The sequence below is a fragment of the Botrytis sinoallii genome (assembly GCF_014898435.1).
Source record: "Botrytis sinoallii strain Bc 23 chromosome Unknown BSIN_007, whole genome shotgun sequence".
In the NCBI taxonomy this organism is placed as follows: domain Eukaryota; kingdom Fungi; phylum Ascomycota; class Leotiomycetes; order Helotiales; family Sclerotiniaceae; genus Botrytis; species Botrytis sinoallii.
In genome coordinates this window covers 1239142-1356700 of record NW_024066034.1, presented here as the reverse complement: position 1 = coordinate 1356700, position 117559 = coordinate 1239142, and the positions used below count along the sequence as shown (strand labels likewise).

The window sequence follows — 117559 nt, the reverse complement described above, 5'->3', positions numbered from 1 at the left end:
TTTGCAAAATCAGTTTTCGCAACAATCCCTTTTGAATACTAATAGCAGATTCTTTTCAAATCCAATCGCCCTATCGAGCAATCTACAAATTTATTGAATATTCTATTCTCGTTTATCTATCATTGTAGTAGAGTGTTTGTATATTCCGAAGCCTATCAATCTTTTATCCAAACTCAAAGATGGTATAAAGCCGAAAGCAAGTTTCTAACAGTTATTAGTCATCGAGCAACTCGAACTTTACAAAAATTCATTTATCTTAGAAGTACAATAGTAATCTTATATAGTAGATTAAATGGAAAAAGAGGTATAAGAATATATGTTCTCACTATACACTCAAGTCCTTTATTTAATAGGATAGTAATTGATTAATCAGCTTACAGCTATTTATAAGAATGCAGTCGAAGCCGATCACACATAAACTGAATATAAATATTGGGTTATGTCTAATAATATTCAACAAGGAAACTTTCTAATATGATATTACAGGTTTAAACTATTAGCTACACAGGCGGAAATCACTAATCCAACAACTCTTCTCCACAATCTGAAAAGAAAAATATCCGATTTCCTTCGATAAGCTATTAGCCTTTATATCAACGAATACTATACTATTGAGAACCTAGCTATTAAGCTTATTGAAATTGATAAACTCGAAATTATACTTCGAGAATATAATCATTATAGAACAATTAAAGAAATACCTCTTAGAAAGTTATTTAATAATACTGATTCATCAACTACCCCTAAAGCACTTTTTGTTTATTGAATAATTTGAATCTATCTATTTAGTTTTATACCCAATATCCTTTTCGCACTCCTACTAATTATATAGAAACCTTCAAGCTAAACAATACTTTATTTTCAGGAACAATTTTAATTATAATACTACCATCTCTACATTAAAAGTGAATTGTAGTTTTATATTATATATAGGTAATATAAGCATTATAATTAAGATCTAAGAGATTAAAGAAAACAAAGAGTTCTATAATATGAAAAAGAATGCCAAAAAGGATATAAATCAAGAAGTATAAGTAAAAGCTATCAAATCTGTTCATACTACCAAAGACTAATATTTAAATTAATATATTTAGATAGAAGTTCCCTTTTAAGCATAATCTGGAATATAAGATTCCTCGATTGACAAAACTAATAAAAAATGATTTTATAAATTTATTATACATACTTTTGAAAAACGGATATTTATATAATATTCAATTTCTTATAGATTCCAAAACAAATGGCTTTGTTTTTATTAACAAAACATTCCTTTTATTATTATTTTCTATATTCAAACCTTATTTTATATTATTCAAATTATTAATTAAAATTAAAAGCTATAATAATATATAAAGTAAAGCTATTATTTATTTTATATTTCTTAATTTCATAATTAATGCTCGATAATAATCTTATTTACTATTTCTTATTATCGATTTGGGTTTATATAATATAATCCTAGATTGCAAATGGTTGATAGAGATCCAAGTTAAAATCGATTGTTTTAATTAATATCTCGAATAGCCTCCCAAGCATTCTCCTATTATTTCTTATTAAAAAATATATTTTTAATTAGAGATAGTCTTTAATAATCCAGAATCAATTATTTGAAATAAAAAGATACTAATAATCGGAATACTCAATTGGAAGAGATATATTACCGACTTAATAATGAATAACCGATTATAGTATTGATTGTATCTGAAATACTTATTACCTCTCCCTAAGAGATTAATACAATAATCTCAGATACAATCGAAGCTCAGGTTTTAATCAATCTGAAGAAGAAACCTATTCTTAGTTAAATCTTTATTCAATCTGTTTACAAATCTTTTCTGTTTTGTATTTTTGATATATTCGATATCTATATAAGAGAAATAAGGATTATGAGATCTTTATAGTTATATGTATAGAGATTAATGATATTATTTTGATTTACAAATCTAGTTAAGATAATAATTATCGAATCTCAATTATAGTTATTACTTTAAATAATTCTAAACCAGAAATTATTACTACTCTCAATCATATTATTGTAGATATCAAAATGAAACCTCTAATCCCTGAAGTTTATTAGCAATATCACCGAGTATTCTTCAAACACAAGTCCGATATTCTATTTTTTTTCTGGTTATATAATTATAAGATTATACTTGAAGGAAAAGATGAAAAAGCTTTTAAATATAGTTTTTTGTATAAGATATTGCTTAAATAGCTTAAGGTTGTTAAAGAATATATTATAGAGAATCTTGCTAAAGGATTTATAGAATTTAGTTAAGTATTATTTGTAATGCCGATTCTCTTTATAAAAAAGCTGAATAAAAGTTTAAGATTCTGTATAGACTTCTGATTATTTAATTCTTTAATATACAAAGATAGATATTCTCTATCTCTTATTAATAAAATACTCGTATAACTCGCTGATGCAAAGATATATATTAAATTAGATATTTAATAAGCATTCCATCGTATCTATATGGATTCAGCTTTCAAAGAATATACTATTTTCTATACTCGATATGGTTCCTATAAATACAAAGTTTTACCTTTTGGATTAATAAACGGCCTTGCGATTTACTAATGATATATGAATGATGTTCTATTTGACTATTTAGATAACTTCTATACTACTTATCTCAATAATATTTTTATATATTCTGAAAACGAAGATGAATACAAGGAATATGTCAAGCGTGTCCTTAAACAACTTGAATTCGCTAGTCTCCAGGTAGATCTCAAGAAGTATAAATTCAATATCAAATATACAAAGTATTTAGGTTTTATTATCTTTATAAACAATATATAAATCGATCTAGAAAAGATTAAAGTAATCACTACTTGGACTTACTTTACTATTGTAAAGAATATCCAATTATTTTTAGATTTTTGTAACTTTTACTATCGATTCATTAAGGATTACAGTATAATAACAAAACCTCTTTATAAACTTACAAAAATAAATATCAAATTTCATTTTGATGAAATCTATCAAATTGTATTTGATATACTCAAAGATAAACTTATCTCCACTTTTTTTCTGTAATATTACAATTATACACTATCCTATATACTGGAAACCAATATATTCAATGGTATAATCACTAATATACTATTTCAAAAGCATAGTAACGAATGGTTATTAATTGCTTACTTTTCGAAAACGATAATTGCCGTCGAACTGAACTATAAAATTTATAATAAAGAAATACTTGCGATCATCAAATCCCTAGGCTATTGAAAAGCCGAACTTACTGGATTCTTGTATTAGATCAAAGTATATACTAATTATAAAGCGCTCGAGTACTTTATATCAATTAAACAGTTGAATATTCAATAAATATACTAGATAGAATTACTTACCAATTATAACTTTATTATTATATATTATACTGAAAAGAATAATCCACTCGCAAATATGCTTACATACTATACTAACAAATTGGATTAATAGAATAGTATTAAGAAGAAAAATTGTTTTCAGTAATTTATAAAAAATGATTAAATGGATATAAAGATTATATACAAATCTCTATAACAAGATCCGGATATAATTGTATATATCGATATATACACAATCATATTGCTTTTCAATATTATAAATCGCATCATTAAAATAAATAGATCCCATTCAAATTTAAAAGCTCTACGCATTCAGACTATTAAATTGTATAAGTATTTTACACTCAAGAAAGGACTTTTGCTTTATAATAATCAACTTTATATACCGGATATTGAAAATCTGCAAATCTATTTGATTCATAAAGTTCACGATTCAGTCTTCACTATATATTCTAATGTCAAAAAGATCTATACTCTTTTAGCTAATCAATATTATTAAAAGAATATAAATGATATAATTAACCAATATATATAGAATTATTATAAATACAAATACAGCTCCATACCAAGAAATCGCACTCCCAATCTCCTCCATTCGCTTCCGATCTTTATACGAGCATGACAATATATCACCATGGATTACTACAGTTTCAATAAGGATAAATATGATTATGACAATGTATTCATTATTATCGATTAATTAATCAAACAAGCTATTTCAATATTTTATCATAAATCAATCGATTTGAGAGATCAGACTTGCTTGTATCTATATTATGTATATAGATATTATAGTATCCTGGAAACTATAATCTTTAATTGTGGTTCTCAATTTATATCCAAATTCTAGCAAGAATTCAATAATATCTTAGAAATGCAAATCAAATTATTTATTGCTTATTACTCACAAACTGATGGTTAAATTGAGATTTATAATCAATATTTCTAATAATACTTACAACTCTTTATAAACTATTATCAAGATGATTAATCTGAATTCCTATCAATAATGGATTATGCTCAACTCATACTTCCTTATGAATTATTAGATAATCAAATCCCATATGAGATTTTGTATAACTACTTACCCTATAATCCTTGGGATTGGAAACTTGATTCTACTATGCCTATCAACGATTTGAATATAACTAATACTAAAAAATATATTAAATGTAATAAACTAATATTCGATTGAGCAAAAGAAAATATCTTGTGTGTGTAAGAAAAGATATCTCGATTGGCTAATTCGTATTGCTGCTTAATTGACTTCGATATGGAAAACTATATATAGCTTAATATAAGGGATTTTCTAATATAACAATTATTCAAAAAACTGGATTACCTTATTCAAGGTAGATTCAAGATTATTGGTTGGGCCAGAGATTCCTTCCGATTGGACTTATTGTTTACTATAAAAGTCCACCCCGTATTTTTACCTAGCAAGCTTCGCAAAGCAATAGACGATCTATTTCCCGGACAAATCCTCGAATCATTACTCCCAATAAATATTATTGGTAATATCGAATAGGAAATGAAGTATATTTTAGCTATAAAGAAAGTACGCCGATAGCTTAAATATAAAGTATCATGGCTGAACACCAATGATGATCTCACTTAATACCCCGCCTCTGATTTAAAAACTGCTCTGCATTATCTCTATGACTTTTATCTACAAAATCCCATTCTACCAGAACCCTCTATGTATCTATCGGAGTGAATTCGTTTCTATAAGAGTGGAAAGGATGATTATGATTTTATAGATAATAATCAATATATAAATGAAAAAGACAGAAAGAACTTCTTTAATTCATTATTGTAACAAAGAAAATCCTAATTACATAAAAAACTAAAAGCAACTGGACAAAGATGAAATATCAACAAAGAAAGTCTTTTCCCCTACCCGGTAGGCTTAAACCAAGCCAGAAAGAAAGCCCTTACGACCATTAACAGTTACAGTCGGGCGAGATACGACAGCAAAGACTGAATGGTTTAAACCGAAATACCAGCCGAGTCCCCAGCCAACAGCAACGACAAGCACACACAGGACAACCACAAGCCGGAGACACCAAAAGAAAGTCTCACTTACGTGCATCTTCGTCGTCCAACCCATCTTCCTCATCATCCTCCTCCTCGCCGACAGGATCACTGCCATTCCCACTGCGGCTCGACTCCTCCTCTTCCTCAATAGGACACTTGCCTTGCACAATAAAAGAGGCAAACACTCTCTTCACCATAAACTGTAAAAAAGTATATCAGCAAAGCAAATGTAAAAGAAAAATAAACAACTCACTATTATATACACATCCTCCCATTGCTTTAGCTACACTAACAACAACTTACTCTTACTGCTACGTTTTCTTGATGGTATGGAAGGTATATTGATTATTGATCGAGAAATACAAAGAAAATGAATAACCGGAAAAGATTTGGAAGAGAAAGGGAAATTCGGGCAATCTATATACTTCAAAGGCTTCGCACTATTATTAGACTACAAAACAATTTCCTTCATTTCTCATACACCTTCCCGTCACAAAAAAAGCAAAATTTGCATACATATCTATTTACCATGCCATACTACAACATAAACAACAACACCTTATTAGAATCGCCAATATATCTACAGATTAGATAATTATAAAGCTTAAGAACAAGCTTTTTCAAAAGAAGAAATAATATTACAGATCACAACCCAATCGCAACTGCAATTGCTCATATACACACTTGCATATATGTACGATCATGTATACATAGCTAATATATAGGAGTACTCTATAAGCACTTTGCTCTCAATTCTGTAGTTATAGATTCTAAGAATAAATTGTACCCTGCTCTCGCAGTTCTTCTAAGGCAAAGTATCACAATTATTATCATGCACGAAATCCTTTGGAACTCAGCCGCTTGTTATTGGCTATTATTTATTCGAAAAAACCTCCAAATCGCCCTTTAAGATTATAGATTAATTAATAATAAAATCTTTTATTGCAATTGCCTTTTTATTTCTCTCTCTACTAACTCTATATTTAGATTATATACTAAATACATTTTATTGGATCTATCGGGCACCCTGGTTGAATTAAGACTATTAACCTTATCTCCTGTACATACTAGTAGTTCAATATATCGAGAGAAATTGAAACTTATATATAAGTCTATCAATTCTATTTCCGAATCAAAGCCTTTTATCTTATTACATTTGGATTCCTAGAATTTCTGTTTGTACCATTTCGCCCTAGTTCGATATCTCTATTAATTATATTATATTACTATTAATCAGCGAATGCTATAGTAAGAAGTATCAATATATTGTTATAATCATTTATTATCTAATGAAAATATATTATTTCATTCCAATTATAGGATTTTCTGTAGAAGAGTTTGCTGATTGATTTGTTGAAAAAGTCTATTGTTTACATAGCTTATCTGATAATATTATATCTAATAGAGATTTGCAATTTATATTAGAATTTTGGAAATATTTATTCGAATATTTATTAATTACTTTGAAATGATTTTCTTTATTTTATTTTGAGTCTAATAAATAAATAAAGAGAATAAATATTATAATAAAATAATACCTTCAAGCTTTTATAAACTTTCATCAAAATAATTAATACCAATTAGTTTTTGCTCATAGAGTTTGTATTCAATAATACAACCTTGAAGACTACTAATATATCCCTATTCTTTATTAACTATAATTTTTATTCATACCTTGATATTAAGCCCTTCTTATCTATTCCCCGAATTTGTTATATTAATATAAATATAAGTTTCTAAAGATTAATAAGATTATAGATCGATTTGATATTATTCTAACAAAATTGAAAGCTCTAATTACTTAATCTATTCAGAAATATAAAGATTATACTAATAGACTTGTACTGATATTCCTCTATATAAAAAGAATAATAGAATATAGATTAGTACTAAAAATATAAAGACTAATCGATCAATAAAGAAAGGCAATAACAAATAGAATGATTTCTATAAAATTATCAAAATTTACAAATAAGTTTGTCTATTCAGCTTCCTATTAGTTTCAAGATCTTTCTAGTATTCCATAATTCATTACTCCGATCACTTTATTGTTTATCTGGATTAGCTGATTAAGAAATAATTAATAATATTGAATCTCATCGGAATTAAGAATATATTCTAAAAAGAAACAATAAAACGAATAAAGAAATCGAATAATAGGAATTTGATAAACTATTCGACTATTATAATAAGGATGATTTCACTACCAGATCAAATAAAAACATCATCTAGCATTCTAATAACTTACTAAAGATTTTTTGTAATTATTTATTTATTTATTTATAGTAATTAACGTCTAATATCTGACCTCCCAAGGGGTATTCTAGATGTACTAAGAAACGGGCCTACAGGCCGCTAGCATTCCAGCCGCTCATAGTAGTATAATATTAGCTAATCAGGGGCTTGTTGCCTCTAGTATTTCCCTACTCAATACTGCTTATAGCGATCCTGCGGCTGTTCTGTCTAAGGGTTTGTGGTTCTGTTTCAGAGGGCCTTGTTTCGTATGCTATCCGGGTATCGGTGGATGATCAGGTCGATCGCTGTCGATCGGGAGAGCGCTCGGAGCGCTTATAACTGATCGGTGCGGGTCTTAGGTTGATTGGGGTGGAGAGCTCATCCTCGGGGTATTAGAGCAGGTTGGAATTCGCGTGGTTTTTGTAATTAGAAAGATACAATTATCACTTTCTATTTAGCAAATCCAAATAAACTAGAACTATCTGTTTGAATAGGTTTCAAAAGACCTATTATTCCTAATCCCTTACTAATATTTATACTAAGCATACCCCCAAATTGAAGCTGAAGCAAACCTAAAAAGCTCCATCAATTGATTATTATTCCTAAGAAAGTTCATTTTAATTCAATAATAGAAATTAGAGTATTTTAATATTATTTTTGTATTCTAAAAGATTAATTGGTATTGTAATTATAGACTAATCGCCTTGAGTGGGGAGTACTATCACAACGCCAACTATATAATCTATAGTTGTCTTTATGCCTTAAACACAAAATACTAACACGCCTATTTTCTATAAATAGGGCTTCACTCTTCCATAACTCTTTTACCCTTATGGTACAATATAAGTCTTTACCCGTACCATGACATGGTCGAGCCACTGTTAAACCACGTTATATCATATTATATTATATAATATAACCTATTATCTAGGTAGGTACTTAGATAGATAGATCGATTATGAAATCGAAAATATATACCTATACATACCTGTACATAAACCCCGTCCTAATATCTCTAAGCCCCTCCTCAATCTAGATCCAAAAGCTGTTCTTCATTGATAATTCAATTCTCAAGAGCTCTCATTGGTTTCTTCATATCTACTACTCTATATACATATATACCTATATTCTCCTAACCCTCCATTCTCGTATCGAATTATCGAGTCATCTGTCTAGCACCTTCTTCCATAGAATAGAATAGAATGGAAATATAGATACTTGTTTAAAGCCATCTACTACCCATCTATTTCTAAACTTCTCACCTCTCACATGAATCCTATATATCATTTAACTTTAAGATCTACTTAACTCTAAGGCTCTGGAATAACTCAATTCAGATCAAAGATGAGACGAATAAGTATCTATCGTACATACTATCATATTATATAATTCATTCATACATACATCATACCTATTACTCTCTCCCCACTCCTCGAGGTGGAAAGAAAAAATATCCTATTCTTTATTCACCCCTTTTCGCTTTCATTCCCTTATCACATCCACCTCCTGGTCCTCTTCTGCTTTCTTATCCTCCGTGCTCGAGAATTATCATACCGTCACTAGATATTTCATTCATATCGTTCTTATAAAGAAATCATATCTACCAAAGAAAAATATACATGACGGGATGGAAGAACTTTCTTTTGATTATCAAGTATATCGGAAATCCGAGTCGAAGTCTCGATTCAATCTTGAATATCGACGATCTCTAAATCATGAAATTGTGTTGATGTTAGACGGGGTAGGTATGTGAAAACACACATATATATCCAAAGATAAAGAAACCGAATAAAAATCCCAAGTCAGAAGGCGTGGTGAGATATAATATGTACCTTGAAACTTATATTCCACATTGATATACTTACTCATGGCCAGTCCTTAGCCACGACCATACAATCGTACCTTCCACTTTGACTCCCACTCCTCACTCCCCGTGCCTTCCTCTTTCTCATTCTTCTCGAATCGTCCACTTACCCACCCATACAATACATCCACTTTAATCTACCCATCAATCAAACTCTCATCAAAAGAAGAAAAGAAATCCAAAAATGCCACCCCATATCCCCGCTCACCCAAAATCTCCAAAAAGGTTCCACCGCGTCCGATGTACATCCTTTATCCCCAAACCCCACAAACTCAAGTCCTCAAGCCCACAACACCCCTCGAGTAACTACCCATCCAAACATATCAATGTGCAAGTATGACGAATTGCCCATCTATATACTAGGTATACACACAAACCCCAAACCCCACGCAACACAAGATACTCCACAGATACCTACCAGCGGGCCCCTCTAGTAGGTATCTGCGTCTCACGACGGTCTACTCCCCTTGGTTGCATAAATGTAAAAGTATGACGAATTAAACATTTATTGTACCACTGCGCCATGGACACAGGGCGAGGGGAATGGGTTATGAGGATTTATATTGGGGTGTGTGGGAGAGGTGGGAATGGAAGGTGTGGTGGTAGAGGAAGGGGAAGGGTGGGTGGTGCCTTCCAGAGTTGCGGGAATGAGGGATTTGGATTTGTGGGGTTGTGGCTTGCTGATTTGTGATGGAGATGATGGAATGAAGGAATAAAATGGGTGATATGGTGTTTTGGAGAAAAAGAACCCGAGAGTGGTTGTGTAGAGGAATTGTACAGGATTGAATTGATTTCCCATTCATTTGAACTTGTTATCTATGCCTAGGTAGGTAGGTAGCAGCTTTTTTGGAAGATGTTACTTCGGATAATCCAAAACGAAATAGTTGTGAGCCGAGCACTTTGAGCTCAGTACTTCTTATTACCTAGGTGTTATCTTTAATCTATTTCCACTCATGAACAGATCTTTAAAGGAAATTTAGACATTTGATAACATTTCTTATGTGTGAGAAATATGTTGGCTCAGGCTTGCCTTTACTACTTCATAAACGTCCGTGTTTGAATCCAACGGCATTCTATGATTTCTCTCTGGTTACCACCTCTACATGAATGCAAAGATTTAAACACGCGAGAAGAAAATCACATATGAATGAGCTCCCATTGGTACACTAAACGATTCAGCAGTATCTGGTTCTTCATCATAGCCGACGGAAGATATGAAGGTGAAAAGAAATTTGTGAGGATATGTGAATGAAACTAATTTGTATGTGAAAAATGTTATGAAATTAATGTAGTCCCTTTCGTTCTTCCAATTTCCATCTTTGCTGTTCGGGCACCGAATTGTATCTGGTGATGTAAGTATTAGTTCAGAAATATGAAATCGGTAGGTAACACTTACAGCACGTTTTTTCTCAGTAGCAACTGATGTCATACCCAAACCATAAGCCAAGAGTCTTAATACTTTCTTACCCGGCTCTATATCTGGTGTCTCAGGACCTCGCGATTCAGATGTAAACCCACATTTATCCCATATAGGAGACTCGACAGCCCACTTGACTAAGTCTTCATCCAAGTATGGGAACCGAGCTTCTCTTCCCCAATGTGAGATTACACGATCATCTCGACCGAGATTGCGTTTACCAAGTCTATTCACATCTAATTCTAGTTCGTCTAAGAGAGCAGAGAAGCCATTCCGATTGAATGCGGTTGCATGTCGTGTATAACCACCGAACAATTCATCTGCGCCGAGTCCAGAAAGAAGAACACGCGCAGGTGTCGTGTACAGGATTTCTTCTGTATCAGTGGCTTGCGATGCTAAACCAACACCGCGAGATGCAAAGTATAATGCAAAAGCTATTGATAGATCCATTTCGGTATTATGTGGATGTATCAAGTCTACAATTTTTGCTCTGTGCTCCATTGTTTCTGTATAAGGGACATTTATCTGCTTCATGTCAACTCTTGAGTACCAATGTCGAGTTAGTTTATCGACTCACTGCAACAAATCTCCATGTTCGATCAGGACAAACACTTTGAAGCTCTTGATGAGCTTTCCTCCCCGTTTCTCTATCAGGACAGAGCTCATATGGAGAAACTTTCTTATCCAATATTTGAGTTGTATTCGGAGGCGGAGCTTGTGCCCCTTTCTTCAGCCGAGGTCCGTTTTGTGCAGCTTTAATGACACGAGGATTTTCAAATGCAACATTGAGAAGATCAATCTCTTGATCTGATGGTAGTAAATCGTGTGCCAATCTTGCCAAAACTGTGCAATCTAGTCCACCGGAGAATAAAATCGCAAGCCTGACATTGTGAGAGTGACCTATACTTGGAGGAGTAGGGATAGTCAAAACCCTAGGTTTCAGAGACTCACATAAATAATGTCGTAATGACATCACTGATGGGGAATCAAGGCCGAGTATATGACTTTCATTTTCAACGTTTTTGTTAAACTTGCCAAGCGAGGGAGCCTGCAAATTTTAAGTTAGTACTGACTTGATCGGAACAGAATCGTAGCTAAACGACAAAGTATTTGAGCATTGTAAGGAACACCCACCGACGAATCAGTCTCTGGATCCTCCCAATCGAACTTTTGATATGGCAATAGTGATCCCGAAAGAGAATTATCCTGTGAATGAGACATTGACGAAGGAAATGTATTCTTATTAACACAGGAGAATTTGTAAATGCCATCTGCTTCAATTTCTTTCCAATCGCCTTTGGCGGGATCCGCCGTACTTGCAAACTCTATAGATCCAGCTGGTCCCAGAACTCCGGGTTCATCATCAACATTGTAAAGGAGAGATCTGCGACCAAGGCGATCTCGGCCACAATATATAGAACCGTGAAAGCTATCCCAGAAGACAAATGCAAAAGGTCCAGAAATGCTTCGTAAACTCTTGACCACAGCAAGTGACGCATTTGATGCCGAGGTAGCTGTTGAAACAGCTTTTACAAGCATCTCATATATAACTTGGCCATCATTACCATTAACGAGCTCACCACCAACCTTCCATGCCTCACCATTCCAGCAAAGGATTGAGCCAGAGTTGGTAGCAGACGCGTCAACACCCCTTGAACCATCAAATGGTTGTGGAGTGATATGATCCCCCCTCAGAGCTAAGACAGTTGATAAAAAAGATAAGAAGTATTGTGTTCCATCACTTGAAGTATAATTTGATTGTGACAAACCTGTGTGATCGGGACCTCTGCCGCAAAGAGAGTGTTTCAAAGCATGACTCGGGGTTTGCAATCCTCGCGTGGATATCGACGCGTAAATACCACACATTTGCGAACTTGTTAGACTCGTAAATTCCTAATCGACCAAATCCATTTACTTCGTGGATAGAACAGATTACCAAGGTATTTTCAAGGTTGTGCTGTCGTTTGATGTTTGACTTTACGTTGGATATTGATATTGATAAGGATCAAATTGACTTTGAAATTTATTTTAAGTTCAACCTTGGGCTGCACTACGGATCGTCATTTTAGCGAATCGACCAGATTACTTCACTGTCGAGGGTCGAGGAAACTTAGCAACCAAGATAATTAATTATCTTGTCCAATAAGAAGAGAAATAATAATTTCGATGCCTGGCTCTCAACATCCTTCTTAAAATACTCGAATACATTCTGCGAATCTACGAATCCTCTTCTCGAAGCTCCAAGATACCCTGGACCTTGAAGCTCGAATACCCCGCCTATCCTACAATTACACAAACGCCGATCAGAGGCGCTCGCGGATGTATGTCGTCTCCCAGACAGTCGGCAGAAGTTGTTCAGATCCCAGATGGACTATCACAGGGGCTCGCATCGACGGTGAGCTCGAATGAAAAGCTTGACAATCACAACTCTGAGCCAGCCTCGCCAACCAGTAAGGACATGGAGGACCAGGATGTTGGCAAAGAGACACCGTTGGCAGACGGAAGCGAGCCAGCAGAAGTCAATTCTCATACGACACTAGATAATGCATTGGATTCACTGAAAGATAAGGGAAAGGGCAAAAGTACGGAAGGAAACACTGTGGACGAGCTACGGACCGCGACCAACGAAGAGCCTGTACCGCAAGACATGGAATCATCTACTGCGACTTTAAAACCCGTTCAAACCCGACCCCCGAACATTTCTACGCAGAACATGTCACTAGTTGATCAAACGTATCTGGATCCTACCCCAAAGACACCTGGCACCTCTCGGCCTCCTTCACGATCTGCGTCGACTGCAAGAACACATCATCTACACGCGGAAGGGTTGGATAGATCACCTACGAGATCTGACGCAGGTTTCGACGAAAAAACCAGCGCAAGCGAGGACGAGCGAGAAGGAGGGTCTAGGTCAGAAATACAAAGCATAATGGATCAATTTGGCGAGGACGGACAAGGCCCAGGGCATGAAGAAGTTATGTCTCCTCGTCTTGAGTTTGCTGGCCCGCTTCTTGGCAGTCCAGTACAACACCCACCTCGCAAATCGAGCCTGGAACCCTTGAATGCAAATATTCTAAGCCAGAGTATAGGCGATTTACAAATATCATCAGCTCCTTCATCAGGTCAACGAACGAGGAACGACTCTGACGTCGGCCCAGCTGTCCCACCGAAAGCAGAATCTATACGTAGCTTTGGTAAAATGCAGGACGATCGTTATTCCTCCACAGATACTCCATTATCACCCCCTCCTTTGCATCGGCCCCCACCTCCCGAGCCAGAACCTGAACCGGACCTACCGTTCGATTTTCATCGATTCTTGGAACAGCTGAGGCACAGAACGGCGGATCCTGTGGCAAAGTTCTTACGGTCGTTTTTACAGGAATTCGCAAAGAAACAATGGATGGTACATGAACAGGTTAAAATAATAGGCGAGTTCTTGGCTTTTATCACCAATAAAATGGCCCAATGCGAGGTATGGCGTGAAGTTTCGGATGCAGAGTTTGATAATGCGCGTGAAGGCATGGAAAAATTAGTTATGAATAGGCTATATACCCAGACGTTCTCTCCGGCAATTCCTCACCCCCAGCCTATCCCAGGTGCAAAGCCAAGAAGAAGGGGTGCTGATCGACCCATGGGTCCCGGGCGAAGAGGACAACATCAAGAAGATGTCGAGAGAGATGACATTCTTGCTCAGAAAGTCAGCATTTATGGTTGGGTGAAAGAAGAGCATTTAGATATACCACCAGTTGGCGACAGTGGAAAACGGTTCTTAATTTTGGCACAACAAGGTAAGATTGGAATTCATGAAGGTTGATATTACTGCTGATCATGTCACTAGAAATTTTGAAGATCAAAACCTACAGAGCTCCACGGGACAAGATAATATGTGTTCTGAACTGTTGCAAAGTGATTTTTGGTAACTCCCAAAGCTGGTTAATTTGTTGAACAATCTTACTAAATTCAATCAGGGCTACTCAAACATTCAAAAACAGACTCATCGGCAGATTCATTTATGCCTCTCCTAATCTACGTTGTCCTTCAAGCAAACCCCGAGCATCTTGTATCCAACGTTCAATATATTCTTAGGTTTAGGAAATCAAGAAAGCTAGGAGGAGAGGCAGGATATTATCTTTCATCTTTGGTTAGTCACTTCAAGAATATTTGCGCATTGCAACATTAACTCCTTCGAAGATGGGCGCTGTCCAATTTATCGAAAACTTGGACCGAACAACTCTTACAATAAGCGATGAGGACTTTGAACGAAATGTTGAAGCCGCTGTATCCGCCATTGCCGAAAAGCATCAAGCTGAAGTCGCTTTAAGTCCTGTCCAAAACAGTCCGCCAACACAGCTTTCTGAGAAATCTGCTCCTAGCCGCCCCGAAGTAACCCCTCGACATTCCATGGAAGGCGAGTCGTCAGCCCCCAGAAGATCAACATCATCAAGCGAGTATGAAGCTGGGGATAGCGTAGACGAGAAAGCTGCCATGAGCGGTCTGCTTCGTACTATTCAGAAACCACTTTCTTCCATCGGAAGAATGTTCTCGGACGACCCTTCCCCTTACAGTGGGCCCGCGAGGACCCCTAATCCGGGGAATACGCCGCGAATGACTCCCTCGCCACGAGTAAGCATGGACGGGCTTCAGCCCCCACACCGGAGGCCTAGTGAACGTGAATCAAACGCTAGAAATAGGATGACAGCTGAGGATGCAGCTGCAAGACAAGCAAGTGCCGAGGCTGCAGAAGCACATCGTCTTCAGCGCGCAGAGCACGAGAATGTTGTAGAGACTCTTGCAGGAATGTTTCCAGATTTAGACAGGGAAATTATTAGTGATGTGGTTACTCAAAAAGAGGGAAGGTGAGGATTAGCCCCTTCAAGAAGACTCCTCTAGAAGTTGTCATACTAATTGTTAATTTAGGGTTGGGTCTGGCAGTCGATGCATGTCTTGCCCTCAGTTCTTGAACAACAGGACACGAAAACAGTTTATTATCATATTATCGCGTTTAATATCCACAGGTTTTATGCATTCAGCGGGTGGAATCATAGCGTTGCGTGGTCGCATTGGCGTTTTCCTCGTGTTGAATCTTCTGGTATATCCCTAGCGCAATTCGGCCTCAGAAGATCAGTAGCGAGAACGAAAGTAGATGTTTTATATAGTCGTAATTACTTTGTCCGAAATAATGAAAGATGATTATGAAAGCCTGGCCGTACTTTCATATTGAATATACTTCAGATGGAGATCAAAGAACCGTATATACGTCTGAAAGATGGACATATATTTCATAGCGTGCAAAAATCTCGGTTGAAATTGCTTGTGCTATCAACCAAATTTTGTCTCGGGAGGTATTCTGGTATTACCATGATTTATTCATTTCCTATATAACTGAGGATATATATTAATCATGGCCAAGAAGAAGAATAAGAGCCAAAATAATGGCGATTTCCCAGAAATCCAGGTTCCCGCGGCTTCTGTGCCATTACCAGCATCAACTACATCAACAAAGACGAAAAACAAAAGATACCAGCCCACGCAACAACCCTCAACATCTGCTCTTATTATTTGTCGCAACAAGTATGTCAATTGTTTACAATATCGTTTCCCTATTGCACAATTATGCGCAGATGTCATGGCTGTTTTGCAGATGCCATGCCTGAACTCATGAGGCGAAATTGTGCATCATCTTTTTTTTTCCAATTTGCCTCAATGCGCGTCCCGCATTCGTATTTAAACCATCCGACTAACTTTTTTTTTCGCAGACATTGGCGTTATATCTCTTCTTTCCATGGACCATGGCTACAATTGCCCCCTGAAGTTCTCGAAGCTCTCGCGAATAATAATTATGCCCTTCCTCGACCCCGACCGATCGACCCCGCGGTCTTCTTCGACATCCTTAAAATCCGACAGCTTGTTGACGATGCCACGAATCTCGCAGTGCGCGCCGCCAGTGGTGTAACATCTTCTTCTCTCTCGAACTCCTTGAATGCTGGGAATGGCTTATTAGGGAATGGGGGGACGGCGCTGGGCCTGGGGATTGGGGGAGGAGGGGGGAATGCCAAATTGAGTAAGGAACGAAACATCGAATGCGGGAACAGGCTACACAAAAGTTATCCAAGGCATATCATTTGGATGAGATCGCATGTAGCGTCGCGACGATGCAATCTGCTTCTACACTGGAGGATGTGGCCCAGCTTGTCCTTCAGAGAAATCCCAATGATTCAGATGCCAAATACGTTCACTTTTTTCACGAGAAGATTCCTTCGCGGCAGCTGGCAGAATGTACAAGTTTAACACCATTGGATGAAGTAATAGCAGATAGGCCGAGTGAAGGCGAAATACTAAGGACTCGAGCCGTTACAAAGATATTCAAGGAGGATTTTGTGGGAGCGGCGCAAGATCTTACTTCTGCTTTATCAGTCTGTAGATATTATCAGAACCAGCATAAGGCAGGCCGACAGCAAATACAGCTAGCAAGTGAAGCCGCCGCCGAAGCTCAGCGAAACAATGGTGGTAGATGGAGAGACGAGTTTAAGTTAGATGAAGAGGACCACCCGAGTAGTCTTGAGACCCAACTTCTGTTTCACCGTGCCGGTGTTTACTTAACTATTGCATGCCAACACGTTAATGCTGCTCTACCGCCTTCACCCCACCATCACGGTGACTTATTTACATTCGAGGCTGTAGACAAAGCCATGAATAGTCCCTGGCCCACCAACGGAGCGACAAGTAATGAAGACACAAGTAATGGAGAGAAAACTAATGGAAAGACAAATGGTGTGAATGGCACGTCAAATGAAGAGCCCGAGCTATCCGCAGCTGATAAAGAAGCACATCGAAAACGTCTGGAGGCACGGAAAGTTGTGAAGACAAATGCAAAGAGGGCTTTAAGAGATTATGTAGCATATCTGTCGCATCTGGACTACACCCCTGGTCTTCCAGCTGAGATCACGGAAGAATTCGTTCGCAAGGTAAATTTAGCTGCGAATGGTTACAAAATTCCTCGACCACCTCAAAGCAAGCATAGTAAGCGGGGCCTTGATTTAGAAAGCAACGCGTCACTGAGTAACGGTCAATTGTCCGATGCACTCGTACCTCATGTTGGCCATAACGGAAGAAGTCGTCCTCAATCTAGCACTTCTCGACCACCCGATTTGCCTTCTTTACCTCCGCCCAAGGTCTATCAAATCTCATCTCTATTCTCTTCTACTCCACCAGCCGATCTTCCTCCTTACCCAGAAACGGCCACAGCTCTAACAACTAAGCAACAACTTCGCGCATCCCAATCCGAGGCAGCCCAGCACATACTCGCCCAAGCCGATTGTCATGAAGCCCTCACATATCACCCCCTTCTAACTGATGCACTTCATTCCCTCTTACTTTGTCACTGTCTCGTGCAGACTTCCGCCCGTGAACTCCAGCGCCACGCCCATATGGTTGCGCGACTTGCTCGTGTTTGCGACGGCTACCCCATTTTCCAAGCCTCAAGATCGCCGTCTCGGGCCGACTGGATTGAAGTGATTCGCCGTAATGATAATTGGATTTCTCTCGCCGCATCATGGGAAACTCTTTGCGCACCCGCGCCGTTACCAGGTCAAAGTCCGAGCAATCAACAAAAAGAGACAGCTGCGGAAAAGAAAGAGAGATTAAAGCAGCAAGCTATTATGGAAGCACTTGAAGATGATCGTGTCCATGATGAAGCTAGTTTTCATGCAGCAGTAGCGGCTAGACAGAGAAGACAGGAAGAGGAAGCTAGGAAGGCCGAGGGAAGAGAAATGCCTAAGAGATGGGCGCAGGAAGATGGAAAGAGTAATCCTATAAGTACTGATAGGGCTCAGGCGATTGTCCGATGGATCCGGGAAGCCCCTCCTGGAGGTGATGGTACTGGGCTAAAGAAGAAGAAAAGAGGTGTCAGGGGTAAGGGGAAGAGTAGCGTGAGTGGCCTTAATGGGTCAGAAGCCGCTACTCAAAACACAAAGCTCGATAGGGAGGGAGAAGGCAACGAAGAGTTCGAGAGGATTGAGGAGGAAGTCGACTGATTGTCTGTCTCAGTTCGCACTGGATACCAATTTGATACACAATTTTGGACATGCGGCAAATCACTATGAAATGAGGCAGTCAAAAATCTACAATTATGTGTATATATATTTGCGATTAGCGTGTCATCCAAGAGAAGTGACAACTCTTACCTTAGCGTACCTATTATGAGTTGAGAATGCATCAATCACAGCATCAAGCGATAGATGTAATACTCCAGCTATAAATTCCACAAATATCATCCTACGTTGAAAATAACAACAGGGGGGAAGAAGCGATCTACATTGCAGATCACGGGCGCCCTTCACTCGACATCAACCTTATCCAATTTATCCGTAGAAGTCGTCTTTACCTGTTGTAGAACCATGGTATCGTACGTTTGGATTGACGTCGTATTTATGACGAAAGTAACGGTAAGCCTGTAGATCACGTCGGTGCCTGGCTAAGTGCGGGGTTTCTTGTCGTCTTTATATTTTTGCATCGGTATTTATACCCAGGTGATATTGTAAGCAAGAGATGGAGAGGAGTTCTATAAAAGGTGGTTTTCCCTTGTTTTACTTTGGGATAATATGTTGGTTTGTTGGTTTGTTTTTGGTTGTATAGTTATACTGAGATCCCGAATCACTGAGAGTACTGAATCTTTGAAGTATTGAAACAGAATTACCATCAAGTACGAGCAAAATGGCGGGAAAAGTCGACCCCAATGATCCGAGGAAACTGACAGATTTTAAATTATTATCTTTTGATGTATATTCCACATTAATCGACGAGAAAGGTGCGTTTCTTGCTTCTCTCATTATCTGTTTTTACCATCATAGCAATGAACCATATCCTCATGAACACCAACTCCTCCCCCTCCGTAAACCCACCGAACGACTAACCCCCTCCTCTCCAGGTGGGCTCTTCACTGGTCTCTACCCCCTCCTCTCTCGACTCCCCGAACCCCTCAAATCGAGCTATCTCAATTCCCGCGCCTCCACCCTCCAAGCCTTCCAACACCACGAACACCAACTCCAAAAAACTCACCCCACACTCCCCTACCCCTCCATCCTACATCTCGCCTACCTTTCCTTCGCCACATCTCTCCCCTTCTCCCCTCCCCCCTCCCCCTCCACTCTCGAATCCGAAGCCCAGGAGTTCTCACAAAACATCCCAAACTGGCCCGCATTCCCCGATACTGTTTCCGCGCTGCAGAAATTGCATAAGTATTACAAACTCGTCATTCTGTCGAATATTAATGAAGAGTCTATAGAAGGGACGATCAGAAATAATATTGATGTAGGATGGGATGCAGTGTATACGGCTCAAAGAATCGGGAGTTATAAGCCTGATTTGAGGAATTTTGAGTTCTTGATTGAGCATGTTGAAGAGGATTTGGGGGTAAAGAAAGAGGAGATTTTGCACACCGCGCAGAGTGAGTTTTCCCTTCTTATTAAGTTGGAGGGCGAACTGGATGAGAAGGATTTGGATAATATGTAAATGGGATGAACGCTAATGATGTTAATCTAGGCTTGCGAGCCGATCATGTGCCTGTGAAGAAAATGAAAATGACTGGAGTTTGGATTGATAGGGGAAACGAAGGTCAGGATTATGAAAAATTGAAGGATGAAGTCGCTTATACATGGAAGTTCAGCACTTTAGGAGAGATGGCTGATGCAGCGGAAGAGGCGTTCGAAGCCCAGGGAAAGAAGGTATAAATACCGACATACAGAAGCAACATGCAAAGTATAATACTTGGGTCTCTGAATGCATTCCATGAGTAACTACGTAGTACAGTTTGTGACTTTAAGATTTGAATGATATATATATATATATATATGTAAAGAACCCATGACACTGTACTGTGAAGTCGATCCCTTCTGTAAAACCCAACACTCAACACCTAACACCGAGTAATGATTTCGTAGCTCGTTTGCTCATCTCGATGTGGATATCAAATAAAATGGAAAATTGCAATAAAACGTTCAAGCCCCGCGGGGGAGCGTGGCTATGATACAGACATTGTTTTCTACACTACTACTTATGATCGAAACCTAACCACAAAGGTCATTCATCAATTAGATTACTGTTCATATTTGATGGGGTGCTCATACTGTGGGACGTGATTCATAAAGTTGTTAATCTCCGTTAACCCTTCAGTCTCCAAGCTGTGCATCAATTCTGTTTGTTGTTCTTGACTCAAACTACCTGATCTCAGTCCTGCTTCGAAGTTGTCCTGTGAGAACAAATGAGGTGGAAAGTTGTAATATTCAGGTTGCGAAAAATAAGGCATATTAGTTGCTAACGATTGCTGCATTGGCGGCAGTGGCGCTTGAGGTGGCAGTTGATGCTGCTGTGTGTGTGAAACAGGACCCCAAGGCATAGGATAAGATTGCGGTTGCTGTGGTTGTGTAAATTCTGGTGGAAAGTAGCTAAATCGTCGATCGGATTGCCCACTAGAGGGACTTACAAAGATTGAGTTGGACCGAAAGGACGGTTGCAGTGGAGGTAAGGGATGGCTGTAGTCATATGGAGGTATTTGCTCTGGCATTTGGTTGAAGACATATCCAAATTGTGGGGGGGATTGATACGCATTGTTATGCTGTGCATTGTGTTGCGAGTGAGGAAGTGAGGTTGATGTTGCGCTGGAGTGTTCGGATGCAGACGGCGAGTTTGCGTCGGTCAGCGATGGGGAAGTGGCAGAAAAAGATGAAAGCGAATTATCGCCAAGTTCATAACTTTTGAGAGATGCCTTGGTGAGAGTCATGTAAAGTTCTGATGTTGCTTGAGTTCCTGGCCACCGTTCGCGAGAACGTGCAACGATGTCTAAAGCTAAAGAAATATGCTCTTCAAGCTCTTCCTTTGTGTGAAGAGCGCGAACTTCAGAATACGAAATAGACCATAATACTGTGTTTATGGCCATGAATAGCGATAGGAGAAATGGCCATGTCAAGTCTATCATGGCGGTTTTTATTTGATCGCTTTGCGTCCTGATATTACTTGAAGCTGCATCATAACACATTATCGCGGAACGGTAGGACGGCTGGGGAACTTGAGGTGAAGGACGAAACAAGAAAATTATCATTGTATTGTACCTCCCGGTAAACCTAAAAAGTATATCAGCACAACCGTGTTTTGGGGAGATTGATGTTCGAATGGGCTAAGTTGAGTCGCATTCAACTATTATTGAGTAGGAAAATATTAACTACCAGGTTTTACTCCATGCTGGCTTTTCAGGAGACGCCTTGAGCCAATCTCCCAGTTTCTGAAGCATCTGGGCATACCAAGGATGCTCTTCATTCTTCGGCTCGTTTCTTTTTCGCAAATAAAGCGTTCTCCGGATCTCTGCTTGCAACAGTCTCATTCGAAAGAAGTGGATGGCTAACCGCTTTTTATCTGACATGGGACCAGGAAGGATACCATCAGCAGTTATGTACTCATCATCTACAGTTTGGAAAAACTGTATGTCCAAGTGGTCTCTCCCAATTGCGAAAGCATTCGGCCTGCCCATTGACTGCGCTAAACCAAGCTCCATAGATAAAACAATCCAAGCGAGCCTTCGCCGCATATCGAGCTGTAAAGGATCAATTAGACCAATAGATACGCCTTGAGTAATGGTCTTTTCTTCCGCTAGACCTAATTGTTGACACAGTCTCGTAGCAAGTCCAACAATATAGTATATAGCAGTGCGAGTGGGAGTAAGCATAGAATATTGAGCGATCAGAACAAGGCACTGTAGCGTCTTGATGTCTTTTGCTCTTATAACATCTTCAATGTATCCCATAGCAGCCAAATAATAGCTATCAGCAAGGCCTGCATACTGCATGTCCAGCTTTTGCATGCTTATAGCTAGAACCATGCGAAGGACAAAATTCTTATATGGATCGTTATCTCCATCATAAACTTCTTGAAGATTCTTGGCGAACGTAGGCTCGTGTAAAGTAGGGAGCATATACTGGGCTGTGTTGTAGTTAGCGAAAATTAGAGGAGTCCAACGTAACAATGCGGATGAGGGTATAAGCCAAAATTGAGCTCACAATCAGCAATATGTGACAAGGCTTCTTCGTCAAAGCATGGTTAGCAGCTTGAAAAGACTCGCATGTTCTTGAGACTTCACTCAGTTCACCTTTATCCTTCAAATTTACCATTGTTATCACGAAAAAACACAAATGCTATGAAGCAATTCACTACTCGGCAAAACAAAAAGATCGAAAGAAATTCATTGACTGACCTTTCTGACTAAACACCTCCACCAATTTGTCGGTCACTAGGCGACTTGGTAAAGTTGGCGCCGGCACAGCAGATATCATAGGATAAGACTTCTTTCGTTCCGAGGCTATATCTGGCGACTGTGCAGGAGTTCGACGTTGCCGCACTTCAGGCACGAGCTCGCGGATACTCCTGGTGTCTGTGTATTTCTTTGCCTCCTCCATCACTATCCGAGTCATCGCAATGCCACTTGAAGGCCCCAAGTATCGTGGCGTCTCATCATCGTCGTTAAGTCGGATCAAGCCTCCCGGGCGTACAATATCTTCCGAGTCTGGGGGATTCCCCTCTTCTTCCACCAATTGACTAAGCTCCATCTCAAGTGCCCGAACTTTTTCTTGCAACTTTATCACGTATGTCCTCGAGATTTTCTTGCCTTTCGTTGTATCGAAGTACTCGCATACTGCCCCCGCACGCTCGCAAGGCAAGCATCGTGGTAAATTGGGATCACACCTTGTTTTCCTCTGAAAAATAACAGAAACATCGTTAGTATATCTATACTATAAATTGGTAGAATGGCTAGTGTATTACACACCTGGCGGCATCTGCAGCAGGCAGTCAAGGTATGTGCGATCCTCGGTGAACTATCCTCGCTTTCATGCGAGCTCTCTCTTGCGTGAAGGGACTTCGCATCGCGAGCTCTATTGACAGAGCCTAAGGCTTGTCTGAATAAATCTACTGTGTCCATCGACAAAGTGATAATATTAGATAAGAAGGTCGGTTTTGTCGTTGTAGCGCCAAACTCTTGTAAGGCTTATCATCGTTGGGGTGGGTTATCGTTGAGAGATCGCCACCAGAATTAAAGTTGTACTGATCTAGGTGCACTATCCACAAATGAACAATCAAAACTCCAAAAACACCTGACGTTGTTTTAGTCAAAGAACGTTTTATTCGGAGCCATGAGAAGAAGTTGTGGCGAAGAACAATGGTCGCTATAGAGGCATCTTAAGAAGTGGAAATCTTGACCGTTAGGAATTTCGGATGGATCGCAATATTGTATGGGTAAAATTTGGGAGGGGGCAATTAGGATTAGGGATTAGGAATGAAGGAAGCCATCCGAGTAAAACGACTTTTGAGAAATATCCCCGCGATCAAAATGTGGCCCTGTGGAGCAGGGGAATTAAACCTAGTACGAAGTACGCCCTCGAGGCCCTCTACTTCATAGGTCAGATTTGTCGATACCACGGGATTGCAAGAATATTGATCTATCATACCAGGTGGGCATACAAAGTGTCTCTCGAGAAACAAAGAATCCCCTGCTTAATGTAGGACACATCTGATAAGTGATGTTGTTCGAGTTCTAGTTGTAATTATATACGCAGATATACTTCATCGGGGGTACGAAAGTTCAGTTCGAGAATTGGTCTTGCAGCTCGTATTGATAAGAGCTTGGTCACCTCATACGGAGAGGAGGTGAAGATTGTAGTCAACACACCTGTCGAATCAGACGCTTCCCTATATGTGAAAAGCGAGGGCCTGCGTGATATTAAGATAGTCTGATCGAGGTTCTAGTTTGTTCAATGATCAATCCAACGAATTGATGTCAAGGGATAGTCGGTAATGAAATCTAACGACATCGCAATGTTTTATGGTATGCGAACACTCACTCTCAGATATTGAAGTAATCAAGTATTCCATCCAAATTCTAGCCTTTTGAATGATTACATATCTTACCGAGGGACGTTGAGGGGTGGATGTTATGATGTGCCACAATCGGACAATTGGATTATCGAAGGATTATTGCTTGCTATTGTAGTATTATACCAAAGCTCGAGACCCCCAAGACTTTCTCTCCGTAGTGTTCCTTCGTTCATAATCTTTCCTTCTGCCGCCCTTCCTATCCTCTTTTCCTTCCTTTCTCTGTCTTATTGTATTGCCGTTCGACACAACAGAAGAAAGCAATCATCATGCTCCATTGAAACACATGCTCACAACCATGAGGCGCCGGATGGTAAGCTGTATGTATTTAGCAGGTTATGCACCTTGGGAGGAACTGACAAGCCATTGGTATCACGATGACCAGTATTCTGGACTGACAGAGTGAATACACGCTCTCAGCGATTGAAAGTAGCACAGTCCCTACGATACCTACCTAGGTATTCAAAGTAAATCCGGGATTTCATAATCATTGAACGTCCTAATCATTGATTCGAGATTGAAAGCTTCTGATTGTCGGATTACAATCCGAACTATTGGAAAGTAGGTGTGATTGGTATCGGCTAAAGAAGTAATAGACGTTGGCTTCTTCTGGAACGGTTTGACTGCAGATATACCTACTTACTGCATTACAGTTAGGTTACTCGTAATGTTTCTCGATCCATTTTATTGGATCACGGGATCAGGACTTACACATCATTCTACACTATGCCGATGCACGATACACGCTCGAGACACGATAAGAGCTGGTCGTGCAGGAATAAGCGGCCGTTTCTTTCTTTACCTCCAAGGTTGTCCTTGTGTCTTTGCGTCTTTGTTTTCTTTCAATTATTTTTCAACTATCCTGCCAATTTTTGCCCTGCAACTTCACCTACTCCGTACACTCTAGTGGGGCGTAGAAATCAAAAGATCAACAATCACCAATTTTGCCTGCTCGTAAGATTTACCGAGTACCGAAGGAACGACTGTACTCAAGGATTCTGCAGCAATCCATTATCGAAGTGCACATTTCAGCGGAAAGTTTGATGCAAGTCTTTCGGACCCTCCGAGCATCATCAAGTCACATTAGACTCGAATCCGCTACCTCTGGGTTCTTGGCTACACATATAAGTTGGATCGTGAAAGAGTAATTTTCGAACGCGCGACGTGCTAATTTGGTGGAGGCAAAAGTCGACTTTTTTTCGACGTTCAAAATAATCATTTCTCGGTGTATGATAAACGGGAAGTCGAGTAATTAAGGCGGCCAGCAAGTACTATTCATCTATCGATAAACAAGGGCATGAATCCTTCCTGATTGCAACTCCCTTATACCCTTGGACCCCGCTGCGAGACGATCCAGACGGATTACTACTTTTACTTCCGCTGCAATTTTAGACAGCAAATTTGTTGGCCAGAGTTCCGCTTGTTCAGAAGGTGGGTTGAGTAATTCCACTTTCGTCTGTCTTTGTGGATCTCTACACCCATCTCAGTACGGAATGGTTGCTGTTATTCATTCGTGCATGAAACTGTCTTACCCTATGCTATTTCCTCGTGAATATCTAGATCCGGCTCCATGGCCACTGCGATAGATTTCTATCCGAGTCACGCAATTACATGAGAGAGAAGGTAGTACCTTGCATAATATGCAACATGCATGCTCTTGCGAAAGGTGCTTGGGAGTATAGGCTCTCTTTCTTTGAACCTGCAGCTTTCGTTTCCAGTCAGGATTATGAGTTGAATCACGAGGCCTTATATTCAACTGACGTTCTGTAGCTATCTCTTGATGGTAAGAGGGGTATGACATATCAATAACAAAACTCTTCACCTAAAACTTCCGAATATTGAAAGACCTAGTGCTAGAGTAAGGATGCGTCGAGCCGGGCAAAGCGCCGCTGATACCCCGCTCCTACGAGTATCTAGGCCAGTCTCAGCATGTTCAAGATGTCAGTCCATCTACCAATAAGTATAACTCCATTGGCTAATACATACTAGGTCGAGCCGCAAAAATCAAGGTCTGAATCTTCCGACCTCAAGCGTAGATTCACTAACACCTTTTGAAGTGCGATGGGAAATTACCTGCGTGTACTGCGTGTGAAAAATCTGGACGACTGAACGAATGTTCAAGTGCAAATGATCAGTTTGCGAAGGGAAGGAAAGGAGGTAAGACATCATCGCAATATTATTCTTGCATAGCTAACCGTCAAAGTTATGTTGCTTCTCTTGAATCACGAGTCGAGAAACTCGAGAAGCGCCTGGCATACGCTCGGTTGAGGAAAGCATCTGTTGCGATGCATGATGTTGATACACCAACGGAATTGCCAGACCGGAAGGACTCTCTGGCTACGATTAGAGCCGCGATTCATGGAAAAGCAGCTAGAAGGAGGGAGGCTGCTGATGTGAATGAATTGGTCTCCGACTTTGGTTTCCTGTGAGACACCAACGCTCCTCATACTTGGGAGATTTATACTAACAATTGTAGATCTGTACATGCTACCACGCGCGATTTTGAATCATCAACAACAAATATGACATTTGCTAGACTCATTCTTTCAGCGGCCAACCATGACGAATTGCCTGAATCAGATTCTCTACAATTGCCACTAAGATCTGTGGCGACAGCATCGATTCAATATTATCTCGATAACATTTTTGCTCTATATCCAATTGTCTCCGAGACAGCTCTATTCAATGCATTAGATAAAATTTATCAGGGTGGCAGTCAGCCGGTGACTGATTTTGAGCATTGGCTATTCTACATGGTCTTAGCCATATCATCCACCGCTCAATCCCGAAATTATTTAGACTCCAAATATGAGGAGGGAGTTTCTTGGGCTGGCCGTGCTCTTGCCTACGCTGATCATGTTCTCATGCCTGGCCATGTCTCCCAAATCCAGGCCTTGGTACTGTTTGTTCAGTATGCAATGCTGGATCCAGCCCACTTTGATAGCTGGCAGTTGATGGGGTTTGCTTGTCGGGCAGTTGTGGATTTGGGATTTCATCAGGATCCGCCTAAAGAGCAACAACCAGACAAAAAAGCATTAGATATGAGGAGGAGGATATTTTATTGCGTCTACTCGCTCGATCGGTAAGCAGAAACTCTTCATTTGAAAAAATACCAGTGGATGTTAATGAAACCAGATCTATCAGTATGGTTCATGCAAGAGCCTTTTCCTTCACGGACGATTCATCTAGCGTTGAATATCCATCTGTATCACCCACGCTCCCTCCGATGGGTCAGGCGGATTCAATAGTTGGCCCCCATTCCATGGATTCCGCACATCTGTTGTGGCAATTACGACGTGCTCAGTCAAGTTGGTATCAAGAGCTGTTTCAGTCCAGTCGAGAACCATTGCCACAAGGCTCAACATATCTCTGGAAGATGTGTCAAGAAATGCGAGATTGGTCTAACTCCTTTCCTGATTCGCTCCCGCTTGCCTTCAAGGATTTCTTCGACTTGGAATTACTCTATAGTTACGTTTATTGTCTTGCCCCATCATGCCGAGTTCACGTAGTATCAGATTATGCAAAGAATTTGATCTTCGACCACGCCATAACATACATGCAAAAGATTTTTCCTATCAGTCAAGATCCTATCAATAAGGCATTCTATACCTATCATGATGCTCTACGAGTTTATTTCATTGGAAGTCAGTTAATGGCGGTGCTTTCAGACTGTCAAGATCAGATATTCAATGGCTCATATAACACTGGTGGAACGAGCTCTCCACCACCGTCTCTTCCGATAGTCACTGGATCTGATCACATCGATCGGAGCCTCAACTGTATAAACCACATCAAGGAAACTTTGAGGACATTTGGTCAAAGATGGGAGGATTCAAAGGCACTTCTGTCGAGTTTCGACACTCGAGCCGAGCCAATCATCGCAAGCCTGCACGGGAGAAAACAGCAGCAGCAACAATATATCAAAGAAGAGTCTCCCATTGATCACAGCCCGAATTATATACCACAACCTGGTTACGATCATAGAACTTATCAAATGAAGCATGAGTGGCCAAATATGAACCCAATATATCCGGACGCTTCAGGATTTGGCGGAGCCGGTCATGGAGCTGGAGCACCCGGCTTGTAGAACAAATAAAGTACTTGACCAATTGTCAACTACGGATTCTTTCTTTTTACTTGGTTTGTAAAGTATCAATCTATCGATAAACCATGACATCACCATCGCTTGAACTTCGCAGCTTCCTATAATGGAAAAATCTGATTACTATGGAAAGAGTGACCCCTGTTTCTCAGCTGTTCACTCGAACATGCTGCTCGTGCCTTCTTCGTGTTCCAGGTTTCAATATTTATTTCTTAGGGTCTCAATCTACTTGCCTACATCTTTCTGTTTCTTTCATCTAACTTCTATTCATCCGCAATTTTCCAGACACGGTTGTGTCGTATTGTTAACAACTTTGGAGACAAATATCGTTCAAAGCATTATAAAAGTATTTTACTTATCATATCACTTTTACTCTACTAGTATAAGCTAGCCAGTTGGTTCATCCGTCAGGATGCCGCCGTTCTTTCGTGAGTAAATGTGTTCTTTTTAAAAGTATACATTCTGACATTTCCAGACCAAGAAAACCGAAGGCACCTAGTCGTATCGATACAGAGCAGCGGGCTACCAACTCGCACTACTACACAGCTTTCAAGTCGTCCTAAAAAATCACCGTTATTACTCTCGTTATTTGCATTGCTTTCTTACCAACAGTAGCACTTCGTAACAAACACGGACATCATTCTGACGAGGTTCTTGTTAAAAATCCGGAACATCCTGCCAAGTTTGATGTCTCGACTGAACTTGAACGCCAAGTTACTCATGTTCCACTTCGCTTTGTGAAGTCTGCGAAGTTACTTGTTCAACAATTACGAATTCGTGACTCGACTTTAGGAAAGTTGACAGATGTTTCTGCTAGCGAACAGGTCGAACGATCTGAGGACGTCACTGATGCTACTACTGATAGCATTCAATATGGAGATTATTCACTTGGTGGCTCAAAGCACCAAGCCAAGTCCGAAATTGAACAATTACAGCATTGTTCTCCAGAGATTAAAAGCAAGAATGGAGGGAAATGTATCAGACAATTGCCTCTTCTCATCAGAGACGACGACCGTGTAATTTCAAGGCGTTGTTCTTGGCAGGAGCGACGCAAGTACGGCGGAAGGTTTGTCTCTCATGAGTGGCAACCCACACCTCGCTCCTGGGTCGTGAATGAGAATACTGCTCTTTCCTCAGTCTACACGCTCATGCCCACTTCTACTCATCTGCCTGAGGTCATCAACACTTGTTCCTACGATAGTGGGGCCAAGAACGATGGAAGATGCCCCAAAGGATTAGTAAATGGTCTCAAGCCAGCAGAGAACAAACCAATTTCTATTTTGGTTAGGCCACCACCTGTCGATCCCAATAGGAAACAGCAATCACGGGAAGCAGCAGTAGACGAGGAGACCAGTGTCAAATATAGACCCTATAAGGCAGATTGGTGTAGACACGGTTGGGTCCGTACCACTGATGGTTGGTGTATCTATCGGGGTAGCTTTGGGCGCCGGACGATCAGACCGGAAATTTTCAATGATCCAGCCGCTTCTAAAAGATTGGTATCTTCAGAAAAACAGCGTCGTGAAGCGAAAACAAATGGACCACCTAAACTCGAACCCAGACCCTTTCAGGCTGCATCATGTCCAGAGTTTTGGGTCCATACCAATGACGGTTGGTGTTACTATCGGGGCTCATCGAGTAAGCCGTTGGGATTTTGGGGACCCGATACAAAGAAGTCATTATCTTCAGGGCAAAAAACGTCGCAATGATGGTGTGAGCAACGAGGCCAAAGAAACTAACACTGTCCAGGACGACTCATTTCATTGGATCATAAACGATAACGGTGTCTGTGTTCCCGAAAGCACAATGTGGGCTGATGATGAAGATCCGGGATTCTATTCGGGAATTCATTCACCATTTGACTCAGGGCTTGATACAGTCGAGTCCATAAATTCAGGTATTGCAGAAGATTGCATGGGTGCAGCCTTTCCGGCTTCTTCGTGCCCATCTCCTTGGAAGTACGATGATGGCTGGTGCATGTGGCTTGGTGATGGTATCGATCCCGATTGGAGGAGATCATTTCTCGAGCTTGTTGGGCTAAACTTTCAACGTCGTAATAAAGCTGAAGGCCAGAAGACACAGGTTCTTTCTTCACTGACTAGTAACGGGCTTCCATCTAACATAGAACATAAACTTTCTGTTGCAACATCGTCATCAAAGCATCCTGCAACTACCACTACTACACATACTTCTAGTTCCAATTCTGTCTCTACCGCCATCTCCCCTACTAACACTCACCCTTCCGCCACAGTTGGAAAGTGTGACCCCCCTTGGATTCGTACTATGGATGGTCGGTGCTTTTTTGATCCCAATTATGAACGCAAGCATCCTCATGATCCATTGTCCCGGCCTCGAAAGACAATCCGGCAACGACGCGGTGAATCTATAAGCGAAGAGCGTGAAGAGCTTGATGTTGCTCCAAGTTGGCAAGCTGATTCATGTGAGCCGCCCTGGGTTCGTACTAATGATGGGTTGTGTATATATAGACCAGACTACAAGCAAGGAACACATGCCTCTCTGCCCAACAATACACAACAATTCAATACCACGAACCAGTCCAATGACACACCACAACCCAGTGTAACGGAAAAACCAGATGTAACAAATCAATCAACTGCTACAGCACAACCAACTCCCATGGAGACAGTAACTCGCATCCGCCACTGCATCAATGACTTACGAGGAAATCTTCAATGCTTTGATGAGTCGCCTGGACCTTGGCCTACAACTACAGGAGTTTCGTCAGCCCGTCATCGTCGAGGCCTTTGGCCCGCAGATTGGGTACCACAAACACCAAGCGACTGTGATCGTTTTCTCGGAAACACATTTAAGCACTACCAGTGTCTCCAATCGGTTAAACACAAAAATGTCGGATTAAAACTCATCATGGCTTTCCTACTTCTAGCTGGATTTGGTTCTCTTGTATTCCTCATCATCACTTGTGTTAATCGAGCTGCATGTCCGAAAGCTCAGCCGTTCAGACAAATGAGCGGGACTGTCGATGCAAATGGTATGATTCAACATTCAACACCTTTGTGCAACAATTATCCTTGGAATAACAAAAAAGATACAACAAATGTAATGGACGGAGATCGATGGGCTAGGGGTCCGCCTGCTTACGATCCCTTGAGACAATTAAGTCCAGAGCATTCGGGTAGTCTAGTCGCTTGTACCAGGGAGAATAATTGCGCAAGTGGTAGTTCGGATTCGAATCAGAGTTGGGTTAGAAAATTGTGTAACAACTGTTTCAAGAGTCGAACCAATTCGTCGGCCTCAGATAGAGAAGCACAAGCTGGAAGTGTGGGAAACGGGTTGAGGAAAAATAATCATAGGATTGATACGCTGAGATTGCCAAGTGCAAAGCTGGCGACGGTAAGGAGGGCAAGTGGATTACCGAGTGACGAGAATGGAGATGTGTTCGTGGGTGGAAGTACGGAGACAGTGGTGATTGGAAGTGTAGGGAAGGGGTCGGGGAGTGCGGTGGGTATGAGGGGTTCGGATAGTGGTTCTGCTGATGTTGCAGCTGCTGGTGCGGGTGGTTTGATGAAATTGGGAAATCTTAGTGGTGATACGCTTGTGGAGCCAGAACCGGCGATGTTAGAGTGTAGGAGTGGCAAGGATGGAAAGGATGGAAGGGATATCGGAATTGTGGAGATGGGGGGTGGCTTAAAGACGGGAAATGGCAATGCGAAGAAGGTGGAGTTTGGGGGAGGAGAGGAATTTGAAGAGGTGCGTGGTTGGAGGGATGTTCAGAGGGTTGAACCGTTGAAGGTTGAGAAGGTTGATAAGGAGAATGTGAATGTGAAGAAGATGGGAGAGGGTGAGAGAAAGGGTGATGAGGTGGAGATGATGTTGATGACGGTCGAGGAGGAGGAGAATGATGAGAATGAGAGAAGAGGCGAATTTGAGAGGAGGTCTAGTATTGTTTGTGTTAGTGGATGTTAGGCTTGGGTGTGGATGCCGTTGTGGGGGAGCGATTGAGTATTCTTTGAAAATAGATGGATGGAGATGGGGATTGTGATACCTGCCATTCGTTTATCGTTTTTTAATTGGGAGTTGGTGGACCGCGACAAGAAGATTACAAGTTTCTCCTTTCCTTTCATTTCCGCTGGATTATATCCCTATCCATAGAATCCAAAAAAAAAAGGAAGAAGGAAAAGTGTGAAGTGGCGAGAGAATGGCGGGGTATTCAATATTTGCTTGAATGGAGCAGGAAGATTGTCGTGTTTTCTACAGAAGCTTGTTTCTATACTCTCTTCTTTTGTGGTTTCGTTTCGTTTCTTTTGTCTTGTCTTGTTTTGCTTTGTTTTCGTATTAGTCATTCGTTTAGATAGATTTATAGGGTTGAAATGCTAGATGCTAAGTACTAGCTAGAGAGTTTGGAATTAAAATGCATTCTACCGTTCACTCGTTCACTGGTTTACATGTTTGAAGAAGAAACTGGTGATTGTATGATTGAGTATATCATGGTGAGGTAAAAGAGGAGAGAGAAAGGAGGACGATGGATGGGTTGAAAGGTTTCTCCTGATGGAGGGAGATCTTGATGGTTTCGAGATTCGAGATTCGAGATTTGCAAGCAGGATTATGATTACTGGAAAGGTGATGAGCATCTCGGAGGTATACACAAACATGCACACTCTTGTTCATTATCATATATCTTGAGCTCACGTTGGTGAAATATTCTGCTGCATTCTGTGCAGTTTTGATTTCTTTTGCAATATAATCACAGATCATGTAATTCTTCATTTCTTCGTGCATTTCTATCTATCTATCTATCCACCACTTTCTTTTCCGCTCTTCCGTCTCGTCTCCTCGCACCTCCATTCCCTTTGTCAGCGTAAACAGAAGATGAGATATAACTAAATAAGTAAAACAGGGGTATCAAAGAAGAAGAAGAAGCCTCTCCAAATCTCCAACGAACTACCCTCCCCCTTGCCCCCAAAAAATTATAAGAAAAAAGATTAATGTAAGATAATTACGTTGTGTTGTGGGAGGTAATAAATACCCGACTGAGTATAAGTAGTGCCCACCAACCAACAAACCCCTGCTTGACCTTGTAAATATATTCCCCTCCCTCCTAAAATTATTGCGTGCCGTCTTAAATGTGCGAGTATCCCATTTTTCTGTTGTTCCATTGCCGTTATTGCTCGACCCATTCCCCAGCACCATATTGATTGATGGCATCCCGTTGTCTCCAAAGAATTAAGAGAAAATATTTAACAAATGAAATGAATAGGTTGTGGACATTTGCGTGGCGACATGGTGGAGAAGGCAAAGGAGCCTTGACTCGAAACGATATCAAAAGGCCAGAAAGAGAATGAATGAGAGCGCAGGCTATTAAATAGCCCCCTCTTCACCATCCAAAACCCTCCTTGCAGCATCCAACCTCCGTCTCCAAATTCTCGAATCGTAATTCCCCGCTTCTGTGTCCTGCAATTCTAAAACGCATTTTCCCAAGCTAGCTACTAACCGCTCGACGAGAAGTTGGTCATCTTTGGAGAGCATCTGTACTGGTGAGGTCCGTGTACGACTGCGGTTATTCTCAAGGGAATCAGAACGGATTGGGTGGGAATTGGTGCTGGAGGCAGTGCCAGGTGGAGTAAAGGCACTGGGCTGTTCTCTGTGTTTGACGGAGAGAGGGACGCTACGTGTTGTACTGGCAGAGGTCGCTGAGTCTAGGGAAAGATTCCTGGAGTGGACGCCAGGTATCACATCAATATCGTATAATCCGGAGCCTCGAGCTATTCCGATATCGTTGTAGTCATTGATAACGGTATTCCTGGGGGGTAAAGATCCAAATGTAGACCGTTTGGTTGCAATAGAAGTGGTCGTAGTTGGCTTATAAGGAGAGATTGTGGGTGAGTCCGGGGCGTCAATTTTACGAGTATCGGTAATAGGAATAGTTAAATCGAAAGGATCTTCATCTTCATTATCTTCATCATCCTCCACGTTTGACTTGGCAGTTGCAAAAGTGGCTAGAGTAGAAATCGAAGCATTACTGTCAGATCTAAGATGTATCATGGAAAATCGTTGATTGGGGTCATGGCCATTCTCTACCAGTGGCATTGGAACTGAAGGTCCTCGAGTTGTTTCCACAGAATCCTCTGAGCTAATGCTTCCTCGTCTTTCTCGACTCATCGTACCCATTGCGCTGTACAGGAAGAAATGTTCATAATCGAACGCATCTTCACGATCTTCGTGTGATACCTGTTCGGTTACCGATTCGTGATAAATTGATGCATCACTGTTGTCCTCGTTGTCAAATTCGTCAAATTCGGAACGGCCGTCACTGTAACTTTCATTGCTTGAAACTTCAGACACCTCTGAGCAAGTATCATAGCCCTCCTCCTCAACTACTTGTGTTTGATTCTGATGGGTAGGGAACCCAGGTGGCTTTACCTGGCCCTCATCAAAATCTTCATATATACTTGTAGAATCCGATTCGGCATAGGTTGGAGCTTGTCTTGCAGATACTTGGGTCGGTTGTGCAGTGTATCCATTCTTCGTAGGGTCGCCATTTTGGATCCCATTCGACTGAACATGATCTACTACCGAAGCTGTCTTGGGAACGACATCTTGACCATTAACACCTCCACTATACCACTGTTCTCCTGCCGTAAATGGACTAGGAGTACGTAAACTTTGGAGACTGCGACGCTTCATATTATCATCTCTAGCACGATCTCGCAAAGCGGACAATCTTCCTTTCAAATCACTCATTTGATGTTGTATATCCTGCATTCTTATGCTTGAAGTTGACGAAGAGCGACTTAAAAGTCCTTCTCGGGTAGTTGGATATTCTCTGTCAGTATCAGTCCTGCCATTAGTCCTGCCGTCAAATTCAGGAACGCCATCCTCGACCAGGGGTTCAAGATGCGATGGTTGTGATGGAGAAATCCTGCTATGTGGTGAAGATTGCCCGGATCCTCTTGGCCTTACATTTTCATTGCTCTCCTCCTTGATCATTCCTGGAGAAAGTGGCGATGCTGGTTTTGGTGTATGCGATCCCATAGAACTTCTAGCCCTGTATGTAGCTGCCGCGCTCGAGGCGCGAACAGGAAATGCTGTGGCTCGCGAAGGGGATATGTTATTTTCGCTCCAGACCCTCGAATGACCAGGACTCGAAGCAGTTGAATCTGTGTGGAAATTGGAAAACGACCGTTGTCTCGAAGGAATACCGCTGATGCGCCGATCGACTTTTAGGAGAGACGGATTGGTTAAAGGACTACTACTGTAAATCGAAGGCATGGAAATCGATGGCGTTACAATAAGAGAGCTTCGCGCTCGGGTTAAATTTCCTTCCATATTCTAAAGAGACGATTATCAGTGCATGAACTCATTTTGTGACTTGATGAAACTCACGTTGAGTCGACGTTTGGCATTCAATAGAATCTGTTCCGCTCTCCTACTCAAAGCGGCACTCGAATTCTGATCATCTTCCCCCTCTCCAAAATTCCCTTCCCTGCGCGACAATCTGCGTGTCTCCTGTTCCACAAGTTCCTTGCGATAAGGATCCGTATATGATTCTGCCACACTCTCCTCATCATCACCCTGGAAATTACTATCATCTACACTGACTGTATCATCGATATCTCCAAACATGGCCGATTGTGGTTCTGACGTGACGGTACTAGCAGATTCCACAGATATTTTCCTCTCGTGCGTTCCGGTCTTGGTTCCCGACCTCCTCAAATCATGCCCCAATGATGTTGAACTTATGCGATGACCATTTTGAAGCTGCTGCTGCTTGATGAACCTCCGTTCAGCAGGACCGGGTAACTTCTTTCCTGGCGTACTTTCCACCTCTGTGACCTCGCCTATATCTGATAACATTGTTCCATTCCCATAGATGATTGGCGTGGTGGGCGTCCTAGGCGGCGGGCCACCTAGATATTCTGAATAATTTGATCGCTGCCATGAATCCCCGGACGAAGAAGTAAATTGAAATGATGTATGCCGCAATGAAGGTTCTGAGTCGTAATTCGTTTCATTATGTAGTGGGAGGATCATGTCTGGTTCAGTTAAAGTTGGACTTTGTGAACCAGGTCGAGGTGGATAAACCATGATTGCTGTAGTACTGGAGGATTGACTCTGCATGATGGCCTAGTTCCAGGCACTACCACGAGAGCTGAACAAAGTTCTTTTTTTGTCTTTTCCCTCCTCTCGAGCTGGGAACTTTGGAACAATGTGTTAGGTACCGAGTCTGACCACTGACCATCCAATGAAATATCTATATTTATTTTGACAGTTTTTTTGGGGCGCCAGCGGTTGTTGGTAAGACTATTTGTTAGTCGGCGATTATTGATTCATCGATTGGGCTTCCGGTGAGTGTGCTATGAGGGTTGGTATGGTAGGATTCGGGGATAGGGGCCATCCGCTTTCTTTAGGTCTATATCACGGTCGTGCGAGGTTGCAGTCAATTCATATATTCATGGTGAATAGTTACCAAATTTGACAATTGGATATTTTAAGGAGAAGGAGGAGAAGGAGAAGGAGATCAAAATGGAAAAGGAAAAGGAAAGAGAATCAAGTGTGTGTAGGGGAGAGAGATAGAAAGGTCTATGAAAGCTACTGGTATCTATCCATCTATCTATGCTCTCTCTTCATTATCGCCCTACCAGCCTACCTAGTCATAATGATTACTTTTATTTCTCCCTTTTCCCTTTCAATACTGCACAGTATTGCATGCATTGCATCCATCTTGCATCTTGCATCGAGCATTTGTTCGCATATCCCCACGCCAGACTGTACAATCTACTTGCTCCGTATTAGCATTTAATCCTGGGTTGGAGCTACTACCTAGATACCTACTGTGTGCTACTGCTGTAGCGAATCCTTTGGGTGTCTAGGTATTTTGAAGGACAGTTCACGGTTCACAACTTGCACTGAGAACCGAGATTATTTCTCCGTGGGTGCTTTTGTATGGAGATTCATATGACTTTGGGACTTATCACATCGCACTCCGTCCAAATAAGTTCCACAAGTTAATTTCTCACTTGCTCTTGGGAAAGTGACTAGCATATAGTGTTATGTATCCCGATGATCTTCGTCGGTAGTGAAAGTGGAGGTGGAATTGGAATTATTGGCATTGGAGCTGGAGCTGGAATTTGAAGGGCGGAGCTTGATTTGATTTTTATATTACCGTCATGTTTATCCTTTTTTATCATTTATGTGTTGATTCTTGGTTTCTTTTCCTTCCTTTCTTCTGTTCTCTTCTTCTCTTCTCTTCCTCCTCCTCCTCCTCCTCCTCTTCTTCTTCTTCTTCTTCTTCTTCTTCTTCTTCGCAACCTTCTTCGCAACTGTCCATTCTTGCTCTTGCTACATACTAGGAAGTCAAGCTGGTATGAACACAGTACTACCTCTCTACCCACCCACCCATGACAATGAAGGAGTTCCGGATGGTACACAGAGAAGTTTCTGCAATTGCAACTGTACGATGTACAACCCCCAATTCAGCATCATTTCTTGCTCTCAATTCGTCCCACCAAGTGGCCGACCACTGTAAGGTACACAACCCATTCAGACCCGGCTTATTATAGGCACAAAACACCTTCTATTCCGGGGCCACACAATAGCCCTTGTCGGACCCATCCTTGTAAAGCCACGTTGATATACGACACTGATGTTAATCTTTACTCAAGAAGTTCAAGGACAATTGAAATTTGACTCCATAGGAAACATCAAAGCAATCAAAATCTAGAACTTGAAGAGCACACCGTAGAAGAAGAAAAAAAGGGAAAAATAGGAACTTGGATCACCATGATCATCAAATTCATAAAATAAGATTAAAATCATCGGATTTCTACATTGGGCATTGGAAATACCCCGTTATATTTTCTCTCCGAAAGGGAGTCAATTCCCCCATTGCAACTCTGATAATGTGTCAAAAAGGGTATTCATTACTATGATCATTACCAAAAGTATATGCCAGTATGAATCTAAACACTGATTGATGATGAATAGATTAATAAATTCCCCTCTCTCCTAACGTTCAAAATTGATTGATAATGAACCCAGGAAGGTAGGGAAAGAGGGTCAACGCCGATTCAACGGTCATAAAACCCTCCGAAATTGGATTCAATCACGCACATCGGCTTCGACTCGAAGCGGAACGTTTTTTAATTGAGTAATATATCTCATCCATGCTTCAAGTATAATTGCTTGCATGAGACTTTGGAGATAAAGAGTCATATCAATCATTAAATATGATGATTGCGACATGTTTTATAAATCATTTCAACAAGGCTGAATGCCGAAATATGTATTCGTCGGGATAGGGAGACAAAACTCCGTATAGCAGGTTATGGGGTCAAAAGATGAGTTGTGGGGTGTGAGTTTGACTGCTCACAAGTCACGATTTTTCTTTTTTCAATGTTGAAATGTAAGAGTTCTGGAACCTACTTACCGCACCCCTGTGACAAATGTGACAAAATCCCTGTAAAATTCATGTTTTTTTATATAAACTAAAATATTATATAATTAATTCAAGTATTGATATTAAATTACAAAAACTTTTGAGTAAATAATATGAATCATTCTTTATATATAAAATTTTCTAATTTATTTTTAAGTATTTTTATTGAAAAGTTATATAAGCTTTTAATTGAAAAAGTTTAGAATTTTTAACTTATAATGCTTTTCCTATACAAAATAAGCAAATTTTTCGAATTTTTTCGAATTTTCAATTTTAACTTTTTAAAAATACTATTACAAAAATATTTAAAAATAAATGATATATTTTTTTTATAGATAATTTAAGTAATTCTAAATCTTTCTATAATACTATATGTTGGTTCGAGAAGGATACGGAAGACGTAGCACCCACGTATTCGTAGGTCCTAAATGTCTGTATTGTATTCTATCTAAAGAGCTAGCTAAGTGGGAAAATAGTAGGCCTTAAATAGGCACTACTGAAAGAGCTAGTCTCTTTCGCATTCGCCTAATACCATTGATACAGTAGCCATTGTATTGAAGTCATTCCTTTGAAGTGAATACCCTTGTTCACACACTATATTCAATTTCATCTTATATAATCATAAATAAATCAGGATATAAAAGGTCGAATAATCGTATATTTTAGCCAGAAAAGCGTTATATGTGCGGTGAGTAGGTTCTAGAACTCTTACTTGATGAACACCGAAAGGAATTCGGGTTTGGATGTTGGATTTGTTATGGGCCTGGTAAGTCGGGTATCCTACTTTCTGGCCACCCCTGTTTTGGGCCACCCTTTTACACCAAAAATCACTTTTTTAGCCTATTAAAATCTTTATCAATATAATATAATTTGATAAAAATTTATATACATATAATTTAATCGATTTAAGCTTATTCTGAAATTTTAGATTTTTAGGATATTTCTATATTAAGATCTAAAGCTTTAAAATATCGATTTTTTAATTTATATAAAAATCATATACAAATTTAGAAATTTTATAAAATCTTAAATAACTTTTAACAACAATTATTAAAAGGAAACTATATATATTTTTGAAAATTTTGAACTTAAATCTATATAGAAATTTGAAAAAAGATTCAAAAAAATTAACAAATATAGAAATTATCACGCTAAAAGTGATATCACCAACAGCATTAAGCTAATTGGGTTTATATAGGCATGTTCTCTCGTGACAGAAATATAATATATAATATATTTAAAATAATATAAATAATTTCTAGCATTTTGAGAATATTCTTTTAAATATTGATTTAAAAGAAATTTTCTATTTTTTCTGAATCTATTAAATTAAATATATTATAAGTTTATGATAAAATTTTATAATTTATTTTTAACAATTTTTATTAAAAAATTATTAAAGATTTTATAAAAGTTTCAAATTCATATAAGATTCTTATACAAATTTGAAAATCAATATTTTGAAGCTTTAAATCTCAATACAGAAAAATCCTAAAAATCTGAAAATTTCAGAATAAGCTTAAATCGATTTAAATTATATATATCTAAATTTTTAATAAATTCTATCTATAAATAAAAAAGTTAAAAATTCCATTTTTGGTATAAAAAGTGGCTTAAAAGGGGGGGTGGCCAGAAAGTGGGGTATCCGACTTATATCTCTATCATCTCAGCGGATGAGTCATTATCAGACTAATTATTGGTAGGCTACTTGCCCTGAAAGTGGGAGGAGCCATGGAGGTATAAGTATATTCTCAAAATAATCATTAATCGTGTATTTTCTATAACATACAACGCGTCACATTCACAACGTTAATAATATCTGTATACTCAACACCAAATATTCAAAACGAGATTTTATACTCAAACCCATCCATTCTCCCAAAACTTCCCATCCCACAAACCCCCCTCCTCTTCACCACATTCCAACCCCCCCACCTCCTCATCATGACCCCCATTCCCATCCCCTCCTCCCCCAACCCCTCCTTCTCCATTCACCCCTGCACCCCCGCCGACCTCCCCTCCATGCTCACCACCTACGACCTCGCTTTCGCAAACGACCCCTTCCGCCTAGCCCGCTGGCCCTCATCCCAAGTCCCCCCCTCCGTATTCACCCCCTGGCTCGCCAAAGCCTTCACCAAGTATCTCCATACACCTCACACACACACCTGGAAACTTGTGGAAAATTCCACAGGGAATATGGCAGGCTGGATGCATTGGGTCGAACCGCGTGTGGTGAGTCGGGAAGAGAAAGAACGGGAGAAAATAGAAGAGGAGAAGGAAGAGAGGGGGAGAATGGAGAGAGGAGAGGGAAAGTTCCCGGAAGGTTCGGTGCTGGATGTTTGTGAGGCGAAGGTACGGGGCTGGGATAGGCTGAGAGAGAAGTGGTATAAGAGAGAGGAGATGTTTTGTACGTCACTTTTTTCTCGCTTTCATTTTTCTCAACTCTTTGTTTCTTTCATTACTCTCTATATTTCCTAAGCGAGTGCTTCCATCCTTTTCATAGTACCTTTACAGTCCGTTCCATTCGCACAGCATGAATAGAAATCTCGTTTCAATTCCACTTCACACCAACACCCATCTAACGACCCCCAGTAATCCACTTCCTCTCCATCTCTCCCAGCTACCAAAAACTCGGCCTTGGCACCCTCCTCCTCACCACTGTCACGAATCTCGCAGATGCTCAGGAGAAAATTACTTACTTGGAAGCGACGGCCGCAGGGTATCCGGTGTATGTGCGCGCGGGGTTTAGGGAGGTGGATTGTATGGAGGTGGATTTGGGGGAGCTTGGGGTGGGCAGGAATTGGGCGATGATTAGAGGTGGGGGGAAAGGAGTAGAGGAGGGGAGGAAGAGATGTTGTGGGATGGGGAAATGGGATAGGTAGATAGTTACTAGGTAGATAGATGAACAGAATTATCGCTTTGCACTTGATGTATTGCAATAGAGATACATGTACAAATTCTTAAGACTCATCACACGTTTTGTTTTATCGCCCATACATGGGTAGGTATCCGAAGGTAATTCATTATCTGACCACTATATAAATGGTCAATGATGCAAAATGAATAAACCAATATCATCCATTGCACAAGGTACCATCTAATCCTAGACTCCAACCCACAAGATCGCATATCCTAGCGCGATATCACAAAACAATGCAATGTTTACTCCACCCTGTACTGTAAGTTCTTCATCCGATCCACGAATCTTCAAGCGTTACCCAAAAACTTCCCTTTGAGCTCAATCGTGACATACTAGCTTGGGTTCCTGACACATATTCGATATCCTGTATGAGTATGCCCAGATTTGGAAGCTGAACCTAAACCTGAACCAAACATGAAGATGGATGTTTCCTCTCCAAAATCAAAAATGCATCACCGCCTGCTCACAAGCACCAAGCTCCCCTCGTCCTCATACAAAAGTCCCCTGCCCTCTACCTTCATACCAGGCCCCTAATGCAAAATTCTCTCCACGGCTCCCTCCACGGCACCCCCAACGCCTCAAAAATCGCTCTCTCATCTCTCCCCTCTACCAACGTCCCATCCGTGACTTTCTTCCTACTCTCCCACTTTCCTCCCTTCATCCCGCCTCTCATGAAATCTCTATACAAGCCCCGCTGATTTAATCTCATCCCTTTTTTCCCAGCGAGTAAACGCATACTTCGGTTGAAAATATCGTCACCGGTGAAATAGATGAGTGCTGCGCCGATTTCGGACGCAGGAACGATGAGGAAATCGATGCGGCGCCAGGGGTTGGGAGAGGTGGGTTGAGAAGAGGAAGAGGGAGATAGGAGAACACAACATCCGTGCCATTTTGAGCCTTCGTTATTATGCGGTACGGCGAGCGCCGCAGTTAAAAAGTGGGAATCTGTGAGAGACTTCACGAGAGAAGAGAGGAAGGGTGTTAGTTGTGTTGTTTTGGTAGTGTGGGGTTTGGAAATGATGATATCGATATCGCCGGATGATTTTGCGCCGCGACGATAGGAACCGCCGATTGTGATTTCGATTTCGGGATCGAGGGTTTTAGATGTTTCGATGATGAAGTTACCCAGTTCTTCGATTTCGTGGCGGGGAATCCGGAGCTGTAGATCATCGTAGTGTTCGATGCCGATTTGTTGACTGGGTGTGAGTTTGATGTTGTTTTTGAGATCGGCAAATGAGCGATGGCCTTGAGAAATCCATTTTGATGCGAGCTTGTAGTTTACTCCATAGATACCCATGAAGAGTTTGAGGATTTTATCGTCTGGTTCTGCTTCTGCGTGGTCGAGACGCCGGAGATGACCGGTGAGGACTATTTCTTCGATTTTTTTGGCGATGCGTTGGCCGATTTTGGGGATTACGATGGCCTCGGAGAAGGTACGGATGAGGGTGGGTTGGTTTTTGAGTTGGCCGCATGCTTGCATGTAGGAACGGGTACGCCATTGATCGCCGATTCTTTCATAGTAGTCTTTCATTCGTGACAAGATTTGGATTGTGTGATCGTTGGGATTGGGTTCGTCGGAGGCGGTTCCCCCAGTCATACATTGGAAGTTACTTAGACTTCCTTTGCCTGCAGGGGCTGTTCGACGGGTTTTGGTGGGAGCTTTCAGAGGGGAACGACGACCATCTTCTGAATCTGATTCGTCTATGGTATCATCAAATTCACTGAAATTTGATGTTAGGTCGTCGTCAGAATTGTCATGATCGAGTACACCTTCGGTTGCCATGGCTAATTCGATTGCTTCATTTAGTATACCAAAGTCTGCGTATTGTGGGTTGGGAGAAGATACTTGATTAAGGTGCTGTGAGCTCTCTTCTGTCAAACGATCTGGATCTGTTTCCGGCAACTGTGATCTAGAAATTGAGGTTGACGGGAAAGGAACCGGTTTGACGGTTGGTATTGAACGTTTACCACGTTCAGGTGTTTCTTCAGAGGCACATACTCCCACTTATAGGTTTCCTGTTACGAGGTTCCAATTGGAGAGATTCATGTGACTGCTGTGACGTTGATGATATCGGCACCTGCTTCTTTTCGATGACTGCATCTGAATTTTTGACCTGATATTTCTTCCCAGTTGGTTCATAGAGAAATTTCTGTTCAATGCAATCTAATAACCATTCCTCATTTACCATACTGGCTCTATCCGGAAGAACTCCAAGGTAGGTCACAACATCCTTGCGCGTCAAGGAGTTATCAATGATAAGATGCGAGATGGGCTCGTTTATATCTCTAACCCATGTTGCGCCGCGCTCTCTTGCTTTAATGATGCGAAAACGCCTGACTGGAGATTTATCATCGTTAGGAAGGAAGAAAAAATTAAGACCTTGGAAGACCCGATCCTTTGGGGGAACAAACTTTAGAGGTTTCTCTTTCTTCTTGGTGGGTTTTTTGTTGGCCCCGTTTTCCTGGGCATCTCCTTTTCTCTTTTTGCTAAGCATTGATGCGATTCCTGTACTATTGGTAAGAACCAAGGTAGCTGATGTTGGATTTGATATGCTGCGTTGATCTTTAGTTGGTCTTTTTACTGAGCCATCTGCACTTCTTAAAGACGACGAAGTTTCCTTTTCAAAAGAACTACCTGTAGAAACCGTAGCACGCGATTCGCTTCGAAGGCCAGACCTTCTACGAGGTGACTCAAAAAGCTTCTCCGTCGTACCATCAGCCGTATCCTTAACCGTACTTACACTCCCCTTTGGCTCCGAATGACTTCGTTGTAATGTTGGAACATTTTTTAAGAGCGGTTTATGTAGCTTTCGAGGTGGTAGTAGATTTGGATCCTTCGGTAAGGGAGGTAGCAAACTCCGCTTCCTTTGTGATGGAGGATCCAAAATGGGAGTATTGCATTTTTTCAAAAATTCTCGCGATTCATTGAGCTCTCCTTCATCTGAATCCGAATTACTCAAAGCATAGAGCTGTGTGAAATAGCTAGCTTTGTCTGCCTGTTTCTGATGTCAGATGAGAACATTTGGAATCCTCCGTGGCGTTTTACTTACCATGGTGAGTAGCAAATAGAAAAGCAAAACAAGTAGCAATATATAGGTATCCAAAGACTCTCAAGATGAAAACATGAGAGTACGAGGGGCTTTATGCTTGTAGGTTTTGCAAAAATCGATGACAAAACAATGATGCGTGATGTCTGAGTGTGATTCCCTTGTTTTGATATTGCACCTGGTGATCCCGCCAAGGAAAATGACGCTAGTACTAGGTTACCGAGATACCGTCCCTTTCCCTTCAGCAAAACAACATCAAATTCTACTCCCTACGACTCCAGCCAACCTCAAATATCCAAGAGTGCGAATTATCATTGACATCTAAATATGTGTGGAATGTTTGAACTCTGACAATACATCAATCCGGCTCCCAATCCGGCTCCCAGTCTGGTATCAACACCTCTAAGATCTCGTGCCGCCCCGTACGCCCCTTTCCTTCAGGATTGCTGACTTTCGAAAGCTCCTATCGATACCTATATTATACTCTCAGCGACATTCATCCGATCATGAATCCTGAAAATACATTTCCCCACTTTCTTGACCTCCCTTTGGAGCTGAGAGTACAGATATGGGAGCTTGCTGCTTTTCACAAACGTATTCTAGAATTGAATTACGACATTGTTGATAAGAAGTTTGTCAATTATGGTCCACCTCCGGCCATACTTCATACGAATAGAGAATCTCGTAAAATTGCTCTCCAATCTTACAATATGTCATTCGGTACAGATACACAGCCAGCGGATATCTACTTTAATCCCGTTTGCGATACTATATATTTCAGTTCGAGACAATATGTGGACGAAGTGATGGCTATCGCAAAGCACTTTTCTATCCAATCACCATTTCTACCCTACCATCATCAGATTCAATCAATTGCTCTGGCTAAACAATTCTGGGGTGCAGCTGGTTACAGCCTTCCATTTCATCTATCTCGCGCTCTGGGAAGCATTACTCGTTTCCGTTCGACTTTTCCGCACATGAGAAAAGTCATTTTAGTGAGAGGAATACCAAGCGAAGAAGAAGTTGATTCGTGGGATCGCTATTCAGGCATAACTCTATTGGAGTCAAACATAGACGAATTCAAAGATGATATTTTGAACCTTGTTATGTATGCATTTGCAGAGGATGCGAAGACGCGGCCGGACGAAATAATCGAGGTGAAGGTGATGGAACACCCTCAAAAACGATGCGATTCTCATTTCCAAGATCAAGATCATTTGGTTCTTTGGTAGGACATTAATATCTTCGCATGCTAAAGCACCAATAGCAATCATGCGAATACCATGCAATACAGCACTTATCTGTTTGGTTGATGGCATATCATCTCATCCACCAACTCGAGCTATGCAATAGTTTCGGTGCATGAATATGAAGTGTACACCAGAGCAGTTATCACCCTGTTGCACAGCTCACATGTCAAATAATTTCTCTGTTATATATTTGGTGTTTGGCGTTCGGACGAAACACAGAAATACCCCCTTGTTTTTGTGTTGAGAGTACATAAATCAAAAGTAACCTGCAGCTTGCAGAATTTGGCCGATTTCCACGCATGTAAATACTCACTTTGGATGCTCATATGGCTTTATCCTTTATTAAATATTCTCAAGGTGGTGATGAGATCTCCACCCCCTCAAAGACTGGTAAGATGGGTAAGGATTTGTGTAGATGTATTGAGACGACCAGAAATTCAATCGAATCCTTTGAAATTGGGTGTAACACATAACACATGACACACGACACATGACACATAACAAACAACAAATAAGCAGCATCTCAACGCTTTGTTAATTCATTTATTTACACATTACAATGGGAAAACTTGGGTAGCAATTTAAAGCAGGCGTAACGCTTAATTAATCGTGTCTAGGTACTGTACCTAGGTATGTTTGTCACTCCAATACACTAACCCCGCATTACGATCGATCATCCGGAGTCAAGTCTCCACTATGTATGGATTATTGCAGGGAATGAAGATGTATCAATGGCTCTAGTCCAAAATATACTTCGTACATACATTGCCACTCGCAAGTATGGTGTGGTGGTATTGGTGGATGTTTCGCCATTTCATATTGTCAAGTCAGATACTTACTCGAATACACATACATATGCATACATTAGGAGTTTCCATGATGAGTATCTACTCCGATAACATATTACGTGTAACATGGAAGTTTTACTTGAAGAAGAGCCTGTGCCAACGGTCAGTTTCTGTTGGTATTTGAAAAGGACATGAGTATGCATTAGTGCGCTCGGTCGAAAGCAATTTAAAAAAGATACTGGGGTAATATACTGGGGTAAAAGACTTCGGTTCCAGATCCCATGTATCCCGTGGACTGAGAAAATGCCTCCTTGGTGGAGTTGCAGGTTTGAAATCTCGGTAGGGTATTTTCGAACCAGAGGCTTGGGATTATTCTTGTCTCTTAGGTGGAAATGCAAATAAAAGCCACCACTTGTTTTGTCGATTTGCTTTGATTCGCGGATTTTCTAAATGCGGGATTGTCCGCTTGTATTGATCCACCACAGAAGCTTTTTCTGGAGTATGGGGGGGATTGCAATTGTATTCCGCTAAAGTTGGAAAGCTCCAAGTTCATTGGGTCGAGATTATGCCCTAGCTTGGGGCTATTCTTTCCCCGTTCGTTCGTTTGCCATTTCGAGTTTCGTTGGCGTAAGCTTCATGGTTATAAGCTTCAAGGGGGAACTAAAATCGCTGAGAATGGGCTCGAATGGGATGCGGGAAACGGCCTTGTAGGTTATCATCCTTGTCGCATCGAGACCATGTGCAGGAATATACATACGACCGTAAACTGCTCAACATGCGAATGAAGTGTGGGTGGAGCCTTGTAAGAAGTTCTAGCGGTCGATCTTGTCTCCTTCATTTTTAATTGACACTCTTTCCACTTCTTCATCGTAGCATTCCTCTTGTATCAATATCAATATCGATATTGAGATCTACCTTTCAATTTATAACTCATAAGGCTGAGTCCTAGTTGACCAAAATGGGGATCTTCAACACGGATAAGACGAGAGTGTACAACTGGTAAGGTTTACAGTACTTTGTTGACAGTAAGAGTGATCTAACGATACACAGGTATATCTCGCTCGTCGCAGCATCATGTATGGTGCTATATGGATATGATGCCTCTGTATACAATTCCGTACAAGGCTCAAAGAACTGGGTAGCTTACTTCAACGACCCGGTATGTTTCCCTATCAAAGAGTCAGCATTTGATCCAGTCTAACAAACAATCAAAGGATACCGAAAAGATTGGTGCTGTCAATACTGCCTATACAGTCGGTGCTATTATCGCTGGATTCTTTCTCGGTGGTCCAGTAGCAGATTGGCTTGGTAGAAAATGGGGTATGGCAATTGGTTGCTTCGTGACTATTGTCGCTACTTTCATCCAAACATTTTCTCCTCGAGGCCAACTTGGATGTTTTATCGCTGGTCGTGTGATCATTGGTCTTGGTCAAGGTGTTGCATTGAGTATGTTTGTTGAACCCTTCTGTTCAAGCTTCTGCTAATTAGATAAACAGCGGCGGGACCTGTGTATATTGGTGAACTTGCACCACCTGAGATTAGAGGAAAGATCATGGCCTTTGTGAGTTTCACAGCGCCAAAAGTTGGCGAAACTCAGAATTGCATGCTAATATAGACTTATTACAGTGGCAATTATTCTATTCAGTCGGTTCATTCATTGCCTATTGGATTAACTTCGCCTGTCAAAAACATGTTAAGACGCTTGGAGAATGGGGTAAGACTCTCATTATTTACTTTCACGTTTCTTACTTTTCAGACGTGTTTAACCATCTCTTGTCTATCCTTTCACTTCAAGACAAAATCAGCTCATCTCCACCGCAAACTAACACTCCCACCCCACAGACTGGAAAATGGTCGTCATCTTCCAAATGCTCGTCCCCATCATAATCCTCACCCTCCTCCCCTTCATTCCCGAAAGTCCCCGTTGGTACATCCAGCACGGCGGACGTGTCGAAGATGCCCGCGCCGCCCTCCGTCGCGTGCGTGCCACAGAACAAGACGTCGAAGACGAAATCCTCGTTATCCGCGAAGCTCTCGAGTTCGAAAAAGAAGCCATTTCCTCCTCCTATTCTGCACTCTGGAAAGATCGCTCGGTCCGAAAACGTTTGATCCTAGCTTTCATCTTGAACATTGGTCAACAACTTACCGGGCAAGGAACACTGAATACATACAGTACTGCGATTTATAAAAAGGTTTTCCCTGATGCTAGCACGATTGCGTTGATTAATGCGTTGAATGCTACTTTTGGTATTCTCTTCACCCTGAATGCTGTGTGGACTGTTGATCGCTTTGGACGTAAATTCCTTCTTATTGTGGGTGCGATCGGTATGTCGCTTTGTATGTTGATCGTCTCGCTCGTGGGCACCCTAACTCCAAATACTGGCGCCCATGGAGATTCAAAGTCGCATTCTGTTGCCATCTCGATTGTGTTCCTATTGTTCCTCTTTATCCTGTTCTACAAACCCAGTTGGGGTGCTACGGTGTGGATCTGGACCGCGGAGGTTTTCAGTATGAATGTTAGAGCCCAGGCGGTGGGTATGTCGAGTCAGATGCAGAAGTAAGTTATGAGTTCTCTTATTATGTCTACTCTTGAGATGATCATATAGAATACTAACATTACACAGTGTGGCAAACTCCATTTTCCAACAATTTTTCCCAACCTTCTTGAAAAACCAAGGCTTGTGCGTACCCTCCCCTCCCTCTCCTTTCCCCAAATCACTAACCCCTCCCCCACAGTAAAACTTTCTACTTCTTCTTCAGCATCAACATCTTCCTCGCGCTGTACGTCTGGTTCCTGGTCCCCGAAACGAAAAAAGTATCGCTTGAAGAAATCGACGTGTTATTCGGTGGTTCCAACCACGTGGAGAAAGGTGGTAACATGCTGCACGTACACGATGCGCATCATGCCTCGCTAGGCGATAATGTGGCGACAGGAGGTGCGGTGGAGATGGAAGGTGTGAGTAAGGGGGGAGAGGTGGGAGAGATAAAAGAAGAGGAGATCAGAGGGGCGAGATAGGGTGGGTGGGTTAGAGAGACGGTATGGGGTTGTATGTAGGTTGAAAGTTGTAGGATGTGTGAATATAGGAGAGGGATGAAAAGTTAGGACCTCGGATCTGAGATTTTGATGATTAATGATGAGGTTTAGTTTTGGAAGATTAGCAATGTTTTGTTTGGGTCGGTTTGGTATGGTATGGGATAGGATGGAATGGGATGCTCAATGGCTGGCTATCGTTCGGACCAAGAAGAAACTGTTTACTTTCTTTTTCTATACCCATGTCGTCTCGCAATAATTATGGGTGCAAATAGGGTTAATTTATGATAAATATCATTACTCAATTCAAGTCTCCTTTTTACAATCTAAATACATTATCTCCCATCAATATGAATAACCCTTTTTAGAATCTTTGAAGATCCAACTGTGAAGCTATTTACTCCTTTGGTTCAGGTTTGACGACGATCGTCGGTAAATCCTTGATATCTACATGCTCTTGCGTTCCTAGATCTACCACCCGTACAGCTTCTACTCCCACAATCCCTTCCTTTAACGCCATGAATTTGAGTTCAACTTCGTAACATGCTGATGGTGCAAGTGGCCCTACACGAGTATCCGTACTTAGACAAACTATTTCGCTGCATTCCATTGCTGAATTTCGCTGAATGGCATATATTATATTTTCATCGAGGACAGCATCAGCAACTTTTGGATCCCGACGTGCGCTACCATGACCAGCCGAAGGAAGGCGTGTTATACGAGCTTCAGTTCGACGTCTTTTTGGTAATACAAGAAGAGCAAGCTTCCGAGGTCTATCAGATCGATTCACTATGAAGATTGACCAGATGAAAGGGTGACCTGGGTAGATAGGAGATGTAGATGGAGAGGAAAATGTCATGGTAACGCCAAAATCAGGGACAGAATTTTGATGACGATGATGTGGGCGTGTTGGAGTGGTCGCTTCGATTGTTGGAAGAGCATCGGGATGGTTAATTGCTAGAGAGGAAATTGTTGGAATGCTGTCAAACGTTGCGCCGATAGACAGTGCAGAGGGTCTGTGAGGACGTTGAATAGGTTTCGTAGGTTGACCGAAGCCATTATTAATAGGAGGTGTAAAGTCCAGGGATGTAGACCATTGCATCACAATCTGTGGCTTACAGACAGTAGTGACATTGGCATTGGCGGTGATAGATATGTCGATGGCTCGAATTTGAGATTTGTTAGTAACATCAATGTCATCAGGTAATATCCGATAAAGGAAGCTAATATCGTCTTGAGGTCGACAAGTGATTGGAAGCGCTAGCCCAGGGATTTGATTTAAATCTTGTACCTGTCCGCCATAAACCTTCAATTGTATATCTGTGAGTATAATGTCACAATTCACAAAAGAGGTAATATCAATATCTAGCGAAGCTATTACTGAAGTATTGTTGGGTGTACTACTTGGCCTGGAATATCGCACACGGGCATTTATAGCTGGGTATACTTTAATTGATTGCCGTGAGATGTTCTTGAAAGGCCGAGCTAAGTCGCGAGCGACTTGCGCTGCTGGTGCAACTCTTGCGACTCGCAATGCAGATAGTCGTGGCCTGATACCATTTAGATATGCATCACCACTGAAAGCTTCAAGAAGATTCAAGCCCGATGGGATCTGACTTGGAAGATATTCCTGTCGCAATGCATCCGTGTCGACCTGTTCCGCTGCTTTGAGATTCGCCATGGCCGCGAACACCATGGAGGGATTCTGCAAGCGTAGTCGCGGTCTTGCAAGAAATGCAGATAGTTTCCATATCAAAAGTATATGACCGTCATTATTGGCGCCATCAGCCTCGTCTGAGCCTTGCACAACTATCAATGGCTCATCGTTTTCTTGCACAGAGCCCTTGTAAACCAGTTCACGCCCCGCCGAGCTATCTTGATGCTCGCCATTCGCATTGATAACCTGGGCTTCCACGTTGATTATAAGTCTGTTAAGATAGGATCGGAGAGATCGTTCGTCAAAGTAGGGAGTTTGTAGGACGACATAAATATTGACCGTTTCATCTAACATCTACGAATGAGTAAGATAGAGAGCTTTTCCAGTAACTCGGGGGACTAACCAAAAAAAAGAGCTTGCCTTTGAGGAATGGCAGCTAATGGAGAACCATTGCCTTCATCGAGCTTTTCCACACTCCCGTTTAAAGCCTCCTCTATATTCAAATCGCTGGCCAGTGGAATGATTGTGTCCAAGATTGAGCTCTCAGTGAACTCCAAGCTGCTCCTAGGAATTGGCTCTTCTTGCGATTCTTCCATCATTGTGATAAGCCTTTAAAACAAAAATAAATACAATAGACTGTTACTTGTTATATATTTGTAAATCGCATAATGTGTTAAGAAAATGAGTATGTGTTATGACGTTGGAAACTCACATGAAAGGAGTTCTGGATGGTGGTAGTGGTTAGCTGCCGTGCTGAAAACGCGCTAAATAGCGGCCGAGCAAAATCGCGAACCTTTTTTTTGGAAACCGCAAATGTGATCTTGGTCTGCGCTTTTAGTAACAACTCAACTAAAAATCCGTTTTCTGCTTTCAGTTTCATCAACATGAACGGAATGAATGGTCACGCAGCTATCCCTGCTCTCTGGCAGGAAGCGCGAAATGCGGATGGACGGGTTTATTATTATAATACTATTACGAAGGCGACGCAATGGACCAAGCCAGAAGATTTGATGACACCTGCAGAGGTATAGTTCTTGTCTCGCTGAATCTATCAGTCATATAACTTTTACTGACAAGCTATTTAGCGTGCCCTGTTGAATCAGCCATGGAAAGAGTATACAGCGGAAGGGGGGAGAAAGTATTGGTATAACACTGAGACGAAGCAGAGCTCATGGGAAATGCCAGATGTATACAAGGAAGCTATGTCAAAAGAGGCTGCATCGCCTGCAGTCGCTGCTGCACCGTAGGTCTTTTCCGAGAAACCCAAAGAGTGTGATTCTAATATTAATTTATTATTAGAGTGCCAACCTTCGTCGCAGGTGGTGGATTCTCGGCCTCTCAGTATGACCAACCACGAGACAGGGAACCTTTAGGAGAAGCTCGTCAAATTGCATACGGCAATGATGTCAATGGAAGCCGTGCTCAAGCTTTTGTGCCTGCTAATAATGATCCCGATTATTCTACCTTTGAAGAAGCAGAAGCAGCTTTCCTCAAGCTTTTGAAACGGCACAATGTTAAACCTGATCTTACATGGGAAGAAGTTATGCGATCAATTATCAAGGATCCTCAATACCGAGCGCTCAAAGACCCCAAAGACCGAAAGGCCGCCTTTGAGAAGTATGCCATTGAGGTTCGCCTACAAGAAAAGGACCGTGCAAAGGAGAGACTTGAGAAACTCAGATCTGATTTTGCTACTATGCTGAGAAGCCACCCAGAGATTCAACACTACACTAGATGGAAGACAGCTCGACCGATTATCGAAGGAGAGACGATTTTCCGCTCCTCGAATGACGATGATGAAAGACGTCAGCTATTTCAAGATTATATCATGGAACTCAAGAGGGCGAATACGGAGAAAGAGGTTGCAACGAGAAAAGCTGCGATGGACGATCTTGTTGATCTTTTGAAAGGATTAAATCTTGAACCATACACAAGATGGTCAGAAGCACAAGGTATCATCCAGTCAAATCCACGTTTCCAAGGTGATGAGAAATTCAAGGCACTCAGTAAATCGGACATGTTGACTGCTTTCGAGAATCATATCAAATCTCTTGAGAAGACGTTCAATGATGTTAAACAGCAGCAGAAGACCCAAAAGCTAAGGAGAGAGCGTCAGAATCGAGATCGGTTTGTAGGCCTCTTGCGAGACCTCAAAACTGGGAACAAAATAAAGGCAGGAACAAAGTGGAGCCAAATTCATCCTTTAATTGAAAATGATGACAGGTACGTCGATATGTTGGGTCAATCGGGATCTTCTCCTCTGGATCTGTTCTGGGATGTAGTCGAGGAAGAGGAACGCGCACTGCGTAGTACACGAAATGATGTTTTGGATGTTCTTGATGTAAGTTCAATAGCTCCTTGATATGGTGAAGCTCAAACTGACCACATTACAGGATAAACGGTTTGAACTCCAGCAAAAGACTCCGTTTGAAGAGTTCCTAGCACTTATGCAGGGTGATCGACGAACTGCTAACATTGATCGAGACTCATTGTTGCTAATATTTGATCGGGTTAGTACCCCTTTGTTGCAAAAACTTGCCCTCGGCTAACTGTTGAAATAGTTACGTGAGAAGATCTCTCGAAGAAATGAGGATGACAAGCATCACGCAGAGCGCCATCAACGCCGAGCTGTGGATAACTTGAGATCGTACATTAAGCATCTCGAACCTCCTATTCGCATTGGCGATGATTACGAACGGGTTCGCGCTCGTTTTGAAGGGTCCGAAGAATATCTTGCCGTAACAACAGATGAACTCCGTCGCTCAGCTTTTGACAAGGTAATTCGCCGGCTCAAAGAGAAAGAGGAAGACTCCGAAAAGGATCGAGCCAAGCGTCGTGATCGAGCCTCAGTCGATCGACCAACACACAAAATACGCGACCGAGAGCGAGACCATCGTTCCTCCGGGTCAACCCGCTCTAGGCGTAGCCGCTCCCCAGAGCCTGACGCGTATGAAGCAGACAGGCGAAAAGCTATCGCAGACCGCGAAAAGAACTACCGGAAGGGTGGCATGGCTGATACATTACTTTCTCCAAATCGTCGTGATAGACGTGATCCTGATGCCCATGATCGTGAACGCGACCGGGATAGATTAATGCGGGATCGAGATCTTGACAAACCTCGCAGTAGACGAGATGATTCAATGAGTCATTACGAACGAGAAAGAAGAGACCGCGAGGATGAGAGAGAGAAACTCTACAGACGACGCGGGGATCCTCGAGGTAGCATCGATGAGTTGCCTTATGGCGACGAAAGATCCAGTGCACCAAGAAAGAGAAGAGAAAGCGAAACGGAAACTCGCAGGGATAGTAAGGTTTGTTACAATTCATCATTATTCTTCTGTTCCTCCCCCCCCCCCCTCCTCGAAATGAACATCTTTACTTTCGAAACTAACAGCAATGCAAAAACAGAGAACCAGGAGAGAAAACACACCTAAACAACGTGAGCGCTCCCCAGTTCCCCCACGTGAACGGCGTCACAGGACTAGGACACCACCTGCTGCGAAAACCCCCGCCAAAGAAGAGCCTGCTGTCCACTCAGGTAGCGAAGAAGGCGAGATAGAGGAAGAATAGAGAAATAGATTGGACCTCTTTTTATGGTCAAGGTTCTCATGCACCAATCAAATTGAAAAAAAATTCGCCCTACCTGTACGTATCCGCACGCACCGTACTTCTATTTTTGGCTTGATGATATCGGCAAGCAGGCAGTTCACTATCGCGTGGTATTCAGAAAACGCTAGGCATTGTTCCAAATTGAGCAACGGGGATGAGGAGTGAAAGAGGGGTGAAGTAAAGAGAGAGATGGGGAAGCATGAAAAATTCGGTGTGTATTGTTTTCTTCTAATTATCTATTGATTCTTCGCATTCAATATCCTCTTAACGAATCACATTCAAAAACCATCAAGTCTGTAAAGTAATAAGTTTCAATCATTGCCATGTACTAAGAATTGAATTGCAATTCTATTGCATTGTACCTCTTCGCCTTGGAAATTGCCACTCGTAAAATGTTTTCACCCATCTTGACGACATGCCCATCCAACGTCTCCCAATGCCCCTCAATCTGCTTCTGATAGATCAGCCTATGCATGATCTACTCACCAAATCTTGGCGGTTATCAAAGTAGGACCAGGCATCGAGAGGATAGACTGCCGTCACCCTTGTTAGCCGCCTGGATCATCATCCTGGTCGGATGAGCCTTCCTCCATTACCATGCCTTGCCCATCGCTTTTCTTAGTCTCCCGAAATGCCGACCCCGTAACGCCATGCAATGCCTTTTCAGGAGGGGGAAATGAATCTTTCTCAAAAACCTCTTCAACTAGTAGCAGCTTTGTCATCCTCATCCAAGAAGAACTAGAAAAATGTTAGTATTCATACACTTGAAAATAATGGAACTTAATCCTTACGTAGTTGCCATTCAACTTCTGCTCCTGGTCCAATTGGGAGTTAAGTTTGTTGATACGAGGTCTGTAGTTAGATGGATCACGACGGAAAGTGACGTCGAGGTTCTTCAGGAATTTGTTGCAGCCAGTGAGTAACGATTCGGGGGTATTGGCGCGAGCATCGATACCAGGCTGGCCGTCAAAGACAATAACACGATCCGCGAGGTAAGTAGCCATAATGAAATCGTGCTCGACAATGAAAGCGGTCTTTTTCGAGTGCATGATAAATCTCTTAATGACACGGGCAGCGATGATACGCTGTTCGGAATCGAGGTAGGCAGAGGGTTCATCAATAAGGTAAATATCTGCGGGGATACCAAGAGCAAGGACGATAGCCACACGCTGCAATTCTCCTCCGGACAAAGTCTTGACTTCTTGATCGATAAATTCTTCGAGCTTGAGAGGCTTGACGACGTCGGTCTGGAATTGAGGCAGAAGGAAGGCAGTCTTGATCTTCTTGAAGAAGAGTTGTCTGACTGTTCCCTCAAACTTTGGCGTGATTTTTTGAGGCTTCATACTGACCTTCATTCCAGGAACTTTTTGATTGCCGTCGGGTTGAGTGGCACCGGCAAGCATCTTACAGAAAGTAGTCTTACCAGTACCGTTCTCTCCCATCATGACGACAATCTCGGAATCGGTGAAATCTCCTGCCTCAATAGACAAGTGGAAGTTACCAAGAGTCTTTTCCATGGATGGATATTGGAATGCTCGAGATCTGTCTGCCATAAATTCATCGGCAGCCTCGGCAATCTTGAAAGTTAAAGACTCTTCTCGGAATCGCAAGTTCTCAGTTGGGATGTTACCATCCAAGAAGATATTGATACCTTCTCTGACAGAGGCTGGGAGAGTGACAACACCGTAAACAGCGGGTTTTCCGTACAGAACGCAGATGAAGTCCGACAAGTAATCCAAAACCGAAAGATCGTGCTCAACGCAAATAACGTAATCATCAGGTCTCAACAATGATCGAATGATTTGAGCAGCGCTAAGACGTTGCTTTACATCTAGGTACGAAGATGGCTCATCGAACATGTAGCTACATCTCAGTCAGTAAGAACTTGTGGAGGGTTTGTCAAGACCACGTACACATCGGCCTGCTGCACACAAACAGTTGCAATGGCGAATCTTTGTAGTTCTCCACCAGATAAAAGGTTGACATCTCGATCCATGATATGATTCAACTCTGGAACAAAGTCAGTACGGTAGTGCCAAGCTTGAATGATTAATAACAATGCATACCCAGAATGTCGCAGACCTCCTTGAAATTGTCCATTGTTGCAACACCTTCGATCAAACCTCGGACGGTCTTATCTGGCCCCTTGATGGCTCTCGGAATTCTGTCAACATATTGGGGCTTGACAATTGCTTTCAAATCATCTTCCAAAATCTTCGTGAAATAGTCTGCATTGCTGTAAGCGCAAGTCAAGAATTATTAAAGATTTGAGCAACAAACTTTGTAATTCAGAGCCACGGAAGTATTTGATAACATCTTGCCAGTCGGGTGGGTTATCATATCTACCCAAATTTGGCTTCAACTTTCCACTGAGAATCTTGAGTGCTGTACTCTTTCCAATACCGTTGGAACCAACCAATCCCAAAACTTGTCCTGGACGTGGTGTAGGCAATCGATGCAACTTGAAACTGTTGGCGGAGTATCGATGAGTTACGTGGGACTCCAAATTTGTTGGCAGATTGATAATGTTGATAGCACCGAATGGGCACTTCTTAGGGCAGATACCACAACCAATGCAAAGGTTCTCGGAGATGAAAGCGATTTTCGACTCGGGGGTAACTTCGATACAGAGACGACCACTTCGCACGACCGGGCAGGACTTTTTACATTCTTGTCTACATTTCTGTGGATATATGATTAGCAACTTGCAGAAAGTGCTGAGAAGACTAGACGCGTATATTTACCTTTGGCTTGCACTGTTCAAATGGTGGGTAATGTCAGTGATATTCATATGGCGGGGTATGTGGTGGGGCAAGGCTCAACGCAAAATTTGTCGCACCTTGTCAGTACTGATGATAGCAATACTAGAGGTAGGAGAGTCAGCAAACTGTTCAAGTATAGATGTTTAAACATCGCAGAGATGCGAGTTATATTGCTCAGGCGACATTGTAAGTGGGATTTCGTACCGGGTAAGTTTGTCAGACATCTTGGATGCTGTTGCTCTCACAGAGCACTAGAAATTCGTGGGAAAAAAGAAAAATAGAGAATTCTCTGGGAGACGCGGAAATTTGCTGATGAACTTGTGCTTCTTTGTCTTCCAAGGTTGTCGTGCGTGTCGCGGAGTGAAATGCTGCAGAGACCTTGCGATGGATATAAGGTTGGTTGGTCGTGATGTGATCATAAAAGATTAAAAAGTCTTCAGTGTTCAAATTGAAATTCGATTATTACACAATTGATATTATTGGCTGTAGGAGCTTAAACCTTAGTGTGGTTTCATTGTAGAATACCTTTGGCCGGAACCACTATTCTCCTTTGTACCCACTGCGAAGTAGAAACAATAGGACTTGCACTTCAGACGAATACCTACGAGTAGATCACATCACGCGTTTGATAATCAATGTTCAAAAATACATGTTAAATTGACCAGTCTATATTCCTTGTGGACACTCGGGGTAGAAAGATTTGTTTTCTTTCTGTTTATGAATGACATATATTACAAGCAGTTAGCTATTGTCCTTCTCACACCAGAGTCAAAAGAAATACACCATGTAGATACTCGATGCCTTTTGTTATACTGGTACTGGATACGATAAATGCTCAACGTTCTATTCAGTTGATCTACCTACCTAGGAAGACATGAGTTCAAAATCATATATTAATTCGATCAGTCAATTTTCTCGAGTAAAACTTGGATACCTATATTCACACTCTTTTCCCTTATTACTGATGTCAATTTTGAAGACTTCAAGACCCTCTGTTTTCTATCAAATCCATTACCTAGATACCTACCTAGTACCTATGCAGAGACAAAACACCATATCTACCTACCAAACGCGAAGCACGTTCCATTCTTGCTACCACAAAAAATGACTGAACATTGAGATCAAAATTACATGTTGCTTGTTAAAGGTACATATCAAATCAGCCAACCAATGTATCCTTGTACATATTCATCTATATATTAGTTTCTTTCCTAATGATCAATAATACAAGTTTGTAGAATATTTGCTCATTGCTAAAGAGTCCTGTGATACTGTTGTATTCGCAAGAATGCAATCTGGAGTTTTGATGGTTTTCATCATTGTACGGTTTGTCCGGCTAAAGTACAGCAATATCACGTGAAACACTAAAACATCCTAGCTTCTGCTCGGCTAAGTACGGTAGACCTGTGGTTCTATTCTGACCAACTGCTCATGTCAATCATTATGGGAAATTCATCACTGATTGTGTAGACCTTCAGATCCGCTCTCCAATTTTAACGTCCGAAGTACCCAACATCACTACCATCTACCTTCATATTCTTCAAATTAAAGATTGACTCTCAATTATTTTGTTATCAGGGGGGCCTTATTAAATATGGCTTGTAAGTTTTCCAATTTTCCCACAAATTCCACGCAAAACTGTGGTATACCTATTCCCATCATCATAATGCATCTGCCATCCTCGAATGCCATCATTTCCATCTTCCCATCTCCTCATGCAGTCTTCAAACTATATAGAGTCTCCTGATCTTCACTCATGTCACTCTCCCGTTGCTGTTTTCTTGCCCTTATCATGCTCTTCGGCACACAAAGCTCCTATGAGCTGGCCTCAATCAAATTGTATCATTTCCATCGACTTTCATCGCGAGATTGCTATCAAGCACACGAGAATGCGCCGATGACATTCAGTATGTCGTTGTTGCTGGGCTCATTGCAATCTTGGTGTATATAGGATCGCGGCTTCTTTCCCTTCATGGGCGTGCAATTGTCAGAGTTTTCACTACACCCATTCATGGGGCCATACTGTTCATAATAGCTAATATCGTCGTCGCAGCCCCGCAGGATACAATCGAAGTCATGAACTCGACATCCCCGTTACATATGTCCAATGGACACGATGAATCATTTGCAAGGTCCTCGCCATCAAATGATGACGCACCAGGCGAAAGCGAGTCAGAACTATCCGATGTTGGCAACCCTACCGTCGATGAACCCTCACCGGCCTCCTCAAACCAACAACCAATGTTTGGTGGTCAAGATTCCGATGCAACTGAAGACTCGTCACCTGAAGATCAAGAACAATCCGATGATGCGGATTTTGATGAAGAAGAAACTCCTGCGGCTGCAGCTTTCAATGGCCAACGATCAGAGCGTTCGAGCACTGTCGAGTCGTCGCGTCCTGCTAAACGCAAGCCGGGCGTCACTGATCAAGATCGGTACATGCTAGAGAATCCCGAACTATATGGTTTACGGAGAAGTGTAGGAGCTTCCCGATTTAACACCCCTCTTAAACTAGTGCTAACGGATTTTTACAACTACAGGCGCGTCCAGCACAAACTCGAACTATTGTATGTCGTTCCCGAGTCATCCAATTAATATGCGAGATACAATACAGTTGGATATAAGTGCTGACTATTACAGGTTGAGTCTGATGATGATGAGGAAGAGGAAGATTCCGATGCCGTTGCAGCTCACAGGAATAAGCGTAGGAAGCCAGAGCGCTCCCAACAATGTAAGCGCCTTCTTGTCGCGGGTGAACTGGCTGTGGCAGAAAGCTAATCTCGTGTACAGCTTCCAAACGCCAAACACCAGCTCTGCAATCTGCATCTGCCTCTGATACTGACGAAACCGAGGATTACGGTAGCTTACGAGCACGAAATACTATCAAGAAGAATCGACGCCGCCAATTAGAGACCGGCAACATCGCTCTTCAATATCAAGAGAAGCGGTGGAACAGCCGTCGTGCTGCGCAGGTCACAACCGGTGCTTACCAAGAAAGTGATCCCGACTTGGAAGATGAATCTGAATTGATGACCCCAATCCAGTGGGCGGAAGATATTGAAGATACCTCACCATATATCGATGTTGTCTTGAAGCACAAGATTAAAGCTGATAGAGATGCAAAAGATGAGAGCCTCTCGAAGGACGATTTTGAGTACTATATCAAATGGCAGGGCAAATCGCACTGCCATGCTACTTGGGAGACAACATCCACTTTGGCAGGAGTTCGTGGTTTCAGACGCCTCGAAAACTATTATCGAAAAATCGTTATCGATGACATCTACATGACACAAGGTGCTGAGATACCACCGGAAGAGAAAGAAAAGTGGATGCTCGATAGAGAGCGTGATGCAGATGCCCTGGAAGACTACATAAAGGTCGAAAGGGTTATTGGCTCGCGAGAAGGTGATGAGGAAACCGAATACTTCATAAAGTGGAAGGCTCTATACTATGAATCTTGTACATGGGAGACTGCCTCTTTCATCAGCGAGAAGGCTCAAGATGCTATCGACCACTTCTTGGATCGCAGCTCTAGATCTCTGGTCTCAGACCGAAAGGAGTCGAACCCAGATACCAGAAGCCCTCACGTCCCTATTCGTGAGCAACCAGATTATATCAAGAATGGTCAACTGCGAGATTTCCAAATCACAGGTCTTAATTTCCTGGCGTACAACTGGTGCAAGAACAAGAATGTCATTCTTGCTGATGAAATGGGACTTGGCAAGACTGTCCAAACTGTTGCTTTTATGAATTGGCTCCACAATGATAGAGGCCAAGAAGGTCCACATCTTGTCGTGGTACCTTTGACAACCATTCCTGCTTGGGCTGACACCTTTGATAATTGGGCACCAAGTCTTAATTATGTTGTTTACAATGGTAAAGAGTCATCGCGTCAGATCATACGTGAGTATGAACTGTTGGTTGATGGAAACCCCAAGCGTCCAAAGTTCAATGTCCTACTCACATCTTATGAGTATATTCTGGCCGACTCTCTTTTCCTGTCCCAAATCAAGTGGCAGTTTATGGCCGTCGATGAAGCACATCGTCTGAAGAACAGAGAATCTCAACTATATCTGAAGTTGCTCGATTTCAAGGCTCCCAGTCGTTTGTTGATCACCGGTACCCCGGTTCAAAACACTTTAGGCGAGCTGTCGGCCCTCATGGACTTCCTCATGCCAGGCGAATTGGAAATTGAAGACAACATGGACCTAACTGATGAAGCTGCTGGTGAAAAAATTGCTGCACTCACCACCAAAATTCAGCCATACATTCTCCGCCGGACAAAACAGAAAGTCGAGAACGATCTCCCTCCAAAAAGTGAGAAAATCATTCGTGTCGAGCTTTCAGATGTTCAGCTGGATTATTACAAGAACATTCTTACTCGCAATTATGCAGCTTTGAATGAAGGTTCAAAAGGTCCAAAGCAATCGTTGTTGAACATAATGATGGAACTCAAAAAGGCCAGCAATCACCCCTACATGTTTCCAAATGCAGAGGAGAAGATCTTGAAGGGTAGCGAAAGACGAGACGACCAGTTGAAGGGTTTGATTGCCAGTAGTGGAAAGATGATGCTCCTTGACAGATTACTTGCCAAGCTCAAAAAGGATAATCATCGTGTTTTGATTTTCAGCCAAATGGTGAAGATGCTGGACATCCTCGGCGACTACCTTCAACTTCGTGGTTACCAATTTCAACGCCTTGACGGTACTGTTGCTGCAGGTCCAAGACGCCAAGCCATCGATCATTTCAACGCCGATGGAAGTAATGACTTCTGCTTTCTCCTTTCCACACGTGCTGGAGGGCTTGGTATCAATTTGATGACGGCCGATACGGTGGTCATTTTCGACTCTGATTGGAATCCCCAAGCTGATTTGCAAGCCATGGCTCGTGCACATCGTATTGGTCAGAAGAAGCCTGTAAGTATTTACAGGTTTGTCTCAAAGGAAACCGTCGAGGAAGAGATTCTTGAGCGTGCTCGTAACAAGCTCATGTTGGAGTTCATTACCATACAACGAGGTGTCACCGATAAGGAGAAGAAGGAGCTGCGAGAAAAGGCTGCAAAGGCTGGCAAAATTGATGATCCTAAATCTTCCGAGGATATTTCCCGCATTCTCAAAAAGAGAGGCCAGAAAATGTTCGAACAATCTGGCAATCAGAAAAAGCTTGAAGAGTTGGACATTGACTCGGTCCTTGAGAACGCTGAAGAGCACCAGACTGAAGTACCAGAAGGCATTGTCGCCGATGGTGGTGAAGACTTCCTTAAAAGTTTCGAATATACTGACGTCAAAATCGACTTGGAATGGGACGATATCATTCCAAAAGATCAGTTGGAGGGAATCAAAGCCGAGGAAGAAAAGCGAGCTCATGAAGAATATCTTGCTAAGGTCGTCGAAGAGAATGCACCACGTAAAGCAGCTATGAAAAACACGGCTGAGATTGAGCGAGAGCAACGACTTGCAAAGAAGCGCGAGCGTGACCAAGTTAAGCAAGAAGAGCTCGAAGAAAAGAGAGAAGCCCAAGCAAATCGTTTGGATCCAAAGCGACCTCTCAACGAAAAGGAAACGAGAAACTTGATGAAAGCTTACCTCCGTTTCGGCTCCATGGAAGATCGTGGCGAAGAACTTGTAAAAGAAGCTCGTCTTGTAGGCCGTGATGAGGACTTGATGAAAGCTACACTGAAAGCCCTCACCGAAGAAAGTAGCAGACGTCTCAAGGCAGAGACCGAACGGGTTGAAGCACTAGAGCGCGCAACCAATAAGCCATTAACCAAAAAGGATAGAAAAGCAGTGTTGTTTGATTATTCTGGAGTAAAGAGAGTCAACGCTGAGACCATCATGGAACGTCCAGGCGAAATGAGAATGCTAAGAGACGTTGTCGGAAACTGCCCCGATTTCAAAACCTTCCGCGTCCCTGACGCTTCCAAAGGTGCTCATTACTCATGTGACTGGGGTGCAAAGGAAGATGGCATGCTTCTTGTTGGGATTCATAGGCACGGCTATGGTGCTTGGACGCAGATCAGAGATGATACCGACTTGGGACTCGGAGACAAGTTGTTCCTTGAAGAACATCGAGTAGACAAGAAAGAAGAAAGAAGCAAGGCTGATGAAAAGGTCGCCAAGGCTCCTGGGGCCGTTCATTTGGTCAGACGAGCCGATTATCTTCTATCTGTTCTGAAAGCCAAGTATTCCGATAACCAAGCTGCCAAGCGTGCCGTGGAGAATCATCATCGAAACAACAAGAAGCACGAGCGTAATGGATCCAGAAGAAGCGAGGCAAGAGGGTCAGTTTCTGCTTCTCCTGCCCCACCGATCAAGAAAGCATCTCGACCATCCGATCACAGTAGTCGTGATCGAGAAAGGGATAGAGCACGTAGTCACAACTTCAGTGATTCCCGTGATTCTCGTCGGGAGAGTGGAGGCTATGGTTCTTCAACGCCATTGAAAAGAAAGTATAGCGACGGAGACGATGAGAAACAACTAGAACGTCGCCCCAAATATCGTAAATCCGACAATGGTGAACCTGCACAGAACGACATGCTCCGTAAACTCTTCAAGCCAATCAAGGAGAGCCTTCGACGTCTTCAAAACGGTACAGCTAAGAACATCCCCAACAAAAAGGAGCGTGCCACTGTCTTGAAAGAGGAGTTGTACAGTACTGGACTGTTTATTGACTCTATCACTGCACCCAAAAAGGATGGGTCGGTCGACAGTAAACTGAGAGATAGCCTTTGGTAAGTTTCTCTACGTCTGCAACAGTGATATATTTACTAATGTTATTCAGGGAATATGTCATGACTTACTGGCCCAATCCAGGACAATCCACACAGGCAGTAGCATCCATGTATTCGAAAGTCAGGAGGGACAGGTTAGAGTCAAAGAATTAAGATTTGAATTCGTAATGTAGGTGTTTGGGAAAGTGCTTTCACCTCACGTCTAGAGGGATTAATGTCTTGAGGAACGTGTTGCATTGGCGTTTAGATGATGGGAATTCATTATAGTTTACATTGGCTCAAATCACGGCATGGGCTGGCGTACGGTTTAGTGGGTTATGGGAAGTTTTTTGGCGGGCGGAGTTGATAATACTCATTGCATGGGAGACGGCGGGGGGATCATTGTGCGAATTGCACCGGCGTTTGTCAGGATCAAGCAACTTTTACTAGTTAATTAATCCACGAAACAACACGAGAACATGTACAAAAACTTCGAGCGTTGAATGAGCGTCAGAAGGCACTTGATGCCACTTACTTAACACCACGATAGAGTTAGCTATTTATACAGACATTGATACAACTACAATGAAGTTTCAGTCAAAGAGATCAATGTTTGCGATCCACTAGTCAGAATCGATTATGATTATATGCGCCAATAATGAAATGCGATCATTTCGATTGTCTTCCAAGGTACTCGAGCAAATAGTTGGGCATAAGGTTACTAGTTAGTATAATAATCTCCTTTCTAGATGAAAGCGCTGGTGCAAATGCTGAAGAGCGGCTTATAAGTCAATTCATATTACCTTATTTTACGTCCATTTTCATCAAATCGATCTTCTCAAGGTCTCAATATATTTATTGATTGAACGTCTTCAAACCCATCAGACGCTAATCTCCGCAATTTCCGGCATTTGACCTTACTACCTTATTACTAGGGTAATTTCTCCACGCGTGAGATCCATTATTTAGTCGCTCATCTTTTTATCTGGGTATTTTATCTGGGTACCTAGGTCGTAATCTTTCATCTAGACAAAACCTAATATTCACAACATAAGACACCATCAAAGTAAAAGGTCTGCCAGCCTCATATTTCTTTGTTCATCTATATATACATCATCGAACGATTTTCCAAAGTCATGTACTACGACACTATAAATCGAAGTTGTACTGTAACCTAGAGCTGATGTTCATGTTGCGTTGCATTTCATACATACTGTACGACTCGTGAGGTGAGGGAGGATGCGATCCTAGCATGATTGCCAGTTCTGGGATTATACTGGTCGCTTACTGCAGTGGGTTTTGCCAGCATGGTTGGGGATGTCACTGGCTAATGGAAAATGGGGAGTATATGGCGGGGGGCGAGGAGATAAGAGGCACAGTAGTGTGGTGGATGGGACGGATTGTGATGTGGAATATGCAATCTTCGATTTATCCGTAATGTGATGCGGATACGGGGATAAGGTGTTTCGAAGGGTGTTCGCTGGCTGGTCAATGAGGAGCTAAATGCCAAAAGCATTTTGTTTGTGGAAACAATACCGAGTTTGTTTGTCCAAACATGCTTTGATCTTGTACCGAGTAAGCTCTAGATCTCGTGTCAAGTTCAGGTCTTGTTGGAGCCTAAATGATCAAGTGACAGTTGTGCAAATATTTCCGACGGCGAAGGAATGTTTTCATAATGTTTACAACACGGAAGCTAGGAACTAGGGACGGGCTGACATGCTGTACAGTATGATTGTCGTGGATATGGACCATTCATGACACCTCGCCGTACTTGTACTTCAGGAACGAGCGTATGATTTCCATTTCGAGGACGAAAAACGAAGGAATATGTCAAACATTCTTAAGTAATAATAGCAAAAGGATCGGTATTCGGTATTTTGTATATTCACCGATAGCCATGGGCTCGAATATTGATAGTCCTGCTAGCCCCCCTACGCAAGTGCTCGCGAGGGCTTGGCTTGGCTTGCTCGCTTACAGATTACGGATACAATTTCTGCATGGCTAATTAATGGTATGTTGGGAAGTTGGGGGTTAAGCTTTTGCAAATCTAGGATATTTGCCATGCCGTCGTCAGTCAAGAACTCAAGGCTCTTGTCTGCAGAGCTTGTTATAACATCGATGAACCCTTATCACTTGCTACCTCTTGAACCCTATTATCGTCTTTTGCGTTCACTAGCCCCGTTGTTTTTACGTCGTTTAACGCTTTTCTCCACATGTTCCTCCTTTATTCTCGATTATGCCTTGCTCAGGATTTTACCTTCTCTATAATCCGTCCTACAATTCGGTCCGACTAATTCATTTTACAAGGGCTCGAGCAGAAAATCTACCCTGCTATAATGTATCATACAAGCCACTCAAATTGTGTGGCTTACATGACACCACTTCACCCCATGCCCCCTGTCCCCCGCATGTCTCAACCCCGACAAGTCGATCTTCCCCACGAAGGCAGCACCTCCGCGTTTTACTACCCAAGGGATAATTTAGTCTGGAACCAACCTCTTCCTTCAAACGGTTTACCACAGCAACAATCATGTATAAGAGTTGGTGGAAATTGATGGCGAGTGCGGATGAGGGAGGGGTAACTTCCTCCGTGCTTGCATTGCTTTAGTTTTTATTGCTAGTGTTCCCAAATCATCAATTGTGAACTTTCTTTCTGGACAGGTATTAGTATAGTAAGCAGCTTCGGTTCCAGTAGGCTGATTTCTTATAGAGAAATTTCGATACTGAAAACAAGCTCGAGTAGTGTCATTTCGTATTCCAATGTTTTCGAATGACATACTATATTATTTGGAGTAACTGTTGTGTTTTTGATTGGCCTTTCTAGAAAGACAAGCGAATGTCAATATATGGAAATTGAATTCAGAACACCTCCGCATTCTACTACGCAGGGTATTGTTTGGTCTGAAGTCCCCGACTTACTTTAAACGGTTTAAGGAAGATAACTTCAATAATTGTATATATCCCCGGTTGCTTGGCAAATGTGTAAGAGGTTCACAGACAAAGATTTTCCTGGGAAGAATACGGCGTACAGACCGCGTGCACACAATCTCAGCAAAATGGCTGCAGCTTAGCAGGGGTAGCTCCTTTGTGATTCCTTACTTTTGACGGCTCAAGGAATTCTTTCTGATTCATTCCCTACATATTGACTGGTCAGAGTAGGTCCGGTTAAAACAATCGACTTCGGCAGTGACAAGCTTTTGCTTGTTGGATGCATACATAAAGTGTGGAGAAACCCCAGAGCTTTGCAATCGATTCTTCTGATCTCTGTTGATATAAACGAGCCTGTATCTTCAATTCTCATATAGACAGGCAATAACAAGTTTTCATATCAATTGAGTAGCAATAGTCTTCATCATGCCTGGAGGAGCAGTTGTTCATGGCACGACCGATACCTCTCGGGTAAGTAATGTTTCCTCAGCTATTTCTCGCCATTTTGTATCTTTGTCGAGGTTCTATCGAGGCTACTACCTCAACGGCAACACCTCATCAATGTTTGAAGTTATCAGGTGTCTACCTTTATATTTCACAATACTGATTTGATGATGTGTAGATCGAGGCGCCGGTAACTGTCAAGGCATACTTGATGTAAGTTCCTTATATCAATTGCTAAACTTTTGAGTTCAAGAACATTGGCTAAGTTTTGCCAAGGTGTGCTTTTGCAGCATTCGGTGGTATTTTCTTCGGATATGATACAGGTTGGATGTCTGGGTATGTTGTCCTGACTCTTTAGATGCTGTATCCATTTATTGATATTTTGAAGTGTCTTAGCGATGCCTTACTTCATCACTCAATATACTGGATTACCACAACCTCCTGCAGATGCCCCAAAAGCCACTTTGGACGCATTCGCCGTCTCTGCTAGCAATCAATCTTTGACAACCTCCATTCTCTCTTGCGGTACTTTCTTCGGAGCTCTTATTGCTGGTGATATAGCCGATACAATTGGACGTCGTATGACTATTATCGCTGGTTGTGCAATCTTCTGCGTCGGATGTATCATGGAAACCGCCTCCACTGGTCTAGGTCTCATGGTAGCAGGTCGTCTAATTGCTGGGGGTGGTGTTGGATTCATTTCTGCTATCAGTAAGTCTCATTAGGTATCAGCTCTCAGCCTCAACTTGTCTGACCGGTCATCAATTGCAGTCATCTTGTACATGTCAGAAATTGCTCCGAAAAAAGTCCGAGGTGCCCTTGTCTCAGGATATCAATTCTGTATCACAATCGGAATCTTACTTGCCAATTGTGTTGTGTACGCTACACAGAATCGGACTGATACTGGCTCATACCGAATTCCTATTGCAGTTCAATTTTTGTGGGCTATCATCTTGGCGATTGGATTATTCATTCTCCCTGAATCGCCCCGTTATTATGTCAAGAAAGGTCGTCTTGAAGATGCAGCCAAATCCCTAGCCAACGTTCGTGGTCAACCAATTGAGTCTGAATACATTCAAGTAAGTATAACCAAATTTGGAATGCGGTATGCCCCCTAACATGCATATAGGATGAACTTGCAGAGATCATTGCAAATAATGAATACGAACTCTCTGTTGTACCACAAACGTCATACATTTCCCAATGGACCAATTGTTTCAAAGGTTTGTGCCTTCGGTCAACCCGAATCCTTCATCTTGTACTTACATACGTGCAGGATCTATGTTCGATGGTTCCAGTAACCTTCGAAGAACTTTTACTGGTATCATGCTTCAATGTATGCAACAATTCACCGGTATCGTAAGTGGTTTCTCTGTCTCTCTAATTCTTGATGTCTCCAAATCACATCATTTCATTCATCGAAACAAGCTATTGGAGTAAATCAGTACTAACTCTTATTTCACAGAACTTTATCTTCTACTTCGGAAATGTCTTCTTCAAATCTCTCGGAACGATCAAGAATCCCTTCTTGATCTCCCTCGTCACTTCATTGGTCAACATGTTAACAACCCCTCTCGCTTTCTGGACCGTCGAACGTTTTGGTCGTCGTAGCATTCTTCTCATTGGAGCTTCTTGCATGATCACCTTCCAATTCATTGTTGGTATCATTGGTGTCACTGCCGGGGAGGCTGACAAACATAACACCTCTGCCGTATCTGCAATGATTGCTTGTAAGTATTTACCAGTTCATATTTCAATATCACTACAATGCATACTTCATTCTATTATGACATACACATCAAACTAACCCACCCAGTCATCTGCCTCAACATCGCTGCCTTCGCCACCACCTGGGGTCCAGCCGCCTGGGTCGTAGTCGGCGAGATCTTCCCTCTGCCCATCCGCTCCCGCGGCGTCGGTCTCTCCACCGCCTCCAACTGGTTCTGGAACTGCATCATCGGAGTCATTACTCCCTATCTCGTCGGCACTCAAAAAGGTGACGCGAATCTCGGCGCCAAAGTATTTTTCATGTGGGGTTCCCTATGCGCGTTAAGTTTATTGTTCGCGTACTTTTTCGTCTCGGAGACAAAAGGCTTGAGTTTGGAACAGGTAGACAGAATGTTGGAAGAGACGACGCCGAGAACGAGCGCAAAATGGGTGCCGCATAGTACCTTCGCTGGGGAAATGGGTTTGGCGGGAGATAAGGTGGTGGAACATGTGCCGCATGTGGAGAAGGGAAATGCGTCTGATGAGGCCGCGACGGAGGTTAATAAGGATGTTGTTTAAATTTTCTTTTCCAAATCTGGCTTGAGCTTCCATTTATGGCGCCAGGATAGCTTTTGTGCGAGGGGGGTTTAATCCTCTTGGTGAATGAAGTGGAAAGAGTGGGTAGATGCAGAATGAGTTTTTGAGTTTGATATATACAGTACAGTACTACTTTGTCGAGTAGATATCTGACAGTGTTTCACATGTAGAGTTGAAGTTACTATACCCAATAATTATTCTGCTTCTTACATTGTATTTCTGTTGATGTTGAATTAGTTTCATGCTTGGTTAGTGCTATGCCAAATAATGCGTCTTTCTTCATATCGATATACAAAATCTCCAATGTGAGGTATGTATGTTTGTGGTATCGTAAGTTCCCATATTTCTAACTTGTTTTCTTGAGGTTTGTGTACATTCCTTCAATATCAACTTCAGCATTGTGAATCCTCGTTGTAAATCTCCCTCTGCTCCGCTCTTCGGAGCTTATACTTCACCCTTATTTATAAAAGTCAATGTATACCTAGGTAGTCTAAAAAATAACACATTGCATGAAATATGTTTATTGAATATCCCACAAGGAAGTAGACCAGAGTCTCAGAGGAACCGTATGGGATGAGGACCGATGTTCTGTTAAGGAATCCATGAGTTTGAGGTACCAGTGATACGATACTTGTGACTTTCGACAGTAAAGCGGGGAGGTTGCTGTCGTTGTTACGCATATATATCTTTTTTGTTCCTGGATTTGTGTCGTCGGCTGGAGTTTTCATGTTGGTTGTTGATTGATTCATTGCACTATGGCTATCTGTATTACATCTCGTATTCCTTATTATATATATACCTCAAATCATATACATGATATCTCCTGACCCTGTCTCATTCCCAAGTAGTAAGTTACAACCATCATCCTATTGATTACTTTGAGCCATTCGAGGAGAAGTCTTCACCTGTTCAAACTCTGTTTGCAGCGTAAGAAGCGTTTTGGCAGGGTTAGAATGACTTTTTGAGGGATTTTATACTCGTTGGATGTCTAATTTTAGGAAAAATGAGACCGTTGGGGTTAAGAATCATGGAATTATCCACACAGCAAATTCTCTACAGGGTTAAGGATAGAACAGATTTTGATCTTCGAGATACATAAGTCACTCTGATTCCTTCACGCTCACCTTTCCTTCTATATCCCCATCTTGTACTTTCCCTTCAGTATTAACCTATAGGAGAACCAGAGATTTCGAACGAAGCATCATGCAGCGAGAAATAGACTATTTCATCGTCTCTCGAGGACTGAACTCGAGTCATTTATTCCACTTGGGGGATCCGGATGGATTGAATCTGCGATGTGTGTTTTGAGGCTGGAGAAGATTGATATACCCATATATAGTGAAATTTGCAACGGGAGTGGAAAGTTCTCATTGCTGTGGATGAAAGATGGAAATCATGTCGTTCATATCCCTTGATTTCCGCGGGAATTACTGTCGAGTTTCGTCATCTTGGCTTAAGGGATTAATCCCATGATATAAAAGCCTTGTTATCTCTCTCTTTCTAGCACCAAACAGTCTACATACAAGGCAATAGATATCAACCGCGAGTTTCCAACACTAGGTTATTCCTTAATGATTTATCTTCTCGCGATATAACTCAATACTGTACCTACAATTCCAAGTGTAAGATGGCTATTTATACTCTCTGATAAGGAAAGAAATAAGGAGGGAGAAATGGGAGAGTGGCTATAGTACATGTTTCTACAAGCCTAAAATGATGAATATTGGGGAGTAATAAAAGGAGTATTCCATGTGCTACGACTTTCTTAACCGAAAATGATGTTACAGTACCTAGGCAGGCATATAAATATTGTAAAGGAGTGGAGAGTAAAAATAAAAGATAGAAACAAAACTACTTAGATAACATTCAAATAAGATCTGATTTCGAATAGAGCGAAGCATGTGCTATGATGGGTGAAGATGAGAATGTGAAAGTGGTAAAGGGATAGCAAGCAGGTTTTCAGATATCTTATTATTGTTGTCAATCTTTGGATATTATCCATGGTTCGTGCACTTTCACATCTTCAACAATTCAAATTTCATTGACAGTGAAGCTAGACTCTCGTTGTCAAGAATTTGAGAAGACTCCTCTATATTATCTCGGATGGGGGAATAAACTAACGAGGTTCTGTTCTACGTCGAGCCAGAGCCTAAGCAACTGAGGTTCGACATAGAAAACAGGACTCCTTATCCAATCTGTAGCTCTCCCTCTGTGTCAAATCTGGTCTCACATTCAAGTTCAAGGAAAGATATTTATATTGGCGGAAAAGCCATGAGAGATGAAGTGGGAAAAGGTATCCCACTTGATAACTATCTGGACAGAACATATGTAGATACATGCAAGCCGCTCTCCTCGTTTCCTGCACAATTCTAGAGAGAAAACAAGTATCAGAACCGGGTAATTATCTTCCTCGCAAACCAAACTCATTGGATATTTTGACCCAACTTGAGGAAGTCTATATAAGCCTCCAAGTAGATCGTACTTCAAAGTAATTGAAATCCGTAAGCCAAAAAGATCGCTTGCTAGGGAGTTTTGTCGATCAAAGAGATGAAAGTAGGGAATAAATCATGGTAGTTGTGGGGACTAAATGACGGAGGATAAGACGATTAGAATAGGTGAGTTGAGGACTGGGAAGATCGTATGTTTTTGAACGGTTGTAAACGCTGACGACAATAACGACACTGACGACGCTGACAAATGTAGCCGAAAACATAGATCAGCGACAACAACCAAATTTGATGACAGAAGAAACTCTCACTTCTCCCATCTACTAGAGATACTATCCCATCATATCCTAGATGGCCTTCTCAAGAAAAGAGATCACTAGTACAAAGTGTCCTTCTACCTCCTGCCCAACCTAGACTTGCTGAAGGTACATATCTTATTTTGCTTATCCTATTCAAGATTCAAGGCAAAGGTGTTTAGATACCTAGTACCGACAGAAATGCTTAATTTGAGGGAGTATTACACATCTTAGCCTAGCAAACTGGGGGATCACTCGACAGGGAAAGAGCAATGCTTTAGCATGGTGAATTCCGTTGGTCAGACACCTCCTATTCAATGAACCCTGGCAATACTGGAATACCAGATGTCAAATATATTCACTCAAATGATGTCCATGATATAAGAACTCGATGTTATTTTAAACCCGAACGTCGGAATTGGAGGTAAGTAAAGAGGTTATGAGACTGTGTAGCAAATTCGCTTACTCAGGAGCTCGAATCAGGACGGTCTTGCAGCCAATATCTGGAATTCTCGATATCTGTTGGAACGCAGTGGTCGTTAGGTTGAAAGTTTGAGTGGGCATTAAGTAGGGTAGGAGATATGAATTGTTGTTAACTCTGATAATTACATATTATTTCTTACCGTCAAAAATCATCACCATCGCGATATCATCACCGCATTCTCAACATTTCAAATCTAGCTCCATAGAATTCATCTTGATTCTCTTAAACAAACTCAAACACACGAACCTCCTAAAGTTATGTCTCAAAAGTAGATCTCCATTCTTCCACCAGGAAAGCCACAGAACATGATCCTCAAAGTCCATGTACAATCATGGGTTTATCTTGCATGCATTTCTCAGTATACGATGATTTCCTTCGAATTTATACTTCCCGTTCCAAACTCCACAAATACGCGATATCATGGTTTCGAAACCTTCTCTAGTCATCAGGAAACAGGGCCAGACATCGGTATTATGTGAACAACGTACACAATCCTATATAGAGGATTTGCGCAATACCTGATTCACCACGTAATCGTATCAAGAGACCTCTCCATATCAGTTCACCACACTCCCCCATCCAACTTAGAACCTCAACGAATCACTATAAAATCAACTCCCAAAACCTTGAACAAACAAATGATCCAGGAGCAAGACAAGACACGCAGAGTTGAGGGAACTGTAGTTCGACTCCCTGCACTATGAATCTCACCGAAATACTCCTCCACTATCCCATCTCTTATATAAACACTAGCCGGTGAGCAAAAGAAAGAGACGAGGAATACATCTGAAGAGAAGATAGAAATTGTAGCGAAAGTATGAATATGTGATTGATAATAATAAAGTGATGGCAGTCATCAAACTGGCAAAGTCTCACCCCCCATAATATCAACCCCCCCACTGCCGTCGAAAATCCCCATGTATCACTCTCTCCAACCATCGCAAATCAAAACACATATCCCTGTTTCCTGAACTCTCTCCGCGCGAACCCCAAACCCAAGACGCGAAATCTTCTCTCGAGCTATAGCAAAAGCAAGAACAACAGAGGAAGAACTGTGCATCAACCTTGATATGGGTTCATTGTAATCTTTTACTAATCGCATACAGACCAACTCCAGAGGAGAGAAGATGTAGATATTTATACCCATTCCACATACATCTTCTACCGACACTTTACAGCAGAGATATATGGTCGCCATGACAAGGTGAGGAGGAGTACTAGTCTAGTCCATACCCACCGAAGCGGGAAGGGCGCTCTCGTTTCCACATTCAGACTTGGTATCCACCATCAGAAATCCCGCCAGAAAAACAAAGAGAAGAATATAAAATTCCCTGTCCATCAATATCATGAAATGCTCTTCTCTCGAGTGTGCTGTAAGTGAAGAAGCTACAACAGATATTCAGGATTCTGTCCTATCCCATCCCATCCCATCTCAACAGATCTTCTTTCACATCTTATTCCACCATCACATCTTATTCCACCATCACATCACTCCATCCATCACTCCATCCATCACTCCACCCATCCATCCATTTAAACCACGCAAAGAAACATTAAAAACCAACTCTCTAATCAACCAATCAATCTCTCATCTCATCCCATCCCATCCCATCATCTCCCAACTCCAATACACATATATAGACATCCCTTCCGACAACCATACATACATCTCATCTCATCTCATCGACAACAAAAATTACCTCATCCCATGTATGTATATATGTATATATGTATATATGTATATATGTAAATCACAGCGACAAATCATCAAGATATCAACCATCACCATTAATTACAACAACAACAACCCCTCCCCCTCCCACTCTCACCCCAAAATCTTCAAATCCTCACCCAATACTCCAATACTCCAATACTCCAAAGATCCACCCACCTCCTGAGAAAACGAACCAATCAATCAATCAAACCATTCACATTCATTCACATTCAAATCTCAAGACATTTAATTTTCGAGGGCTGCATGCAACACACAAAGCATTCTATCATTACACATCCCCCCACGCTTGTTCCCAAAGTACCACATTTATGTATGTACAGAAAGGTATCTCGAGACCTTGTATTGTATATGTACTTTAAGAGTATAACATGCTCTGGTTTTCTCTCCACATTCTCCTTTTTTCTTCTTCTTCTCGTTCGCATTTGTGTTCATCTACCTCCACAATCTGCATCCTGGCAACTTTCACTTTCTTTGCGTCTTTTCGTTACCGATTCCTTAAAGTGAAACCTCCCAGCACACCCATGAAAGCCCATATCAAGCCCCTCTACTCCCCAGCAATGCAAAAACCGACCCAATATTCCTTTCCTGTATTGATCCGACTGGGGATCAACGAAAAAGGACCAAAACGCCTGCCATTTATTCGATAACATGAACAAATGGACTTCCAAAGAAAAAGAAAAAAAAATCTAAGGTTACAATATTATTTGTATCATGGTTGCATGTGAAATGCTAAGCCGATACATAAGAACCATCCGTGAATCCATATGTGTGATAATGAAACCCAATACGCCGCCTGTAATGTGATTTGGAACCATATCATGTCATAAGAATTCGTATGATCATGAATGGAAGAACGCCAGAGACTCCAAACCCTGTGGGTTTATGACAGGAAGATACCAAGCCGCCTAACATAAAACATGAATGTTCTGTAGCGGTTGAATAATGGAACAAAAAATGGTCTTATGTACAAACAAGGAAGCAAAAAGGTGCTGAATCGACCTCAAGATTATTTTAATCAATGAGGTGCTCCATTTTGTTAGGTTTAGAAGGAGGGGTGATCGTTTCGTTGCGATCAAAAGGAGGACTCCCAGGAGGACTCGGAGTCTCAGGAATAGTGCGTGTGTCAGATAGAGCTGAGGATGTAACTTTCTTGGAAGGAGTAGTATCTTGACGACGAGTAGATAGCGGTGCGACCTTTCTAGAGGAAGTAGTTCCTGAACGAGTAGGTAAAGGTATTGCTACAACGGGCACCGTGGACTTTAGATTTGGAAATAATGCGGAGGTAGAAGTAACTGAGATTGGATTCTCCAGTTTTACTGGTTCCAATTTTTCCGGTTTCGAGGGCAATTTCTTCCTGGGATTGCCCTTCACATTCTTGGCTTCTCCATTACCCGATGATTTGGTAGTAGCCATGGAGAGCTTCAGGGTTTCTCCAGGTAGAATTTGCTTCTTCGATTTTGTATTCGTCTTGGGCTTTGGTGGTGCCCTTGGTTTCTTGACCTTCGCATCGGCCGGCGCCTTCCTCTTTGTTGAATTTGTTGCAGCTGCCTTTTCTGATGGTCTCGTTGGTTTTGTGATTGCCTTCAACTTCGAGAAAGCGTTCGTGGGCGTCGGCGATTGCACCCTTGGACTGGCTCCCGGTGTTGGGAATGCATCCACGGCTGCGGTACTGCGGGCAGGTGTAACCAGAACCTTGTCAATTCCACGTTTCTTTGCACATGCAACCTCGTTGAGAATCAAAGGATATTGCCCGAGGTCTTTGTCGTCCCATTTTGGCAAGCCTGCATGGCGAGCAACCTCATCGCACTCGCCCCGCACAATCATATCCCAACAATCCTTGAATTCGGGACCACCAGGCTCACCATCGAGGTTTATCCAGGCAGTAAATCCATTTTTGCGATCCCGAGTTGTACTACACATTTCCTTGACAAGGCGCCGAATTCCAGGTATCTTAAGACTCGTACCGACAACAATGACTGCATCGGCCACTTTCTTCAAATCCGCTGCGCTGACTGCACCAATCGCCTCTTCGTCTGGATTATATTCGTTATATAGAACCATCCTAGGTCGCATCCGGCCAATTCCGTGCCTTCTCGAACCTGCTGCAATTCTGACCGAGTCGATTTCAACACAATTACCGCAATCCGGCGCTTCTGGACCTTCAAATTGGGCCCCATCAAAATCTTCCAAGTGACCACATTTTGAGCAAACCATCTTGGCCAAACCGCCGTGAAGTTGGATCGTCTTGGGCCAGGGTCCCTTACTATTCAATGGAACCGTTGTGGCAAGGGGCTCCAATGAGGTATCAATCCCATCCACATTCTGACTGTAAAGTCGCAATAATCTGCCTTCTTCTGCAAGCGTTGCCAACATATGGTGAAAGGGGGTAGGTTTGGCATTTTTCGTTAAATGGGATAGTTCGCGTACCATAGAATGAAACGAGGTTGTCGAAGAATCATCTTTGTATACCGACGCGTCGAATAGTTCCTTTCCAGACGATTTCAATTTATGTTGACTTCGAAGGCTTGAGAACAAGCCAGTGGAGGATCGAAAATCGGGTACTATGATATTGTTAGCAAGGATTGGAGTTGTTGGAATTAATCGAACATACTTCCAGCGGAGACCGAAATACCAGCACCGGCCACGACCACAATCTTCCGCTTGCCTCGCAAAACCCTCACCAAACGCTTCATTTGCGCATCTTGTTGTGCAATTTGCTCTGGCGACCCTTCCCCAAAGTTGCGCAAGTCGAGATACTCGGTTGTTCTGGGTTTTGGTTCTGTCGATTTTGGCTGCGTCATCTTACGACGTTTGGCCGGGGGAGGACCATCGCAATCCGGAGCATCACCTGCCTCGGATGGAACTCTCGTATCTGGTACACTACTACATGGTGGAGAAGGGTAATCGACGGCTGGTGAAGGCGATGATGGTTCTGATATGGTGCCTATGCTGGAGAGGGGCGAAGAGAGGGGCGATGAGCTGTTCATCGTGCTTTCTGGGTAATTGGAGGATGGGAATAAGATCAAGTATTGAAAAAAAAGGGGGAATGCTCTAATTACTCCGAGTAATCATTTTTTGACTTTGATGTATTTAGAGAAAATTATCGAGAGCCAATTCCCGGTTGGATTGGAAGGTGATTGTTGGATGAGATGTTGGTGTCGGTGGGTTGAGATGGTGATTAAGAAAGAGGAAGCAAGGTCATATTTCTGGGAAAGTAGGTAGGTACTAGGTAGGAACGGAGTACAGACAGACAGAGACTTTAAGTTTGATATACCACATACCGCTAGTCAGGTCAGGTAAGTAAGTCATTCCATCCCGGATGAATGGTTTCGCCTAACGAGAGATCCAAATGTCTTTGTGACTGAGTATCTATGCTGTATATGATCGAAAATCCCCTTTTGATTCCTATTAGTGAAATTGATAATTGTGAATGAATATCACATAGATAGAAATATGTCAATAGAATTGATTCATTGTTCATGATTTTACTCAAATTTCGGGTGTGTTCTTATTATTATAGAGGGGGATTCTATTGTGGTAGGTACAATCCATATGCCTTGTTTCCCCATCAATCTAACTACCTACGCAGGATCTAACTACCTACGCAGGACGGAGTACGTGATGAACTCAGACCCCTAATAAAAGTAACGACATCTTTGTTTGTCATTGTACTGGTAGTAACTGTCTTGAACATCTCATAAATACCTACAAGTACAGGAAATATTACGCTAATTTTTACACCAAGTATTATGATGTAGATATAAAAGACTATTTGAATTAATATATTATTAGGGTTTCCAAACCCCCTCTTATCTTAACTCCGTTTGCGTTTGTTGTTGTTTATACTCGTCCTGAAATTTTTCCTCTTTTTTTCTTTTGTTCCATCATGCTATGACGCTTCATTCCATTTCTTCATTCACCCAGCAACATCTCTTAAATCAGACTTCACACAACTTGGGGATCCACTCAAATGAATCAGATTGTCATTCTCCACCCACCAAATCAGTTCCAACAGAGCTCTAGCCTCCCTCGAGCCTCCCCGTTCTAATCCCTACTAGCTTATGCAACAGGCGAGGGTGGAAACTTTTGAGATCAAATCACTTGAACAAGGCTGGACTCTTTCAATCCCTCTCCAAGTGCAATTTTCGGAGACATACATCCAGCCTCAGCCTTATCACTTCCCATGCTTACCTCGTCGTGACCATCATCATTATCATCACCATCACCATCACCATATATTCTTATTAATCTTATTAATTTTTGACAAAGCAACTTCACACTAATTAATCAACACTTTCTTCTCCATTCTCTTGATTTCACTGGCAATATTTCGTGCCCAAAGCTACCCACGAAATCTACCTCATTTCCAACTCCCACCACACATTACCAAAAGGTGATGCCACTCATGATGGAAGACGTCGATAACATGGAAGTCGATATGGACGACCTCTTTGGTGATGGCACGGGTTTGTCTTTGCCATCTAGACCACCACCATCAAAAGAACTTCATCAGAGGGTCGATGAACTGAGAGGAAGCGGATGTTGCCAGTAAGAAAGAACCCCTGGTTACATCAGTATTTTGACCTACTAACCTTACTATTTAAGAGGTATTGCCTGGTCAAAGTGGGGAAGCATTGCGTCTATAACTCCAAACGGATCTGGTCTAGAGTTAAGGAATTTGAGGTGTCACCCAGAAGATGGTACATGGGGTTTAAGTGAAGCTACAGTAATACCGCAATTGACTAGCAACCTCGATGGTGGGCCGCTGAAGCATCTTTCTTGGAGTCCCACTGGCTCCGAGTTAGCAGTCATTGATTCCGCTGGCCGTGTGACACTTTTGCAAATATTCTCTTCTCTAAATAAACCTATGATGTGCCGTCCTTGTGGTCCAGAACCAGCGGATGATTTACATGCCGTTGTGGGTTGTTTCTGGCTGAATTTAGGTCCATTCCAAAATCGATCTGTAAGAACCGCCCTGTGAATGATTCTGTTTTGTGGTATTCTAACCAATTCTTCAACAGGCCCCTAGAGTGCAGCAAGGGCCAGCTATTAAGGAAGCATCAGGGTTTCGGTACGATGCCTCTACAGCGCCCAATCTTGGACCTACACATCCCATTCCCACCAAATCGGCATTCTTATACGTCACTTCTAATGGATCTTTACGTCTCTTGTGGCTACAGAGCAATGGCAAATGGCTCGAGTCACACACAGAACTAGAGAGCATTATTTCATCCGATGATTTAATCACCCATGCAGCTATATGTGCAGAGAGAAGTAAATGCTGACGCATGAGGTTGAGAGATCTTCGACTAATTCTAGCGCTAGGTCCGTCCCTTTTAATTGCGCTTGCTACTTCCTCGAAGCAGTTGCGTATATTTCGAGCGGTTATACACTGGGTTCTTCCTCAAACGCAAGAAAAAATAAACCCAATGACAATGACCTTGAATGCAACGCTACAAACCAAGCCTCTTACTGTAACGAGTTGGTTGCATGATGTTCCAGGTGATACTTTGAATGCATCTCATCTGGAATCATCAATGGTACAGCTTTCTCACCTAAAGTTTTTATCTCCAACTGTAGATAATAAAAATCACATAACACCACCAATTGTTATGGCTGTTCGTTCTTATCTACCTGGATCGACGTCTCATTACAACCAAGAGGTCTATTCCACTGTAGATAGGTGGGAGTTTAGGGAAAGGCCACAACAACCAGTACATTCCGCCTTTGAGAATTTGTCATCGCGTAAGAGTACTGATGGCTCACAACCGTCAAAACCTGGGGTAAGTTGCATGCTTCGGTCTCCATGAATTGTGCTCACATTTTCTAGGTTATTGCTCAGCTCAAGAAGCTCGAAAGTTTCACAGTAAATAAAATTATCGTTTCCGTGCAAACCATGTATCTTGGAAGGGTCATCAGCTTTGCATATAGTGACAGTTCGGTCGATTATCGTGATCGAATCACTATGACTGAAACGTTCAATGATGACGACTTAGACCGGGTTGTTCATCTTTCTCAAATTGGATTTTCCTACACCGAGGATGAGCCTTGTGAGTGTACATTCACCGTATAAAACTATCTTCTAATATTTTTTTAGGTTTACAAGTTGCGTTGTCTCCAAGTACTTGCTCATTAGTGCAAATAAGAAACGACGGCAAGGTCAAATGGAAGCAATTAGATTATCATTTGGGAGATATTGGGTCAACAATGGAACACCGTATGTGGATAACTTGTTTGTGCAGAAGCAAGAAAATGCTAATAAGACATAGCACGGTATGCCGCAATGATAGCCGCTCTATCCATATCTTGTTCTACATCAGTTATTATGTCCATGAACTATGATGACATAATTGCTACTGCTCACAATCTCGCAAAAACGAAAGACAGTAAGTTTTTTGGTGGGATAGGTACGTTTTGTTTGTCGACTGACCTGTTTTAGATCTTGCATATGATTGGCTCAATGAACTAGCTAAAATTCTAAAAATCATCGCTGATTATTCGGAAGAGGCGCATTATGATGTACTGATACGGAATACCATGATACAGTTGTGTCTTAGCATTCAGAATTCGCTAGGCTTCACAGGAGAATTCAATGCTCGTAAATTTGCTGGAAAATTCTCATGGCTCGTTTTACAGTTGCGCAATACTGTTGTGCTTGTCACTATGGCTGCAAACATGAAAGTTCCTGGTCCAACTCATGATACGAAATCAACGCCTCTCGATGATCCAGGTATGCAATGTTCCCATCTCGTTATCTCGGGAAGCTAACAAGATTTCTAGAGGTAATCACTGCCCTTGCTGGTTCTGTTCGCTGGGTTCTCGATCTCATGGCTTGGATAACCGACACTCTCCTCGAACTTCCCAGCACCCTTCCAGAAAATATCTCCGTAACAAATCCCACCAAACTCTCACTCCCTGAACTTCTCGCCTACCTCCATGCCACCAACAACGTAACCCTTCATCTCCTCCTTTCTTCTCCTACCCGTGGCTTCCTTACTGCCATCTGTCGCCGCCTCCAACATCTTGACTACGTAGCTCGCAAAGCCATCGCAACCAATACCAATCATCCAAGCCAAGGAGGACAAGGACAGCAAAGCATTTCCCCGACACTGAGGGCCGCTTATGTACAGATTGCTAATTTGACGAGTAACTGTATCGTCCGTATCAAAACATTCGAAGCCCTTCTCTCATCCCTAACCTCCTCAATCAAATCCGCATACACAAACCATAAACCGCCTCTATCAGGAAACACAAATAACAGCACAGGCCCTTCGCGCAATAATCTCGAAATAAAAATGCTTCTCGGTGGCGAAATCCCCACAGCATTTAAAGCAGTTATCATCGATCTCTTCAGAGGCGTACAGGATAACGAACCGAAGACTCAAAACGACTTGGGAGCCAATGTAGCAGCACCTGGTTATTTATCTAGCGTTCGTCTAGAAATCGATCCTGCAAATCTATGGTTTGCAGATTTCACAATGTTGGAAGTGGACGAGGATGAGGAATCGGTAGCGAAGAGAAAGGGGTCAGGGGTTACTATGGATTGTTTTAGGAAAACTTGGTTGATCAACCCTCCCCCAACTTCCTCTAAATTATCTTCGAACAAAGCAATTGAAAATGGAAACCCAGTGGATAAAGATAATTCTCTACCGACAATTCAGGGATTGGCTACACCGCAAGGAGCAGGGGGCAGTGGTAACACAAATGGCAGTGCTAATGGTAATACGAATGGAGGGCAAGGAAGTGGAAATACCACAAAGCGCTGGAGAAGATGTGCAAGATGCGCAGCGGTCATGGAAGATGTGCTGAGTCAGAGACCCGCGTTACAGTGGCTGGTTATGCAGCAGAGAAGATGTTTTTGTGGAGGCTATTGGGATACGCTTGTTAATGGGGAGATGGTCGCGTAGAACTTGAGATTGGGATGTGATGAAGTATGTGATGGAGTAGAGAGGATAGAAGAGAATTGAGAGAGAGAGAGAAGAGAACTGAAGGGAAAGGACTAGAGCTGTGAGATTGTGGGAAGTGTAGAAATTGGCTGCAATGGATCTGTGAGTGGATGGTTGGACAATTGGATCAGGGTTATAGGCGGAAACCTAAATTGTATTTTACCTTGACGAGAAAAAAGACAGCATTTCTAATACCCGACATACATGCACAGATCGACCTTCTCCTCCCCTCTATCATATCACAATATTAGACATTCAAAATCTCATGCTCTTTAACATTCAAATGAGATCCTTAATTATTGATTATTCTACTACCAACAACCAACTAAACTAAACCAGCGTTATCATGATATAAGAAAGGATTCCAAAGATCCAATAGAGCTTCAGGATGATTCCAATTCTCCCGACCAGAAGTGTCTTACATTCAAAATCGTGATTAACCATTCGGCAACAAAACTTGAAAGCAAATTTGTTGGCCTCCCCTCCCATGTAGTAACCAGCCCTTGAACTTGCGTCGCGTTGCGGTGCATTAAAGAAGATCATTCATTACCTTTCCCGCCCCTCCTATCCCATCCCATCTAACTTAATTCATCCCATCCCCCACCATATTTACAACCCCCGTCCTATCCCATCTCGAATCCCTCTTAAGGTAAATTGAATCCCCCATTAACCGCATCCGCTAACTCACTCGTACCCGGTCTATTCATCGCATATCTCTCATAAGAATCAATGTACAATTCATCCGCACTAGTTGTCGCCTTAACGAACTCATTATTCTCAATCGCATCAAACCAGATCGCCCAACGACTACCCGGTTGCGGATCTTGCCAATCCCGATAATGCTTAAGTACACGACGGCAACGGAGAATCCATGGTGCGAAATGAACATCGGTGTAAGTGAGTGTTGGACCGAGGAAAAATGGACCCTGAGGATCGCATACGTCTACAATCTGAGAAATTTCATCGCGAAGTTTTGCGGTCAATTCTTCTTGCTTTTCATAATTTTGGGATTGAAGAAGTGCGTAGAATGTGGGGACAATTTTACGATCAATCTAGACAGTTGTTAATGGATTGGACGAAAGAGAAAGATTAAAAAACGTACGTGGTCGGCCCAAAGTCTGCTATGAGCCTTAACTCGCGCATCCTGGGGAAATAGAGGTGGGCCAGTTTGAAGGTCCTCGATCTGTAAGATGTTAGATGGTTGCCATATGATTATCGAAGACTGGGAACTGCTTGAAATCTAACATAGAAGAGTAAGAAAGTGTGAGGCTTACATATTCCATCAAAACAGTACTTTCACCACAACCCCAATCTCCATGGCGAATAGCAGGAACTAATCCTCTGGGATTGACCTCTAACAGAGATTGGGGCTTTTTATATGGATCAACTTCAATGTATTGATACTGAATACCTTTGGCTTCTAAAGCAATCCAAACTCGCTGAACAAAAGGACTGGCACGGAATGTTAGTTCAGTGCAGGTTTCTACTGATATGGCATGACTGTTATGTAAAGTAAACTTACCAAAAGCAACTGCCAAACAACTTCAATTCATTCTCCTTGGTATGTTTCTTTACAGTACTCAAAGCTAGGCCACTGGCTCTCTTATGATAAGTTTTCTGTTCACAAGTTGTATTAGTCATTTTCGAACTTATGTGCGACTATTGCTTCTATCCAAAGGATGTAACAAAGGAATGGGAGTAAGATCTTCTGGGTGAACCTTTTCAATTCATGTTCCAAAGGCATTCATTGTCGAAAAAAAAAGCGAGGCAGGTGAGACTTGATATGATGTAGTTATACATTACGCCACGAGAAGGAGCGGGGCAGAAAAGGGTAATCGAGACCCAAAGATCTGAAATCGCCAAACGCCCTGTGGCTGCATTTCTTGCGATTGTATTTCCCATGTGATGTTTGCTGGATAGTAATACTGATAGAACCAGAGGATCTTACCTGGGTCTTTTTATCCTCCTTCTCTCTCTTTTGAAGAAATCGAAGAATGCTGTTCTTCTTGATCTCATCACTTCTCGCCAGATCATGCTTGTGAGGTCCTGCAACACCATCACCCTTGCCGTTGCCACCGTTTCCATTGACACGCTGAATTTCATAGTATCGTTGACCTGTGGCGCCTGGATGATTGGGTGGGATGTTTATGTTGTTGAGAGGAAGAGCAAATTGTTGTTGGTGAGGCCCAGCTTGCGCAAAAAAGTTGTTCGCTTGGGATGGATCTGCCGATGCGCCTCCATCTGGTTGAAAATCCGCCCGCAACATAGCACCTGGAAAGTACTCTGTAATCTTGATTTTGACATCGCAAAGATCTCTTTCTCGCGCAGTGCGCTTTCGCTTCTTTTTGTTCGGATCATCGGATTTGGCAGTTCCTGGCGGCCTACCTTTGAGACGACAATCCCAGTAGTGAGAAACAAATGGCTTGCGCTTGTATTTTTGAGTTGACCGATGGGAGTAAACGTTATCGACATGAGGAAAATATGTATTATACCTAGAATTGAGTTGATCAGCAAAATACACTTCGATATTTGAGTTAATGAACTTACTCTTCTTCACTCAAAGTGATCATCTCATTGACATTAAACAACTTCTCTCTCCATGCAGCCAAATCCGGAGGATTAGGAACAATCTTGTGAGAATGATGTCCAATGCTTTTCTGATCTGTTTCATCGGGTGTGCCAAATAAATTATCATCCTGCTGCAAATCTTGTGGCAAGCCTTGCTGCAATCTGCCAATTGGGTTATGGTGAAGAGAGGGACCTGCAGTCAAGATTCCGAATTGTCCTGGTCCAGGATGTTGTTGCTGAGGGGTATGGGGGCTGCCATTATTTTGAATGCTATTTTGAAGTCCAGTATTTTGAATGCCAGTGTTCTGAACATGCATTTGAGGGTGCCCATTATTTCGTTCAAAAGGGATTGGAGAAGGATATTGATGAGCAATAGGATGTCCTGCATTTGGATCCTGCAAGCTTCTCAAGTCTGGGTGATAGACGGAATTGTTATCATCTTGGACCAAACCCGACAGATCGAGTCCTGCCTGGGACGTAAGAGTGTGGTGGTGAAGATGAGGTTGACCATGCTGGAGAGCTTGTTCTGCTTGTGGCTGCAATTGTCTGTATGTTGTGGGTATCTGCTGGTGAAGACCTGAATTAACTTGATCCATTCTGAAAAGCAGCACGGAACATGCGTGTTTGGAAACACAACACTCGCTGCTTTACTGTAATATGATGCTTTGGCGCGTCGCCGCTATCCGATCTACTTTTGATTGTTAGAGTGGAGTTTCGTAAGCCAGAACTAAAGAAGTAAAGCATTGTTACAGCCCTGACTTTTGAAGGTGCACGGTTCAGAGAGAGTCTTATCCGGGGTTAGGTTAATCTTCGGGCCGTCTTCCGCATCCAAGACTACTCTCGAGCTACTCAGCTCAGCTACTGTACAATATAAATATACTGATCAAATGCTATACAGGTTGATCTACATGACGGATTTATGTATCAAGTAAATTTGACAGTTATGATTTGCTTCATGGTCCTAGTGGGAAAGCCATCCAAGACATATTCATTACCATTTATCCCTCCTGTCACCGATCTTTTCTAGCCATTACAATATGGGTATTTTTCATTCCCAAATCTTTCAAAAAGTACCCAACTCCATTCCAAATAAATCAAAAGTCTACCATCCAAACCCTTCAGCATGCAGGAAAATGCCTTGGGCTCCAGTCCCCTTATGAACAGCCCTATCATTACTGCATTTCGCCACCGTAGTCCTCACATTACTACTCAACCCAAGTGGTCCACAAACAGCAATTCCAGTTTCCCCCTCGGCTTTCACCAATAATTCGCCTAAAATGGGATGGAAATCAGGTCTCCCGCTGTGGAAAACTGCGCATGGTAAAATTGATGATCGAGTCCCTGAAGTAATACTAGAAGCACTTGTGATTTTCGGCTGGGCGCTGATTTTAGTGCCCTTTTCATCGATAGATGTGATTTCATCGTCATCAGCATCAGCATCGACAGATATGCAGCAGCAAGGACTGGGACTTTTGTCACAAGCACAGCAATTAGCTACTGTATTACTGTCTCCGGTTGTAAAGTTGTTGTCGCAGGTTACGTGGATTCGAATTGTGAGCTCGATTCCAACGGCGTCAAGCTTCTCGGCTGCTGATGCGAGTTCGTCTGCAATCCAAGATGTCCACGAAGTATTTTTGATTATCCAAACGAAGACGATGCGCTGGACTGGAAGTCGGGTGCTTTGTGCACGATTTGCAATGTCTAAGAGAATTGGAAGCGTATAGGTTGTACCAGTTGAACCTGAGATGAGGAGAACAGTGTCGAAAGCAGCATAGTCAACAGTATTACCATATGGTCCATCAATTCGGGCTTTCCATGGCGAATTCGATGCTGGCGAATTTTCTGCTGCATATAATAGGCGACCCGTGAATCCCTTGTGTGCTTTAAGCAAGAAGACCAGCTTGCCATCATGTGATGATGGTGTGGAAGCAATCGTTGCTGGATGAGATTGCCCGATTCCAAGTTGAGGTATTGATAGGAGAACGTGAGAACCAGGGTTCCACTTCTTGACAGCTTTGCTTTCGATACAAACCCGAGTAACACCACCTTCTAAAACTTTCAATGTTGCCGTTGGGGTGCGAATGTTGTTCCAAGCGTATCTCCCGGTACGGATTATCCTGTCAATTATGTATAATGCAATAGGGATATAAATTTAAATTCTAGAGTATAAAGCAGTATCTGGAAGATGCATCATAATGGCAATGATGAATCCGAAAAAGGTGATGATGTGCTGAATTACAAAGAACTCATAAGAGAAATTCCTGATGGGTGCGCAAGTGCTAATATTCATCCATAGCAGCAGGGCATACGCTCCCCAGCCAGTTGGAATGCACGAATCGGTAGAATATTCCAGAGGTCCTAGGTCAGATGCATTCCAAGCTAAGTGAAGGAAAATCACATGCAGGGTAACAAGAAACAGAAGAATCCTTGAAGTCCATCGGTGAACAACATTCAAGCGTTCATATGAGATACCACTGACAAGTCCAAGTGGACTATTCTTTCCAGCTAAGAGTATTAATAGAGGGACTTGTGCAATAGCCAACCAGGATGCGCGAACGCCCAATGAAGTAAAGTGTTGGGCTCCCGAAACGTTGTTGTTCGCAAACTCGAGGATAATGACCCACACTAGATGTAATATCAAGAGCATAATAGTCCCAAGAGGAGGGATCTTGAAGTATTTTGCGGCAATTTCATTGTGTGGTATGAACTGGGAATATGATGCTTCCCGACCAATTGCTGTTATTGTAGCTAGCAATATTGTCAAAGGATTGGATGGCGATGCTGGTCGTGCTTTATTCGATGCAGCTGCCCTCAATCTATGAGTTGTTAATAATTTTAGCAGCAACACGTGAAGATGAACTTACCTGAAAAATATAGTAGCCTTCTGTACGAAGTTGAAAAAAGCAGCTATGCCGATAACCGCACAGACTACATACCAAAAATGCCTTGCTGCAGCATTTCCATCTATCTGAAAAACAGAATCATCCAATATTTCTCCCAAGTAGTCCGCAGCCTGCGTCATGTTGGACATCTCGAAGCCAGTAGCATTCAACGCTGAGCCATCTGTTGGTGCACCACCCATTGTCATACCATCTGACATATCCATCTTGAGAATTTGAGGATTTGATTAGAGATTATATAATGACGATTAAAATAAGGGTGAGTCCTGCCCTTGAAATTGTGTAATGATGTACACAGCTACAGAGTACACAGAGTACACAGCGTACAAAAACGTCGGTAGAAAGAGACTTTGGGAAACTTCAAATGAACATCACAAGTGTGTGATACAAAGTTTGATGGGATATTCAGAATCTTAATCTGGCGTTCTGAGAAAAAAATGGATTGACAATTGAAACACGCTTGATGGCGTAGCGTGGGGACGTCGGTTTAAGAGGGGGTTGATCAAACAACCATAAACTTGCTCAAAGCAGGAAAGGTTATGACCCACGTCAAACGATGGCTCTTAAGCCTACGACACCTACTTCGATATCGGACTGGTGTCCTTCTGAGCTACTGAGGGTCGTTTGAATCGACTCCGGTGCGTTGTAGCAATAATCTGACTCACGGATAGTGAACGTGTAACGAGATTTCGATGACAGTACACTGTACATAATGGAAAACTGCGAACGAACCCCTTTCATATGTGAAGAAACAATCGCCAAGGGAGCCAAGAAGATTCTACCAGCACAATTGTTTCTCGCAGACCTGATAGTAAAAAGATTGTCTCTGCTTTTCATGGTCCCCAGAAAGCTTGTCATTTTAGCTGATCTTGTTTGGATTTCCAATTCATAAGCGTCCACTTGTTTTGAAACTTTGACAGCGTTGAAGACTGGGCTGAGCAGAATTGAGGCAGTTGTTGTAATTCTAGGTTAGCTCCATTAGAGGTGCCCGATTACATGGCCTCGATGGCCAGAATGATAAGGTGGTGGGTTAACCGACCAAGCTTTGACCAATCCAATTCCGCGAATTGCGGATGAGTGGGACATCAGGTTATCTGTCGAACCTCAACTCTTGACTTTGATACCTGCTGAAGAAGTTCGAAGGGAGGCATTTCAAGACAAGAAACGGTGAGAATACCCTGTCTTACTCATTTATGATGCACCGAAACGATAATTTGAGATGTGTCGGATTAGCCTGGGCGAATGACTGCCGAGTTTGATAGGTCTGACATCATTCAAACAACATTCAGATTGAAGCAGCGACGAGACTCACATATTTTGGATGCTTCTTGTTTGCAGTTGGTTTTCAGGCCGCAATGGCACCATTTTTGGAGTTTCTGGATGCATTTGCTTATATCAGTGACCTTGAGGGCTTCATGGTTCTTACAAAATCACTGTTTTAATCTCAACTCCAATCTGAACAACGATGTTATCAATCAATTCCAGAGGAACTTTTGAGTTATTTGATCTTGCTGTATGAATGAACCATTTCCATCGAAATTTGGGGTGTAAGCACATTCCTTTGGGCGAAACACCTTCACAGATTATATATATATATATGTCTTCTGCCTTTGCATACAAAAAAAACAATTTGAAAAGAAAATTGCAAATCAATAAAGCCAAGTACTAGCTCTAAGCTTTGCGCACCCCTTCTGGTTCAGCTGACCGGGCAAATTGAAGCGTATATATCAATTTCTGAAAGATCAACTCGGCTATTGGGCAAACGATACCCTGGCAGTAATGAAATCAAGATACAGATTATCATTTTAAACAATGTTGTCCATGATTACTGCTTCGCTGTCATTTACCGTTCTTCCAGATGGTCTTCCTTGACTACATCATACATGAAAACTACCATTCGTGGCCTCTCTATAATCGTACTTCAATGGTCTCCAAGCGGCAAACTCCAGAGCATCGGTAATTCTATTATCTGGAAACATTGAAGTATCCTTAAACAGATTGCCTTCATGAACGCGACATTTCAGGCGATATAATTCTTCTCCGAGGTATATACACTTACTTACAATAAAGCTGGAGATGCTCAAGCCGGTATCGAAGAAGCTCGCAAATATGGAGAGTTGGAAAGTCTGGAAAGTATGGTACGGAGACTGCAAACTGATTGAAAGCTATCGGGCGACGTATCAGGCTACCGTGAATCTCGTGCTACATTGCTGCTGCTTTGCATCCAAGTCAATACAAAAACATGCAAAACGCATAGTGATAGTGCCATATCGTTCTACCAGAAGAGTTTCATAAATGCAATAGGCCTTCCGTGCGGGATTGTTTGTGTCCATGGAAGAACATACAGGTCACACGCTTAGATCCCGAATTCTTCAAAGCTTTACAGATATCTAGTCACTAATATCGTCTCATCTGAAAACCTTCTTACTCGCTGTCGGAAGTTTAGCTGTTGTCGCTAAACCCTTGTCATCGCTCGGATAACAGAATGTGTATTTGCGTTACTCCTCGAGCTACCCACCTTGCGAACACTTTTACAATTCTCAATGGAAAGTGTTAGGGAAATCTATGACTATCCTACAACCAGCATTGATTTCCAGTGCCTTTATTTTCGGCCTGGGATGAACCATAACAATGGGAAGGTCAAAAGTTCTTATACCAAAGATTTCTAATTTCGTCATTTGTATAGCAACCTTGGAAGGACCAGATTAGCTTATTCGGGAAGCCACCCTTCCTCAATAGATTCACTGCACGCACTCCAAACACTCTCATGACTCCCACTCACTAATATGATACTCATACCTCTAAAAAGTCCTTAAATTTACTCGATAATGAAAATTGCTAATGTATTCAAGAACAGACACCAGTAGAGCCCCTGATATATATACATATAAGTCGTGCAGAGCCTCATATTCTACTCAATGAGTATGTCCTATTTCATATTGCAAAGCATGATATGTGATTTGGATTTCTCCAATCCTCGGAGATGCGTCTCGGTATGATTTTCGTACGCATAGGGTTACATGTCCGAAATATATCTCGTTCTGCGAGGACATACTTCTAGGAGTACTCCGGCGGATGACAGTAAAAAAACTTGAGACAATGGTTCTACTGTCTTTACTTAATGTTTTTTGTGTTTGGCTGAGAGTTTGTCATCGATGGTTCTCAATGACAATAGCCAAGGCATCGCTACGACCGATCTTGAATAATGGAAAAATTCCGGTCGCCCTAGGAGGGTCCATTTCTTGGTAACCTTGATGGGCTGCCGAAAGCCCATTTTGAAATCTTCCCAGGAAGGGCTGACATGCTTGCATAGCCTTTCAAGTTGTAGAAAACTTGAAGACTTATATACAAACTGCAAAAGTTACCTCATAGTGATTGGGGCCGAGTTCATCTCTCGTTTGGCAACTAATAATCTTGATATATATAATTCACTTTTTTTTGGCCATGAGGTGTTTGTGAATGACCCAAGCCGATCTCAATGGGTGGAGCTTATGATTCACCTCGTACTTGGAGCAGATTAATCCACTTGAGAATCAAAGCTCTGTGATCATTGCATTATACACATCTTTATCTGCGTACGTTCGACGGAAATCCATTCTACAAAGTATGTAAACTCCCAGACGAACTCAAATTGTTGTTCGATTACTTTGCAGGCAAGTTTCTCTTGAGAGCTGCAACTTACGACACTGAGTACGAGCATTTTACTTACATCTTTTGACTGCGATCCAGGCATATAATCTTATATCCCCAGTCTCATCTGTTTGAAAGTATCACTGTCGTTTTTTATTATAGTTCTGCTGTCGTTTACCTTGCGAGCTTTATGCCGGATGAGAGTCTATTGGTTCACAAGCGATCGGGTTTGCATAATTATCGAAGCCCCTTGGACGTGTTTTGGAAAGAAGACTGAATCTCTTGCGTGAATAACGAGAAATTCTTGAAGATTACAACTGGTATTGCCTTCCCCGGCTTGCAGCTCGTTGTTTGAAAGAAAACGAACCTTTAAAAGTAATATTCGATAATCCTGAGCTCTGTATTCACGAGGTGATGGTCACTCAAGACTTTCAAATACCTGGAGCTATATTTAGGAGTGCATGTAAGTGGTAGAGAAAATCAAAAGTCTGGTCTTCGATGCCGATAGTGGTACAGACTGTACTTTTGAGACTTCGTGATAGATATGGAGGGAAATGTTTTCTCTACTGATCTGACGGCCGAACAATTTGATATTCCGTGGAATAGAAGCGGATAGCTATTGCCACTTCAGATTAGATGACTATCGTTATTTCTTTCATATGCTTATCGTCGTTCACAATATCGAAGCGTTCCTCGATCCTCATTCCATCTTATACTTTATCTCTCGTATGCAGGATAATCTCGATTATTGCTCTTGTCTCATAAAGAAGCGTGGATCCAGGGGACGGGCGCGGTTTCACGAATGTTATACTTCTTCTATCGAGCACAAACTTGCTTTATTAATGCTCACCTAGTAGGTCCGGAGATCAAAGATGAGTTACTACCCTACTGCCGGTAGATTCACTGCTATTCTCACATCACTAAAAAGTGGTCCTAATTTGAAGTAAGAAGTAGATGATGGAACGAACCGGGTTGTGGTCTAGCGGTAGAACATTGAACATAAAAGCGTAAATATTCGTTAAGAATTTCCTTTCACACAAAGAACACGGATTGCGACATCTATCATTATAGGATTTGCTCGGTCAGTTTACGTAGAAAGGTCAAACATAGAGGCCAGAGGGATGGGTGTTGTGGATTTCTTGGAAAAATATTTCTGCTTGTAACTTGGACGTACACCCAAATCATCAAATTTTCACCTCACTACCGAAAGAACATTATCACTGTCACTAAAAATATACATCATTATGTGAACTCTCCTCGCACTACACGGAAATTTCATTGTCGAGACTTCTCGAACTACTGCGAATCTCCGGATGAGGATGCATAGATGTGCACGTGTGAAGACTTAATCTAAAAAGATAAAATCCGATGGAGGAGGACTTCACAAACTCAGAGTTTGAATCCTAAGCTTTCTTGTATAGGGACTTTTCCTTGGAAGCCACATCAGACAGAATTGTGCTGCTATGCTTGAGCAGATTTGATATTCTCAGAACCTTGGTCCTCCGTTCTCTTATGCGAGTCTTTCTCAGAATTCGGATCATAAACGTGCTAGTATATTTGTATTCACTTGGATCAGCAGACTTCAGTTGAGCAATGAGAATGGGGAATCAAGTAGTAAAAGGTGGCGCTAGTGGAGCTAGAAGCACTTTTTTTTGCACATAACAGGGAAGAAGTGCTTTCTAAAAATCAGACGCGCGATGGAGGCTTCCACGTTGACCACAACAGGTGAGTTTTCGTAGCTGGATCACTTGCTATTTGCTACCGAGTCGTCACATCAGGAACGACTGTTTCCTGTTGAATCTTCACCCTGAGAAGTAAAGTTTGTTGCTTGTATACTACTCGGGGCTTGAGGGATAGCTTTGGAGGAATTTGATATCGTCTTATGCAATTTGCTGTCACTAATTGTCCTTCCATCGACAGCAGAGTCTGACTGTCAATTCTTTCAGAGTGACCATCTTATGTCTATCGCATTACAGTCCACAGGGTGAAGAAATTATACATATCTACGATATAGTGCAGCACAATTGCTGTACGCACGAGATGGGAACCACACTCCCACTGGACATTCAAGATGTATGCAAGATCCATAGCTGTAGTTTTAATTGAAGAAAGATATTATCAAGTGACTTTGGTTTCTTATAAGTAAACAATTCGATCAATAAGTTGTGGGGCCGTGCTCAAGATTTACGAGGGACCACTGCATTCACACTCGAAAATCCAAAGTCAAGTTTCTATGGAAATCTTAGGTAACCTTGGAACTCATGACTGTGAATGAGAGAGGTGGTGAATATCTTCTGGTAGGTATATAAATAAGAGGTAGATAGCTCCTTTACAGAGATACATATAGTTGTAAAAACAACTACCGAAAGTATTCAGGAGCTGTGTACCCACCACCGCATTCTAACCCAGAAAACACCTCCCCCTCCCGTCCCATCATGGGAGACAATCAAAGAGCAATGAAAGCGCTCAATGAGTTTTGATACTAAATTATATTCTATTTCCATTATCAATTTCTATTTCGCCCATCACTCGCATGTTCTTGTTGTCCATCGGACTGGTTCCTTCTGTTGTTAATCTGCATAAGTTACTCTTGGAAGTCAAGTCCATATATACATGACCGTACTCCATGGAAATACGTATTGTCTGTACGTGTAGAACTCCTATCAATCTTCTAGCTTCTGTTGGGCATTGGGATCGTTGAATTTGTGCTTGTATCCCAATTCTAGTGTACACAAATCAGTATTAACTCTTTTTTTTATACACCTTCTATGTAAGACATGCTTGGAAGCTACCTTGTATATTCACTTTTTTCCTTCTTGGGCTTGATATGCCGATTTTTTGCACACGTGGACCCCTGCGGGCATTGATAACACAAGTAGATTTTGCTCTGAGGATCAGTGAATATCGAGAAGCTAATTGAAGGTCAAGTAGCTGCGCTGTCCTGTGCATGGAACGAAGGCGTAGACTGAGTACTTATATACCGTAGACAAACTCCACGTCACATCGGTAGAATTTGAGAGTGGACCCAAAGATACAACAAGTCTTGAAGCTATCCTCTTCTTTCTAAGGTTGGAGAAGAGCTGAGGTTCAAGGGAATCCCTAATTTAGTGTATAGTTGGGAGAAATAACCATCTTCCTCTTTTGTTATCACTCATCTGAAGATTCAAACCTAAAATCTTCTCACCACTCTACTCATCCCTTGACTATTGTCAAATATAGCATCTCTACTATCATATCCCATAAACGTCATAACATCCCATTCTTCAACAAATCAAACCATCAGACCAATGTCTTCAAGCAAAAATGCCACTCCACACCTTTCAAGCCCACTTACCTCCCCCCAAACCCCAAATACCCTTCCTCTTCCTCTTTCCACTCCACCCACCAATCCTGCTGGTGTTGACCGTGGTATCTTTTCCACCGATCTTCAAACCTCAAATCGAGAAAGAAGCATTCCTTTTAAGCACCAGAACCAAAGCCAACCAGTGAATATTCGCGCCCATCAAGCGAGGGGAGGAAAATGAGCCTGGGCATGTTCGGATTCAAATGAGGGGTATGAGGATCTCACCTAGCTTTGTTGAATGAATCCGACCGTTATTTATCAAAGTGAATCCGACCGCTGTGTAATACCTACGCTAGCCTAAAACGATACTTTCTGGGTCATTTCTAGCTATTCAAGCATCAGGTATCGGGACTTTTAAGAAATGCCAAAGGCGACTGACTTTGCAAGATTTAAGACACCTCATAGTGTTGAGATATCGAACTGCGGGTGTCACTCCGTGATTTCCCAAATTAGTATGAGACGTATGGCATATATAATGAGCTAACCGTACCCTAAGAATTTGAAAAGCATGGACAACAAAGTAGCAATAAAGCATCTTCCCCCAAGATTACTGCGGACCCCTTAAAGAGTCTTGTGAATCCCCCAGCATAGAGCTCTCTCAAGGTCTAATAGATTCACGAGAAACAAAGAAACGGACGCAACGTCCCGTCCAGTCCATGATCCTGGAAGCGGCCAAAATCTGACTATAGAATTAACACGGGGGAAACTCATCTAACTTGTGCGCTATTTAGGGGGCTCTCATAAGCTCATTTAGTAATGATATTACCATCTTGATTGGCAATTATTTTCAACTATTGTCGTTAGTCAGAGTTTTTGTCACTTCGATCTCATTGCCTCTTTCACTTGGGTGGGATATGATAAGTCTTGAACCTTTTTGACACTTTTCGTAGACAATGTGTTCTTCCACTCAGCCTTACTATATGAACCTAGGTAGGTATGCGAATCAGCACTACGTAGTTCACCCGTTTCCATGTCAACAGACACCGGGACAAAGTAATTGACTTGATTAATTCTCAGGCATAGCCTTCATATGGAAGGGTATCAAATCACGAAGATATTCACTAAAGCCATGGTATCATACTAACCTATCCGTTCCTGGAACTTTGTAACGCCGTATCATCCTCAATATCATCGTAAATCATCATCATAGCATCCATCTTTTCACTTCTCCAGAAGTTAATCTTCGTAGAAGAGAACGTAAAAGATCAATCATCAGCATCTACCAATGTTTCATAACTAGAATCTGCTCCTGATAAGCCATAAAAACATTCCACGTCTCCTTACGCTTCATTCCCTCCTTGGCCCAAATATCTTCCAAAGCAGTTGTTCCGTTAAAATACTTCACGAACTTTGGCCACAATGCTTTTGCCTTGGGGTCAGTCCAACGCTTACCAATAGCTGCAATATACATTGTCTCTACATGGCTAGCCTTGTGTGGATCGACAATAGCATAGGAGGATATGTATTTCAAGTGCTCTGCGTTGTTCAAAGAAGGATGCTCGGTAGCTTGTGGGACAGGCATTTTCTCGAATTCGTCTTCGGCGGCTTTAGCTTCTGCGACTGTCTTAGCGGCGAGTCTTTCAAGGCGTGCAGCTTCGGCTGCTTGCTCAGTAGTGAGCGGAGCTGTTGGGTCGAGAGCTGCCGCCTTCTCAGCATCTGTAGCTTCTTCAGAAGAGTTACCTTCCGGGGATCCGGGTGCGGTATGAACAGGTGGGTTTTTTGTTCTCTCGATAGCTTCTGCCTTCAATTGGTATTCGACCTCATAAATGATCTCAGGCCAGACCCAGACCCAACAAAACGTTCGCAGATGAGTGACCCAGCCTCCACGAATGAGCCATGCAAGCATTTCCATATATTTTTCGCGATGACTCTTGGAGGGGACGAAGGACTTGTAGGGGCGTGGAGCATAGGATATTTGGCCAAGGAAACTTTGTAAAGATGGAGCAAAAGGAAATGCCTTTTTCCATTGTTGGCTTGCTGTAATTAACTTGTGCATATCGCAGTTGGGAGAAACGATAAACATGTCGCGAGCGTGAATAGGTGGAATAGCAATTGCTTTACGCCAGTAGATCAAATGTTGTGCGAGGGTAAGAACTTCATCAAGACCAACATTGTTTGCTTGAGCGACTTGCTGAAAGGATAAAGTAGGTTTCGCCCATTTAATAACTTGAATCAAAGGAGCAGAAAGCTCGGTATCTTCAGATGATATCTCCGCGATAACGTCAACCTCATCCTCAAGAAGTAGAAGTGCAAAGTGCTTATCAAGCTGCGTAGTGTCTGGGTTACCTTCCTCATCGACAAGAGGGTTGGCACTAGAAAGTAATACGCCGGGTTTTGCTCGCTCGTTGGGGTTTGGAAAGCTCATTAAAAATGTGGGAATTGGGATATGAAGAGACAAATCAATGGGAGGCTTGGTGTCGAGACAAACGGTGGTGATGGTATTGTTGACAACGGCATCGTAAACGTCGCGCATTGCATCTGCCAAAGTAGATTTGATCAAGATTTGACTCCACAATTGACTCATTGGGCGCTCTATCAACAAGTTAGATTGGGAAGTAAATTAATGTACAAGGAGGACTTACTATCTTCGCGGGCTCTCTCCTTCATGCCTAGAATGGTCTCAGATTCTTTCCAAACATAATTGCTCTGAGCTTGAGCATGGTTGAGGGCCTTGTTGAAAGTCTTAATAACATGCTCATAAAGCTCCTCGATTCTCTCATCTTGTTCGTGCCTAGGTAAACTGATGACGAAAACAACGTTAAACATTGTCATTTCTCCATGATCATCACCGTCATCCGAACTACTGCCTTTTTTTGCCTGACTGCCGCTAGCCGCCTGACATTCTTCAGCTTCATCTTCATCCTTGGCTACCTCTTTGCCCTTCTTCGACTTTCTCGGCTTCTTCCAAAATCCATCCTCGCGGATGTGCAAGGGATAGGAAACAAAGTAGAGATTGTCAATTGACAGCTCAAACTTCTTTTTATGGTACGCGCGTGGTGGTGTCAAGATACTCGCAAGATCAACGGTAGGAAACTCGCCGAATTGTTCCCAAGGAACGATTTGTTCGCCGTCTCTGCCTTCAAGGTGATCGTCGTTTTCAATTTCCACGTGACGCGATCTACTGCCATTTCCACCATTCCCCTTTTTTCCATTCAAGTTCAATTTTCCAATTTTTGAAGCAATTGGGTCTTCAAGATCGGAGAAGTCGTCGCTGTCATCCTCATCGCTAGGTGTCCGGTCTTCAAGCTCGCTCTGATCAGTTTCCGTGCCATATCTATAATTGCGTGGTGGTGGAGCAAATGATGGTCGAGGTGGATAGTGAAAAACAAAATGTGGTCCTGTTTGTGATTTGATAACAAGAGCAACGGCAATTAAGCCGGAATCGATGAAAGGTTCAGATTTATCCATGCTGAAAACTCTCCCTTCAAGATTGTATGGAGGTTTTGAAGGTTGATTCTTGGAGGTGGTGGCTTGCTTTTGACAGCTTTGTTTTGGTTTGGGAGGCATATTGATGAAAGAGGCCCGTGCAGAACGCTGGCCCGAGCTTCTGATATATAATGTTAGTAATTGTTACCCCTAACAGGAGTTCAGAAATCTTTCAAAAAATACTTACAGATTCTAGACTTTTGTTGTTGAAGGAAACAAGAATGGAAGTTGAAGTTACTGTTGTTATTCACAAGTTCTCACCATTGCCTGATCTCGGCAGTCTAACCAGTTTTGAAATGAACTTGCTTAGTCGTTCGAGAACCACTGTCAATAGCACCCATCACTTACAGTTTTGCCATTCAAATTGACATAGAATTTGAATGGGAAGCAATAGTTGAAACAAATGATGAGTTCTCTACAAGATAAGGGTGCTACTTCTTTTCCAAAGGAGGAGTAAAGATTCAGTCTACAGGTCTGAGCTGCATGAGGTTCCATAAGCTTCCGTCTTTTGACTTTATTTTATCTTCAATGTTCTTAATATACGTGAACCTGTCTGTTCTACTGGAATTTGTTTTCAGTGTAGTGATTCAAAACAGCTTCATGACTTCAAATGAAAAACACATCAACAGATCTGGAACTGCTACTCTCATTCATGGACTGAAGTACCTGATTGATGATGACATTGGTATCCACCAGAGAGAGATAACTCAGCCCAGTCAATACCATACATATACCTCGACCATTAATCGCTACGTATGCTTAATCTGTTGTAAAGGCGTGGAGAATCAGAGTACACGATCACTTCACCACCAAGTTCCATGGACCTCGCCAACATGCCCAAATTTTCATCCCCGCCTCCAGTTAGCCAATCAGATGTCTGCTATTTTCGCCTCCTCTCTGCTGCTACTCCCACTTTCCTTGTTTAACGAATACTAATCTTAAAAAGAACATTCAAATCTGCATAACTACCCCTAAGATGAAATCAACGAAAGTGAGCAGAAGACATTCAATCTTCGAGACGAAAGTTTCGAACATAGTTTCGTCACACCGATATATACACTCTATGTAGCTAATAATCAGCTTCAATCAACAAATCTTAATTTCCAGTTGCTATATACCTAACCACACACAGTCCGAATCACCTACCTGTTAAAATCACACGAATGTTTTTGAAAAACTGCCCTCTAACATGCACGTGGTGAACTGAATACAAAGCACCAACTTGCATGCAACCGAGCTTCATCTCAAAAGTATTGAATACCCAGGTATGTAACCGTCACTTCTTTTCATCAATTGGTTGAGCTCCAAATTGTGATCGGTTGAAATTTTCATCAGATGTATTCACTAACATAGTTACCGAGAATTGCAAGCGATCCATTCACCGTATTAAGATGGTAAAAATAAGCTTGATATGCAGATTGTGACCGGCCGCAGTAAGTTCCAAGTACTCTTCCAATACCACTTGTGTGTGATTCGGAAACTTTATGTGGCTACTGTCATACCTGCCGTGCCCAACGTAGAATGCAAAAGAGTCTCGAACACTTGTACACACCTGGAAATTTATTCATGACGATGCAACTACTCTGCAATGTAAAATAAGTCAACCGACTAGCATACTGTTAGATATGTATGATGGATCGAATAGACGTGCTTTAAAATTACCAAGCCGTATTTGCCAAAGGCTATACATCGGTCTACTGAGTGTAGGTTTAATCTAGACACGAAGCAAGGCAGAATAAGAATAAGGACAGGTTGATTTTGGTCGCAGTCTTTTCTGCAGTCTGTTGCATCAGCAACATAGCCTTCGAATGATGCATGTATCCGCACCAAAATTCTTGTAACTGGCTACTTATTCTCGTAAGTCGAGCAGCCTTACCTTGGCTGTACGACGGGGGGTTTACTTATCAAGGCGATTCGACTGCGAGGATTGGTGAAGGAAAAGTTCATAGAGTATATTGATATTGTCTTAACTCACTCTATTTTAAAGTGCCATAGACGCCAACCTATTTCAAAAATGTCACAAGCAAGCGGACTAGCAAGTTCAGGCACGGGTGATGCTGACCAGATGGAGAAAGGTGTGGCGGATGTAGGTATCACGAAAGTTCTTAAGCCCGCGTTACTAGACCCAACAACTTTGAAGCCTATAAAACCAGAGGGTATGACACAAGAAGAGTTTGAAAAATCCTATGATCTTCCCGACGAAGACACCGCGCGGTTTTGTGAATATCTTCAGAACCTGGCAAAGAATCGGCCCTTGTGCAAAAATTAGGTGAGAAATGGTAAGGCACCCATACTTGGATTTAAGCACTAATTGACAAGATACAGTTGAGCTTTCTATATATGGCTATCCCGTCTAGCAACGGTGATTGATAGCGACGAGCAGTTCATGCTTTATCGTCGCTTTGGGCATCTTCAAGCACGCCTTTTGCTACATAAGCAGGACGAGTTACGAGCCCAGGAAGACCGACTGTTCAAATTGGATGAAATATACAAGAGGAACGACCCGGAAAGACATAGGTCAAGGGCGCAGGACAACGCGAAAAGTTTAGACCATAAGAACCTCTTGGATTCCATTGAGATAAAGTTTAGAGAATACGGTACGAATGATGATCTGATATCGGTAGCGATGGAACTAATACATACCTTTCTATGATCATAGCCCAGCTCTTGACTATCTCTCGAAATCTTGCAATTCTCGACCGACCGACGACCATGGATTATGTTAGGGTCAGGTCTTATTTCGATGAACAATCTCCCCTGTGTACTTCCGAGCAAGCGTATATCCTCTGCAAAGAAGACCTTATCACCCTGAAGCCAAGCAGAGAGAATACCTGGCTTGATGGAATTATTGAGAAAATTCCGCAAAAATTCCCAAGTCGTTTGACTCGGCACATTTTCTGCCCTCCGGTAAGGTGTCCTACTGAATAATTGCGGCTGATATTTGCTAACTCCTGTATGATATTCAGGAATTGAGAGAGAAAACTAATCCAGAATCTACGAATCTTATCCTTTTTAGCCCTGAGCGTGTCAACATCGTAGTGTCGGTGATAATTCTCATCACTATACTAACCCTTCTTGTCATTCCAGTATATATATTATGGTATTTGAGTAATGTCCCCAGCTCGAAGTCATCCATAGGGATTCTTATCGGTATACTACTGATATTTACACTATCATTCTCGGCAGTTCTGTCACTCTTCACGAGAGCCAAGCGCCATGAGGTTCTTGCCGCGGCAGCTGCGTAAGTCTTGTTCTCTCACTTAAGGTCTTGAGACCTCTACGCTAACACCCCAACTTAATTATGTAGCTACTGTGCTGTGCTGGTCGTATTCGTTGGCAATGTTGGAAATCTGTCGCCCAGTTAAGAAGTCGGATGGGCATATTATATATGGAGCCGAGACCCGTTGAGTAAATTGCCAATATGTGATATGAGGTTGTGAGATGGACAAGGCGGTGTCGTTGAGAATTTCGATGAGGGGATTGAGTCTTGAGATGATTTTAAGGGGCAGGTGTTTGGAAGTAAGGAGGAAAGCATGTTAAACAATCAATGAAGGAGGCGGGAGACAAATTTTGTGAAACTACCTACAATCACAAGAATATAATCCATATCAATATTCTCAGAAATCCCTTGAAATTGAGGGATTTAGTTTGTGAATGGAATAAAGCAGCTTGATATCTAGATATAACAGTCTCCAGGTATTCACAGTTGAACTAGTGGAAGTAATCGACATCGAGCCCGATGTTGAAATCAAGGAGCTTAGTATATGTAGCGCGGTTCAATTAGATATTTCTAGACCAAGTATACATAGACAGTTCCAGTTGAGAGAAGGCCCAGTCACAAAAGACTCTCGTGCTTGCCCATGAGTCTAGGAACTCTGCATATTAGAAGTTTGTTGAAAGTCAGCGTACAATCATGTCTTACGAAAAACTCGGATGACCGGTATAATCAACAGCTCCACGAACACATATGTAACCTGGAGGATATTGAACGTCATTTTTTCGGGTTCCTGGCATATTACCACAGGTCGCAGTTCAAATCATCAACAAAAGTCCGGCACTGGTATTAAATCCAACGTCAAACCCAATCTGTAACAAATACAGAAAGCTTTCCTATATACGACCTGTTTTTCCATATAGTATTAAGTATTGAAATTTTAGGATTAGTTGACGAAACAATTGATTCGTCAACCACGGATTCTGCCACCACAGGGTATAGGTTATGACAACAAATTCCATTATGCTCGGTACCCACGTCCGTAATCTTCTAAATTTTCGTAACTTTAAATCCTTCACGGACTACCACACCATTTCATCTTCAAGTTTCTCTAGTCAACAATTCTTCATGCTTCTGTATGCTTTTTACATGGCAACAAATCTTCCTTTAACCGACTCCTGTGTACCGCTGTAATCTAGCGATCGACCACAGGCGACCTCAAGAAGGCCATAACCTTAAGCGCCAGCGACAACAAACCGCGGTAGCCGCTCAAGGAAAAGTATCAAGGTTGTATTATAGGCTTAGGCATCAGTTTCAAAGTCTCATATACCTCTAGAGGGTTTAGTCTTTGAAATTCGTTCCCAGCACTGCCAGAATCAGTTGGAACATATGCCTAAGCGATTTGATAATTAAAAACCCCTCTGATGCAATTGAATTTAGCTGCGTACATAAATTATTATTCAAAATTTTTCAGTTCATTGCATTAAGCAGTCTTATTTTTGGGGAGCAAAACAATGTTTAGCAAAAACCCCTTTCGTCATAAAGACGGCGAGTCTAGAAAGAAAAGAGACTATCGAGATGATCAAACAGAGGCACCAAGGGGAGGTTCAAGAGCTTCATCGAGATCTCGAGACAACCGCGAACGATCTGACGTAGCTTCCCAAGATCCAAAAGTTCCGAACATGGGTTATCTTAGAAGGACCCTCAAAGAATTTGCATGCATGCCTGGATTGGCGGAAGACATTGGTCCTCTCTTACATGAAGTGAAAATAAAACTAGAAAAATTACACGAGATCGATGGGATTCTAAAGGGGCGAAGCAAGGTTGGAATTAATGTTGAAAAATGCACGGAACATCTTGTAAAAGCTCGGCAAATCCATTGGGAAATTGAGAACTCTATCAAGAATGAAGATAGAGAACTCAAGAAAGGAGGGCCGGTACAGACAGAAGGGGATGCAACGGCTTATGAAAAAGCATTTAAAGATGCTAACGGGTGTTCACCTGAGACATGGGAGATCATGAGAAAAATGGGGGAAAGCGAGGATGTTTTAGACCCTGTCATCATTCGATATCGTCAGATTCTCAAATCAAAGAATTGTAGGGAGAATGAGGTCAAGGAGAAAGTAGTAAAGGAACTTATTTCAAAGTCTATGGAACTCAAAGCAACACATGAGAGAGCACAATCTATTCTTGAGATAGATAATCCTCAAAGGCAGAGCAGGGAGCCGAGGAGTGATACGCGGGTTCCTCGACCAAATAATACCAGGAACTATACGGGGCGTGATCGTTAACCGTTGCCAGGGAGTAGTTAAGTCTGGGACTGCTCATTTGCTGTCGTCACATGGTCAAGAACCACCAGCACGGCAAGATTAGTTGTGTTCATTCTGGGAGTTTGAGTGAAAGTTTCATTGATTCGCTGTTATTTGATTTTGCCTGTTTGATGTCGTTTAGATCAATGGGGCTGCCCTATGAGTAACTGGAAATGGTAGCCCCCCTTCATTCCAATTATTGCACGCTTTCCTAATACTCCATTTTTGCATGAATTTATTAGAGCTATTGTTGCTCGATCAAGGATATATTATATCATAATACACACAAAACAAATTCCGAAAAATAACAATTGAATGTAGTTAATCAATGTGATACTCGAATATCGACGGTTCGTTCAGCTGGCAAATGTATCCAAAACATGCCATTGCAAACTGAAATTTGGGAGAAATAGTCCCCGTATTTATTCGGTATGCTGAACACGTTATTCGTCCCCAAGTAAATCAAGATGAGCAGACTTACACAATCTTTTGTGAAGTCTTCCGATCTAAATCTTGAGCAGTTTCAGGGTGGATCGCTTGTTGGAGATGACGGAAACAAAGAATTATATATTCTGTCCTTCAACTCCATATAATTAAAGGCTTTGGCAAAGGCAATATCTATCGTCTACACTTGTTGACGGTCTCGCACTTGAAAGCATCGTATTTGAACCCTCGCTTATTGGGCAACATAGCAAACCATAAATATGATGGCTAGAATCTAGACCCTGCGACTACCAGCACCATCGAATGGAAAACAAAATAGAATGACGCTGTAGCTGAAACAATATTCCCTTGCATGTGTGAAAATAAATTTCCTTGGCATTTTATTCAAACATTTTGACAGACATCCACCCTGTAGCTCCACCCAAAAACGCCGACCCAATACTGTAGTTTTACAGATGATGATAAGATACCTCCTCGCTATCCCATAGTGTTTCATTCGTTTCTTTTCAACTCGCCTCGAACCAATCCATAGCCACCTTCACCACCTTAGCTCGTTCTTATGTTTGTTTGCATCGTCGCCACCCTCTTTTACATCATCCTTCTTATCTGCACCTTTCGTCTCTGAGCTCTCATCAGCGAACCCTAAGTTCTTGAATTCGTCCTTCGCCATCAAATTCCTGCAGCACATCCAACCGTTAGTCCTCAACGTCTCAAACCCTATTCCGATTCCCAATTCACAACCCAAATATGTATGAAAGCCGGTGACCCACCTATCCATCCGACACGACAAATATGATTTCGCCAGATCCCTACATTCTGGATCATTCATGCCTCGAACCTTCTTCATACAATTGAGATAACTTTGCATTACTGATTTGCATTCACCTGTAGTCGCATTGCCGTATTAGTATATGTTCTAACATTCCATAGTTCAAAGCCATTTCGATTTGCGGACTCGTTAATTCGTATTCAAGGAAGAAAAGTAAACCATACCATCATGATCCAATGGAAAACTTCCTCTTTCTGGCCTGTATTCCCAAATTCAATCATTAGTTTTCTCTTTGCCAGAATACACGACAAATTGTAAAATCATGAGAGTAACATACGGCGAAGGTTTGTTATTGACCATACGCCCACCCGGGCTTCCAAATGTACTCATGATTATTGATGCGTATTTTACTGTTGGAATGATTCGATGTTGTCGATAAATTAGATGCACTTGATCGGAGAAGGATTTTCTATTGTTCCGATAATTCTACCCCAGATTTATGACGTAAGCTATTGGAGCTCTAATGAGGGGTTAATGTCGATGACAACTACTTGAGTAAACAACGAAGCATTTGTAATGAAAAATTAATATTAAAGAAATAAATCTCCCTACCTAGGTACTTATAAGTAGCTTGTCTATTGAATAACTTCACATATCACCTCAAATACTCAAAATGCCAATGCAGGTCCCCATCCAGATTACCCCTCTTCAAAGCTCTAAACCACGGTGCTAATATCTATCCCAGGAAACTAGAAGGAAGCTGCCAATGCGGCCTCGTAGAATTTTCTCTCCAATCCCAGACTCCCGTGCCATACCAACTCTGCGCTTGTTCCATCTGTCGCAAATGTGGGGGTTACGGTGGATGCGTTAATCTAGGCGGTATAGCCTCTACGCTCGAGATTACCAAGGGCAAAGAACACATCAAGTACTTCCTTCTCCCCCTTTCCCTTGTTGATTCTTTTCCTTGCTCTAACATTCCGTAGAAAATACACTGCAACCGCCGACCGTGGCAAACCCACTGCCAAAAAATGCACATCCGAACGCAATTTCTGCAGCGAATGTGCATCGATGCTCTGGCTTTGGGATAAAACATGGCCGGAGCTAATTCATCCTTTTGCAAGTGCAATTGATACGGAACTACCGATTGCGGAGGAAATGGTTTGTGTGAAGGGGGATAGTAAGCCGGAATATGTTAGGTGGCCGGAGGGAAAGAAGAAGGTTTATGAGGGGTATGGGGAGTTTAGTATAGAAGAGTGGCATAAGGAGAAGGGATTGTGGGTTGCGTGAGAGGGAGAGGGATTTGGGGATTATGGGGGGGGGTCTGGGGTATTGAGGAAATTCGACATGTTATGAGGAGCGTGTTAAATCAAGTTTGCTTAGGATATTCCAGAATTTACCTTCATTTTATGACTACTCATGAGGAGTTCTCCTCCCAGCAACTCTGCTTCGAACTTCGAGTGAAGGTACGAATTACCAAAATGTAGGAGGGTACCCATTGCGAAATGAAATTTTCGTAATTGGGAGAAGGTGGTAAATCAAATAGACCTAGCGAGATATTTCAACGGTCGACGAAGCTCAATAGTTTGAGCTTTTTGATAAATACACTAACGTCTGAATATACTAATGTTAGGGCGGTAGCGTTCGTGAGATCATAGATTCGCGAAGATTTCATTGCACGTCTGAACCTGTAGATCCTCGTTTCAATGAGGCAAATGAATGCTTAAATGAGTTTCAAATTATTGACAATTTTATTCATGACTATTTACCCAAATAAGCACTCATTCGAATTAGCATACCAAACCTCACCCAATCATTATACATTTCTCCTTCCCGTCAAGCACTTACATTAATAAGACTCACTCTTTCAAATCGTCAACAAATTCAACCTCTTCCCAATCATATACAAAACCCACAACGCCTGCACACTTTTCGACTGACCAGAAGGATACCCCATCAAATTATCCGCCACAATCGCCAGCACCCAATCCGAATACAGCGCACCGAAAACCAAACAAATCGGCACGCAAGACGCATATCCACTAAGTCCGATCAATGCGCCCGTTCCAAAGGGATTTTTATCGCTACCCGAGAACCGGAGGCAGGAGATGAATACAGTTGCGATGGCGATTGCTAAGCCCACGCCTCCAAACACCGCAGTGATGGTGCTCATTCGCGATGAGAAATTAGATGAGGCAAGAGAGATGGTACCGGCTGTGCCGGCGATGACGCCGGGGAGATAGAGGAGTAGCCACCAGAAAGAAGGGAAGATGGCGATGAAGCCCGAGGTAAGCGAGAGAGCTAGTTTCATTGCCGCGATGGTTTCAAATTGCCTGGAAAATGACAAGTTAGAATTTCGCGAGATGGGATGAAGTGTAGAAGGGGAAAGGTGGGATATACCAGGCGTGATTGCATGTGATCATGGTTTTGATGGCTGGTAGGAGTGTAAAGAGAAGCTTTACAATAGCGATCGCTTTGTTCCATGTGCTGTCGGGAGTGGAGTCTATCCACGGTGTGGCAGGTCTCTTGTGGCAACACATTACGATAACGGTGTAATATGTGAGGATGTGAGAGAAGAAGCCCCAACCACCATATGGGAGGGCATAACACGAGGCTTCGGCGCTGAAGGCGTTACTTTGCGTATTGTCTGCGAGAACTGATGGTATGTAGAGGAGATAGAGGAAATACATGTGTAGATATCGTGTAGTAATATTCATTTTGGACAAGAGGAAGGTTGGTTTAGTTCACTTCGGGGCTCGAAATGAAATGACAAACATATATGCGTGTGTACAGATTATGCTGTCTTCTCTCTCTCTCTTTCTCTCTCTCTTTCTCTCTCTCTATATATCCCATGCTGTCAGATTCTAGACCACACCCTTCAGATGCAAGTAAAAGAATCGCTATTAATACCCAGCCTCATTGTATCGGTGTCTAGATTAAGATGGTTTATCTCAAGTCGAATTCCTTCGCGATCAGCCAAAAGCCCAGAAAGGAGCCTCGCACACGGAACATCTTGAGCCTCACAAAAACAACGTATGACTCAACTTCATCGATAAGCTTGAATCGATTCTCTTGATAAGATTAACCCCCTCGAATCAAACTAGATACTGCTAGAAATATTGGGGGCTCCAAGCACTCTAGACGTTTCGAATTTCACATGCATTGCATTTCGATAGTTTGAAATGGGCTAATGCTGCTTACTGCAGGGTAAGTGGGTGGGTATGAATCTTGCACCCAATGACCAAATTCAGCTAGCTTTGTCGAAATTGATTGGCAAGACGATTCCATGAGGCAACCACTTGCTTCGGATATAAAATCGTGGTAGCCAGTCTCCTTTATGGTTTCGGGAGGCTGTGAATCATAAAAAGTGTAGCATTGCTGCTTGGTAAGACGGTACTTGGCCCCTACCACTTGAAGATGACGAGAGATTCTTAAAAAGTGCATTTGAGGCTCGAGTAAATCTACGTGCCTATTGGATGAATTATACGAAGTTAATAGTTTAAGATGCCTGATGCTTGATGCTTGATCAACAAGCGATTCAATCGTTAATCGTCCGACCATTAGACCACAGCCTCAAATCGAGATGAAATATCAAGACAAGCAACCACCCAGGCATTTATTGGTTTTTTTTTCAATTGCCCGAAAGACTTGATACTTGGCCTCTCTTTACTCACCCAAAGACATCGCAATAGTCCAACGTGCTGAAACTTATTCTGATAAGACATAAAAAGAATGTAAAAGTGAAAAGTACGATATGCAACAAAAACCTTCCTTAAATTCCGTAGCCAATAGCGAAGCAAGATATTCAGAAGAATTGAATATATGAGATGAGATAACACACAAGTGACAAGTGAATGAGTGGAATAAAGCGATTAAAGATAAGATCAAAAGTTGAGACGAGATAGACGCCAGCGACAGCACACAAATCTGATTTCCCCCTTGTTGAACAGTTCATCAGACAGACACTGCCCTTCACACTCCCACCACAAGATTCAAAACATCGACTCTTCCTGTCAAGGACAAATTCGAAGCTATTCAGATTTGCAGACATGCAACAAAACCAAAAGCCATAAATGAAGAGACAAGACTAGACGAATCTGCCACGAAACTTCCTCACCTTCTCCTGCACCCTGAAACAAAGTGAATACACCGCAGCTACTAGCCGCCACAGCCCTACGCTTGGTCCAAGTGAGAAACCGACCAATCTCAAGCACTCCCCAAACCTCCAAATCTTTTGTTGCACATCTCAAAAAAGAGAAAAGTTTCAGGACCCAAGTAGGAAAGGGCGCGAAAAATGAGTGGCTATTATAGACTCTCAGGAACTTGCGATCGCGCGCAAAGGGGCCTGAGCTTTGCGATCGGAAGGTTATTGGTTCTTTGAAATTTTGAGGAATCTGGGGAAATCTTGTAGGGCTGAGGTATTGTGAGCTAGTGGTCGCTGCGGGAGCCCTACGGGAAGTTAGTGGATCGAGTGTGGAGGTTGAAAATGAGATTTGGGCCAGTAGATGCGTGAGCGCATTGTGATGAGAAATTGAGATGTGCAACAAAAAGAATTTGATGTGCAGAGGGGTGAATTGTGAAGGGTGAGATGGGATGAGAAGTCTGGAATCGATGAGATGATATTGCGACAATGTAGGAAGGAAGCGCAAGTACTCGCGGTACCATCATTTACCAAGTCATATGTCATAACATAAAGGAGTACTATGATAAAATCGTAGGCGCATAAAGAAGAGTTCCCATAATTCACTTCAAATGAAACTCTCATCACGAAAACCAAGAAATCTACCAATAGACGAACGATCGCAACATTACAAAAACACCTCAGATTCAGATGCACAATCCAAACTTCCGTCGCCCGCCGTCATCTCTCAAAGTATGACCAAGAGATAGAAAGATACATCGATTTGAAAACTTCAGATGCGTGACGAAGTCTTCTCAAGACCCACTCATTCACTGTCCATCCGTACCTACCGCCGGCAATCCAGGTAGGTTACTGTCCGATTTTTGCAACTTCACTTCCTACATACGACGAGAGCTCCCAACGGTGAATTTCCCCATCCATCAAGGTCATTTTAGTATCAAAACAACCTCGGCATCTCTCAAAAAAAAGTCAGGGTAAACAAAGACAAAAACAATCAAAACCACAAACGACGAGCTCCTTTTCTCTTTCAAATCCCCCGAAACTTTGAATTCGAGATCTCCAAACATGCAGGATTCCAACTCCGTTGTCAAAATTAAAATTTCATCTCAATTGCAAAAGTGAGAAAGGCTCCCAGATGTGCAACAAAACTTTCCGATGTTGAAGATAGCACGTGTCTGGCACGTGGATATGAGAATACTGAACGAGAGTAGTATTTGATACTAGAATTCTGGGGTGGAAGACTATTGTCAACTGCGCTTCTTGATGACACTAATAATATGAAGAGGATTGAACGATGCGGTGATTGTAGCATTGGGCTTTCTACTATGCTTTGATGCGCTAGCTATCGTCCGGCACATGACCTTATCTGGTTGCGAGGCCAGAATTCTACTAGGTCTTGGTATGTTACGACTTGGTCAGTCCTAGACAGACGAGCAAACAAACAAATGACAGTACTTTCATCTCGAATTTTGGTCCCTGATCGAACTTTTTCGATTTCGATTCCAGGCTAGTCGTTTCTTCTTGTCAAGATGTAAAGCTTATGCCGGCACTCAGGAAACGAGTGTTACTCTTCAACTGCGAAAACAGGTACCCTTTCTTGGCAGCTCGGAGACTAATTCAAGGTGGTTGAACAGCTTGAATTTCCTGTCCATGATATCTCGGTGGTCATTCAACGATAGATGGGTAAGAAGCAGTTGCAAAGTTCAAATAGCCTCGAAAGGAAAGCTCAAGGTATACAACTTCGGCATATGGTATCGTATCTAATCCTTGATTTGATAAGCCCTCTTTTACAAAATTCGACATACTATAGTCTCTTGTAAATCTGTGAACATTTTAGCATTTGATGACCATTCAAAATTGGTGCGTCAGTTTGTACACGGATAGAAATTTTGTTTGAGTGTTGGGTGTAGTGATGTCTGCAGCAATGCACGATTTCTCTACAGGGGTTTCATGAAGGAATCTTCGTTAACGACAGAAAGTACAAGCCTCGAAGCCAGAACTCAGCCACTCGTGGGGATGTCCACGGTATACTAAATGTTGGCAGAGAAGAAGAAGAACAGGATTCGGACAGGTTCCAGATCTAATGAATCAAGCATCATTTGACTAATGATCACTACCTACATACTACATGGTAGACTATCACCAATACAGTTTGAATTTTGATCTCATGATTCGGGCCTTTCCGAGCCTTACCTTAAGGTTGATGGCTTTCTAGCTTCTAGCTTCTAGCTTCTGAATGCTAACTTCTAACTTCTAAGCAAATTCCCCCAGAATCAAATAAAGGGGGGCGGGCAAGACCGAGCCCAAATTCGTTCCCTTACCGTGCATAAAGTACCATACACATACAGTCAGGCCAAAGTCAACAAGGAGCTTCCGAGTATCAATACATACCTAGGTAGGTAGATAGCATCAATACATTGTAGAAACAGTATGCAAAGTGGAGTTACAAGCCCGATATGACATCATATTTCATGAAGATTCGAATTATGAAAAACTTCCATCGAACAGCTCATCAGCATTATCAAGGATATCCCGGAAAACAATAGCCTTATGAATTTTTGGAAAGGTGTGACAACTTACAAGGGATTCGACTTTTACTGCTAACCACTAGATACTTTTACCTAGGTATTTACTAACATTCTCGCCACGAAGCAGATGTTTTATTTTGTTGGGAAAAGCAGCGGGTTTTATTGGATTATCGATCATTTGTTCTCGTGATGTAATTTTTACCGCACAGCCAACACTAGATCTCAGCCCCTCCATCTCATCCCACGGGCGCAGTTGAGTAACCCTGGCAGTACGTATATCAAATGGAAGACATCCATACGCACCACACGATACGGCACTTGCGGCTCAAGCATTTCCCACAAAAGGTACTCGGTAGTCATCAGCTTAATACCTATCTTCGCTCTCGCCGAAGAGTATCATGCCATGGTCTCGGAACAAGTACGATGGGACGAGGGACAATGTAAAAGAGATGAATCCTGTTACTAACCGATTGGGCGCGCTGAGCCCGAAGATACCCAATGACGATAACGTTTAAAAGTACCCCGCCAATATTACGGATGATAAGCTCGTCACCCTCACGTTCTCACGTATATCCTCGAAAGAGGTTTCAAACATACCTTCAACACACGGAAATTACTCCCCAGATAGGATTGTCGTGGAGCATTGGGACTCTATTGGGCTGCCTTGTATATATTTGATATCGATTCTAGATTCTAGAAGGTTGGAACAGATTAAGTGGTGGAGTGATCTTCCCATGAATTTGGAGGGTTGTCAGATCTGAGATAGCAAACAAGCATGTTTCTCTTTTCCGGTTGGTGATAGATCATCGAATGAGATGATCCATATTATTGAATCCCTCATCATCGTGCATCAAACTTGGAAAACCTTCAGCTGTTTATTACTACAGGCAGCTAGCTGAGCCATTCAAGACCAGGCAAATCCCCGGACGTCCCTTAAAAAAAGGTTCGTAAAGTACCTGGCTAGTTACTTAAGTAGGGACTTGGGAGTTAGATATTATCAGTCAAGTTCTAACTCATTAGTATTCAGGAATGGTGAATTCAACCGCGCGCCAAATGAAAGAAGAGAGAATTCCCCCAAATTGTGGATAATTTATCCAATATATACCTATCATACATACGGATTCATATGGATTCATGCCTGGCTGCTAGGTATCATATGGTTCATGCCAAACTCGTAATCATACATATCCGATAGAACCGCCCAAAACAAGAAGTTCATTGCCTTTCTATTTGATTCCCATCTCCAGCCACCTCCTTCGTATGAGACTCAAGCGCTGCCCATGTTGTAACTTGTGGTCACTCTTCGCTTTTAGTATCTACCTGGCCCTGTACGATAACAACTACCCAGTATTGAATATCTCACCGACATTCACTTCTTGATTCGCTTTTCCCCTCACTCGTCATATTACGACATTACCCTTACTTTTGGGGTATGACTGTTGTGATTTGATTTATTCCACCACAACTCTCACACCAAAACAACACACAAAAACAATTATTCACATCGTCTATTGCGGACTCAAATAATTTACAGAGGGTCCAAAAAAGCAAACTTGCTAGAAACAAAGTCAAAAGGCCTAATTAATTATTAGTGCTGTCCCTCGCAAGTTTTCTCGGAAGTGAACATTTAGCAAAGCACTTTCCTGTCGCAAAATCGAGAATAACCCCGCCATCAATCATCAATCATGACTTCTTACGATTATGAGTATGAGACGGTCGAAGAACCACGCCGACACCATTCCCATCGTCATCGAAAACATGATCGCGAACCAAGATATGCTGACGAGCCACGTTACGTCGAAACTCAAGAAACGTATGTTCGCTCAGCCGCGCCTACAGTAACTCATGCTCCCGACGCTCCGATTAGAGAAAGAGAGAGAGAAGTTATTCAAACACGAGAACTCATACGTCAACCTCGTCGTGAAGATAGCGATTTGTCAATCGAAGAGGTTAGAAGAGATTTTCCCCCACCAGCAGGTGGTGCCTATGTAGACCAACGAACGTCCGTCCGTGAGTCTAGGTACGGCGCGCCAGCCCGCCGATCTCGTTCTGTAGGGCGTGATGGTCGCTACGGAGAATACCTTGACGATAGCAGAGGCGATCCACGACGCTCTTTCCAAGATCTCGATCGACGAAGTGATTATTACGAAGATACAAAAGTCGAACATAAACGATCGCTTTCACGAAATCAAAAAATTGTGGCCGCCGTTGGAGGAGCTGCTTTAGCGGTTGGTGCAAAGGAATTATGGGATCGAAGATCTGCCGAGGGTAGACCAGTCGAGCGAAACCCAATAGCGTCTGCTATGGTCGGAGCTGCCGGTGCTTTTGCCGCGTACGAAGGAACAGAACTTTACGACAAACATGGAAATAAAGAAAAGAAGGTTAAGAAATATGCTGCTCACAGAGGGCGAAATGGTGAAGTTCAAGAATCCTATTACTCCGAAGAGGAGGAGATCAAACCTGAGAAGAAGAAGGGTCGCCGCAAGTCAATTGTCGAGGGCGCTATGGCTCTTGCAGGTTTAGGAGCTGCCGCAAAGGGCGCTGAACACCATCGAGGCCGCAGAGGTAGCGGAGACAGCTATTATGAGGAATCGGGCTCCAAGAGAAGCAGATCAAAGTCCAGATCAGGTGAGGGCACTGCCAAATATCAACAAGCTGCCAAAGCTGCCCTTTTAGCTGGCGCTGCCGAAGCATTCCGAGTCCGAAATGAGCCTGGAGCCTGGGGTGGTGAGAAAGGAAAGCGTATCCTTACTGCAGCCATCGGAGCTGGTGGTATTGATGCGGCTATCGACAGAGATGCTGACAAGAAGAGCAAGCGTCATATCCTTGAGGCAGTTGTTGGAGGTCTCGTTGGAAATCGTGCCATTAACGGATCACGAAAGGATGTCGAAGAAGATCCTGTTACTGGACGCTCTCGATCCAGATCTCGAGCACGTTCTTCATCCCGAGGTGGAGGAGGCGGTGGTGGAACCGGTCTCGCCGCTCTTGCAACTGCAGGTCTTGGAGCTATCGCTGGCAAGAAATTACTCGATCGTTCCAGATCTAGATCCAGGGCTCGTTCCCAATCTCGATCCAGAGCTCGTTCTCAATCTCGTGGACGCAGAGATGATTACAGCCGCAGTCCATCACCAGATCGTAGCAAGCGTAGCAGAAGCAAGAGTGTCAGCTCAATGGCAAGAAAGGGCTTGGCTGCTCTTGGTATTGGAGCTGGAGCCGGAGCTGTTGCTAATGAAGTCGGTCGTAGCCGCGATCGTAGCCGTAGCCGCAATCGTGATAACTACGATGACTATGATTCTTACGAAGAACGTCCAAGACGCTCTAAGAATTCAAGAGGTGATGTTTATGGCAATCCACGTCACGCCGACTCTCGTGGAAGTATAGACAGCCGTGGAGGTGGTAGAGCAAGGGATGGACAGAGAAGCAAGAAGGGTTCTGAAGGAAAGAATGGGTACGATAGCGACGATTCATTGATTTCGTCGTCAGAGGATGAGAGGAGGGTTAAAAAGATGAAAGGTAAGCAACTTATTACAGCCGGTTTGGCAACTGTTGCCACGATCCATGCAGCACATAATGTCTACGCAAGTATGGAGGCACGTGATGCGCGACACAAGGCTGTTAAGGAAGGAGAGATGACCCCAGAGGAGGCAAGGAAGCTTAAAGCAAAGGCGGCATTACAAGATGCAGCATCTGTTGGTATTGCAGCACTCGGTATCAAAGGAGCCATTTCGGAAATTAAGGAAGCAAATGAGATACGACACGAATGTAAAGAATTTCGAGAGAAAAAGGGCGAACGTCATAAGAAACGTCTCGAAAGACAAAAGAGACATTTGGAGAATGGTGACAGAAGACAAAGAGAAGATTCTCGCGACACATATTCTCCGTCTTATGACAGTCGTTACGATGATCGATATGATGATCGTCGCTACAATCCGGGTCCTCGTTACTATGATGGAAATCCATACTCTACGGGTTTACCAGCTCCTCCTGTTGGATATGAAAGATAATTCAACCATCTCATATACCGACACACACACCAATCACGCTCTTTTTTTGGCTTCCACCAAACACAATACCTTTGTTCAAGCTTTGCCTAAAACCATTTCATGAAAAAACCGAAACAGCACGCGATATTACAGAAAGGAGTTGTAATGATTGGTTTTACCTTTGGGGTCTTTCTTCGGCGCAAGGATGATATTATGAGTTCACGACACATCACAGAGTTTCTCCATGCCTTGACGAATTTCATTATCTCTCTCACATGTTTTACATAACACCCAGACGTTGTTTTTTTTTAAATTTTTTGAATTTAACATTTCCTTTGTTGTCATTTCGTTACTTTACTATTTCTTCATTTCACATGATCAAAGATAGATGAAGAAATTTTATAACGATCCTACATACCCATACAAGTCCCAGTCTACATTTTATATTGTTACCAAATTTATCTACATGAAAACCATAACTGATTGGTATATTTTCTACATATTAGCTCGCTCCCATCGCCATTAAGAAGGATAGCTTAACAGCTTATGTCCGGCGCAATGCATGGCGTAATCAAGTATAGCGTACAGCGTACATACCTACCCGCATTCGGCCAACGGAAACACAAAC

General features: G+C 42.2%; 30 protein-coding genes across 30 annotated transcripts; 16 read left to right on the top strand and 14 right to left on the bottom strand.

Annotated features, from left to right (window-relative positions):
• Positions 1-10750: 10750 nt before the first annotated feature.
• Positions 10751-12758, bottom strand: EAF02_004828 (uncharacterized protein; the record flags this gene model as incomplete). The annotated part of the gene is made up of 4 exons (XM_038900876.1): positions 10751-10819; positions 10872-11417; positions 11470-11940; positions 12027-12758. 4 exons carry the CDS (start codon positions 12756-12758, stop codon positions 10751-10753), a joined length of 1818 nt encoding a protein of 605 aa, XP_038759388.1.
• Positions 12759-13215: 457 nt separating this feature from the next.
• Positions 13216-15752, top strand: EAF02_004827 (uncharacterized protein; the record flags this gene model as incomplete). Its single annotated transcript, XM_038900875.1, has 4 exons — positions 13216-14680; positions 14731-14808; positions 14861-15033; positions 15084-15752. 4 exons carry the CDS (start codon positions 13216-13218, stop codon positions 15750-15752), a joined length of 2385 nt encoding a protein of 794 aa, XP_038759387.1.
• Positions 15753-16293: 541 nt separating this feature from the next.
• EAF02_004826 (uncharacterized protein) lies at positions 16294-18925 on the top strand (the record flags this gene model as incomplete). Its single annotated transcript, XM_038900874.1, has 3 exons — positions 16294-16463; positions 16649-16823; positions 16985-18925. 3 exons carry the CDS (start codon positions 16294-16296, stop codon positions 18923-18925), a joined length of 2286 nt encoding a protein of 761 aa, XP_038759386.1.
• A 679-nt stretch (positions 18926-19604) lies between these two features.
• On the top strand, positions 19605-20620 carry EAF02_004825 (uncharacterized protein; the record flags this gene model as incomplete). Its single annotated transcript, XM_038900873.1, has 3 exons — positions 19605-19698; positions 19819-20337; positions 20433-20620. The coding sequence occupies 3 exons, from the start codon at positions 19605-19607 to the stop codon at positions 20618-20620; spliced, it is 801 nt and encodes a 266-aa protein (XP_038759385.1).
• A 323-nt stretch (positions 20621-20943) lies between these two features.
• Positions 20944-23856, bottom strand: EAF02_004824 (uncharacterized protein; the record flags this gene model as incomplete). Its single annotated transcript, XM_038900872.1, has 6 exons — positions 20944-20956; positions 21017-22009; positions 22112-22862; positions 22940-22960; positions 23134-23632; positions 23704-23856. The coding sequence occupies 6 exons, from the start codon at positions 23854-23856 to the stop codon at positions 20944-20946; spliced, it is 2430 nt and encodes an 809-aa protein (XP_038759384.1).
• Positions 23857-26670: 2814 nt separating this feature from the next.
• EAF02_004823 (uncharacterized protein) lies at positions 26671-28893 on the top strand (the record flags this gene model as incomplete). Its single annotated transcript, XM_038900871.1, has 5 exons — positions 26671-26746; positions 26796-26815; positions 26864-27231; positions 27283-27888; positions 27942-28893. The coding sequence occupies 5 exons, from the start codon at positions 26671-26673 to the stop codon at positions 28891-28893; spliced, it is 2022 nt and encodes a 673-aa protein (XP_038759383.1).
• A 427-nt stretch (positions 28894-29320) lies between these two features.
• On the top strand, positions 29321-32853 carry EAF02_004822 (uncharacterized protein; the record flags this gene model as incomplete). Its single annotated transcript, XM_038900870.1, has 3 exons — positions 29321-29336; positions 29521-30503; positions 30598-32853. 3 exons carry the CDS (start codon positions 29321-29323, stop codon positions 32851-32853), a joined length of 3255 nt encoding a protein of 1084 aa, XP_038759382.1.
• Positions 32854-33676: 823 nt separating this feature from the next.
• Positions 33677-34077, bottom strand: EAF02_004821 (uncharacterized protein; the record flags this gene model as incomplete). Its single annotated transcript, XM_038900869.1, has 2 exons — positions 33677-33767; positions 33914-34077. The coding sequence occupies 2 exons, from the start codon at positions 34075-34077 to the stop codon at positions 33677-33679; spliced, it is 255 nt and encodes an 84-aa protein (XP_038759381.1).
• A 168-nt stretch (positions 34078-34245) lies between these two features.
• On the bottom strand, positions 34246-37005 carry EAF02_004820 (uncharacterized protein; the record flags this gene model as incomplete). The annotated part of the gene is made up of 2 exons (XM_038900868.1): positions 34246-36216; positions 36271-37005. 2 exons carry the CDS (start codon positions 37003-37005, stop codon positions 34246-34248), a joined length of 2706 nt encoding a protein of 901 aa, XP_038759380.1.
• Positions 37006-41266: 4261 nt separating this feature from the next.
• EAF02_004819 (uncharacterized protein) lies at positions 41267-42204 on the top strand (the record flags this gene model as incomplete). Its single annotated transcript, XM_038900867.1, has 2 exons — positions 41267-41729; positions 41915-42204. 2 exons carry the CDS (start codon positions 41267-41269, stop codon positions 42202-42204), a joined length of 753 nt encoding a protein of 250 aa, XP_038759379.1.
• A 555-nt stretch (positions 42205-42759) lies between these two features.
• Positions 42760-45295, bottom strand: EAF02_004818 (uncharacterized protein; the record flags this gene model as incomplete). Its single annotated transcript, XM_038900866.1, has 3 exons — positions 42760-44132; positions 44242-45238; positions 45293-45295. The coding sequence occupies 3 exons, from the start codon at positions 45293-45295 to the stop codon at positions 42760-42762; spliced, it is 2373 nt and encodes a 790-aa protein (XP_038759378.1).
• A 500-nt stretch (positions 45296-45795) lies between these two features.
• On the top strand, positions 45796-46521 carry EAF02_004817 (uncharacterized protein; the record flags this gene model as incomplete). The annotated part of the gene is made up of 1 exon (XM_038900865.1): positions 45796-46521. One exon carries the CDS (start codon positions 45796-45798, stop codon positions 46519-46521), a length of 726 nt encoding a protein of 241 aa, XP_038759377.1.
• Positions 46522-48285: 1764 nt separating this feature from the next.
• On the top strand, positions 48286-50343 carry EAF02_004816 (uncharacterized protein; the record flags this gene model as incomplete). Its single annotated transcript, XM_038900864.1, has 8 exons — positions 48286-48326; positions 48378-48486; positions 48542-48773; positions 48824-48888; positions 48954-49041; positions 49170-49884; positions 49952-50008; positions 50064-50343. The coding sequence occupies 8 exons, from the start codon at positions 48286-48288 to the stop codon at positions 50341-50343; spliced, it is 1587 nt and encodes a 528-aa protein (XP_038759376.1).
• Positions 50344-50702: 359 nt separating this feature from the next.
• EAF02_004815 (uncharacterized protein) lies at positions 50703-52686 on the bottom strand. Its single transcript, XM_038900863.1, has 2 exons — positions 52419-52686; positions 50703-52362 (listed from the first exon to the last, which is right to left on the bottom strand). The coding sequence occupies exons 1-2, from the start codon at positions 52612-52614 to the stop codon at positions 50756-50758; spliced, it is 1803 nt and encodes a 600-aa protein (XP_038759375.1). The 5' UTR covers positions 52615-52686; the 3' UTR covers positions 50703-50755.
• A 213-nt stretch (positions 52687-52899) lies between these two features.
• Positions 52900-55585, top strand: EAF02_004814 (uncharacterized protein; the record flags this gene model as incomplete). Its single annotated transcript, XM_038900862.1, has 6 exons — positions 52900-53040; positions 53101-53258; positions 53315-54356; positions 54409-54525; positions 54577-55326; positions 55424-55585. 6 exons carry the CDS (start codon positions 52900-52902, stop codon positions 55583-55585), a joined length of 2370 nt encoding a protein of 789 aa, XP_038759374.1.
• A 738-nt stretch (positions 55586-56323) lies between these two features.
• EAF02_004813 (uncharacterized protein) lies at positions 56324-58610 on the bottom strand (the record flags this gene model as incomplete). The annotated part of the gene is made up of 8 exons (XM_038900861.1): positions 56324-56362; positions 56416-57487; positions 57538-57634; positions 57691-57852; positions 57905-58307; positions 58369-58380; positions 58464-58488; positions 58591-58610. 8 exons carry the CDS (start codon positions 58608-58610, stop codon positions 56324-56326), a joined length of 1830 nt encoding a protein of 609 aa, XP_038759373.1.
• Positions 58611-59980: 1370 nt separating this feature from the next.
• EAF02_004812 (uncharacterized protein) lies at positions 59981-65269 on the top strand (the record flags this gene model as incomplete). Its single annotated transcript, XM_038900860.1, has 6 exons — positions 59981-59987; positions 60440-60864; positions 60927-60953; positions 61027-61117; positions 61177-65116; positions 65167-65269. 6 exons carry the CDS (start codon positions 59981-59983, stop codon positions 65267-65269), a joined length of 4593 nt encoding a protein of 1530 aa, XP_038759372.1.
• An 887-nt stretch (positions 65270-66156) lies between these two features.
• Positions 66157-66404, bottom strand: EAF02_004811 (uncharacterized protein; the record flags this gene model as incomplete). The annotated part of the gene is made up of 2 exons (XM_038900859.1): positions 66157-66244; positions 66310-66404. 2 exons carry the CDS (start codon positions 66402-66404, stop codon positions 66157-66159), a joined length of 183 nt encoding a protein of 60 aa, XP_038759371.1.
• Positions 66405-68449: 2045 nt separating this feature from the next.
• EAF02_004810 (uncharacterized protein) lies at positions 68450-70753 on the top strand (the record flags this gene model as incomplete). Its single annotated transcript, XM_038900858.1, has 9 exons — positions 68450-68494; positions 68646-68680; positions 68744-68803; positions 68856-69178; positions 69239-69546; positions 69597-69690; positions 69744-69826; positions 69933-70197; positions 70284-70753. The coding sequence occupies 9 exons, from the start codon at positions 68450-68452 to the stop codon at positions 70751-70753; spliced, it is 1683 nt and encodes a 560-aa protein (XP_038759370.1).
• Positions 70754-75962: 5209 nt separating this feature from the next.
• EAF02_004809 (uncharacterized protein) lies at positions 75963-79009 on the bottom strand. The gene is made up of 2 exons (XM_038900857.1): positions 78345-79009; positions 75963-78294 (listed from the first exon to the last, which is right to left on the bottom strand). Exons 1-2 carry the CDS (start codon positions 78718-78720, stop codon positions 76745-76747), a joined length of 1926 nt encoding a protein of 641 aa, XP_038759369.1. The 5' UTR covers positions 78721-79009; the 3' UTR covers positions 75963-76744.
• Positions 79010-79862: 853 nt separating this feature from the next.
• Positions 79863-83931, top strand: EAF02_004808 (uncharacterized protein). Its single transcript, XM_038900856.1, has 9 exons — positions 79863-80281; positions 80339-80696; positions 80755-81007; positions 81059-81516; positions 81564-81783; positions 81831-81950; positions 82003-82119; positions 82173-82463; positions 82514-83931. The coding sequence occupies exons 1-9, from the start codon at positions 80130-80132 to the stop codon at positions 83638-83640; spliced, it is 3096 nt and encodes a 1031-aa protein (XP_038759368.1). The 5' UTR covers positions 79863-80129; the 3' UTR covers positions 83641-83931.
• A 392-nt stretch (positions 83932-84323) lies between these two features.
• EAF02_004807 (uncharacterized protein) lies at positions 84324-86843 on the bottom strand (the record flags this gene model as incomplete). Its single annotated transcript, XM_038900855.1, has 6 exons — positions 84324-84731; positions 84782-84862; positions 84954-85131; positions 85202-85296; positions 85628-86171; positions 86227-86843. The coding sequence occupies 6 exons, from the start codon at positions 86841-86843 to the stop codon at positions 84324-84326; spliced, it is 1923 nt and encodes a 640-aa protein (XP_038759367.1).
• A 506-nt stretch (positions 86844-87349) lies between these two features.
• EAF02_004806 (uncharacterized protein) lies at positions 87350-89353 on the bottom strand (the record flags this gene model as incomplete). The annotated part of the gene is made up of 3 exons (XM_038900854.1): positions 87350-88364; positions 88557-89063; positions 89112-89353. The coding sequence occupies 3 exons, from the start codon at positions 89351-89353 to the stop codon at positions 87350-87352; spliced, it is 1764 nt and encodes a 587-aa protein (XP_038759366.1).
• Positions 89354-97339: 7986 nt separating this feature from the next.
• On the bottom strand, positions 97340-99627 carry EAF02_004805 (uncharacterized protein; the record flags this gene model as incomplete). The annotated part of the gene is made up of 2 exons (XM_038900853.1): positions 97340-98652; positions 98703-99627. The coding sequence occupies 2 exons, from the start codon at positions 99625-99627 to the stop codon at positions 97340-97342; spliced, it is 2238 nt and encodes a 745-aa protein (XP_038759365.1).
• A 1933-nt stretch (positions 99628-101560) lies between these two features.
• On the top strand, positions 101561-102911 carry EAF02_004804 (uncharacterized protein; the record flags this gene model as incomplete). Its single annotated transcript, XM_038900852.1, has 5 exons — positions 101561-101765; positions 101904-102143; positions 102206-102453; positions 102513-102787; positions 102854-102911. 5 exons carry the CDS (start codon positions 101561-101563, stop codon positions 102909-102911), a joined length of 1026 nt encoding a protein of 341 aa, XP_038759364.1.
• A 1363-nt stretch (positions 102912-104274) lies between these two features.
• On the top strand, positions 104275-105051 carry EAF02_004803 (uncharacterized protein; the record flags this gene model as incomplete). Its single annotated transcript, XM_038900851.1, has 1 exon — positions 104275-105051. The coding sequence occupies one exon, from the start codon at positions 104275-104277 to the stop codon at positions 105049-105051; it is 777 nt and encodes a 258-aa protein (XP_038759363.1).
• Positions 105052-106051: 1000 nt separating this feature from the next.
• EAF02_004802 (uncharacterized protein) lies at positions 106052-106672 on the bottom strand (the record flags this gene model as incomplete). Its single annotated transcript, XM_038900850.1, has 4 exons — positions 106052-106190; positions 106284-106398; positions 106507-106541; positions 106620-106672. 4 exons carry the CDS (start codon positions 106670-106672, stop codon positions 106052-106054), a joined length of 342 nt encoding a protein of 113 aa, XP_038759362.1.
• Positions 106673-106955: 283 nt separating this feature from the next.
• EAF02_004801 (uncharacterized protein) lies at positions 106956-107569 on the top strand (the record flags this gene model as incomplete). The annotated part of the gene is made up of 3 exons (XM_038900849.1): positions 106956-106963; positions 107028-107207; positions 107266-107569. The coding sequence occupies 3 exons, from the start codon at positions 106956-106958 to the stop codon at positions 107567-107569; spliced, it is 492 nt and encodes a 163-aa protein (XP_038759361.1).
• A 577-nt stretch (positions 107570-108146) lies between these two features.
• On the bottom strand, positions 108147-108996 carry EAF02_004800 (uncharacterized protein; the record flags this gene model as incomplete). The annotated part of the gene is made up of 2 exons (XM_038900848.1): positions 108147-108612; positions 108680-108996. The coding sequence occupies 2 exons, from the start codon at positions 108994-108996 to the stop codon at positions 108147-108149; spliced, it is 783 nt and encodes a 260-aa protein (XP_038759360.1).
• Positions 108997-114633: 5637 nt separating this feature from the next.
• Positions 114634-116952, top strand: EAF02_004799 (uncharacterized protein; the record flags this gene model as incomplete). The annotated part of the gene is made up of 1 exon (XM_038900847.1): positions 114634-116952. The coding sequence occupies one exon, from the start codon at positions 114634-114636 to the stop codon at positions 116950-116952; it is 2319 nt and encodes a 772-aa protein (XP_038759359.1).
• Positions 116953-117559: the final 607 nt, after the last annotated feature.

Bases quoted from the DNA above. Each gene is read 5' to 3' on its own strand.
- EAF02_004815 (XM_038900863.1), bottom strand. From the start codon at position 52,614: ATGATGGAAGAATCGCAAGAAGAGCCAATTCCTAGGAGCAGCTTGGAG. The intron at 52,363-52,418 runs GTTAGTCCCCCG...CGTAGATGTTAG, and splicing joins AAGGCAAGCTCTTTTTTTTG to ATGAAACGGTCAATATTTAT.
- EAF02_004809 (XM_038900857.1), bottom strand. From the start codon at position 78,720: ATGAACAGCTCATCGCCCCTCTCTTCGCCCCTCTCCAGCATAGGCACC. The intron at 78,295-78,344 runs GTATGTTCGATT...ACAATATCATAG, and splicing joins TATTTCGGTCTCCGCTGGAA to TACCCGATTTTCGATCCTCC.
- EAF02_004808 (XM_038900856.1), top strand. From the start codon at position 80,130: ATGCCACTCATGATGGAAGACGTCGATAACATGGAAGTCGATATGGAC. The intron at 82,120-82,172 runs GTAAGTTTTTTG...GACCTGTTTTAG, and splicing joins TCTCGCAAAAACGAAAGACA to ATCTTGCATATGATTGGCTC. The intron at 82,464-82,513 runs GTATGCAATGTT...CAAGATTTCTAG, and splicing joins AACGCCTCTCGATGATCCAG to AGGTAATCACTGCCCTTGCT.